The sequence below is a fragment of the Giraffa tippelskirchi genome, chromosome 7, assembly GCF_054371585.1.
Source record: "Giraffa tippelskirchi isolate mGirTip1 chromosome 7, T2T-mGirTip1v1.2.pri, whole genome shotgun sequence".
NCBI classification, from domain to species: domain Eukaryota; kingdom Metazoa; phylum Chordata; class Mammalia; order Artiodactyla; family Giraffidae; genus Giraffa; species Giraffa tippelskirchi.
Genome location: NC_137281.1, coordinates 156,415,587 through 156,559,765, shown reverse-complemented (window position 1 = coordinate 156,559,765; position 144,179 = coordinate 156,415,587). Strand labels below are relative to the sequence as shown.

The window sequence follows — 144,179 nt, the reverse complement described above, 5'->3', positions numbered from 1 at the left end:
TAATTTCCTAATAAAAAATAAAATAAAGAAATAATAAAATAAAGCAACGATTTTATGATCAGCTAGTACAGAACTATTATATTCTCAGATTCTGAGAAAATATTCTATGTGTATAAGGTATGCATTTTAAAATAAACACATTATTGCCTCTGTCCAAAGCATAATTGAAATTATTGACACAGTTTAAAGATAAGTGAAGAATTCAAAGTTGACACACAAAAATAATGATATCTTTTATTAAATTTTATAATGAGGTAAAGTGTAGACAATGTGAGAAATTTCACTGTGAGGTAATTCATCTTCAAATCTGTCTAAAACTAGTCTGATAGAAACAATGTCCTGTTCTTGAGGCTGAGCTTTTCATTTGTGAAGATCAATCTGACACCCTTCTTGCACATTATTCAAACACTTAATCCAATATATTCTGTGCCACTGATAACAAATGTGGTTAAGAAGTCCATCTGACAAAACATTTTGTACAAGTTTGAATTAAGCTCTGCCTCAAGACACACATATCTGTCTTGCTTCCTGATTATCTTCTTGTTTTTCAAATTATTAAAGCACATAAACCAAAAGACCAATGGTTGCAAATAGGAGTTATGGCATCTGTGACAGATTTTCGTCATCTGCTTCAGGCTAGTTCTTCTGATGAGCTATTAAATCATCAAAATTTGGGTCAAGTGATTTCTGCTCAAGTAAATTGTTAGCCCAAATAAGTATGTTGGGGCTTTCTGAAGGAAACTGTAGATTAATTATTAGAGCACTTCTAGATTTTTGCATGATGTCTAAAATGTACACTTTTGCATTTATTATTCTTCAGCCAAACTTCAGGGCTATCTTAAGTCACATTGAAGTAATGGATATGTTGACAAGGACAGTAACAACTTTCCCCTAGAAATACAGTATTTCTGTCCGCCTCAGTTATGGAGCAACGTCTGTGGGCAACATATACTACACGGATGCTATGAGATCAAAGGAACTAGTTAGCTATAAACAGAAATACAAACTCTGTGCCTGCTTACACATGGCTTAAAATCTACTGATTCAAAAATTTTTAATCAATTTTTTAAAAAATATAGACCTTATTTGCATATTAAACATCGGTAAAGCAAGTACGTTTTCTGTGAACTGAACATAGACATAGAGGGATGGGAAGACCAAGAGTCATTTAAAATCCATAATATATAAATATACAAGAGTTGCCTGAGGTACCACGTATTGTTGACACAGTAAATGTACGTAGGCATATGAGATATTCAAAATGTAAGAGGTTGTGATCAATCAAGGGCTTCCCTGGTGGCTCAGTGTTAAAGAATCTGCCTGTCAATGTAGAAAATGTGGGTTTGGTTCCTGGATCAGGAAGATCCTCTGGAAGAGGAAATGGCAACGCACTCTAGTATTTTTGCCTGGGAAAACCCACGGACAGAGGAGCTGGGTGGGCTATAGTCCATGGGGTCACAAAGAGTCGGACACAACTTAGTGACTGAACAACAAACAACAGATCAATTAAACATTAGTGACACTCATCCCAAATCCATATAAATGCAAATAACATCCATAGCTGTTCATCCAGAAACTCGAATCTACAGCTGTGTGCACATGCCCCTAGGCATCCTAGATAGACTATATTGCCTTGGACAACTTCAGTATCTTAGGGACCCTCCCTTAAACCTCAGCTCTGATCCTCATAACCATGCCATTGGAGGGGAAGGCTGAAGGCTAATCTATTCAAGAGGGAGAAACTATAGATATGTTCAACTGAAGATTAAATACTAGGGTCCACCCAGCCCACTTGCCCTTTATGCTAAGAAGAACATTAACTGAACTCAGTCCTTTCCTTTACGTTTCATCATTTGTTTCCAATTGAATATGCCAGCTGATTTGAGCATCTGAATTTTGTCTGTATGTCTCTTTGTTTAATGACCTCTGGGAAGCTAAAGACAACTCCCCACATGATGTTTAACTATAGAAAAAAAGTATCATCTATTGGTCACTAATTTAGATCATATATCTTATTATGAAGCATCTTCAACCTCTAAATGAATCTTCTCTCAAGTGGTGCTGCAACTGAGTCTTCATTGGTTCATTCAGCTCAGTTCCGTTCAGTCGCTCAGTCATGTCTGACTCTTTGTGACCTCGTGGACTGCAGCACGCCAGGCTTCCCTGTCCATCACCAACTCCCAGAGTCTACTCAAACTCATGTCCATCGAGTTGGTGATGCCATCCAACCATCTCATCCTCTGTCATCCCCTTTTCCTCCCTCCTTCACTCTTTCCTAGCATCAAGGTCTTTTCAAATGAGTCAGTTCTTTGCATGAGGTGGCCAAAGTATTGGAGTTTCAGCTTCAGTATCAGTCCTTCCAATGAATATTCAGGACTGATCTCCTTTAGGATGGACTGGTTGAATCTCCTTGCAGTCCAAGGGACTCTCAAGAGTCTTCTCCAACACCACAGTTCATTGGTTCATTACACTATCTTCAAAGGCGGGTTGCTTTAGGCAGCTAGTTGCACATGATACACAAGTGAATTCTATTGACCTGAGTCCACTTTTAAAACTTCTTCGTGTCTTACAATTGGATCCACTGTTCAGAAAAAATGTTGCATGAATCACCATGATGGGGTACTGTTAAGTAAATCAGAGGCATGGTAACAAGAAAGACAAATCCACAGGCAGAATAATTGTCTATCCCACAATGAATAGTTGTAGCTCCCATAACGGAAAGAATCCCATGTCTTTATCTGTCATCAGATAAATTACTGCCCCCTCCTTCCCCAGGGCATGGTTCAATGTATTAGCATTTATCACTGGGATTGGCAGCTTGGGTACTCAGTACTGGCCATATCAAATTAGTCATGTTATTTAGTCTGTGCTTAAGTTACATTCTTGCTGTTGTGAACTCTTCATTCATGACACCATTGAGCAAGCAAGGGATGGTGCCTAGTTAAAAAAAAAAAAATTACTTAACATTCATACAATGGACAATTGTATTCATGCAATCATTCAGCGATTCCTCATCTAGGAATGTCCTCTAAGGAGAAATCACCTGGGACAGGAATATTCCATGTAGACTCTGCCAGGTCTGAAAGCTCCTCTCACATATCTCTTCCCTATGCATGCTAAGTCACTTCAGTCATGTCCAACTCTCCATAAACCCATGGACTGTAGTCCACCAGACTCCTCTGTCCATGGGATTCTCCAGGCAAGAATACTGGAGTGGGTTTTATGCCCCCCTCAAGGGGATCTTCCCACCCAGGGATTGAACCCACATTTCTTATGGTCCCTTGCATTGGCAGGTGGGTTCGTTACCACTAGTGCCACCTGGGAAGCTCTAAACCTCTTGTCCCTCTACCTCCTTATTATCGTTTCTCCAAATTGCACCCATACTCTGGCAACCTTTGTTTCTAAGCAGAGTAAGCAAACAGATGTGCCCCTTAAATTTCTGTTCACTTGAAAGATCTCTCTTCTCTATAGCTATTCTGGGAAACAGGTATGACTGAAGTGGCAATGCAGCAAAATAAAGTCCATCGAGAGGGTAAAAAATTGCTCAAGTGACAAATTTGAGCATTCAGCCAATCTTATACATTCCATTTCCAGTTGCTGTAGGTGGTTTGTCGCCCGAGGTCAAATTTATTGAGTTGATAGAAAAACATGATCATCATGATTTCATGATCACGTGGGAGTTCAAAGGTCAAGTGTTTGGGCTTTTTCAGCATCTTTTAGCAAGGAAGGATCTTTTCTTCAAAAGAAGATTAATAATTTCAGGAAGAAGACATGGCTTTTCCTTAAAACCCCAAAGATCTACATTATTAATCTCCTCTCAGATTTTCAAGATTTTTCCAAAATGCATGACCATCTGCACTTTAGGCTCTACTGAGTTTGCTGAATCGCTATGTTGAGTGGCAGAGAGAACAGCTTGTACCACAGCCTGGATGAGCTGGAGAGTCTCCTCTTGTTCTGGAGCAAACCGAAAACCCACCGCCATAGTGATTACTCCGTAAACGTTTTGATGAAGTGCCTTCAAAAATGGCGCATGCTGCTTTCAGGCATCCAAGATGGCGGCCACCCAAACGAGGCCTATTTGTTTCAAAGGGACATCAAGACATGCCTAACCGAACCCTCAGAATTTTGAAAAAGATGGCAAGTCCTGAATTTTCATGGGGAGGGGGGATTTATCCTACTTTCTGTTGTCGTTGTTGTTGTTTAATTGCTCAGTTATTTCCCACGCAGTGTGACCCCATGGACTGTAGCCCGCCAGGCTCCTCTGTCCACGGGATTTTCCAGGTAAGAATACTGGCGTGGGTTGCTATTTCCTTTTACAAAATCTCACATGCTGTGGAGCAGCAAAGCCCTTGCACCACAACCATTCAGCTTGTGCTGTGGAGCCGGGGAACCGCAACTACTGAAGACCGTGCACTGTAGAGCCTGTGCCCCACAACCAGAGAAGTCAGGGCAGTGAGAAGCCCACGCTTAACTGGAGATTACTCCCTGTTCCTCACAGGCAGAGAAAAGTCCACGCAGCAGAAAAGACCCAGCACAGCCAAAATAAATACATAAAATTAAGGGGGAGGAAAAAAAAGAAGAAGCTAAAATGAGTCACATGATAAGCCACTCCGAAGTTCTTATTCCCCCAAATCTCTGATTCTATAGATAGGCTGAGGAATATCTTGCATCTTGACTTCATTTGGTGTGAACCATCGCTGAGTCCATGTTTCAGTCAACCAATCCACCACTTATATAAGTCCTCTTGACTTCTTGAGCCAGCATACTGGATGCAGATTCTGGTATGTGCAGCCATATTGGTTAATTTGGCCCGATATGTTTATACTTTTTCCTCTCTGGTGCATCTCCTTTCAAATCTATTTGCCACACACATTCCTCAGGTTTCTAATGATAATAAAAAATGACCAACTATTTCCATTTTTTAATGTTTTCCGATTTTCCTCCTGGCTCACACTTTGTATTTGACCTCTACTCACACACTGAGAACCAATTCCAACCATAAGTCTGGAGGCAGTGAGGTGGTAATGACAAGCTATGAGGAGAAATGACATTCCTTACACATTAGGTACTTCAGATGAGTTAGCTCTCCAATAAAAGAAAAATCAATCTAATAGAATAGGGATGAGGAGGCCTCTACTGGCAAAGATGTTTCAGTGGATTTAGACATTCAGTGTGGTTATGAGAATCCAAATCTGTCTAATATCCCCATTCAAATTCTCTGAGTTCTCAACCTTTCTCATCCAATGCTATAACTTTCCCAGAGAAAGCCTGGTAAGGCTGTGATTCAGCACTCATTACAATTTAGCAATAAACAAGGTCAGACACTGTGTGTGCATGTTTTTGCCAACCGCAGCCCTTCAGCTACGAGATATAAAAATTATAGGAAGTAGTCATGGACACTTCCTGGGTTCCTGACTTGCCTTGAGCAAAGTATTTAAAACTCTGAGTTTGTTGTTTTCTTTCTTTACAATCTTCAGGCCAGTCAGAGAAAGCCAGCCTGCCTTACAATTATTATATTTATATTCCCATCATAAAATTCTATTGAAGAAATCACAAAACTTTCATAGGCTTTCATAAGTACTTCATTCCAGGTGACCTCGGGTAATAATTACAAGCCAAGAATCAGCAATGTTTTATGATGCGCTGACAAGATTGTCTCCTTTCATATTTAACCATTTTTTGTTTGTTTGCTTTTTGTTTTTTTGCATACACATGTGTTCAGTGGTGTCCTACTCTTTGCGACCCTATGGACTATAGCCTACCATGCTCCTCTGTCCATGGGATTCTCCAGGCAAGAATACTGGAGTGGGTTGACATTTCCTCCTCCAGGGGATCTTCTTGATCCAGGAATTGAATCCACATCTCTTGCACCTCCTTCATTGGCAAGCAAGGTCTCTACCCCTGCACCACCAGGGAAGCCCTACTCAGCCAGGTTAAGTGTTAGTCGCTCAGTTGTGCCCGACTCTTTGTGACCCCATGGACTGCAGCCACCAGGCTCCTCTGTCCATGAGATTTTCTAGGCAAGGATACTGGAGTGGGTTGCCATTTCCTTCTCCAGGGGATCTTCCCAACCCAGGGATCGAACCCGGGTCTCCTGCACTGCAGGCAGATTCTTTACTGACTGAGCTACAAGGGAAGCCCTGCTCAGCTCTTACCTGGAAAATCTCATGGACGGAGGAGCCTGGGTAGGCTACAGTCCATGGGGTAGCAAAGAGTCAGACATGACTGAGAGACCTCACTTTCACTTTCATTTTCAACGATTGAAAGATCTTACCAGACCCACTCCCATAATACACATTTTAAGATGACAGGATTAGTCAGAAGGTTCTCAAAGAGAAACATGTCCTCCAGCAGGATACTTTGTTGTCATTGGTACAAAGTTTAAGGGAAAACAAATCCTTGAGTAAGATTAGTTGTTTTGTTGTGCAATTGTTAGCTCTGGGCTTAAAGGGAAAAAAAGTTTGTCCTTTTCTCTTCCGTGAGAATTCTAGACTCCTATCTCCTCTTTATTTTTTTTTTTTTGTATTTTATTGACTTTATTTTTCTGGGCTCCAAAATCACTGCAGATGGTGATTGCAGCCAAGAAATTAAAAGATGCTTACTCCTTGGAAGGAAAGTTATGACCAAACTAGATAGCATATTAAAAAGCAGAGACATTACTTTGCCAACAAAAGTCCGTCTAGTCAAGGCTATGGTTTTTTCAGTAGTCATGTATGGATGTGAGAGTTGGACGGTGAAGAAAGCTGAGTGCCGAAGAATTGATGCTTTTGAACTGTGGTGTTGGAGAAGACTCTTGAGAGTCCCTTGGACTGTAAGGAGATCCAACTAGTCCATCCTAAAGGAGATCAGTCCTGGGTGTTCATTGGAAGGACTGATGTTGAAGCTGAAACTCCAATACTCTGGCCACCTCATGAGAAGAGTTGACTCATTGGAAAAGACTTTGATGCTGGGAAAGATTGAGGGCAGGAGGAGAAGGGAACGATAGGATGAGATGGTTAGATGGTATCACCGACTCAATGGACATGGGTTTGTGTGGACTCCGGGAGTTGGTGATGGACAGGGAGGCCTGGCGTGCTGCAATTCATGGGGTCGAAAAGAGTCAGACACGACTGAGTGACTGAACTGAACTGAATTTCCTCTTTAAGAGCCCCAGATCCCTTTCTCTTCTTTGGGGACCCTGGACTTCTTATCAACCTGCCTAGGAATTGACTCTCTCAAAATGAAAATGATTCCAGGTATTTTAAGCAAGAGACGAGCTAATATAAATATGAGGTATGTATAAAATCAGTGAAAGAGCTGAGGTCAGGGCCGGGGGGGGTGGCGGAGAGTGGGCGGTGAGGAAAGAAATCTACGGCCATTTCTTACACTATTATTTACATTGGTGCAAAAGTAATTACGATTTTGAACCCTGAATTTTAAATCATTATAACTAGACTCAAATATATCTTTAGTAACAAAATAGGAACCATTACAATCAACATTTTTTTGCCAATGAGAAATAAGTTTGTTTATTCCTACAGCATAAAAATCCATCCCTTGGGATTTGATGGACTCTAGGAAAGCATTTTCTGCATCAGGCTGGTTGTGTGAAAATGTTTTCCCTGCAAAAATTTGTTGAGATACTTGAAGAAGTGGTAGATGATTGGCAAGAGATCTGGTGAACATGGTGGATGAGGCAAAAGTTTGCAGCTCAATTTGTTCAACTTTCGAAGCAATGGTTGTGCAACCTAAGGTTGGCATTGTATCAGAGAAGAGTTGGGCCCTTTCTGTTGACCCATGGTGGCTGCAGGATTGCAGTTTTCACTGCAGCTCATCAATTTGCTGAGCACACTTCTCAGATGTAATGGTTTCACCAGGATTGAGAAAGCTGTAGTGGATCAGATGGGCAGCAGACCACCAACCGGTGATCATGACCTTCTTTTGGTACAAGTTGACTGAGGAAGTGCTTTGGAGCTTCTTCTTGGTCCAACCACTGAGCCAATCATCACTAGTTTTCATATAGTGATGTGAACACTCATATTGTGAGTGTTCTTGCCTGGAGAATCCGAGGGACGGGGGAGCCTGATGGGTTGCCGTCAATGGGGTCGCACAGAGTTGGACATGACTGAAGTGACTTAGCTGCAGCAGCATTGTGACTTTTCATCACATGTCACAATCTGGTAGAGAAACGGTTTGTGTTGTTGCGTAGAATAAAAGAAGAAGACACTGTAAAATGATGAATTTTTTTGATTTGCAGTCAACTCATGAGACCCTCACTTACCAAGCTTTTTCACCTTTCTAGTTGCTTCAAATGTCTAGTGACCATAGAATGGTTGATGCTGAGTTCTCGAGCAACTTCTCATGTAGTTGTAAGAGTATCAGCTTCTATCACTGCTTTCAATTGGCCATTGTCAGGGGCTTCCCTGGTGGCTCAGATGGTAAAGAATCTGCCTGCAATACAGGAGACCTGAGTTAGATTCCTGGGTCAGAAAGATCCCCTGGAGAAGGGAATGGTACCCCACCCCAGTATTCTTGCCTGAAGAATCCCATGGCCAGAGGAGCCTGGCTGGCTGCATTCCATGGGGTTGCAAGTGTCAGCTTTCAATGGACGGCCACTATGCTCCTCACCTTCAAGGCTCTTGTCTCCTTTGCACAACTTCTTGAACCACCAATGCACTGTATATCTGTTATCAGTTCCTGGGTCAAATGCATTGTTGATGTTGTGAGTTGTCTCCACTGCTTTACTACCCGTTTTGAACTCAAATAAGAAAATTGCTCGAATTTGCTTTTTGTCTAACATTACCATAGTCTAAAATACATATATAAACTAAACAGCATGTAGTAAGTCATTGGGCTTCCCTGGTAGCTCAGCTGGTAAAGAATCCACCTGCAATTCAGGAGACCCTGGTTTGATTCCTGGGTTGGGAAGACACCCTGGAAAAGGAATAGGCTACCCACTCCAGGGGCTTTCCTGGTGTCTCAGACAGTAAAAAATCTGCCTGCAATGTGTGAGATCTGGGTTTGATACCTGGGTTGGGAAGTTCCCCTGGAGGAGGGCATGCAACCCACTCCAGTATTCTTGCCTGGAGAATCCCCATTGGACAGAGAGGCCCAGTAGGCTATGGTCCATGGGGTCACAAAGAGTCAGACACGACTGATTGACTAAGCACACACACACATGGTAAGTCATTAGCAAAAAGCATAAAGCAAAAAATGCACATTAAAATGGTATATAACACAGCCACATTTATTTAAGAATGTATTCCAAAATCAAATGGCAAATTTCAATAACGCAAAACCGCAATTACTTTTGCACCAACCTAATAGATCCAAGAACGCTCTGCTGTAGCCTTTGTCTCGAGAGCAGACCCTCCTGCAACTGCTTCTTGACCTCAGTGAAGTTTGTGACCAGACACTGGAACACTTAGTATGGCAATCATGCCTGACCTCTACCTAAGCCCAAACATCCAAAGGCAGACTTCACTTCAACTTCACTTCAGGCTTGAAAGGTACTTGATAAATTGAGAATGATGAATACCACACCAACTGACTGAATTTAGGACTTGTCTAAAAGAGTTGACTCTCAGAACTTACCACGCCAACAGTAATCACTGTATTCCCTTCTTTTATCCTTTGAGGCTCTTATGTATTTTAAAAGCCTTCTCTATTTCTAGTTTTTTTTACTTTAGTGGGTTTTAGCAGAAATAAATCATAGACTAAATACATTGTGGGAAGGAATTAGAATATTGCCACCCACATAATAGAGAATTGCACTAAATATCGAATGAGCTTTACGTGTATTTAAACTCATTTTGCCCTTGCACCAAATCTACTAGGAATGTTAGCTACAGTTTAAACAACTTGCCCGAAGTCACATGATTAGTAAGAAGCCAGGTCAGGATTTCCACACCTCAGCTGTGTTGCAGAAAAGCCTAAGGTGATCTCTACACTTTAGAAATATTTACACTAATTATCTCATGCTATTTGTGAGAGAGACGAGGAGGCAGCTTCTCATGAAGTATTTGCCAGGTCATTTTGGTTGTTTGCTATGTTCTGATAAAGAGGCTTCAATTTCTTTGCAAAGAAGCTAGACTCTAATAGAAAAGACTGCGCCTGATCAGTGAGAATCCAGAACATGTATAAAGATGTAGTAATATTCACAAGACACATTATTTAAAAGAAGGAAATTTATGGCAGCCAGTGGTTCTGGGCTTCCCAGGTGGCACTAGTGATAAAGAACTCGCCTGCCAAAGCAGGAGTCCTAAGGTGGCAGAATCAATCCTTGAGTTGGGACGATCCCCTGGAGGAGGGCATGGCAACCCACTCCAGTATCCTTGCCTGGAGAAATCCCATGGACAGAGGACCCTGGCGGCCTATGGTCCATAGTGTTGCAAAGAGTCAGACACGACTGAAGCGACTTAGCACAATACAGCACAATGATTCTGTAATGGCAAAGACCTTAATGAGACAACTTAGGCTTTATTATCATTATATTAATGAATTCTGCCTCTTCTAATTTGCTTCTGGAGAGAAATCTGTTGGTGGCTTTCCCAAGGATTAAATAAAACAAAATCTCAAGGTATCTAATACTTGCTACACATACACTTTGGTGACTAAATTTTACTTCTCAGGGCAATCTGGGTCACGATCTTCATTAAAAGCTGGTAATTACATGATGGCATGTTGTCAGCAGGATGGTTGGGTCATTAATCCTTAGAGTGCCTTGATATCCTGATAAAATATATAGTTTTGGAAATAAGGAGCTCAGGGTGGTCATTTTTAGATTTCCTTGGTTTTATCTGCAAAATGGTCCACCACCAGCCGTTTACAGTGGGCTTCAGTTATCTCATCTTTAAAATGGGTGATGCCCTTGATGATAGCAACAGTCTATAAATACGGATTCTCAATATCCACTCTAATTCTAGCAATAATCATGAGAAAACTCAAAAGCTCTCCAACGGGGGGGGAGGCAAACCATTCACTGCTACCATTCTTTGGGCACCTTATAAAGTAAGTAGCCAGAAATAAATCACAAGTTTCAGAATTATTGGTGGGGCCTGTCTTCTGTTTGTGTAATAGAAAGTAAATGTGGTACCTTGAATACCTGATGGCCTTTAATATTCATCTTTCTGCCCATGTAGGTAAACTGCTATCAAGAGTAGCTGCTTATTTTAAAAGTATAAACCACTTGAGATAGAAAATTCAATTCACTTTCACTGCTGTCAAGATTTTGTCGACCTAATGAGAAGGTATGCTCATAAACAACTTGCCATCTGGTGAACTGAATTTGTCAAGGAGTATTGAGACTGGAAGAAGCAAACAGGACAATGGTGAATGAAAGGGGCCATTTTCCCAGTTTCCAGACGTTGATTGAGAAAATCAGGGGATCCTGCAGGGATAGTTAGAATAATTGCAACATAAGAGAAAATTGTTACAGAGTAGCAGCTGCCTACTTCCGGAATTCTTTTGATTTCATTTGAGTTTTCATCTCTTCACGGGAGACACTTCTCTTAACACAACAATCATTTTGATTATCTTTTTTCATAGATATTCTTATTTTCATATAGAATTGATAAGCTTGGTTTCACTTAGCTTCAAAGAATTCAGTGCTGACTATTTTTGTTTCTTATACTTTGTGTTTTTAAATTTTCACTCAGGGTACATTAGGGTGAGTTTCTTAGAAATTTGACAGTCATCAGAGAAGGGGAAACGCCAAATACTGATTAATCAAAATAGAGTTTCTGTAAAAATGAAGCAAAATTTGGGCCATGCATAGGTTCGTGGATATCATTTAAATACACAGAATTAAGCAGTCAGAAGTTATAACATGAAGTTAGTTATACTTTACATTTTTCAACAAGTAAGGGGCACCTTTAAGTTCAGCCTCACACTTTCGTAAAATGATAGTCCAATCTGCAGTGAAATTTAAACCTTGAGCAGGAGGCTCAAGAAAGAGGCTTCCAGGGAAGCATGCAAGATTAGCAGGCAAAAGGCTTATTTGCAAGGACTCGCGCAATTCACAGCTGTGAAAGGGATGAATAAGAAGGAAGGTCAGGGTAGAAGGAGAAGTGAAGCTGCGATGAAATCTTAAATGAAGCCGAAACTGAACCTGCAGCCCATTTATAAGAAGACTTGGTCCCTCTGCGCTGACCCAAGTGGCAGTAAAATGCCCAGACCAAGACAACAGCCACCAGGCAATGGTGATGGTGACCGGGAGAAGCGGACAGAGGTGAATATTCTTTCTTTGCTGTTGTTTAGTCACTCAGTCAGTCGTGTCCAACTCTTTTGCAACCCCATGTACTATAGCCCACCAGGCTCCTCTGTCCATGGGATTTCCCAGCCAAGAATACTTGAATGGGTTGCCATTTCCTTCTCCAGGGATCTTTCCAACTCAGGGATCAAACCCACAATTCCTGCATTGGCAGGCAGATTCTTTACCACTGAGCCACCAAGGAAGCCCCACTCTCTCTTTAGACTCAAGCTTTCCACCAATAGCACTGGAGCTCTTTCTGGACTGCCAGCCACACAGGCATATCTTGCTCTCCTTAATGTTGCTCCCAAATTTGGCATCCCTTCTGGTGGCTATTCATCTGAGTGGCCTCTGCTCCAAACTTCTCCATCTCTCCTCTCTCCATCTATATACTCAGTTGTCTTGTTCCATCCTCTACTGCTAATTGTTATGTTGGGATAAGACACATATCCCCAACTTCCATCATAATAGCTGGTAAATGCTTCACTTCTTGAAAATTTTGGTAACATGGACTCCTTTTGGTAATGATGCCTGGTATCAAGGGAATGAAGACACTGGTGGCAACTCCAAGCAGAGTGGAGGATGATGGAACAAATAGGAAAAACAACAGGGAACTTAAACTCCTTTTAAATGACAACTATGGGCTGCATACGGCTTCCCTGGTGGCTCAGATAGTAAAGCATCTGCCTGCAATGCGGGAGAGCTGGGTTCGATCCCTGGGTTGAGACTATCCCCCGGAGAAGGAAATGGCAACCCACTCCAGTACCCTTGCCTGGAAAATCCCATGGATGGAGGAGCCTGGCAGGCTACAGTCCATGGAATTGCAAACAGTTGGACACGACTGCGCGACTTCACTTTCTTTCTTGTATGGGTTGCATAGAGTTAACCTTACTGATACATTGTTGAGAGATTACATGTAAACTTTGCAAACATGCCTCACCACCTCTCCCAGAGACATCCACAGAAATGCCAAAGGAAATGACTATGTTTTAACTATTAAAGTAATAATTCAAGCAATAGATGAGCAGACCCAAAGTATGGCAGCATTGATGGGTCCCTGCTCAGAGCTACATCACTCCTGGGCTCATGAGACAGCATCTCTCTCTAGCTGAGGATCTCATGGAAGGGCATACTGTGACACCCGCAACAGGAGTACAGGAAGGCTGTACTACCAGAAGGGATAGCAAAGGAAAGGAAAGAGACCAGAAATTACAGGAAGAGGTTGGATGCGGTTAATATAGCTAGGCGACTGCTCTGAACTAGGCACCCTTCTAGTAACTTTCAATGAATTCTCACAGCAACACTATGGTAGATGTTTTTATTATATCTTTAAATAAAAAAAAAAAGTATTAAAGACGTTAGTTATTGGCTAGGGAAAACAGCTGGTAAGTAAATGAACCAAGCCAAGTTCAAAGCATTTGAACTCCAAACCCAAGGCTTTTACCATCAACTCATACTCCCATATATCTTATGCCTGGGGATTCTTAACCAACCTTTTTTATTTTTTAATTTTGGCAACACTGGGTCTTCATTGTGATGCACAGTTTCTCTAGTTCTGGCAAGTGGGCTTAGTGGCAGGTGGGATCTTATTCCCAGAGCAGGGATGGAACTCGTGTTCCCTTCACTGGAAAGGGGACTCTTAACCAGCGGACCACCAGGGAAGTCTCTTAAACAAGTTTGAATAACAGCAGTTCAATTTTCTAATACTTAGAGGATTAATATTTTAAACTACTTGTTAATATTTTTAATAACTTCCTGGCTGAGATGTAAATATTCTCATATTTTCTAAATGAACCCTGATTATTTTAACTTGTACCATGCCATAAATGATTTATATATTTAAATATGTTTACTCTTATGTCCATAATACACATTGTCTCTTTTTCTGTAAAAGAAATAAATGTACTCAAAGCCATTATTTCCTGATCTGCACTTTGATCACTCCACTGTAAAATATATATGTTTATGTTTTTTATTTGTGTGTGTGTGTGTTTGCCTATTAAAATACTAGTGATGTGCTATAATCATTTTGCTTTTCTTTCTTTCTTCCTTATGCTGTTTTTGTTGGTTTGTTTTGGTTTACTTTTCAGATCACCTTAGCTTTTTAAAATAGACTCCCTATAGTAATTCTTTCATTAATAAATTCTATCTTTATTAAAATAAATGATTTCCAAAACATGTCTCTGAAGTTTTGAATTTCCCTCACTATGGAAAATTAGTTAAGATTAATAAGAATGTGTTTTTCCTTGAGGTGACTCCATCTTTGATTTATATACATATTTAAGTAGCATTAGAGATGTTTCTAAACTGCTAGGTAGAATTTTAATGTTTGAAAAAAATACTATTAAGTAATTGCATAATGTTTACTTTGATAAATCATTTTTAAATGCTATTTTGGCCTTTTATAAAGATAGAACAATATTTACTTAACTAACATTAAAAATAATTACTTTATTAATTTGGCTTCATTTGATTAAATTCCCTTTCTAGAATTAATGGACTTTAAAAATTTAATAACAAAGAGCTAATGAACAAGAATCATAAATAACAGCTTATAAAAAGCTAAACAGATAGAGATGCCGCAACCTGAGCTCCAAGGATGACTTTTCCAAACATACAATTAAAAGTCATTCATTTAAATTTCACTTATAACTGATAACATGTGATACCTCTTTATGGGAAAATAATGTAAAGAAAGAGTGGACATTTGCGTATGTATAACTGATTCACTCTGCTGTGCAGCTTAAACTGTGGTCACACAGCGCTGAGGATCAGCTGCGCATGTGTGCCCGTCTCTGTGCTGTTATGTTCGACTCTTTGCAACCCTATGGGCTGTACTCGCCAAGCTCCTACGTTCATGGAATTGTCCAGGAAAGAAAACTGGAGTGGGCTGCTATTTCCCACCCCAGGAGAAATCACCTAAATGCTCCAATAAAAATTAAAAAGTCATTCATTTAAAATATCAATCAGTCTGTTATACGCTATTAAAAAGTCTGCATTAGGGAACATCTTTAATAAGACAATATATCATTATTAAATTCAGATGTATGACCTAATCAAATGAAGGTATCGTTTACTGGCAGGGATTCTTAGGTAACCATATTGAGGCTAAACATTTTGAAATTAATATCCCACTGTTATTTGTTAAGCAGTGGTTTTAGAAATGTATCGAAGGTCTTGTAAAGAAGCAATTTTTAATTGTTTGAATTGCTTGTCCTTTAATTTTTTTAGACCACAACTGTATACTTTTTGAAGGTTTAAAGGAAAGAAATGGCAGAGTCGGTGATAGAACCTGTTTCATCTCATCTAAAACAAGCATTTATCAATCATCATTTTCCTGGATATTCTTCTCATAATTTTCTGTTGGATATTTAAAGTTTAATAGCTACTGTATAAAAGGCCGGCAAAGATACAGATGAATTTAATATTTTAGGAAACAATTTTGCCTTATACAATTGTAGGGAAATCTACCTTTGATACTTTTCATTGAGATAAGGTATTTTATAAATGTGTCTACTTAGTAATATTGCTTGAATTTTCCTGTTTTGAAGGGAAGGTAATTGCATTAATCAGAAAGAGTGTTGTTCCACTTTCTTCTCTTTCTATTTGTTTGTAATTTTTCAGTGGTAGTGGTTACGAATGAATCGCTGTCACTGCACTGAGCTCTTGAAACAAATTATCTCACTGAGCCCTCACACGTTTTAGTACCCCATTTCACATATGAGGAAACTGAGGCTCAGGGACTGTAAATAAGGTCACACAGGTACAAAGTGGGAGCTGTGATCCCACAACTTGTTCTTTTAATGACTGTGCCTATTGCTTCCCAGACATACTGAGTCCACTCTTGTTATAGCCAATGGCAGACATGCCAGTTTTTATGATAAAATTGATGAAACTGAGGGAATGCTCCCTGATTTCCACTCCATCCACATTTTGTAAAATTGATAAGAACACAGGACATAAAGCAGTCCAGTTAAATAAAGCTAAACTTCAAAGAAAAATTAATAAGGATGAAACAGAATTTAAAGAACTTTAAAAAATCAACCAAACTCTGATGCTTTCAAATGTAAAAGAGAAGCCTGAGAAGTGAATGGTCTCACCCAAAATGCAAGAGAGACTTGAGCTATGTAGCTCAAAGTTTGGACATTAATTCCGTGTATTTCCAGAAAGTCAGTGACGTTTATTGAGCACTTGGTATGTGTCAAGCATGGTGCTGTATTGTTGCTGAGGTAAATTTTGCAGTTACCCTTTGTACATATGAGAGAATTGAAGCATAAATGCGTCCAAGGTCCAAGCATTAGTATGGGTTGCAGTAAGGATGAATCGGGCTCAGAATGAAAGCAATTCACCATCTTTCAATAATTTAGCTTCCCACCCAACCGGCTGTATAGAAGCTGCTGGTCTTTATCAGGTGTAATTGGCCTCCATTACAAAGCAATTGTTTTTCCCTTACTTCAGATACACTTCAGGAGCATTCTATATTCCAACTAACCAGGGCCGCCACTATGTGAAATGTTTAACAATAGAAAGAGCTGTGGGCCAATCTATCAAAACAGACACTGGCCCAAACAGAAGAGAAATTGGCTCTAGACCATGGGATTGGTAGTATCGTCTTACAACTACCAAAGAATTGGCCTGAAACCAATTACACTCTGTAGTCCAGGACTAGAATAGAAAGTTGTTGTGTGTTTTTTTTCCCCTTAGCATCAGAATATTTGATCTTCTGCATTTATTGATCAAGGAAAGATGGGATTAAAAAGAAAATAAAGCTAATATAAACCTCGGTGAGAGAGCTGCTTTGAGACTATTTTAACGACCGTGAGCTGAAAGTATACAGAAGGAAGGAAAAAAAAAAAAAAAACCCAGCTGAGGAGGATGCATGTTTCTTAATTACAACTAGATTACAAAACCAAGAATGGTATTGATTGCAGAAAGGAGCTGTGTGACAGCTGGTAGGCTATCGCATCTGCACTGCAGGGCCATTAAAACCCTCTTCCGTTTGGCCGTCACCAGCCCACCCTCAATCAGATGGGGATGTACAATTCCACAGTCTGTGGTGTAGCAGAATGAAATACATCTGTCATTTACCATTATAGATTTCTGAAACATAAAGTTTTTAACCTTGATTTTTTGTTAAGTGTTTCAATTTCTTGATGTCTTTGTTTTTTTTTTTTTTTCTTGATGTCTTTGGAACACTCGTTCTGATACTCACCCATGAAAAACAGTTCCTGAATTAATTTCAGCGATAACCATGCCTCCCTGTCCTCTGTGGATCTGAGAGGGAATAGCTACACTATAAAGAAGTCAATCCTCTTTGTAGGACAGTGTTCTATCCTGTTCAATGGATCCCACTCACCAATGAGACAGAAGACTCGGTATTGCTTTGTGTTACGCTAGCGAATCTCCTTTTTCCCAACTGTTCAAGAAAAAAGAATGTGTGTGTGTGTGTGTGTGTGTGTGTGTGTGTGCTCAGTCACATCTGACTCTTTGAGACCCCATGGACTGTAGCCCACCAGGCTCCCCTGTCCATGGAATTTCCCAGACAACAATATTGGAGTGGGTTGCCAGTTCCTACTCCAGGGCATTTTCCTGACCCAGGGATCGAAGCCAAGTCTCTTGCGTCTCCTGAACTGCCAGGTAGATTCTTTACCACTGTACCACCTGGAAAGCCCGGCACAAGAAAAAAGAATAAGGAAAATTAAAAAAAACTGCCTGTCAAACTTATATTGAGAGCGGTTATACACAGTGATGTGGGATTTTGAATGCTAACTACCTCTAAATAGATGATTCCTAACAATCTGATTTTAGTAATTCTAACAATTATTCTGATTTTAATCCTCAAGAAGCTTTGTTTCACCATGTAAAGTTGGCAGCATGTCACCCTGTGCTTGTGAATTGGGTTTGTCTGGAAAATACAGACGCTGAATGTCATTTATTCAATCCCCAATGACGCATTAATTACTATGCTTGTGTGCTAAGTCGCTTCAGTCGTGTCTGACTCTTCATGATCCCGTGGACTGTAGCCCACCAGGCTCCTCTGTCCATGGCGATTCTCCAGGCAAGAATACTGCAGTGGGTTGCCATGCCCTCCTCCAGGGGATCCTCCCAATCCAGGGATTGAACCTGAGTCTCTTACATCTCCTGCATTGGCAGGCGGGTTCTTGACCATCAGCACCCCCTGGGAAGCCCATTAACTGCTATGTATGTGTTAGTCGCCCGGTCGTGTCCGACTCTTGCAACCACATGGATTATAGCTCGCTAGGCTCCTGTGTCCATGAGATTCTCCAGCCAAGAATACTGGAGTGAATTGCCATTCCCCTCTCCAGGGGATCTTCCCGAGCCAGGGATCGAACCCAGGTCTCCTGCATTGCAGGCAGATTCTTTACCAGCTGAGCCACTAGGGAAGACCACTAACTGCTATACATGCCTTCAGTTCTGTCAGCCACCACATAGTTAGTCTTCACTATCTCCATCTAAAGTAAAAGAAACTGATAACCCTAAAGCGTAAGTTATTAGCAAGGCCAATTGGCAGGTCAGTGACAGAGGCAGGTTTCAAAAAAAAAAACCCATCAGCCTGATACAAATTTGAATAACTATCACTCTCCACTGCTTCCTTCTTTGTGGGAATATCATTTCTAGGAGACTATTTATTCTCACGGTAATAGCCAAGATAATACAGTGTGAACCTTTAAATGATATATGCTATATTTTTGGTATAGGATGTGACACAGTGAATAATGACTGTCCCTTTTGATATTGCTGATGGAAACAAAAAAAAAATCTAATTCTGTTTTTTATATGTGAAAAATTCATTCTGACTAGCAAACTGTCAAAATATTTTTCTTTGACTCTGTGTCACCTGATACTTTGCATAGTTTTCGTGATGGTGACATTTTGTTGCAAGAAGATTCTTTAAGATAGTTCTTTATATGCCTTTTGCAAGTTGGCTCAGTTTTGAGGTTTTGTGTAAAATATTCTTCGAATCATTTTAATAGTTCTCTTAAACATGTCTTGAGTCCATTTCAAGCTTTCACATCATTTAACGTGTGACTATTGCATAAGTCACAAAAAACAAAATTCTGCAAAAATAGTAATGGGTTACCAAAAAATATTAAAGAAAATATATGTTTTGCTTTTGAGCAAAACTTATTCTACATAATTCAAAATTCTACAGCTCTTTCTGAGGCTTAAAAAAAAGAAACCCAGCCATAGCAGATTGACTGGGTATTCTGAGATGCTGCTGTGTGTGAAGAGCCGATTCCATGGAGAGCCTGACGTCACCACAGGGGCCCCATCCTCTGATCACATTTCCTCCAGAAGCACAAATGAGGCACATGCCAAGGGCTGGACTCCACGCTCAGCACTGGAAGAGACACAACTGTTGATAGAATATGTACTCCGTCTCCCAGAACCCAGAGTATAGGCATGAAACAGACCCATGAAAAGTTCCAAACTATCAGTGGCACAAATAAAAGGGTATTAAAGCTAGAGTAACTGCACAGAGAGGTCACATCTTGGAGAGGTGTGACCCAAGAAACTTTCCAAGTCAACACTTGTTGGGGGTGGTGGTGCATTTGAATTGTATCTAGAGGGAGAAAAATGTCATCAGACAAGGTGAGATTGAGATCTTTGGAGTTACACTTAAAGATTTTAATTCATTTTCTTATTTAAAATATATATCTGATCCACAGTCCATAACGCATGAGGAGGAAATACCTGTAAGGAGTACCAGGCAGAAATGTGTGGCAGGACATGTATGTTACACAAGCAGTTTGATTTCTCTCTTAAGATCATATTAATGAAACATTTTGAAATTCAGACAGTGTCACACCAGGTATTCTTTACAGATTACCCTTTGTCCCTCTGGCAAGGCTGAAGTGGGAATAGATGGGAGGAAGGGTCTTAACCGTGTCACACATTTGAGAGATTAAGTACTGGAATTGGATTGTTAATTTATTGTTTTATAGGTGTCTGAACTCTCCAAGGTCTTCCCTGGTAGCTCAGAAGGTAAATAATCTGCCTGCAATGCAGGAGATCCAGCTCTGATCCCTGGGTTGAGAGAAGATCCCCTGGAGAAGGGAAGGTCTACCCACTCCAGTATTCTTGCCTGGAGAATTCCATGCACAGAGGAGGCGAGCTCTCCAAGAAGGCAAAGAGGGGGAAATAGCCTAGGCTGTGAGTTGAACACTAGCAGCTTCCAGGAAAGATTTTTGATGATGCAAAGTTCAGTCTCCTAGAAAACTGTCTTACTCAGCACCAAAACTTACCTGGTCTCAGCGAATATTTGCTGAATGAAAAACAAAACTAACGAAGACCTATACTAACCCAAAGCGGGGAGTTTAATAGACTCTCTGATCCAGCACAGTTTTATATTTGATTGGGAAAAGATGGACCCATGATGGAGGCTTATTATGTCAAAGGATAATAATTCCCCTAAAGGGTACATTGAAATGTTCATCTAGTTTAGACCTCATACCAAGAATATGGACAAATGAGATCATCAGTTGGTGTGTATGTTCCAGTGACACCTGGTTTGGAGTTAAACATTAAAAATTCTTTACCCTTGACTTTCTGTAAAACTAATGAAATAAAGCTTGTATAATAGCCTCTAAAGCAAACATTCTGTATTTGTGCTATGAAAAAAGGTCTAACTCCAGAAGCCAGTTTGCTAACACCCTAATAGATTCTGACATATGAGCATCTTCAGCAGGATTTACAAAATATTAAAAGCAACCTCTCAAGTATGAAACAAATTCATTACCCAAAATAACCTGACTCAAGTCCTTTTAATACTTCTCTCAGCTCACCCTGTGGATATACACAGAGCTTGATTCCATCTGAAGCTTTCAAGTCAAATCAGTGCGCAGACATCAAATAATCACAAAAACAGAACTACTGTTAAAATCTAGGAGTGGATGACCAAGGAAATTGAAAGATATTTGGAGGTTTGTAAAAATATTCCTTTGATTTGTCATAAAAAATAATTAGTGAACGTGTCCACTGGGTGAAGTTGTGATATCTCCATCATTAAAAATCTTAAACACTAAGAATTTGTCCTGAAGACTAGTCAGTCTTAAGGCTAGTCAAACAATTAAGAAGCAAGAAAACAGTTAAGAAGTGTCCATGGAGTCAGGCGCCATTATTATTATTATTATTTTGGATTGATTGCCATTCTGGTGGTCAACGGGAATTTACGAGGTTGCTGTGTGTAATCACGAAAGACAATTCTGAAATTTTCAATGATTTCGTGTAAACTTGAAAAGTTAACTCAATTGAAGTCTGATTTTATTAAGGCACTGTCACTTTGTTTCATCTGCTAAACACCAAGATCATCTGTCATTTTTCTACCTAACATATAAATTTGATGCATTATCACATTTGTCAACAGGTATGTACACCTCTTTTCTTATCTTAGATATTCCATTGAGTTTTTAATGAGAGAATGTCAAGTTATTACATGAGCTCCGAGACACTGGGATGTGTTAAAAAAACAAGTTTATCACACAGTCTGTGGGCTTCTTAGCAGCAGAGTCATGTTTTTCTCTGAATCCCCAGTAGAACCTAACGAAGTGCTCTGTAAAAAGTAGATGAGAAGTAAACGTATGGGATGAAGAAATGGAGTCCTTTAGAAGCATGGTAGAGTGGAAGATATTCTTGGCGTGGCCATGCCTGTATTTCATTCTTCTATCAAACCTCTGAACTCAGACCAGTGCCTAGGACAAGGTCGATGTCTCATAAACCTTTTTGAATGAACAGTATTCCTTGACTAAGGACCTAGTCTCCATAGAGTAAAGCCTGTACCTCTTGGCAAAAGTAACCAAGAATACGTAGACGTTATATGTAAGATCTCCCAGATGTAATATGGCTCACCAGCTTCCACTTTCATAGTTAATTCCCCAACAGAGATTCTGCAAATCATTAATACTAGTAACTGGAGTGTCATCCTGGTTCCGTCTCTGTCAATACATTATTAGTAAAATGGCCAAGAGGGATCAGAGAAAGGGGGTTCGGGAAAATCAGGAGATTAATCCCGAGTTGAACTTAAGCATAGGAACAAACACGTTTTCGTGAGTGCTCAGTGAACGTATAGGTAGATGAGCCATAAACAATTCTGAAGCAGAAAGTACCATGAGGATTCTTAAGGGAAATGACATTTTAAATTGATATATTATGAAATAGGGAAAATGACTAGTCTGATGAAGTGACTACATTGGTATTTATCTATATTCTAAACACAGATTTCACAAACATAATATGCTCAGGTAGGTGTGTATATTCAAAAGATACTCATAGGAACATAACAATTTAGTCAGGAAATAGAAAAGAACATGACGGTTTCATATAAACCCCTCACACACAAGAGGAGTCAAATGGCCTTAAAACACAGAAGCTGTGCTCAAGGAAAGAGAAAGTGAAAAACCCTGTTACCTCCTCCACCCCCGTCAACCTCCAGCATCAGGAAGTGGCTCTCATTTCTCTTTGACATGAACCCAGAAATGATGGGCAGGAACCCAATGAACTTACTCAGATAAACACAGTGAGGTTTCTTTTTAAAATAAGCCTTTACTGAATATATCAACAAGGTACTGTATAGTGTAGAGTGAAGCAGCTAGTTAACAAAGTGTGCGACGCGGTAGGTCTCAGAGGATGTGTGATGCACTCTCCCAGCCCCCTTGCAGTCCCTTGTCGGCGAGAATGCACTACACAGAAACCAGGAGCAAATCAGCGTGTGGCTCAAACGAAAACAAATTGTCAGGATTAACTGTCAGTGGCTACATACTGGTCCTAGGAGGGACATGCAGCGGCGCCGCCTTCACCTTGCCTCAGGGAGGTTATAAATCTTCCACCCCATGGATGTAACTATGAACAGCCCAGGGTGTGGTGTGTGTGTGCACGGATGCAAGTGAGTGTGCTATTCTAGCTTAGAAATGCCTGTTGTGATGCCTTGCTTTGTGCTCTTCTGGTGAGTGTGCTGCTAGAAAAACTAAAACTATAGCAAGAGAAGGTGATTTTTTGTTACAACAACAGGATCCCATGTGTACAAAACTTTCTCCCATAATCAGGGACAAGCGCCCCCCTTTCTCAGCCTGCTTTTCACCCCGCCCCCCAGAAGAAATTAGAGAAAGGGGGGTAAACTACTGCTCCCTACATGACTTAAAGAAAATGCATCAGGCAAGGCTGGACAAGACTAACAACCACGAGGTTTGGGGTTTGCTGTGTGTTATCTCTTCCTCTTTGGAAAGCTCTTCTGTTCTGCTTTCCCATGAAGTTGGAAAGGTAAATCATGAGCAAAACCATTATTCTCATGTTCTAAAGTGAAACGCTGTCTCCTTTTCATAGGGTAGTGAGAAAAATGTTACAAGCAAAGAAGTAATGGAAATTGATGACTTCTAGGTCTAAGGTTGCAATGGATGTTGCAAGTGAGGTTAGCTGACCAAGCCATCTGCTTCCTGTGGACAGCAAATGTATCACCTTGCGTCTGGAATGGATACTTTGCTCACAACACCCAGAGTTTGTCCTCCTCAGTGGGGAAGAAGTTCTGATTCCTGTGGAATGACTAGGACCGTTATGATCCAGTAGGAAATGGAGCCATAATATTAGCTATTTTATTCATCCTTTTTACCAGACTGGTCACATTATACCTTTTTTTTTTTTTTTTAAATCTCAGGAAAAACATCCAATAAATATTCAACAAACATCCAGATAACTAGAATTGCATGATTTCTCACGATAGACTTTTTTCCACTTTTCACACAAGAAAAATAGGCAGGGGAACACCCTTTTTCTCTCTGCTTTTGCTTGTCCCATGTGATGAGCTGCTAATGCATTTGACAGTTTGAAGGAAGCTATGGGCCTCTCCATGTTCAAACACGTCTCCCTAAATAAGTAGGTATCCGTGACAACCCTGGGTATGAATAATGGTCAGCAATATCTGTGTGCTCCCAGTTATGCCTTTTCATTTTGGAGTTTCTTCTGCACAGTAACAGTTACTAGCTCTAAAAGTAGACACATGGTATCTGACATCACCCTCATTGGGTCAGACAAGCATCAAGGTCTTGATCAATTGGAAAGTATGGCTTTGTTCATCGTCTTATCCTGCACCTTCAATTTTGACTCTTGGTAAACTCAAAATGCATAATAATGATGAGCGCAAGAGAGGTCCAACATAGAGATATGTATCATCAAAACATTCCCATGACAAAAGTGCCAATCAAAGCATAATCTGCCACTGACGGTCCTTCAGCAGTTTTCCTAAAACGCGTAAAGCATTGCAAATTCTGTGATGTGCTTTCTATCCTGGTGTAGGTGAGAGTCCCAGGTATGCTATTACAAACCGGAGACCAATCTTGATTTGAGCAGTCTCTGTCATGTTGTACACAAGCTTAGAATTAAGCCTCTAACTAGATTCTATCTCTTCAGGAATGCTGTCTAGCAAAAGAACCATTTCAGATCATCCTAATCTTTTCACATGACCAGGTCTCCATCATAGGACTTAAGACCCAGATAATTCTATGAATCTCATAAGACATTATAGAAACCTCTCTAACCTTGGTCTTCTTGGCTCAAAGCAAAGACATTTGTTTCAGCAGCCACATATCCCACTGGAGGTTATACACACAATACGAATAAATGAGAATGATTATTTTGTAGATAAAAGGAAAAAAAAAAACTTCAAAAATCAAAGTACCATCATTTGAACACATAGTTTTATCTACACAGCCAAGGAGAAAAGGACAGTGGAAGGGAATTATCCAGTTAAACACACAAAGCCCCGTGTCATGGTCCTGCATTTGGGATGGCTTACTGCTACACTAATCGTTTTCACAGATTGTCTTTTCCCTTCACTGCATGGACCTAGCTTTAAAAAGGCAACAGTCAAAATGAGCTAGCTAATAGACTAAAATGAAAACCAAAGTCACTTTAGAATTAATTCAAATTAATCCATAGTTAATTTCAGCTTGACTGCACAGTTTCGATTCTTGTGTCTGCAACATTATAATTTCAGTTATATTTTCGGCTTATTCTGAGGGACAAGGGAGATTAAAACATACTACTTGGGGATATATTATTAAAGAAAATAAAGCTCTTACTATAAAGAAAAACTTGCATAGCATTTTATACCTAAACTTTTACAAAGAAGACACATCACAGTTCTATTTTGTTAAAAGTAAGAGGGACAGAGAAAGCCAAAGCAACATGATTGTGACATTAACGTCATAGGTTCCTAAAATAATGACCAGTGATCAAGAAAATATGCAACACAGAGTGAAATGCCTAAATTTGATTTTCAAAAGAATTTTCCAAGGGTGTACTTTTTAGATAAGATGTGTATGTGATCGATAGCCCTTCTACAGCTAAGGGATGGAAAGGAGGACATTGTACATGCTTTCTGAAGATGGGACGTTGCTTCAAAAAATATCTAGAATTAAGCCTGGACATCTTTCTCTTCTCCATGCCCTCTGCTCAACGCCCTGCACTGCCAAGATTAGGGGAACAAGCCTTCCCTCCCAGACTTGTTCATTTTTCATCTGTTATCCTGTTAATATAAGATTGATTATCCCTCACAATTCCCAAAGAAGAGGAACATCCACAATTTAAAAGGAATAAATGAAATGTAAAAAAAATGGAAGCGGATCAAAGTCAGTTCAAGGTGGAAACACAGTATTGCTTTTTTAAAAAAATACGGTGTTTTGCCAGCTTTGATGCATCCTTACAGAATTATTAGCAGGGAAAATTAGTATACATTTTAAAGTGAGTATGAATATTTTGTGCAACCAAGACTGGCATCCATAGTTTTCTTTCGATTTTTTAGCAGAGGGGTGACCAACAAATGTATCATCAACAGCTAATTATGAAAATATACGTGAGGTGATTGGAAGACAAGAATTTCCGAGGGGATAAAGGTATTAATTCAAGCTATTTCAACATGATACTAACAAAGTTAGTTGATATAGTATAATGGGACCACTGATTACGTGCTTTTGTCTAAAGGGTATCAATGGTTTTTAAATAACCAGTTTAGTATATTCCAAACATTGATGCCTTGTTGGTCTAAATATCATGTTGACATAGCTGCAGTGAATCTACTCAAATAATTCTCATTATCAAAAATAATTCCATTCAATATAATTTTTCCCATTATTTTATTAGCCTCTTCTAAAAAAGTATTCTAGAATATATCTCTGTTGAATGTGATTCAACCTGATGTATAATTTGAACAGTAACACTTTTAAAGGGAGTTTTCTTGCTGGGATATCCTACCTGCCCCGAAGATGACTGATATCAGACTCAGCTTTCTGTTTCACACAGGGCCAGGGGAGCCTGAAGGGTGATTTGTCAAGTTCCCAGTCAGAAAGCCAACCCCTGGATTCAAAGGTCTTTTCAAATCTTGTCTCATTTTTTTGATTCTGCCAATGGATGGGTTAACTTATCTCATAGGAACTGACTTCCTCCAGAGATGCCTTCTGCATTTCCTCCTTTGGGTCACAACAGGGTGACTACCTCCTTTCTCAGATTCTACAAGTTTTCACTTTTCTTCCAGACCCGGAAGTATAGAAATTATATGAAGATATCTGGGGTGCATTTCTTGTTTTATGACTATTATCTGCCTCACTCTGATGAGTCCACTTTAACCTGCCCTTTCACCTGACCACCAACTCTAGGAAACGAATTTGTTCTGAAGCTTCAACAGTGAAGTGGTAAATTGCATCAGGAGGAAGAATCACTCATTCTTTCACCCTGGCACTGGGTCCTCATTGTACAACCCTGTACAGTACTTCAGCAACTATTTTTTTTTTTAAGATTTAAAAAGCAAAGAGTTACAAAACTGTTTGTAATTAACTTGGAATAGAAAAGATAGCACTTTTTTTTTAAATCCCATTATATAGTACACCGTATAAATTACAGAGTATTCAAATGCACAAATGCATCTGTGTAACATTTATCAAATGTAATTCGCGTGTCTTTATGTGCACACGTGTGTATGTTCTCGAGCGTCTCCGTGTCTGTCCACTTCTGTAAGCGCTGGGCCTCTGTCTGTCACGTATGGCAGTGCTCCAGGTCTGGCACACTGCTGTTGCAGTATCGCATGTTGTTGGGGATATGGCAGTCTGTGTAATTAATGCCCCCATTTGGGGTGTAAATGGGCTGCAGTCTGAAATCTCCTTTAAGGAGCTGATCGTTATTTAAGGAGACGATCTGGAAACTGGTCTCTGTCATCTCCAGGATGGAGTTGTCCTTCTTCGTGCCCGCCTCGCAGTAGTCGTCTTTCCGACGGCCCCGGTTGTATTTCCACTTCTGGGAGGTGTAGCGCCCCTTTCTGTGCATATGCCAGCAAAAGACACCGAGCAGAACCACCAGCACAAATATAACAGCGCCCCCGATCAGGCCCGCCAGCAGAAAAGGGGAGCCCATGCTGTGGGAAGTCGTCTGCTCATGGCTGGAAGCCGTGTTGCTGCCATTGTTCACATAGGAGTCATGGGTGGTGGCCTCCGAACAAATGGTGTCTTCTACAGCTCGGTAGTTAAACGCATCCAGGGGCACTAAACAAATCCGATACGTGGATCTGGGCTCCAAATTAACCAGGCTCAGATGCTGCTTCTCGCCGCTAACGATGCGTTCCTGAACGATGCCCCCCACCAAACTGTGGCCCATTTTCACCCACGTGAGCTTGTAAGCCATCACAGTGAAGAGAGAGAGCCAGCTGACTTGGATGGAGGTGTCATTCACGAAATGGATGGAGAGTTGGATCCGTTCAGAAAGCGGCGGGGTCACTCTTTCTCTGCCGTCCCAGTCCGGAATCGTGGGGAGCTTGGAGGCTGTGGGACTCAGGGACGTGTAGCTTCTGCTGGGGATCGGGGCGGAGAACGTGGGGGGCTGAGTCACGGGAGAAGCTGAACTCGGGGCTGGGGTGAGGGGTGGCAGGCCGGGGGTCGTGGTGGGGCAGGACAACAGATTCATATTCAGCTCCCGCACGGCCATGCCCCTGACTTGCTCGGGACCTTGGCACATGAAACCCCGCACGTTGAGCGAGGCGGGGATGTGTCTGAGCCATTCTGTGACCCATTTAATGCTACAGTCACAGAACCATGGGTTGTTCCGAGCGGTGAGCTGCTTCAGGTTGGACAGGTTGTCAAAGACCCCTTGAGTCAACACGCGCAGCTGGTTGTTGGAGATGTCCAGCCGTTCCAGCTTCCGGAGATTGGAGAAGGCTGTCAAAGGGATGTGGCTGATCTGGTTGTCCTGCAGGTAGAGCCTGACCAGGTGCGTACCCGGGAGGTCAGGAGGCGGGCGGGAGAGCGAGTTCCGGACGATGGAGAATTCCTTGAGCTTGGTGAGGTGGCCGAAGGTGCCCTCGGCGATGCCCTTGTTGGTCAGGAGGTTCCCGTCCACGATCAGGCGCTCCAAGCTCGTGAGGTTCTGGAAGGCCATGTCTGAGATGACGGCGATGCGGTTCTCGTCCACGCGCAGCTCCTGCAGGTCCACGGGAAGGCCCACTGGCACGCTGCTCAGGTGATTCTTAGACAGGAACAGCAACTTCAGGCTGAGGGCCTCTCGGAAGGCCCCATCCTCCACGCCCACGGTGGAGATGGAATTGTCATCCAGGTGGAGCTCTTCCAGCTTCAGGAGCTGGGCCAGGGCCGCCCGTGAAATGGTCTGAATGTTGTTTTCCTGCAGGTGGAGAACGCGGACGTTCTTGGGGAGGTTCATGGGGAACTCGTCCAGCTGGTTGCCGTAAAGGTAGACAGTGTGCACGGACTGAACATTGTGCAGTTCTGCAGGAAACCCAGCATTATTAATTTGGTTGTTATGGAGGTAGAGTACAGTGACGCCCTCCGGGATCCCAAGAGGCACTGAGGTCAAGCTTCGCTCGTTACAGTAGACGAAGTTCCTGTCACAGCGACACACACTAGGGCACGCCAGGAATTTTGACACTTGTGAGGAGAGCCCCAGGGAAATGAGAAGCCAAGATTTCAGGAAAAAAGCCCCCTGGCCGGGCCCCTGTGTGGTCTGCAGGCCCATTTCTGAAGTACAGAAATCAAACACGATGCTGTACGGAAAAGAAAAGTAAAAAAATTAAAAAAAAAAATAGAGATAGCCAAACCAAAATAATTGAACAGGGTTCAAGTCCAGAATTCCAACTTGAAGAAATCTCCTGAAGGCCAAGGTCAAAGAATCTTCTTGAGGTCTCTGGTCTTTTCAGCCTGTGTTGGCCTCTTTGCTGCTGTCCTCCATGTGCAAAAATATTTCAATAGGAAGAATTTTCCACCCAGGCAACAAGTGAAGCCAAGTTATCCACAGCCAAGAGGGGCCCAACCAGGCCGGCAGGACCTCTTCCGTGGTCAGGCAGGTCAGTGTGGATCAGCCCCCGAGCTTCTTGGTTAAGCTCAATCTGCAATCTGTTGTAGGAAAGAAAAGAGAAAAGAGTCAGTGAAGGGTAGACAATGGATTAAGTGCTGATCTGACTGTAGGCTTTTCAAAAATGCTGTGATTGGGACTAAACACCTAGAGGCAAGGAGTTCGCATTAAGTGATGTGTTAAGTAATAATAATTCACTTGAAAAGGTATTCAAGAAATGAAAATGATTTGTCTTCGTCAAAAAAATATCATATTGTTACCTCATTATCAACAATCATACAGTGAATTTTACATCACAGTCAGCATCTTCTCTCAGAGATCTATTTGCATAAGAGGCCTGGGGCTGAATCTAGTGAATCAAGGATGACTATTTATAAATGCAACTGGTCACAGTCATATTTCACAATGAAACGACTGACTGAGCAAAAAATACAATTTAAGGGGAAAAATGTGAAACCCTTTCCAGTTATAAACAAAGGCAAAATGGAAACTGATAAAGTTATTTGGAAAGATGCATCTTTTATATTTGTCATTTTTTAATATATAAAAAATGAATTGGTACACCTGAAACTAAAACAACATTGTAAATCACTTATGTTTCAATAAAAAATTATCACGTAAAAAAGTGACAAATGAAAAAGATGCATCTTTCTAGATAATTTTATCTGTCCCCATTTTGCATTTGGCTTCCCTGGTGGCTCTTACGGTAAAGGATCCATTTGCAATTCAGGAGACCCGAGTTCTATCCCTTGGTCAGGGAAGATCTCCTGGAGAAGGGAATGGCTACCCACTCCAGTGTTCTTGCCTGGAGAATCCCATGGACAAAGGAGCATGGTGGGCTACAGTCCATGGAGTCGCAGAGAGTTGGACACAACTGAGCGACTAAGCACATGAATATATATCAACTATATAAAACAGAAAGATGCATCCTTTTGATCTGACACTATGATGAGGCGGTTTAAAGGTGACTCACAGATGCATGTGTGACGGCAGAGAGAGGATTTCTCTTTCCCTCCCCACTCCCTGCCTCCTCTCATCTCTGTCTGCCTCCCAAATAGCTCACACTTGAGTTACCACCTAGAATGACCAAACTCCAGTCCATGACACATTTCCACTTATCCCCTCTTCTGAGACCTCTAGGTACAGATGAGACACACCACTGTGATTCCTTTGAGAGGTGACAAGCTCATGACTAGGAATAAATTATTTTTCAACAACGCAACCTTCCTCCCATCTGTGAGTGTTTTCCTGCTTCTAGAAAAGGACTTTCAACAAACTTTGAAATGACAGGAGACACAGTTGGGGAAGTAAAGGCAATCTGCAGATACTAATCAAACCTTTCTGCTCCAGAACTCTTCCATCTATTTTTATATTAGAGAGGTAAAGATGTTAATTGAAAGGTGTCAGCTTTGATTTCCCTATAAAATAAGCTAACATGACAGGACACGGCAAGCTAGAAGTCGCTTAATTCTCACCAATACACAGTAATTGAAACAACTTGTATCTAATGCACAGAGGAACTATTTGAAATTGTTTCCTTGGCTATCTTTATGTGCATGAGAACTAAGTCACTTAAGTTGTGTTCGACTCTTCGAGAGTCCATAGACGGTAGCCCGCCAGGCTCCTCTGTCCAAGGGATTCTCCAGGCAAGAATACTGGAGTGGGTTGCCATGCCCTCCTCCTGGGGATTGTCCTGACTCAGGGATCAAACTCTAGTGTCTTACATCTGCTGCATTGTAGGCAGGTTCTTTACTACTAGCACCACTTGGGAAGTCCGCTGTTTGTGTTTTTAAACATAGTTAAAAAAGAAAAAAAAAAAAATGTAACCTCTATTCAAGTGTCCAGAATGTTAAATTTGTTCTACTATTAAAAATATTGTAAGCCATCTAAAAAATGCCTTTGCTGACCTGAAATGGCAATATACATTTTCAGTTGTTCAGAAAGCTTAAAAAAAAAGGAGGTGGTCGAGGGAGTTTCTTTCCAGGCAAAATGGATTTAAAATCAAAACTAATAAAACTTTATTAAAAATCAAGAATTATTTACTTTGTTACAAATTACAAATATATGTTTTGTCACAAGAAACAGGAGCAATCCCCTCTAGCAAAAATCTCCCTATAAGCTTATGAAATAATTTAGGAAAAAAAAAAAAAAACTAAGGGTAGTGCTGGAAAAGTGAATTCAATGCCATCAGCTTGATGCTATCCCTAGCTTAGGTTTCAAATTATCAAACCTTCCCAGCATTCCCTAATAGCTGCTGCTGAGTGTGGTTTTTGGTCCAACCACATGAACCTGACCTGGGAAGTTGCTGGAAACACAGAATGTGGGCGTTACATACATGCATGCACAATAAAACGTGAGCAACACTGCCCTAAACACAGTGCCATCTTACTTAAACATCCACATGCTTTAATTTATTAAAGGTAAAATAATTGCAAGAGTATGTCAAGCGACTGATTTAAGAAGAGTAAAAGCGTAAAGCATACTAATCCCTTTGGTCCCGGGGAGATGGTCTCAAATTATGTCTTGTATGTAAATGACATCTTATAGGTAGAGTAGCACAGTGACCAAATATATCACTTGGCTTCAGCAGATCCTTGGAAATGTATGTCTGAATGACAGATGCTAATATCCAGCAGGAGCTGAAAGAGTTATCTGTAATCAGAGGCACACACTCTCATAAAGCATCATTTATTTAAGAACAAAAATCTGTTTGGTGCCATTAGCATTTCCTCTTCAAAAGAGGTAGGAAAGTGAGGCTAAAAGAATAGAATCTAACACATTTTTGAGGATTTCACAGGAATCTTCCAAGTGTGAAAGTAGTGCACAAGCAACAGAATTTTCCAAGCGAGAAAAAACAACTTCCCCAGGGTCTTTAAATTCTTATGTAAAAATAATAGATGTTTCTTAACTGCATTTGCAAGCCCAGTTTTAAGGTCCTAGAAACAACAAACCAATGTCTGAAGACGGTAGGATCTGTTTAGAAACTTTATCCGTGAATAGCCGCAAGGCACTAATGATTGAAGCATCAACTCACTGGAAAAGACCCTGATACTGGGAAAGATTGAAGGCAAAAGGAGAAGGGGACCACAGAAGATGAGATGGCTAGAGAGCATCACTGACTCCATGGATGTGAATTTGAGCAAGCTCTGGGAGATAGTACAGGACAGAGGAGCCTGGCGTGCTGCAGTCCATGGGGTCGCAAAGAGTGGGACATGACTTAGTGACTGAAAAACAACCATGATAATGATTGGGTGCTAACAAAGTATTCAGGAATGGAACTGGGGGCCATCCCTGTGCATCCAAATGGTAAATATTCCGCTTGCTTCAATCGTGTTCCCTGAAAAAAGCCTAAGAGCCAACCCTTTGCCCCAGGTCTTGCTCTCTGGCAGGTGGGCTTTACTTATAGGCGGTTCTTGTATAATTACATAGGAAGAGGATGTGGTCCTGAAGAAAGCTCCTAATGGGATTACATGGGGCAAACTGTCCCTGTTCATCCCCCTCCACAGGAGGAAATCTCATCTGGATCACGCTGTGTTGATTAGCTGTGACAAGTTCAACGCTGAATGAAAACAAACTCTCAGGGTGTCCCCTGTCCTTCCTGGGAATCCCACGGAATAACCGTGCGTGGCAGACTTGTGCTAATTCTTGCACCGACAGCAGCCTATACATTATGTCAGCCCACAGACTGTATCTTTGTTCAAATCAGGGCAAGTGTAAAATCGCAGCCACCTAGGCAATGATGATTTTTAAGTCAAGCAGGCTGAAATCTCCATATTTTCAGCTGTAACTCCTACTAAATACGAAGGGGCGAAATCCTTCTTTGGAGAAGTCTATTTTGGAAATTTCTTAAGAGAAATCTTAAGATAGAGACTGAATTTATAGAGAAAGTAGCATAGTATAATGGTCAAAAGCATAGTCTCTGAGTCTTCACTACACCTCTGGCTCTGAGAAGCTGGACAAATTACTTAAATCTTTTAAATTTTAGTTTCCTTACCTGAAAAATGAGGATAAAATAGTTCCTAGCTCAACAGCCCTGTTGAGAGGATTAAACAGGATAATATTTGTGAAGCGCTGTATGGTGCCGACACAAGACAAGGACATACTACCTAAAACTGTTATTCTCAGTGTACTCGTTACGATTCATGATATCCAAAGAGGTGAACTCCAAAATGTAGAGTAAAATAAAAATCACCTTTGACCATCCAGGTTCTCCATACGGACACCTACTCCATGATTTCTCAACATCAGTACTATTCAAATTTTGAGCCAGATAATTCTTCTGTTGTGGAGCTGCTGTGAATATACAGAGATGTCTCCAGATATATGTATGTCCCCTGGGGAGGCAAAATGCCTCCAGTTAACAACCACTGACCTACCTCATCTTACAAGTACCTTAAAAGTTTAGTATTTTTATTCTGATTTTATAGAGGAAATTAAAGATAAATTTCTAATAAACAGAGCCTAAACGTGCTTCATGCCATGGATACCAAAAAAGCATGGAAACACAATATATTTTCATTTATTTATTTACCCAGTATTTTTTTGGGGGAGGAGCACTGGAATGAGTATACCATCTCGCAGAGCTGATACGGTTTTTGACTTTGTGAGTCTTAAAAATATAATGAGGGGAGAGAAATGAATAAGCAAGGAATTATGGTGCTGTGTAAAGATCTCCAACCTCGGGGCATTAGGGAACTATAGTACCTTGTAAAAAGTTCTAATCTAGTCCACGGGGTAACAGGAAAAAGACAGCTGCAAGAAGACTGTCTTTGTGAGGATCTGAAGGATAGGAAGGTACAAGCCAGGGAAGAGATTTCAGAAGTTCTGTCCAGGGATGGCCATAATGTGGATCCAGAGGTGAAACCCAGGCCCGCTCAGAGAAGGAACAGAACTTGAACCACATAGCACTTTCCTCCAGCTCTGTCTGCTTCCCACTGAGATCGTGCTATTTCTAGAAGCTAAGAAACAAACCTATGTTTCAAAATCATTAGCCACTTCATAATGGTTGGATATGAAAAGATTCTGCTTTACAAGATGAATTTAAAATACTGAGAGCAAAAAGTTGTGTTTTGTTTCGGGTTTTTTTTTTCTTTTTCTTCTTTCCTTTTTCCTGTTTGTTTGAATATTGCACTGACTGTGTCTCCTCTCCAGGAAAGGAGAGATTATGAAGAAAGGCTTAATGGAAGGTGCTAGGTAAAAACAGAGATTTTCATTTAAAGCAGAAAACACAGTTTCGAAAGCCTAAGTATAAATCAACATGCAACCAGTTCTCTTTGGAGATAGCAAGAACCTGGCCCTGCCTGTCTGTTAAAGATGACAATAACAGCAGCAGTTATGCCAGGCTCCCTTAATTTAACGCTTTCCATAGAAATGAGACTTAAAAGACATAAATCAGGTAAAAGCTTTCTGTAAAGTGTTTCTCTCTTAGTGCTACCTACAAAGTTCTTTTTTAATTAATTCCAGGAGCTTGTATTCCAGGAGCCCTTAATAAACTCAGACTATAAAAATCATAGTACAGAAAATAGGGATTGTCAATAAGCAGCACCGATTGCGTAGTATAATGACATCAGGACAAACCCAATAAAATCTTAAATGGTTCGGCATTGAGCGGTTGTGCCAAGAGACAACACGGTGCCTGAAGTGATGCTACAGGTGAGAAGGCTAACCAGACAAGGAATCCTCCTAGAAAAGTGTCCCTGGGCACATCAGATTTAGAGCTTCTGGAGTTAAGTTTGTGCTTAAAAATCAGACAGACACAGGTGCAGACTCCATAGGCCCAACTACACTGCAAATGTCTTTGTTACAATCTGGAAACACTAGAGCAATTTATAGATCTTGTGCACATTTCCACATTCCTCTAGATAGGTTATAAATATTGTCCCTACAATAATCAGGAGAGTTCTATAGTTAGCTGGCCAAGATATGGGGATTAGCAGAGGAATTCGGAAAAAAAAAATATAACAATAGCTACCCCCTAACTTGAAACCATTTTTCCATCTCACTGAAGCTTAATCAAGCCCCTTGAAGTTTTTCTCATTAGACAAATATTTTTCTTTGCTAAAACAAAGAGAGAGAAAGAAGGGAAAATGGGGAAAGGAGGGGAGGAAAGAAAGGAAGCACTTTATTCAAACAGTTGACAATTTTCTGGCTCCAGTCAGTCTAGAATTGAAAACATTAAAACTGGACCAAAAAAAAAAAGAAGAAGAAAAACTATTCTCCTGACAAGCATAAAATTCTCTAACACATTTGAAGAGTTGTTCTCACATGGATTTCAATGCAGTTGGTTTAAATAATAGGGGTAAGTTTAGAACTAGTTACAACATTGCAAACTCAAATGCATAAACTTTGAGGACAAATTTATTATTGTCATACGGTTGCTCTCAATCCACTGGGGAGCTCCCACTGACCATCCTCTGGGTTCATATAAATCTGCATAACCGAGGGCTGCAAGACTCAGTCTTTAGGATATTTAATAAGCCTAGTGGTGAACAGACACTAATAGAGAAGAATTTCATTGAGGCATCACCAATGGGGTAAAAAAAAAAAAGAAAACAAAGGAGAATGGCATGGAAGCATGTCAATTATCATATGTGAAGTGAATCGCCAGTCCAGGTTCAATGCATGATACAGGGTGCTCGGGGCTGGTGCACCGGGATGACCCGGAGGGATGGGATGGGAAGGGAGGTGGGAGGCGGGTTCTGGAAGGGGAAAACATGTACACCCATAGTGGATTCATGTCAATGTATGGCAAAACAAAACAAACAAAAAAGAGATTAAAAAAAAAAAAAAAAAGCATATGGTCCATAAAGGATGGAACTTGCCATAGCTCATGTCTATACACTTTGAAACCCATTTTAAAGGGAGGTAGTTCAGTCATTCATTCATTTGCTCAGATACTAAGCATCTCATGGTTCAGGCAGAAAAAAAAAAAAATGCTGGTATTTTTTAGACTCATCTTTTGGAGAGATTTTCCCATCATCTGATCCAGTGATTTCCCATCCCCAGGGGTCATCAAAAACACTTGGGGAAGGTGGTGAACCATTAAGGTTTCTGCGTCCTATCCCTGTAGATTCGGGTTTGACTGGTCTTCAATGAAGTCTGGGCAGGGACAATTTGTCAACTTTCCCCAGATGGGTCCGATGATCAATCACTTCACGGTCCTACCACTCAGACACGTGTTGATCAGAAACTGCTTTCAAGACATTGAGACAACTGGTCCTTCTATGTCTAGACCAAACCAACAAGTGAGAGGCAGAAGTGTTGTGGGGGCGTGGAAAGACCAAAGGATGTCAGGATTTAGTGGAGCCGGAATTTAATCTGACCTCAGCTCAGAGTTCCAGAGAATAGCAAGTAGAGATAAGAAGGTCTTCTTAAATGAACAATGCAAAGAAATAGAGGAAAATTACCATTCTAGAATGGGAAAGACTAGAAATTTCCAGAAAGTTGGAGATATCAAGGGAACATTTTGTGGAAGGATGGGTACAATAAAGAAAAGATAAGGACCTAACAGAAGCAGAAGAGATTAAGAAGAGGTGGAAAGAATACACAGAAGAACCATATAAAAAGCGTCTTCATGACCCAGATAACCACAATGGTGTGGTCGCTCACCTAGAGCCAGACAACCTGGAGTGTGGAGTCAAGTGGGCTTTACGAAGCATTTCCATGAACAAACTTAGAGGACAGAATTCCAGCAGAGCTATTTATAATCCTGAAAGATGATTCTGTGAAAGTGTTGCCTCAATATGTCAGGAAATTTGGAAAACAGCAGTGGCCACAGAACTGGAAAAGGTCAGTTTTTCATTCCAACCCCAAAGAAGGGCAATGTCAAAGAATATTCAGACTACAGTACAATTGTGCTCATTTCACATGCTGGTAATTTTATATTAAAAATCCTTCAAGGCAGGCTTCAACAGTACATGAACTGAGAACTTCCATATGTACAAGCTGGATTTAGAAAAGGCAGAGGAACCAGAGATCAAATTGCCAACATCCGTTGGATCATAGACAAAGCAACAGAATTCCAGAAAAAAACATCTACTTCTGTTTCATTGACTACCCTAAAGCCTTTGATCGTGTGGATCACAACAAATTGTGGAAAATTCTTAAAGAGATGGGAATACCAGACCACCTTACCCGCCCCCTGTGAAACCTATATGCAGGTCAAGAAGCAACTAATAAGCAGGTTACAACCGGACATGGAACAACTGTCCGGTTCCAAACTGGGAAATGTGTATGACAAGGCTGTATACGGGCACCCTGCTTACTTAACTTCTATGCAAAGTATATCATGCGAAATGCCAGGTTGGATGAATCTCAAGCTGGAATCAAAATAGCCAGGAGAAATATCAATAACCTCAGAGATGCAGATGATACCACTCTAATGGCAGAAAGTGAAGAGGAACTAAAGAGCCTCTAGATGAGGGTGAAACAGAAGAGTGAAAAAGCTGGCTTGAAACTCAGCATTCAAAAAACAAAGATCATGGCATCTGGTTCCATCACTTCATAGCAAATAGATGGGGAAAAAACGGAAGCAGTGACAGATTTTATTTTCTTGGGTTCCAAGATCACTGTGGCTGGTGACTGCAGCCATGAAATTAAAAGACGCTTGTTCCATGGAAGGAAAGCTAAGACAAACCTAGATGGCATATTAAAAAACAGAGACATCACTTTGCTGACGATGGTCCATGTAGTCAAAGCTATGGTTTTTCCAGTAGTCACGTATCGATGTGAGACTTGGACTTCAAAGAAAGCTGAATGCTGAAAAATTGATGCTTTTGAACTGTGGTGCTGGAAAAGACTCTTGAGAGTCCCTTGGTCTGCAAGGAGATCCAACCAGTCCATCCTAAAGGAAATCATCCCTGAATATTCATTGGAAGGACGGATGCTGAAGCTGAAGCTCCAATACTCTGGCCACCTGATGCAAAGAGCAGACCCATTGGAAAAGACCCTGATGCTGGGAAAGATAGAGGGCAGGGGGAGAAGCAAGCAGCAGAGGATGAGATGGTTGGATGGCATCACCGATGCAATGGACACGAATTGGAGCAGACTCCAGGGACAGTGGAGGACAGAGGAGCCTGGTGAGGTTCATTCCATCAGGTCAAGAAGAGTCAGACAGAGTTTAGTGACTGGACAGCAAGAAACAACAGCTCAGCCACTTCCATTAATGGAAGGACAGTGGACACTTAACCTCTTTCAACATGGCTTTTTTTTATGTCATAAGGAGATAATAAGCCATGGGAATTGCTGAGAACACTAAATACAATGCATGTGAAGTAAACCAAAAACACTAAGTAGGTATTCAATAAACTGTGATTTAGAAAGGTAGAGATTGCATCGGGTTGACCAAAAAGTTTGCTACATCTTATGGAAGAACTTGAACAAACTTTTTGGCCAACCCAATACGAGGGAGAGAGCCTGGCTCTGGGGGCAGCTGACTTGGACAGCTTTTACACAGACTAGCTGTGCTAACTTGGGCACATTACTTCATTTCCCTATGCCCTAGTTCACTTATATGCAAGATGGGGAAAACGATGATACTAATCTTATGGTTGCTGTAGGACTATAAATCGCTGAGAATTTTATCTAACATATGGAAAACATGCATTCAGTGCGCCATTTCTATTATAAGCATTTTGAAAACTAACAAAAAGCCCTTGTTTCAGGGAGCTTTTTCCCCTAATTTAGTAGAAAGGAGGTTCTTTTGAATTCAAGTTTTATCTTCCTCTAGTTTTCATTCCTTATTTTTACCATAGTTCTTTCCTATTTAGACACATACACCTCTCCATACATTAATGTTACAAATATGTGAAGACATTCATTGGGTCTCTGAGCTCTTCTCCTTTCCTGTGTAAATGTCTCTTCTATTTCAAGTGTTCCAGGATCTCAGCAATGCTGATGCCTTCATTGGTAATGCCTTTCTTGATATGCATTGCTCAGAATGGAAGATAAGACTCATAATGGTCTGACCAGCAGCAAGTACACCTTAGCAAATACTCAGGGAACATCCATTCCCTGCCAGGCACAGAGTTGGTTACCAGATAGATAACTATGACATGCCCCTTGGTACTGAGTGAGTAAAGGTTCATGTCAGATCAAATGACTCTTTGCATAGGCTCTTTAAGGGGCTTCCCAGGTAGCTCAGTGATAAGGAATCTGCCTACCAAGGCAGGAGACACAGGTTCCATCTCTGGGTCAGGAAGATCCCCTGGAGGAGGGCATGGCACCCCATTCCAGTGTTCTTGCCTGGAGAATCCCATGGACAGAGGAGCCTGACAGGCTACAGTCCATGGGGTTGAAAGGAGTCAGATGCTACTTAGCGACTAAAAACAAAACATAGACTCTTTAATATCCAGTGCATTTTAATATGTTTCATTTTATCTAATCCCACAACAACCCATCGGAGATATTTTTATCAACCTCACATGAAGTCCACGGAGATGACATAATTTGCCGGAAGCCACATAGACAGCACAGAAAATCGGTATGATCAATTTTCTACATGAAAATGCAAGCTTCAGGTACACTTTTATGAATGGTGTTACAATGGTATTGAAACCAGTACCTACCTTCCTGTAAATCTAAAGCCACTCTTCAGTGCTGAAATTTACAAAGCTAGCAGCAGCCTGGCATTTAAGTGGGTACCATTGGCAAGCAGCACTGTACATAAGTAAAGGATAATTACACCAGGGGGCCCATTACCGCTCTCCCTAAGTGACTTCAGTGCTCGGCAGGAACGGGAAATCAAGGGCTGCCCAGCTGATGAGCAGCAGCAAGGTGCCAAGGATTGGAGGCACTGAAGGACAAGTGGCTACTGATAAGCTGGTAGCAAGATGGACAGCAAAGGCCCCTTGCGTGTTAGTCGCTCAGTTGTGTCCGACTCTTTGTGACCCCATGGACTGTAGCCCACCAGGCTCCTCTGTCCATGGAATTCTCCAGGCAAGAATACTGGAGTGGCTTGCCATTTCCTCCTCCAGGGGACCTTCTCCACACAGGGATCAAACCCCGGTCTCCTGCATTGCAGATTCTTTACTGTTTGAGCCACCAGGGAAGCCCCTAGCCCCCTTCATATCCAAGAGTCCCAAATTTGTCACCATTACATTGTACAGTTTGGGAAAATCTTTATGTGGGGTCACTGTAGGAAACGTAAGAGATGTGGGTTTGATCCCTGGGTCAGGAACATCCCCTGGAGGAGGGCATGGAAACTGACCCCAGTATCCTTGCCTGGAGAATCCCATGGACAAAGGAGCCTGGTAGACTACAGTCCGCGGGGTCGCAAAGAGTCAGACTCGACTGAAATGACTTAGCACACATGCACGCATGTGCTGCAGGAAAAGCCATTGAAACGATAACGTAATTGACAACTATCTGTCATACGGCCACCTTATGTACACTCATTAAATGAAATGTTGTAGGTGTCCTGAGTTCCTTGAATTCCAAGTGAAAACATCTGTAGAAAGTGGGAAATATAAGCTACCAAACAGTACTTTCAGGGGAAATCTTGCTCTGTCTTCTATTACTCTACAAGAGGCTGTGTTCAGACAATCCCATAAAAGCACCTGACACCTGGGAGTCTAAAAGGTTTCCTCCCCCTCCTTCCACCAGAGAACTCAGCATGCAGTGCTCATTCTGAATACATGTGCCCCTTCCCATGCTGTTCCCCAAGTGCAATCTGCCAGCATTGACCTGGAGGAGTGGATGAGAACGAGAATTCACCCTCTTTTCCTCATTCCTGCCTCTCCTTTTTTCCATAGGCAAGCTGTGCAGTGCTAGAACAAAAGATTTGAGCTTAAATTTTAAACAGTTCTTGATAGTTTAAAAGAAGGAATAAGCAAATAACTCTACCCACACTATTCACCACAAGGTTCCTGTATATAGCCAACTTGAGTTCAGATTCAGCTAAATATTCTAATACCTACTGACGGCTAGCCACTGCTAGTCTCGTGAAATACCTTACAGAGGCCTGAGAAATAAGTCATCACTAATTTACAAATAAGGAAACAAGCTTGGACAAATTGTTGACTTCTACCCATTCAAATACGAGCATATCTCAGAAATAGAACTGGGATATGCAACTCAGTTTACCTGGCTAAAAAGCATCAGTGCTCTACCCACAACATCACATTTCCTCCCTTACCAGTTCAGGATATACGATCTCTCATTTAAAAAATTCCTCTGGAAGAGGAAAACATGTACACCCATGGTGGATTCATGTCAATGTATGGCAAAACAAATACAATATTGTAAAGTTAAAAAGTAGAAAATAAACTAATTTAAAAAATAAATAAATAAATAAAAAATTCCTCTGCCAACACCCCAGGTTCTCTTGTCCTCAATTCTTTCAAGACACCAATCAAGCAAACACTTGACTCCCATGCCCACCTGAGTTTCAGATTCCCACCCGAGAAAGTCACTTAACACGACAGGCTAGGTCTATCTTAAAGAAGAAATCCCTGGGACTTTCCTGGTCATCCAGTGGTTAAGAATCCGCCTTCCAATGCAGGAGAGTCAGGTTCGATTCCTGGAAGAAGAACTAAGATCCCATATGCCGTGGGGCAACTAAGCCCGCATGCCACAGCTAGAAAACCCCATGTGCTGCAACTCGAGGGAAGCCTATGGCCCCACCTAGCAATTTTACTGTATTCATACTTCTCTGGAAGGCATCCTCTCCCGTTCTCCTCAAAGATGGCATTAACCTTCAGTCTCTTTACACCTCCACTCACAATAAAACAATGCATTTTCTACTGCTATGATTCCCATAGAGGGAATGGCTCCAAGTTATTAATAAGTAGCTTCTCCAAAGCAGATCAGCAGAGAAGAGACACGGATGGACTTGAACTCAGGCACGCTCTGCAGGGCCTTGCTCCTAACCTGTGTTCTGTCTCCCTGTAAACTCCACACCGTCACAGAATGGTCTGCTTGTGCTCACTATTGCCTCCCCAGAGTCTAGAGCAGCACGTGGCAGGCATTCAAGCAGTGTCTGCAGAATAAATGGACATATCAAAGGGCGACCTTCAGATGATTACTTTGTTTGAAGAGGCAGTCTGTAAAAACTCTTCCACATCTTCAATCGGAGGTCCCATAAGGAATCATGGAGATAATATTTCAGAACTGGCTTCAAGTGTTTTAGGCTACACTAACCTAGCTGGAGAGATTGATGGATAAATAGTCCCCAAACACAAAGGAACTAAATGACCTTAGGAAAAGACACAGACCACACAAGTGGAAAATAATTGTAATTACTGCAGCACTGTACTTGTTTTACAAAATGACATCAAATTCTCTGCTCTTCTTCAGCACGAGTACCGCTCACATAAGATCAGTGTGATCTATAACCACAAACTCTGTTTGATGAAAGGCACGCTTGATCACGCTAGCTACTTAACACCTCAGTTCTAAAATGGTGATGATCTGAATGCAGGTAAGTCTTTACAATCTATAGCAAATATGTGTTTGTGCTCATATATACCAACAGCTTATAAATATTTACAGACATTAGGTATGACAGTTCAACTGTGTTTTAATTGTACATCACTTTACCACTCCACATAGTTAGCATCAACACGAAATAGGCCAGTCTGAGAGCTATAAAAACACTTATGAAAAAAATAAAATGAATGCAAAAATATAAACATGGCCTATTTTCCCACCAAAATACTGCACCCCATATGTGATAGATATAATAAGACAAAATCTCGTGTCTCCTTCACAAGGAGAATGCAGATTTCAGGCATGATATTGATTAGGCACATGAAATGAAATTACATAGTGTGTATTTCCAGGTAAGTTATCTGGTTTTTGAGTCTAAAAAAATAAAACATTCATTGCTTAAGCCTATTTCGGTATGATAGGAATGGCTCTGAATGTAAATGGTGTAAAATTTCCTCACTGAATAAATAGGCTTTACAATGCACTTTCTCATCTTCAGAATACCTGTCATGCACAAGTGTCAGGCTATGTTCAGGGGACTATTTCTGGATTTGGGAGATGAGAAGGGACAAGAAACAGAAAAAAGACGATTATTCCTTATCCTTGACCCTCTCCTTCTCTCAAGGACATTCTCTCTTGCCCTGACTCTGGATCACATTCAGATGGGGGCTAAGATTAAATCCAGGGATTTCTAAGACAAAATAAAACCTCATATGAGAGGCATCAATACCATGGTCATTATGGCTACAGAATTCAGATAAGAAACAGTTCATGAGAAAATAACAATAATAAAAAACAACAGATTTAGAAAGCTACCTTTAAAAAAATCTGTACTGGTGGCCTTTCTCATCTGGATGAATTTTGAAATATGCTCCCCCCACCCCATTCTTAGGATTGAAACATACAAGCAGATCCTTTTATAGGTTTATACACAGTCAGAGTCCTGCTTTCATTTATAAACTCTGCAGGTTTCCAACTTTACCCCACATGCAAAAATCTTGTATTCTCTAAAGTATATGCTGCCAATCAATTTCAAACACTTTAGTCTTTGTTTAAATAAATAAATAAATAAATAAAAGAGCTTCCACCAAAAGAAGAAGAAAAAAAAAATTAGGAAAACCTGGTAACATTTCTTTTCTTTTTTAAGGAAAGCAAGCCACGTCTGACTTAGTCCATGTCACCTAGGCCCATGTGCACAGAGCTGGCACCAGAGAGAGGCAACGGAGCTGTAAGATGATCCCAGTAAAACACACACGTGTGCACACACACACACACGCACACACACGTGCGTGCGTGCGCACACACACACATGAATCACATGGAAAGAAAGTTTTGACTGACTTTTCACCTTTGTCTCAGCTACTTTATAGTTGTTCAGAAAAGAGTTCATATCTTCCCTTGTAAATAAAACTAAAATCCCATATCCTAGAGAGTAATGTGAAGTTTGGGATGATAAAGCAGATTTTAAAGATCACGAATGGGAAGCAGAGCATCATGTGTTTAAAGTCAGATCGTATTACTCATTCCTTCCTTAGTTACACTTTCACACTTGACTGAAATGCAGGGGCCCCTGGTCCTTGGGAGTATTGTGGTGGGTCTAACAAGTTTTAACTTCTAAAGTATTACATCTAAATAGCAGGTCTGCTCTCTTAGACAAAACACTCAAGAAACAGATCAAGGAAAGACTCGTGGGTGGCCAGCCACTTAATGTGACGTGGTTTCCCAGTGGACCTCTGCTTCCTCAAAAACCTTTTTACACTAGCTCCCTGACACAATTTCACAATTATAAACCAATTTCTTTGGACTAGAATGTTACCCTCTCTAGAAATCCAAATATCCTTGGCAGACATTCTAAATCAAGTGAAGTGTACAGACTTTCTCATAAAGCTAGTATTTCTCATTCATTCATTCATCAAACAAGTGTTGAGTGGCTATTCTGTACCAGACACAGCTCAAGGCCCTTGGGATACAAAGATGAACAAGACAGATGAAGTCCCTACAGTAAGAAAGGTGATATATCTCAAAAGCAAGACAGAAAGGAAATATCAAATAACAACTACAAACCTGAGACTGGAAATGATAAAATTACGAGCGATGTCATGAGGGACATAAAGAAGAATGATAAAGAACGCTGGGTGGCTGTGAGTGTGCACTTAAATATGGCACACGTGGATGGCATCTTGGAGAAGGGGATTTCCAAAAATGAGCAGTTGATACCCAAGGGGGAACTGGGACCAGGGCGAGCAGAGGCTAAGCCAGCAGTCCAGGTCTCAGTGTGAGCGGGTGCAAAGTCAGAAGGGAAGGACAGTGCTCTTTCCCAGGAAGTCAAAGACCAGTGTGGCTGGGGATGTTTTGGGGAAGAATGGGGCACGTAGGGGGGCCAAGGGTTCTGACGGGCCTGGACACACAAGGCCTTGGGGCTTCAGTAAACTACTTGGATTTTTATTCTAAAGGCAATGGAAAGACTGCAATTAAATGGACTAGAGCAGCCACGGTGAAGGAAGGTAAAGATGAAAACGGATGACCTGACGCAGGCTGTACAGCCTGGAGTGGAACGAAGTCTAGGGGGAGGGGAAGTAAGGATGAAGCAAAAGAGGCAGTTTTATCAACAGGAGGAGCCGGGGGAAGAAAAGCACCTCCAAACTGCTACTGTCTGAATTGTGGCCGCAAACGTCCTGTTTCAGAGAACCCCCCAAGACTGCCCCGCCCGCATTTCATCATGTCTCCAGTTCTCTTTGCAAATAGATGCTGCATACATAACGAATAAATAAAAGAAACACAGCTCTGCCTGAAGAATCCGGAAGACAAAGCGAGCTACCCATGCGGTGTAAAGATACCACGCCATTCATTAGAAATCTCCCCCCACTTTTATCGCGAGCCCTGAACCTGCCACCCTGCTTGGCAGACCGTTCCTTCCACCGGGAAAGGTGCAGACCACCCACCGTTCCCTAGCAAGTCAACTGGTCCCTCACTATAAATTATTCTATGTGGTGAAGAAAAGCATTGGCTTTGTTTCTTTTTTTTCCTGATGCTATGAACATAGCCCGGCAAGTCACCATAGGTAATTCTGAACACGTGGCTTTCCACGACCCCGGTGACACAGAGTGGCCCCTGCGGTCGGGTTTGGCATCCCTGAGTGGTCAGGCCATTCACGGGCGTGCAGGTGTGGCCACCGCCCGGCTCCCTGCAGGCGAGGTGGGCATGCCGCTTCCTGCCTTTACCCGAAATCTGTTCACACGTTTCCAGACCTGAATCTCCCCACAAGGAGCGAGCCAGTCTTCGGGGGAGACTGCACAGGTGCAGAAACGGTGGGTGTTCAGCGTCAGGACATAATGAAACGAATTCCCACGTGAAACAAGCGCCTCTGTTTGCTTCCTTCGAACGTGGCTAAGCCCTGACCTTGGGCTTCCTTGGTGGCTCAGAGGGTAAAGAATCCACCTGCCATGCAGAAAAACTGGGTTCGATCCCTGGGTCGAGAAGATCCCCTGGAGAAGAAAACGGCTACCTACTCCAGTATCCTTGGGCTTCCCTTGTGGCTCAGCTGGTAAAGTGTCTGCCCGCAATGCAGGAGACCTGGGTTCAATCCCTGGGTTGGGAAGATCCTCTGCAGAAGGGAAAGGCTACCCACTCCAGTATTCTTGCCTGGGGAATTCCATGGACAGAGGAGCCTGGTGGGCCACAGCCCATGGGGATGCAAAGAGTTGGAAATGACTGAGCTACTAACACACAAGCCCTGACCCTGGTGTTTTCTCAGAAAGTTCTGATTGCCTGACTCTCCTGCTCACGCTTCAAGGAAGCCAGAGTATAAGGATAATCTCAGAGCTAGTGTGAGGTCCTGAAGGAGCTGAAGCTGATCACAGAACCACCCTCAGACCACGACCTGGCCCCTCCCATCAGGGCAAGGAGTGCACAGGGGCCAAACACCGTGCCTGCCGAAGGCTGGGCAGCACCTTCTAAGCTACGGTCTTTGTAGCTGAGATCCAGAATTCCCTGCCGCAAACGTTCTCCCAGGGCTGGGTGGGCTCTCTCATGGGTCTGTCCTCTCGATGTTCTGACACCTCTAGGTGCCCCTTGTTTCCCTGAGGGAGGAGAATGCAGAGCTGGCCCGCGTGGGCCAAGCCCCTTGTGGTTCAGGGTGGAACCCCTGTGAGGAGAGAAGAGGCCTGGGACCAACTCTGTCTTTTGCTACTTTCCACGCAGCACTGGTGGAGTCAGACTTCTAAAGTCAAACCCGCCTGGCCTTCCAGGACATTCTGAAAGACAGATCAACCACAGGGTGGAGGTAGGAGGACTGTACACACTTTATGAACAATCTGTTAATAAGAGATAACTTTTCAAAGATTAGATCTGTGGCTGGCTTCTCTCTAACCCTTGCTCAGGGGACTGTGAATGTTTGGGGCACACCTGCTGACGGCAGGGGCTCTTCACAGGATGAGAGAAACTTCCTCCGTGAAGAGTGGTGCATGGTTATGGAATAAATATGAACGTCACCTTGGGACTTTACTTCCTAAGCATATCTTCAAGGTAACAAAAATATAACACATTTAAGAAACTTATCAATAACTCATATGCATTGCTAGAATTGCTAATTCTTCAAGTAGCAGGAATATGAATAAATAATTCATTTGTAGGACCCTCTGGCAGTCCAGTGCTTAAGACTCTGTGCTTCCATTGCAGGGGGAATGGTTTCTATCCCTAGTCAGGGAACTAAGATCCCTCATGCTGCATGTGACAGACCAAACCAAAACACAAATTAAAACACAGTGAGTTCCCTGTGTTATACAGTAGGTCCTTGTTACTTATCTATTTTAAATATAGTAGTGTGTATATGCTAATCCCATCCTCCTAATTTATACTCCCACTTCCCCTTTGGCAACCATAAATTTGTTTTTTAAGTCTCTGAGTCTATTTCTGTTTTGTAAATAAGTTTGTTTGTATCTATTCTTTTCAGATTCCACATATAAGCAATATATATGATATCTGTCCTTCTCTATTTGACTTACTTTACTTATCATACTTTAGTATGATAATCTCTAGGTCCATCCATGTTGCTACAAATGCCATTATTTCATTCTTTATACGGCTGAGTAATATTCTATTGTATGTTTATAGCACAACTTCTTTATCCATCCATCCGTTTATTAATATTTAAGTTGCTTCCATTATAAACAGTGTTGCTATAAACACTGAGGTGCGTGCATCTTTTTGAATTACAGTTTTCATCTTTTCTGGACATACGTCCAGGAATGGGATTGCTGGATCATATAGTAGGTTTGTTTTCAGATTTTTAAGGAATTGCCATAGTGTTCTTCACAGTGGCTACACCAATTTACATTCTCACCAACAGTGCAGGATGGTTCCCTTCTCTCTATACCTTCTTCAGCGTTTATTTATAAGCTTTTTGATGATGACCATTCTGACTGGAATGAGTTTTAATTTGCATTTCTCTAATAATTAGGGATTATGCAAACTCTGTATTATAATTAACAAGAAAAAAATTTATAATGCAATAAAATAGGGAAACAAAGAGGAGCTATTCATTGTATGGAAAACTACTTGAAAGGCTTAGAAACATTCACGAAAGACAAGTTAGTCAAAGTTTCTAGCAAATTAGGGGACATGTAAGTAAGGAGAGGGCAGAATCTTAAAAATCTGGAATGATTCTGCACTCAGATTGCTCTCCATGTGCCTAGATGCTTTTATTTCTATATAAGAAAGGAAATGGGAAATCAGAGTTGATGCATTAGGGGAAGGAAAACAATATTATTTCAATCAGTGGGTCCACAAGCAGGCAATAACTTGGACCCTACATCAAAAGATTGGCAAGGTAGTGTCCATGCAGATAGTTTTGTGTTTCACTGATCAAATATTTTTATGACTTCTTAAGTTAACTGAAATTGTTATCAAAACTGTGTCTGATATTAAATTACTTGTACACTACATACGTTTTCAAGTGTATAACATGGTTCTATTAGCCCTAAAATCTGGGGGGGGGTAATAAAAAGACGTGTGACTTATTATTGAGGCAAAAACTTAAGCAGAGGTGCTGAGCACCATGCAATGGAGAGAGTTACCGAAATAAAGGATGCTCCCTGCTTCCAGTTACATTTGTAAGTTATTGAAAGAGTAATGTGGCCAAGAGAGATAAAACAAGGGACTTTCCTGACAAAAGAGAGCTAGAGACAGAGGCAGCGAAATAGAGCCGGAGACAGAGAAGTGACAGAGAGAAGCAGAGAAGGAACCAGGTGAGGAGGGAAGATTTTAATCAGATGGAAAGGAGGCCAGGGATAATATTAAAGGAAAAGATGAAAACGCACAAAGTCTCCCATACCCAGGCACTTCTAACTACATGAATTATTTATCAGGTTCACTGCAGTTAGGCCCCCAAAGGGCTGTGAATTCCTAGTGGTGTCTTCTTTGTAACCTGTGATGATTCTGAAACTTTGCTAAGAGTCACGCCTTTGCTAACTAGCAGTGACAGGGGACAAGGCTGAGAGTGCCACTGTGGTCTTCCCAGTTTCTTTCCTAATCCCCCCATCCCACCCCTCTGGGCAGCAGCAGCAGGAAAGACTAATTTCTTCCCATTTTCTTTCCTAATCCCCCCATCCCACCCCTCTGGGCAGAAGCAGCAGGAAAGACTAATTTCTTCCCATTTTCTAAGCACTCTTTGAAGGCATTTCCCTAGGACTGCTCTGAACTGCAGCTATTTAGAGCAATTTAGTTTATCTGCATCCTTTTATTCCTGCTACCATTAGTCCAATTTCAAAAAACAGAAGAACAAAAAAAAAAATCTTCTCAGTTTTAAAAACAATCTTTAGGCTTATTTGTCATGCTTCTGATTTTTCTTCTTTTTCATTTTGGTGGAACTTTCCACCTCTCACTCAATTTCTTCATCCACAGTAATTTGTGCAAACAAATGCTGCCCACAGCAATCAGAAAGGATGACCTACTGTGAATAATAATGTTCAAAGACTTGGGCTTGGTTGCAAGAGGTCAAAAGAAGTCAAAGATACGATCTGAGTCCCTGAACCATGTACATTATAGTTCCATAAACAAAATATACCATTAGAGGACATTACCAAGCAGCAGATAAACATGTGAAATATAAATGAAATAAGGTATAAGTGAAGGAGGATCCGGATAAGTGTTAGGAAATAAATCAGGCCTTTACTCCTAAACATTCCACTGATAAAGGCAAGTCACTTAATTTCCCTGGGGATCCTATCAGGCATCTTTATGGAAAAGGATGGACTCCTCATTATATCTAAGCTCCTTTCTTTCTGTCCATCCCGCACCCCAAAAAAAATCAACACAAAACTTCACAAAAATGTTTTCAAAAACTCATAAAATGAGGTGGGGTTAATTTAGGTGGGACCGGCTTTGACATTCTTGAGTTCATAGAAATACATTATAGAAAGCAACAGATGGGGGTTTTAACCAAAGCAGCACATTTTAACGCTGTTAAAATGGTCCCATTAAGACACAATGAAAAGTCACCTTTTGCTACCCAGAAACCTGTACAATTTTAATCTCTGATCCTTTCTCCCTTCTTCATTCAGGTCTCAAATACCTGCCAAGATTTGACAAAAAAGAAAAAGAAGGAAAAATAAAGAGGGAATCCCTTCATCTATCAGAAGTTATCTGTCCTTATCTTGTCGTCAGCAGAAAGCATCACTCAGCAACGAACAATAAGAAAGACAGGGGCATTTTTTAATATGCCGGTTCTAAGCTTATCAGTTACTCGGTCAATGCCGTTTTTTTCTAGAAAGAATTATGACACGTCTTTTTTTTTTTCCTTCCTTGATAGTCAAGCCCCAGAGCCTCAGCTCTCCTCTCCTCTGTGGATACAAGCAGAGGGGTCTCCATCGACTCTTGCCTGGAGTTCACCTCACTGGAGCAACAGCAGTTACCAAGTGAGCGTGTATGAAGCACAGGGCTCGAGACTAACAGCCTTCAGGGAATTCGGAAATGAATTAGTCCAAGTCCTTGCCTGCATGTTACTTAGGAGACCGGAAGACAAGGAAGATGGATAAATGAATAATTGAAGGCAGAAGGTCATAAATGCCATAACTGGAGGTATCAACACAATTATACACAGGCAGAAAAGAAAGGGAATATTTGATTGGGAATATCTGAAAGACTTGGAAAGTAAGTGGCATTTGAGATTAGCTCTAGTTCTAACTCCTTACTGAGCTGTAAAGAAGAAAACCACTTCACAACCCCCAAACTCCCTAAATAAACCTGAGCACAGAGATAATCATTAATATGGGATTAAACAGATTTTTCTCTGCAGTGTATCTTAAAAAGTTATTAATTTGTTTTAAACAGGAATGAAGAGTCCCCACACAGAATCTGCATGCATCAAAGGACATGCTATAAACTTAGACTATTCAAGTAATTTGTTTCCTAATAAATAATTTGCCAGATATATTCAGCTAAAGGGCAAATAATGTGATGTGAAGGTAAAGTTCCTAAAGCAAAATTATGCCCACTCTTTCTATTTGACTCTCCATAATAATCAGAAGTTTTGTGCAATCACAGTTTTCTGTACTGAATGTAGAACTCCATCCATTAAGCTACTCTGGCTTTGAGAACTTTAACGTGGCTTTGAACAAACACTGACAAAGACAAAGAGAGCACCGAAAATAATCAATCCTGATTTCTCCCATTTGTTCCCTGAGCTACAGGGTGCTGTGATGAGAGCGGAATGCCAACTCCCTGCAGTGAAGAAGGTAGACAGAAAGAAGAACCAAGAGTGGACCAGGGATGACTCTTGAATGATACCAACAAATCTGAGCCCAGAGACTATTTCAAGGTTGTTTTAGCAAGATGGTTAACTTTGAGAAACTGGAATAAACGTATCATTATTTGAAAAGACAACTTTGTAGGAGAGAGCAAAGAAAATAAGGTAGTTATGTATGTATGTTCATGCAACAGACTTATAAATTTTTATATGCATTTTGTAAGATGAAATCAAACTGTCAACATTTGTTGGATCATAGAGAAAGCAAGGGAATTCCAGAAAAAAAATCTGCTTCTGCTTTCTGGACTACATTAAAGCCTTTGAGCGTGTGATCACAACACACTGTGGAGAATTCTTAAAGACATGGGAGTCCCAAACCACCCGACCTGCCTCCTGAGAAACCCGTATGCAGGTCAGGAAGCAACAGTTAGAACTGGACATGGACCAACGGACAGGTTCAAAATTGGGAAAGGAGTACACCAAGGCTGTATATTGTCACAATGCTTATTTAACTTATATGCACAGTATAATATGAAATGCTGGGCCAGAACCAAGATTGCTGGGAGAAATATCAATAACCTCAGATATGCAGATGACACTACTCTAAATGCAGAAAGTGAAGAGGAATTAAGGAGCCTCTTGATGAGGGTGAAACAAGAGAGTGAAAAAGCTGGCTTAAAATTTAACATTCAAAAAAAGAAGATCATGGCATCAGGTCCCATCACTTCATGGCTAACAGACAGAAGAAAAAGTGGAAGCAGTGAGAGATTTTATGTTTTTGGGCTCCAAAATTACTGTGGATGGTGACTGCAGCCATGAATTTAAAAGACACTTGCTCCTTGGAAGGAAAGCTATGACAAACCTAGACAGCATATTAAAAAGCAGAGACATCACTTTGCTGACAAAGGTCCATATAGTCAAAGCTATGGTTTTTCCAGTAGCCATGTACAGATGTGAGAGTTGGACCATAAAGAAGGTGGAACACTGAAGAATTGATGCTTTCAAATTGTGGCATTGGAAAAGGCTCTTGAGAGTCCCTTGGACTGCAAGGAGATCAAACCAGTGAATCCTAAAGGAAATGAATCCTGAATATTCATTGGAAGGACTGATGCTGAAGCTGAAGCTCCAATACTTTGGCCACATGATGGGAAGAGCCAACTCATTGGGAAAAACAAAACAAAACAAAACACAACTTCATGCTGGGAAATACTGTAGGTAAAAGGAGAAGGGGGTGGTGGAGGAAGAGATGATTAGATAGCATTACCAACTCAGTAGACATCAATTTGAGCATACTCCAGGAGATAGCGAAGGACATGGAAGCCTGGCACACTGCAGTCCATGGAGTCACAAGAGTTGAAGACGATTTAGTCACTGAACAAAAACAAGATGAGTGTGTATATGTATTTCTACACAAAACACATTTATACCCTCAAAATCAACTTCCCTACCCTTTCCTATAAATATTTCATGATAAATTTCAGATATGGCTTTTAAAAAAGTGTTTACTGCAGAAAGGGCCTTCCTCTATACAAAGAGATCCTCTTTTTCATGGACAAAGAGATCCTCTACCTGAAATTCCAGAGTAACCACCTGTATAGCCTGGTATTCAGAACACTCCACAGTAGACTCAAGGATATCACTCCCATATGTGAGTACTGTATGTCAGATATGGGGCAAGACTTTTGCTAGCAATATTTCTTAGCCAATCACATCTCTGTGGCTTTTCCAACAATAATGATGGTTGTTTAAGAAAATTAACATTTGGATATAATTTAAAATTTACAAGAGACCCTCCCATATATCTCATTTGATCTTCACAGCATCTCTATAAGGCAAGTCTGTCATTGGTCCCATTTTGTAAATGCAGAAGGGAGGCTCAGGCAGTTTCAGAGATTTGCTCAAACTTATCTAGGTAGTAGGGCTTCCCTGGTGGGCTCAGATGGTAAAGAATCCACTTGCAAGGCAGGAGACCTGGGTTCAATCCCTGGGTTGGGAAGATCCCCTGAAGGAGAGCATGGCAACTCTCCAGTATTCTTGCCTGGAGAATCCCCATGGACAGAGGAGCCTGGCGGGCTACAGTCCACGGGGTTGCAAAGAGTTGGACATGACTGAGTGACTAAGCACATCTAGGTAGTGGGTAGCAAGGCTGGGGTTTAAGTCCAAGTGTTCTACTTCCAGAGTTGTGCTCTTTGCTTTGGGGTGGGAAGAGCTTTAGAGCTTTTCTCCCCAGGCCATTAATCCACTGCAGCCTGCTAGAGCAGCCTGCTGCCTTCTATTATCCGGAGACCTGCAGTCTCCCTGGGAAGTTGGTGATGTGGGGCATGATTTTAGTCCTGGATGCCTGGCTGTGCTCCAGGATCTCTTTATTAGGATCACGCTGTGTCCTTCAAAGTTCAATAGGGCTTGTGAGCAACGCCGACAAAATGGCTCACCAATGGTCTCTGAGTCCACGCAAGTTCAACCCAGTCCTGATGTATCTGGGCTGCCAGTTCCCTGTCCACCCTGGGCCAGTCAGTGATTCTCTTCCACATTTTTCTTCCCTCCAGGCTTATCGTATCCTCTTTCCAGTACTTCTGTTCTGTCCTTGCAACCTCACTGCCTTTCTGAGCCTCAGCCCCACCTGGCCATTGGCTGAACCTGCTCCTTTCTGATTGATGTTAACCTGTGTCCTTCATCCCACGTCCTCCCCATAATCCTGCCTACCACACAACACGGTTTCCAGTTGCTTCTGTGAAATCATGGTTTTTTAAATGTATAAAATAAGGGCAATGTCTATCTTTATGGTTGGATAAAAGGTCAAATTAGTCATTCAACAAACATCTCCTAAGCACCTGGAGTGGATGAGGCCATGGACAGCATCTCTGACTAGGTCTTCTGTGATGACAAAGATGATCAGGTCTCCACGATTCCAAAAACTCGTTCCCAGCACCGGGAGTCCGTCAAACTTCCAGTCCATCTTTCTCCTTGCCTTCTTGTACGTTACATTATCTCTATTTCTTACCATCTGGATCTTTATAACTCGGTTCACACTATCCTTAAATACTTTTGAAACTTCTTTCTCAGAAGTCCACATCATGATTTCATAATATAGAGCCTAAAAGTCTTCAATCTTCCTTCACCCTGACTTTTCTGCAAGGGGCAACCCTCCTGACCACCTTTTCTTTCCCTAAACTCTCCCCTTCATCAGTTTTTCTGATATCCCATCAGTTTCCCTCTTACTTTTCTGAACCCATTTATTTTTGTCCCAGTCTCTAAATGTGGACAGTCCTTACAATCTGTCCTTATTCACCTTCTATTTGGTGCATGATAAAAAAATAAAAAATTAATAAAATGTTACTGCTTTAATCGTATGAGTCTGGATCCCCAATCTCCAAAACACTTCCAACACCCCATCAGAAATCCAGCCCCTACATTTCCATGCCCATAGACATCAACAGCCATACATCAAATCAGGATGTTCCTCTGACTTCTTCATTTTGACCAGTGGCATCAGCATCCTCTTAGCTACCCACAGTGAAGAGGTCACCACTACCTCCTACTTCCTCCTAACTTACCAGGCAAATGAGTCACTGGTGAGGTCAAGCCTAACTTTAAACCCCCCTCTTCTGATACTTGCTGCTAACCCCACAAATAAGCTAAACTGAACTCGCTTCACATCTTCTTGTCACCAGTTTCTCTTTTCTATTCACCCTCAACTAATTACAGATGAATATCCTGAAAGTATCATTGTATTGCTCTACCCAAAACTTTATTTCTACTGCCTGTGCAGATACTATAATTTAAACTTTTCTGTAGCTGGATGCAGTCTTTGTATTTGGGTCTTGGCTTTGAATCCCAGATGTATCACTTCCTGGCTGTATGGCCTTAGGGAAGTTACTTAAGCTTCCTGCAGTTGCCTCATCTGTAAAATGCTCATGCGTTTGTTAACTCACTGATAAAAGAAAGCAAGGATGAAGGATCAAACTGAATGTCTAAAGTGCAACTTAAGAAGGAGAAATTCATTTTGCTGTGCATGGCATCATTAGACTTACTTGATAATTTTTTTTTATTTTAATTAATACTTTTGTTTTGTTGGTCCATTGTGGTGCAGAGGGAAACATATAAACTTTACAGTGAGAGAAACCAGTGTTCAATTACTAAATATTCTACTGAGTATCTGTATGACATTACGCAAGTCATGAGTCATGGTTTTTCCTAGTAAATGGGAATAACAATACTGACTCTACAGAATTATTTCCAGAATTAGCAATAGCATCACATTATATCTATGGTAGCCATCAATTCGATGGTAGCTACTAAGGCTAGTTCAAGAATGATATAAGGAGGAATGTTTAGAACATGGCCATCTATAACACTGGGAAGTATTTTTCATCCATAGATTCAAGACTCTTTCATGAAGTCAAAAGCTACTTGCATTTGTCATTTGAATTTAAAGCAAACAAACAAACCCATGTCTGCATTTTATCCTAATGCATAGCTGCATAAAATTGTATGAATGTGACTAAATTTATTACTCAACACTACTTTTTAACAAGAGGTTGTCTAAATAGTCAAAAGAGGTAAAGTCATGGGTTCCAGAAACCTGGCTCTTAGTCATAGTTTTGTCACTAACTAGATGTGTGGCCTTGGGGAAAGTCGTTTCATTTTCTAGGCTTGAGCATTAAAACCGGAATGGGAAGGGGGTTTTTATATTGCCTACTCTTTCAGGTTGAAAACGGCACAAGTCTCTAGGATGGAGTGCCACCCATTGGCAACTGGGATTCGGTTTTAAGATTTGAAGGACTTCTCTGAGCACCTGAATATCCCCAGAAGAAATCAAGGCTTAGGATGAATAGAGGGGACATAAAGCATTGCAGAGGATGACAAAGAAGACTTGATTTCTTAATTCTGTTTCTAGTATTTGGTTTCTAGTAAGCATCATCTGTGTACTACAATCAAAAATCATGTGAAAAATCTAAGGAGGTTTAGAATTCCAATGAAATATCTTTACTCAGTCAAGAAACCAGCTTAGTTCCAGGATGAATATATACAGTCAGAGAGACTTGCGTGTCCGAACACTTTCCCTGTCATTAATGAGCTGGAGGCAAATATTCAGCAAATCATTTAGCTCCTCTAATCCAAAATTTCCTTACAACACGGTTGTAAAGATTAAATGAGGGCATTTATGCAAAGCTTTTACTTAGTAAATGGCCTGAATGGAATAAGTGCTCAATAAATGGCATTCATGATTTTCACCATTTGACTTAGACTGTGTCTATATGAAGGAACCAAATGCACAGTTTTGAATGAAACAATTACACTGAAATGGTGGCAAGTGTAGAGAAGCCATTAAAGAGAGTCTAAAACTCAGGAGATCAAAGGTTTATTTTTCAACCATAGACAATTATGTTTATGACTGTAAATAAGTCTGTTTTGCTGGTGTAAAAACAAAATATGCCACCAGAGCATATTATCTCTGGAGTCCCACTCAGCGGTCACATTCTATCAGTGTGTAATTTTAAGTCACACACTTTACCGTGTAATTCAACAGGGACTAAAGCATAGAGACACACAGTATCTCTGTGAACAGACTAGACTTCTCACAGATTGTTTAAACCCGTAAGTATCCTTAAGTTGACTGCATCTTAGCATCTCCAGCATTCCATTTTAACAATGAAAATAGTGCAAGTTAAGAAAATTATCACCCCATAGGCTTTTAAAAAGTAAGTTGGAGGATAACTGCTATACGTGTTGTATTCATTTCTGCTGTAGTACAACCGTATGAATCAGCCATAAGTGCACCTATATCCCCTCCCTCGTGAGCCTCCCTCCCGCCCCCTCATGGCCACCCCCCCCAAGGTCATCACAGAGCACCTTGAGAAACAGTAATTCAAAAAGGTACGCACATCGAAGCACAGTTTACCATAATCAGGACATAGGAGCAGCCGAGACGGCCACTGACAGAGGGATGGATAGAAATCGGGGCACGTGTGCACAACGGAATACCGTCCAACATGCTTTCGTCATTCACCTGGAATGACAGTCGACAAAATCTAACAGAACAGATTAAGAAAACAAACCTACAATGGTGCCTCCAAGTCTTTTCTCATAAAGAGATCAAATGCCTCCAAATGACTCACCTCATTTACCCACATATCTCTCTCACTTAATAGGAGACTGTGTAGTGAGTACTACATACACACATGTAGTTCATGCCTAAACGCCTAATATTTCTCCTCATTTTTCTTTCACACCCTGCCACATTTTCTCTCATTTTCCAACTCCTTAAATTACATTGTTCCTTATTATATTTTAAGCGACTTTTCATATTATATTTTGCTGGAAAGGATGATTCGAGTTCAAAAGCACCAAGTGCTGTATCTTTGGAGCAGAGCCTTATGTCATATTTAATTTGATCCAAACTTTGATAACATTCTGGTTTTCCTCTTTCTATGTTTTTATTCTCCACACAATACAATATGATAAAGGTAGGCCTAATAATCATAAAGATGGAAGAAGTAGTTTCTGTCATTCAAACCCTCCGATTTCACCTTGAGTTTCACACTAGTGAAACTCTATCATTTTAGAATGTTTGCCTGCTTTCTGAGAATCAAATCGTTAAAACCATATGCTATCTCCCAGCCTGGCATCTTCATTACCATTTAAAGTGTGCTTAAAATCAATTGAAAGTCAACACATCACATAACAAGGCCCAGCTAACATGTTCTGATCTGTGCAGCTGCACGGTAACTGCCTGCCTATGAAACATCTGAATTCTCTCAGGTATCGTGGTGAGAGGCAGAAAGCGCTTAAACAGTGAAAATGTTTAAAAGAGAAGCAAAAAGAAAAAAGAAAATCTCCCGAAAGATGACGGACTCAGTTACTTTAGAAATTCTAAATCTGAAGTTCTTTTATCTTCTTGCGCCTTGGACAAATCCAGAAAATAAATTCTCACATGAAAGTCCTTTTCCCCTTAAGAAAAGAAAAAGTTACTTCAAAAAAAGCCCGCCTTGTGTTCCTATATAATCTCTAGTTTAGTCCATGGCTCGACAAGGCATAAACATGACAAACAGCAAACAAATGTGAGGGAGCTTCTCAAAAAAGGGAAAACAAAAACAAAAAATACATGAAAAGTGAGTGTCGGACTGCTTTAACATTTGCAGTAACGTCTGACTCATGCGAGGATTCTTGTGAAGATGAGGGCTGGTGGTTATTGAACTGACCCCACCCAAATCTGAGAGGATAGATTCTGTGTCAGTCTCCAGATCTGGAAGAGAAGATAACCCGTGAACACAAACCGAGGTGCAAGTTCAGAGGAGTGTGTTTCCTGGCCTCTGGGTGACATGTGGCCTCCCTGCCTCGTACAGGGAGAGGCTGTTTGTTTGTTGGACGTCAGTATTTTCAAAGGCCCTTCCTGAACAGTCAAAAATGAACTACAATTTCCTGAGAAAGGCAGCCACAGCTTGTCCACAGATGAATGAAAAAAAACCCCAGTCCCGACAGCAGAAATCTCAAAACCCTCCACATCCTTCCCAGGAGACTCTCAGAAGTTGACTCCAAGCGACAGACCAAGCAAGGAAACTGCTTGCCTCTTGCCAGTCAACTGAACCATTCCAAGGCACCAGGAGAATCTGTACATGAAGACAGGAAAATACAGCAAGACAGACATGACCGAGTTGTCCCACGGGGCCTGTTACTTGATATTGAGAACGTATCCCCCTTAGAAATAGCTACGGGTTTCACTTCCAGGCCTTTCTGCATTAAGACTTCAAAGAAAATTCAGAATATTAATCCTCTTGGTGCTATTTGAACATGGTAGGCACTTATACCTTGGATAGCAGCAGGACATTAATTCCTAAGCTCTTTTCATACAGACTTCAAAAGGTTCTTTCTTCCCTATCTTTGAAAGAAATCCATGAGTTCTCCTAGCTCTGTGCGTATCCACATACAGAAATAAATAAGCATGAATATACATTCAAAATGTGTCTAGGAACTACAGACACTGTCTCCAGGCCAAGCACCTTGTTGGGCATTTCTTTACGTCTTATTGCTAATCCTCAGAAAACCCGTGCAGGTACTTCATTACTGAGATTTTTTTTAAATCTAAACTTAATTAAAGTGAAATAATTTGATCAAATTCACGCAGATTATACACATCAGTTTTGAACCTAGGATGATGTGAATACCAAATCCCAGGGTCATTCAGACATATCACAGGTTTCCCGTTAGGTAATGACCAGGGCTGTGTATGAAGCTATGGAGAAAATGGTTGAGTTCTTAGCAAGATTATAAGAAAATGGAATGGGAGGACTTCGAATCCAATGTGCCAGAAGATAAAAGCCTCTTGTAAGTTTACAGACTGAAAATGACTGAGATGAGGACAACTTTTTTTGGGTACAAATTCAGTGTAATATCTCTACCAGAAGCAAGTTAGTTTTAATTAATTAACTTTTTTGGCCACACCTCACAGCATGTTGGATCTTAGTTCCCTGACCAGGGGTCAAACCCATGATCCCCTGCAGTGGAAGCAGAGTCTGAACCACGGGACGGCCAGCGAAGGGCCAGGGACAACTTTTAGGGCCCAAGACCTTTCAGAGCTCAGAAGAACATTTCTAACTGCTTATCAAGCACCTGCTAAGGTGAGAGGGACTTGGGTGTGTGGTGAAGGGCTGAGTGGGTACAATTTCAAATAAGGCATTTGAGCTGAGACTTGTAGGAGGTAAGGACCTGGGCCCACAGCCAACTGGGGGAGGCGATTCAAGGAAGCTCTGCTCTCTCTCACACACACACACACACACACACACACACACAAAGCCACACTCTGAAATCACACATTCACACACACTCCATACCAGAGGCAACCAATTCTCAGTCCTCCTCAGAGTAGTGATTACGCCCCCATTCTCCGTCTCTCCCTCTACTGAGGACAAGCGAGAAACACAGATAGAACCTGAGCAAGACTCTTGCACCCATTTAAAAAGTCACTCCACCACAAACCACATTTCCAGTCCCCAGCCAAATGTGTGACTTTGCAACTAGCCTTAGGGTTAAGCCCCTGCTTCTTGACCTACATAGGGCGTGTTTGTGGAATTTTTTTCTCCTTTTATACCTTTGCTGTTTCCTTCAATCAGATGGTTTGTTGCCTCTGTCTTTTCCTTTCTAAAATCACCTCCATGAGCTTATTCTTATTCTAAGTTAGAAATCAACCTCATCCCATTTTAAGGGTTTATTCGTATTAGGAGACCCCCCTCCAACCAAGATAAACTTTTATTGCAAAATGCATTCTTATCTGAAGAAAAACCCTGGAAGGGTTCACTGGAAGGAAGTTATGCTGATGGGCAACAGACACAGGGCATCTAGCCTGCTGTGCCTCCTGCCTCCAGTCCACGCTTCATGTTCTCAGCCACAGGAAGACGCTCATCTCAGTCACATCTAGGCAAAGCCTAGTTCACTTTTCATGTGGCTTTGGAATTACCTAGGCCTATCAAGTGTAATTTGAATTTTCTAGAGACACTGTCCTGAGGAGCTTAAACCTAGTACTGGTTCAATAAAATATTCAGAAGGCCACAACTGGAGCAGACTGGAAATCTCATTTCTGTTGAAAATCTGAATTTTAGCTTAGGCAAATCATTTTGGTTTAAAGAACATTATGGTCATTCATCTACTGATAAAAGTTTCATTATCAGTTCGTTTAATATTATTTAAATAGTCATATTTAGGTAGTATATTGTTGTTGTTCAATTTCTCAGTCATGTCCGACTCTTTGTGACCCCATGGACTGCAACGAGCCAGGTTTCCCTGTCTTTCACATTCTCCCGGAGTTTGCTCAAACTCATGTCCATCGAATCGGTGATGCCATCCAACCATCTCATCCTCTGCCATCCCCTTCTCCTCCTGCCTTCAATTTTTCCCAGAATCAGGGTAAATAGTATACACTTAATATTAAATACTGTTTTTAGATGAACTCGAAAACAAATTAGTAGCAAATACTTGTGACTGGCATGTTCTAAATAAGGAGACGGATGTTAGGATCTACAGTATATAAGATGGATAGAAACTTTTAAAATACTGGTTATAGAAATTGGATATTGAGATGTTTTAAGTTCAGAACCAGGTATAAAATAATTTCAAATCAAAAAGCAAACAAACAAACAAAAAAACACAGGTAACTAACAGCCCTGTAAACAATGCTAAACAACCAAAAGACACAGTTAAGGGTTGGCAGTGCTGTAAAGAGTTCACAATCTATAAAACATTATTAATTGGTTTTCAGATAGACTATAAAGATCCAACAATATCCCTCAGTTCCAATCCCCAGAAAATACACGACATATTTAAAATCCTACTGGCACCTACTGATTTTGTCTAAATACGTTTAACCTTATCAAATCAACAGGGTTTCAACTGTAGTTAAAAAGACATTATGTGAAAGGCATGACAAGCCTTAAATTAACCTACTGGCCATGCAGTCAGGAGATGAGCTACAGAAAAAAAGAGCTTCAACATCATAGGAGGATCAGCTTTGAGTTTCATGGAATGCACAGCACAGAATGGGGCCACGCAGACATCACAGAAAAATTTAGAAATTTTTTAAATAATTAGCTACTGGGAGCCTGTTATATAGCAGAGGGAGCCCAGCTCTGTGCTCTGTGATGACCTAGATGGATAGGAAGCAGGTGGGGGTGGGAGGGAGACTTAAGAGGGAGGGGATATATATACACATACAGCTGATTCACTTCGTGGTGCAGCAGAACACTGAAAAGCAATTATATGCCAATAAAAAAAGGAAAAGTCTAATAACTCATTAATTAAGCATTAATCTAGAGTTAGTATACATACATCGAGTCAAGTACCCCTTTTCTCCTTTCTTCTGAAGAAGCATTACTTCTAAAGTTCTTAAACGTAAGAGGAAAAGAGCAAGTTGCCCTTATCCAGATGTGTACTGGGATTTAGTGTAGGGTAGATGAAGATGAATTTTGTGTATTTTCCACCCACTGATTTGAAAATATTATGCGAAGTATTTATGTAATTTGCAAACAGTATGGAATGACTACAAAGAGAGCCCTGTGCTTGTAGACAGCCAATGGAGCATGTTCTGCGCGTCTGGAGCCCCCATGGCACTCTGCAGGGGCAACCTGCAGAACAGGTGCAGAATTAATGTGGTTACAGTTTCTGATTGAGCAAGTGATACCAGTCCTTCGTTGTACACACCAGATTCCACTTACTTTCAGAGCTGATGCACTTTTACCCCCAAAGGTAAAAGGATGCACCAGTTCTTCTTATCTGATAAAGAAGCAAGGGAAGCAGGAGGTCTCCATCTACTGCGTGTCCCACAGTCGGCAGCCCAACGTCCTACACAGCTGGGTGGGAAACCAGCGATGCAGCTACTAGGATGATAAGTGCAGAAGAAAGGAGCCACCTCTGTCTTTCTCTAGAGTTTCCTCCTTCCTTTTCTATCTTGTCCTCCATCATCACAGAATATATTGATTAACACTAAGAAATCAGGAAGTCATCTTTATCCTATCACTTTGTTGTGCTGCTAGAAAGAGTCTTATAAAATATTTTTGCTTTCTTTGCATCACATCTGTTTTTAATGACCCATCTCAAACAGAGTTCAGCGGTGAAGAATCTACCTGCCAAGCAGGAGACCCAGCCATGATCCCTGGGTCGGGAAGATGCCCTGGAGAAGGGAATGGCAACCCACTACAGTATTCTTTCCTGGAGAATCCCATGGACAGAGGAGCCTGGCAGGGTACAGTCCATGGGGTCGCAAAAGACTGGGACACGACTTAGCAACTAAACATCTCAGACAAGGTGAAATCAACTACTATGCAGAGGTAGAGAAATATTTAATCTGACACTTAAAAGTCAATTTGCAATTTACTTTGCTGTTTCAGTTTGCTGGAGTGACTCATTCATTTCTTGACTGTTACAGGTGTTTAAAAAGCTAAGATAAATGCATATTAAGTTTATATAGCATTCTATGTAAGTGTAATGCCCCTTTACTTTCCACATCCATAAGAGTCAGGGTTTAGCTCATGAAATATTTATTAAGCAATAAAAATGCTATATATTCAGCAAACAAAACTCCACCTCATTTATAAATTAGATACCCATGTATACTTGTCACACAATAAATCAAAAGCAATTAAAAAGAATTACACTGAGTTGCTTGCTAATCTATATTTATAAAGATTTACTTGACTCTCACCTAACTCTTTTATGTGCTCACTGGCAAAAACAATTCGATGGCTATTTTGGAAGCCCGAGGTGATAGGATTTCTCATCACCTAAGCGTTCACCTAGGTTACCTTTTAGGAGCTGTTGGAACCTGCCCCATACATTCCACGAGCAAGAGGCAGGGCTCTGGTCTGTCTTCTGCATGTGTATCTTCATGCCCTCAGGGTGCAAGCATTTTTCTTTGTATAATTTTATTGATTGACTTATTTTCGTCCGCGCTGGGTCCTCCTTGCTGCTCGTGCTTTTCTTGGGTTGTGGAGAGCGGGGGCTGCTCTCCAGCTGCGGGGTGGGGGCTTCTCCTTGCGGAGGCTCCTGTTGCTGCAGAGCTGGGGCTCCAGGGCGCTCGGGCTTCAGCAGTCGCGGGACGTGGGCTTAGCTGCTCTGCAGGACGTAGGATCTTCCTGGATCAGGCATCGAACCCGCGTCTTCTGCATTGGCAGGAGGATTCTTGACCACTGAGCCACCAGGGACGCCCCCAAGCACTTTCTCACCGCAGACTTTCTAACCTCGAGAATAAATTCCCACAGGAGGATCCACTTCAAAAGCACAGACACGGAAAAAGGGCAAGACGCTCCCTCAGCTGCTGTGAAATGAACCGATGACACCAACATCAAGACACCACCGATGTGTGCTTTTATTACCTTTTTCCAAAATGGTTTTGTATTTATACCCGAATCCTCAGCTACGAGAAAGCCTGAGAAAGTGTCTACCCCTGAGAAAACCGAAACCAACGATGACTTGGGAAAGGGGTATGTGGCTACCTCTTGGCTTTCTTCTTAGAGTGTTTTATGTACTGATGGCTGACCAATGGAGTATTTCATCTTGAAAGTCAGTTATCTCAGTGAATGAATATACTTTTCCCTTTCAAAAATTGTATTTACTTTTCAATGAACCGGATGTCTTAGAGTTCCTTTCAAAATGTTTAGGAGTTAACACACCACTCTCCAAAGTGAAAGGTAAAAGGCATTGTGATGGAAGGATAGCTCTCATTTTCTCAAAAAGAAAAAAAGAGGAAGCACAAATGATTCAGGGACTTGCTGAAGGCCACTTAGTGATTCAGGGGAAACAGTGATAGAGGTCTGACTCAGCAAACACACATTCAGCAAGCAAGAGAGATGAACACTCAAAAATTTATTGTATGGCGTTTCATGCACGCTGCTATGCGTATGATATTGCCTGCACAAGGCAAAGACCCGCTACCATTTTACACTGACCACACCAACAATGAGAACAGAAAGGTGTTTGTCAATGCTCTCAGTCCATCCTCAAGATGAACAAGCAGACGCTAACCATCACTTGCTAAGGGCTAAATCTCTATGTTCAGAAGAAAGAGAGGAGAGAGAAGAGAGAAGAGAAGCCAGTCACTGTAGCTGTGTCCTACATGAACAAGAAGTGGCAACACAGTAAGAAGAGGTGAGGTGAAAGTGAAAGGCACTCAGTCGTGCCCGGCTCTCTGTGACCCTATGGACTATACAGTCCATGGAATTCTCCAGAATGCTGGAGTGGGGAGCCTTTCCCTTCTCCAGGGGATCTTCCCAGCCCAGGGATCGAACCCAGTTCTCCTGCATTGCAGGCGGATTCTTTATCAACTGAGCTATGAGGGAGGCCCAAGAAGAGTTAAGAGGAAGGGAATCCATCTAAGACATCCCCAAGCTCTGCCACGTAACTAGTGCAGTGATTCTCAGTGTGCAATTCTGCCCTCCTCCCCAGGGGATGTTGGCAACACTGGAGCCTTTTTACTAGTCATGGCTGGGGCTGCAACTGGCATTTAGTGGGAAGAGACGGTGGATGAGGCCATGAATGTTGCTCAGTCTCCAAGAAGGCAGAGTGCAGCTTCCGACAACAAAGAGCTAATTTCAGTTCAAACTGTGGATAGTGCTGCAGTGGAGAAACCTTGAACTAGTGATATGACATTGAATAAGTTATTGAACTTTGGGAAATGCAAGTCTCTTTATCTGTATAATACTATTAATAATACAGCAGTCCCTACCTTGATGGATGAGTGAGCTACTGCAAGAGATAATCCAAGTGAAGTCCTTCATTCTGTTATTGGAATGCTTAGAGAACTGGAAGTATTTTTAAATTATTTTTACTAACAATAAAGCCCATGCCATTTCACATAACAGCACGTGAAGAAAGGAAAATATGTAAGAGGGCACCAGAATAATGTAGCAGTTTAAGCTTATGATAGTATTAAAAAATAAAATTCAAAATCAAACAGTCACATTCGGTCCAATAGAGAATATTTTAATTTAATCCCATTCCCACCAATAAGAAAGAAACTATAATGGAATCAATCCCCCGGAACATTCCTCATCATTTACCCTGTGAGAGTTCTAGAGATTTCCCTAAAAGGATGATTCAGACAATACAGCCTTACAGTTTTGTGGGGACTGTTTCATCAGGAGAAATTTATGCTAAAAGGGGATGTTTAAAATTATTATCATCTTAATATCATCTTTGAAATCCGAGCTTTTATTCCAAGAATGATTTTTTATTTCAAGTCTTCAGGGTTTTGATTTCATTCTTTTGAACTGTCAACTGTGACCACATCTGAAGAGACAGTTTGCTTTTGTCTGCTGAACCCATGGTAGGGTTTGAGTAACAGCAAAGTGTTCACTTAAAAAAAAAAACATTTCCACAGTCAAGTCCTTTAATTTGTGGAAACAGTTAGAAGCTGAGCGAGTTCTAGTTAAAGTGACCTAAGAATTGAATATGTTTTTCTGCTTTAGGTGGTGAAAGGGGCCAGAAACCACAGGATTATATATCAAATGAGCAAGCAAAACAAATCTGGAAAATCTCGGACAGCAGAAGAAACTCTTCCTGGGTAAGTCTTTGGAGCCATGGGCACACTGGTGTCTGCTGTCAGTGACAATTAGAAGGACCAAGATAAGCTCTGTTACTTTTCATTCCTTAGCCAGCTACAAACTAGATGACAAAGCAGTGTCAAGGCTGAAATCTACTTGCGCCCACGTCCTGAAATGCTGAACGAATGTAAACGTGTTTTTTCTTAATCTCATTTTGAAAACAAAGTGAAAGTGAGCTTCCTCATTTGATGGTTACAGCTGGGAACTGCGTCACCTTTTTGAACACATAACCAAGGGTCAAATATCAAATAAGCTATTGCTTATACAACATAGTGCAGATTTGCCTATAGCCAAACTGGAGAATACTGATCTATAAAGGAAAGTCGACTCAAAAATAAAAACCTGTACTATCTTTAACATTCATATGCTTCCTGGGAATGTCTTTGACTCATCTAAATTCCATGAGACCCAGCTTACCTTTCTGTGTTGATGTCTTGGATTTGAACATTTTTCTTCTGCTTTTGAGAAATATCATGGCCCCATTATAGAAATGTTGGGATCATTACTAAACTGATGCCATGTCTACCATGCCCATGAGAATTTGCCTGACTGGTGTTCTAGCTTCAAATGCTTTTTTTTAATTAAACAAAGACCTCCTTTTACTTTGATACACACACATATAGATAGATATAGATATAAAGATAAATATAAATATATATATATAAATATATAAATATAAATATATATATAAATATATAAATATAAATATATATATGTATGTATGTATGTATGTATGTAATGAACATCATATTTCCAATTCCTAAACTGGGGAAAGATTGACACATAAAGATGAGTTTTACCAAGACTGTAAAATGCTGCTTTGGGGCGTTATTTCACTTATTTTATTTTATTGTGGTAAGAGCACTTAGCAAGATGACCCTCAACAAATAAAGTGCAAAATGCAGCAATTGTTAATATAGACACAACGCTGTAGAACAGATCACTAAAACTTGCTCATCTTGCACAACTGAAACTTCATGCTCCTTGGTCACTATTTCTTACACCAGTACGATCAGTGCAGAGAGCAGAACAGATAAAAAGCTCACGCCCCACAGCACCTGGGGCTGAAGCTGGGCTCTGTTGTTAGAAGCTGTGTGATCTGTGGGCAAGTTACTAACCTCGCTGCGCCTCATTATCCTCCTCTGTAAAAAGAATTAAATAAATCATATATGTGTATATGCTATATATATATATATATATATAACATATAACACGTATGTGCGGGATAGAACTAATACCAAGAAGATAAATAACATAAAAATATTTGCAATCATTATCACTGCCAGCAAGTTGAAGCACTGGTACACCTAAAGAACATCAAGAAAGGAAAATGTATATGCCTGTGTATTCTCATTCTAAAATGAATAAAATCTACCTCTCCTTGATCTCAACAAACTTTACATTGCAGAATCAGAACACTGGATAAAATACCCACCACATATACACTCTCATACCTATAACACACACACACACACGTGCAACGATTCTGTGCACTGAGATTATAATTGCTGGTGATTTCAGTCTTTTAACTTGGGATTTTCCAAATTACTTACAAATAAGCTCACCTCACCTCTGCAATTAGAAGTAAAGAGGTTCACATTTTTCAAAGGAGGGTGGTTGTGGAATTCTCATTACGACTGAACAAGACCGAGCCCCATCTGAGTAAGGGAGGCAGGGCTAGCAGACTAATACAAAGACTGCCCTGAAAACATAATCATCTGGCACGAACCAGGTGGGGAAAAGAACAGTAAGAGAAATAAAACATTTGAGCGATGTCTTGCTCTTTGAATGCAGAGGAGACAGATCCCTTAATCAAACCTGAGGAGGAGTGGCTTGGAAACGCTTGGGCGCTGGAGACCTTATTGAATGCTGATGACAGATAACTTGACAAGCATTATCTCCCTCAATCTCACCTCCACCTCTAGGTCCCTATTTGGACCACCATTTTACAAATATGGAAACCAGAGGTCAAGGTCACATCGAGCATCAGTGGCCGTGACAAAAGGCCAGTCACATTCCCCAGCTCTGTTACTTACCCTTTCAGGATACCCCAGAGGCCCCCGTCTGCCTCGTGCCTTTCCTCAGCCCTGACACCTTTCTTCACCGCCCCTACCACACTCCCCCTTCAAGCCCACCCTGTTCCTGGCTTTTGGGATGTGGCTGCATTTGCAGTGAAGAGTCCGCAGGAGGAAAAAGCCTCATGTTGCTCCCACGAGGAAGGCCTGGCTAAGGTAGGGCCAGCGGTGTCTGCACCCACCAGCATCCTTGCAGACAAGTAGCTGCAGACATGCACACTGACTCCGTGAAGCTTCAGAAAGCATCTTTCAGCGCCATCTAGAACCCTCTGTCAGCGGGCATCCGAGGAGGAGGCTAGTTCCCGCCCAGGAAGTGGGTCTCTGCTGAACTCGGGCAGGCCTGCACGGACCCCGGAGAAGGACGTCCGTCCTCTGTGGCTCTGGAGGGCACACTGTCCTGACCCGAAAGCCCCGAAGGGGAGAGAAGGCTGCAGAGATGTCTTAGCATGAGACGCTGAGCCCCCCTGCACCTGGTCACCCGATCTAGGCACGGAAAGTCTCCTGCTCGACAGAAACGCAGAATCAAGACCTCATGAAAAAATACCTTTTATGATTTTAATTGACAGCCACAATTTTTTTTTCATGTATATCTTTCAGCTCCCCCCACCCCCCCACCCCCACACTCGTGTAATTTCTCCTGCTCATTATTAAAGAAGAAAGGACTGCAATGCCCAAGTCAATGCCATAAGGCCTGGTACGTGCTCATGCCATTCCTAAAAGGCATTTCCCAGTCCTGTACAAATATCAATCAACTCTTGCATTTTGTGAGGCAAGTAGAGAAGGAGCCCCAGTTCCTCAGGACTTAAACAGGTGTTAGGACAATAGAGCAATGCAATTGCAGAGGCTTCCTCCAACTCAAAGCTTACAGGTAAGAGACTTGGAAGCCCATATACCCCAAGGGATAAGTAAATAAATCCTATTACAGGGAAAAAGACGGCCCAGGGTACCACAGGAGTCCATCAATAACAAAAACCTAGTGCCAATCTCTTCCCATTCTTAAAACCTCCATATACCCATTGTCGGAGAAGGCAATGGCACCCCACTCCAGTACTCTTGCCTGGAAAACCCCATGGACAGAGGAGCCTGGTAGGCTACAGTCCATGGGGTCGCTAAGAGTCGGACACGACTGAGCGACTTCACTTTCACTTTTCCCTTTCACGCACTGGAGAAGGAAATGGCAATCCACTCCAGTATTCTTGCCTGGAGAATCCCAGGGACGGCGGAGCCGGATGGGCTGCCGTCTATGGGGTTGCACAGAGTCCGACACGACTGAAGCGACTTAGCATACCCATTGTCAGATTCTGAATAGCTTAAGAAAGGCCCATTTCTCTCTTCCTTTTCACTGATTTTCAGGACTCCAAGCACAGTACAATCAACAGGCAGCGCCTCTGTTATATAAAGTAAGTTATATTTTGTCCCTTGTACAAGGCCTTGAGGAAATATTCTTTAAGCCAGGAGAGCTAATCTAGACTGTATCCTGTAGGAGCCCTGGGATGTTCTGGGAGGCTCTCCTCATGGCGTACACTGCCTGATTCTGGGGGTACCCAGGCTTCAAGCCAAAATAGGAGTGTTCTGCTCCCAGAATTCACTGCTTTAACCCATATCTGAATCCTGTTCATGGAACACAATGCCCTTCAGTTGCTCCCTGGATTAGCTCCTTGACTGTTACCACTGGGGAGCTTTGTCCACTCCAGTTTACCTGCAGCAAGGATTTCAGGCTTCACATGCACGAGGCCCCGGGTTCAATCCTCAGCACCTCCAACTGGAACTCAGCTGCTTGTGTGGCATTACTTTGGTGCTAACCAAAAATGGTCCTTGGTTTTGAGGCCTTCCCTGGTGGCTCAGTGGTAAAGAATCCACCTGCCAGTGCAGGAGACACAGGAGACTTGGGTTTGATCCTGGGTCGGGAAGATCTCCTGAAGATCCTGGAGAATCCCATGGACAGAGAAGCCTGGCAGGCTACAGTCCATGGGGTCACAAAGACTCAAACACTACTGAGCAACTAACACTTTCAGTCTCTTTCTACTTCTTTCAGTAGTATGACTTAGCAAAAAAAAATAAATGAATCAAAATTAAAAACAAATAAATGCCCCCAAAGTATTTGCTAACAGAAGGACTGGGACATTCCAACATTCAGAGTTGATCTCTCTCAATAATTTTCAGAATCTTATAGACATTATCTTTCAATGATTTTCTGTACAGTTTCTAGAGCCCTAACTTACCTTCACAAGGACAATTTCATTCCTCACATGGGAATTTTCTCTAGGTCTATTTTTTTTGATCAGATGATTTTCTATTTTAGATAAAGGCTAGGAGAGGAATATGGAGGAAGCTTAGCTTAACCTCCAAAGATGTGCAGTGAAACAATGTGCAGCTCTTATTCTGAAAAATTGTACAGAATATAATGGAAATATAGAATAAGACAATAAAATTGATCTAAGAGACAGAATCTTATGGAAGGATGCCCTTTTTTCATAGTTACTACTTACCATCTCTCAAAATTAGGTGCTTTCATTCTAAGTTAATAATAAAAACAGCTAGACTTTACTGAGCACTTTCTTTGCAAGACAAATTAATGCATAACTATGTTTGTAATCCCTACAATGAGTGCATAAGATAGGACTAACTCTTATCCCCATTACATATATCATAATAATGATTGTAACAGCAACAATAGCTAGGATTTATCTACTTAGTGCTTAACTATGCGCTAGATACCTTCTGGGTAGCTCAGTTGGTAAGGAATCCACCTGCAATGTAGGAGACCCCAGTTCGATTCCTGGCTCAGGAAGTTCCCCTGGGGAAAGGATAGGCTACCCACTCCAGTATTTTGGGGCTTCCCTGATGGCTCAGATGGTAAAGAAATCCACCTGTAATGTAGGAGACCTGAGCTTGATTCCTGGGTTGGGAAGATCCCCTGAAGGAGGGCATGTCAACCCACTCCATGTCCTGGAGAATCCCCTTGGACAGAGGAACTTGGCAGGCTATAGTCCATGGGGTCGCAAAGAGTCAGACACAACTGAGTGACACCTTACTTAATCATCTTCATTTAATAGCATTATGTACCTAATTAGTAGCATTTAGTAGCATTATGAACCTAATTCTCTAGTCGCTTCCATTGTACAAATGAAAAAATTGAACCTACAGAGGTTAAGGAACTAACCAAGATCATTACCAACGAATGCCAGCATTTCAACCTAGATTGAAATCACTCCAGACTTCTTAATCACTTTGATCTATTGCCTCAAACAAACATAAAGTATAATGAAAATCAATGAGTGGGATTGAGGAACATCTCTATGAGTTGTTTGAGGCAGTAGGTCAAAGCAGTTAAGAAGTCTAAAGTGATTTCAGATTCAGGGTCTTTGTCACTTTCACAGAGGTTCCCAAATCAAAAGAAACTGTGATTACCCATTACACACACACACATACATCATATAGTCATAAGGCAAATGTATCAAAATAATCTTGCTGTTGATAAGAATATAAAAACTTTATTTTGCCTTACCACCAGCCTGTAGATCTAAGGGTAGGACCTAAGTCACCTTAAACAGGCAGATCCCACACAAAATGGGATGGTAGGTGATTAAGTAAATATCTTCCGCTGTTAGAGTCACTGGTTCCTATAAATAGCTTCTTCTTTAAGCTTCATAAGAACATGGCAGAAAGATTTCTTTTGTACAATTTAGAGACATGAAAATTTAGACACAGAAAAATAATGAATCACACAAATATTTAAGATTAGTTCTTCCTCCAAAGCTGGCAATCTTTCCACGAACAGACGGTGTCAGCTCCCCACTCGTCACCCCCTCCAAGAAAAAGCAGCCAGTGTAAATGATAATCTCTGTGAGCAGAAAAGTCCACTATAGTAAGTACCTAAGTTGAAACCAACTGCCTCTGTGTTCACAGGTACAGCTGTCATCTATAACCAAGTCTTCATCCCTTCAAAGACTATGGCCTGAGTTGAAACAAAGTAGCAGAATCATATTTATCACACATCCTAATTGTGGACAAGACAATATGAACAAATAACACTGCAGAAAGACCACAAATATCAGACCTTTTTTCACTCAAATGAAATGTGGCAAAGATATTTTTGGACCCTATCCTCTCATCTCGAGCCCACTCTCCCAACAAAAAACCTCATTTTTTCTGAATAAATATAAATAATTTTATTATTTAAAATCTATTTTTACAAATTAAAAACAATAGATACTGTAAAACAAACGTTATAAAATATGTATAATGTCACCATTGCAGAGGGAGAATTGTTAGCCTTTCGCTCCACTGGACAATGGAAGTCTTCACCCTCGGGTTAATCTTCAGTGCTAACATGACTGGATTTGTGACTTCAGTGAAAGCCCATGAGGACTGACTGGACCTTTGAACCAAAGGAAGGGAACAGCCACCATTTTGTCCCAGGAAGAGGAGAAGTAGTAGAATTTCCTAAACCGTTTGAACCAGGACTGAATGGTCCTGTCAAACCATTGTTTTCCTTTCTTTGACCACCAACTATAGAGGCGGTCTTCTCTGGGGGTAAGTGGCACCCTGTAATGAGCCAAGCGAACCCACCAGCTTGTCATTCAGGGCACTGCCCGCTCTGTTCTAGAATCCTGGAACAGCCCCGCCTGCTGCTGCCTCCTGACCATCCCCAAACAAATGGGCAGCTGATTTGCATAAACCTCATTTCCATTTTATTCATCCCCTGCCCAAATCTAGATCAGAATGTTTAATATCATCCCCACGGTGGGAGGTCTCATGAATTCAAAGGCCATTCGTGGTCAACGATGAGAAGGCCTGGATTCCAAGATGTGGGTTTACATTCGAAATTAAAAGCAGAAACAAGAGAAAGTGTGTTGCCAGATACAGAGTATGAAAAACAAACGGACCAGCTAAAGGATAAACGTGGCAGAAACCAGAAACCGCTGCTAAGGTCACCCATTTCTACTGCTGAGTTAGCAAGTTACCATTCAGGGGTGCCTGAGATGACACCCGGATCTTTACTAGCATTTCCACATTTAATCATGTTTTAACTCCAAATATACAAGGAAAGATCCAGAGGAAAATGACAACCAAAAGGCAGGAGGTTTTCTTAATGTTCAACACCCTCTAAACAGAAGAAGCAACATTCAAACTAGTGTCTGGCTGTAACCTCATTCCTTCACACACCACCCCAACTCGCCGCTCTTCCACTGACCCTTGGTTTTCTACCATTAGCCCAAAATACAACAGCAAAGGGTCCTAATAAGTGTAAACAAAAACTTCAGTGATTCATTCAGTATTTGAATGTTTTCTTCTCCTTGAACATTAAAAGGACAAACTGTTAAACTAAACTCCAGGTTTATGAGTCAGATTTTGAGAGTGTGTGTGATTACTGGTTTCCAAGAATAAATCAGCTTAATGTTGTAGTAAACACATACACACATACATATATGAACACATAATTTCTTGAGCAAACACAATCCCATTAGAAAGAGAAAACAAAACTACTTGTGAAAACTCTGCAAAAATTCTGCAGCACAAACAGCATCTTCGCTGGCTCATTAATTCTGGCCTAAATTTGCTACTGTCAGGCAAATAAGGCACACTGTCCGGCAGACACCCACCTGCTATTAGGCTGAATGTGCCTGGCGTCTTGACATTCTATTGATTTCAATCCAAAGCTTATGTAAAAAAGGCAGCTCAGAGTCCAAAAGGAATTTTAGCCGCAAATACTTTGGGAGAAATCCAAACAACTAAAAACAGAAAGAAAGACAAGATGCAAATCTGAGTGACAAAATCGAGACAACCCAAACCAGCCTGGTAGAAGCTCAAGGACAAATCAACAAAGGACCCAGCTTTCCTTTGACAACTATGGATTTTAGGACATTCCAATGGCCAACGCATTGAATGGGACTTCCCAGGTGGCTCTGGTAAAGAATTCAACTGAGAATGCAGGAGACCCAAGAGACTTGGGTTTGGTCCCTGGGTGGGGAAGATCCCCCTGGAGTAAGAAATGGCAGCCCGTTTCAGTATTCTTGCTGTTCCATGGGAGAGTTCCATGGACAGAGGAGCCTGGAGGGCTACAGTCCATAGGTTTGCAAACAGTCAGACATGACTAAGCAACCGAACACCCACCTTCGACAAATCTGCACTATCACTACCAACAAAGCATTTCGTTATTACTCCTCAGGTGTTGTTTTCAAAGAGGACTGCCACTTTCTGCCCGCTAGAGCCCTGTGAGTATTCACTAGAAACTTGCTGTACCATCCATAGGATCCTGATCATGACAGAGGTTCTGAAGCAGTTCAGAAGAACCAGAAAGCACTTACAGTGTTTAAGAATACTGCATACTTTAATCTTCAGAACACCCCCATGAGCTAAGAGTTTTATTTCCATTTTACAGATAAGGGAAGTTGAGGTTCTGAGAGGTAATTTTCTCCAAGTGACTGAAAAAATGAGAGACTAAAGGAGAGAGGGCATCAGGATTCATTTAGAAAGTTTCTGGCACCTTCCTAGCCTCCCTCCACTCCTGAAATAACCTAAGCCTAAATGGAATGGGTGTATGTCCAATTTCCAAGTCCTGGCACTCATGGCTTCGGAGGCAGCTGCTTGTTACAGTCAACTTTGCATAAACAGGCTGGCTCTGGTGGTGTTCTTTAAAACCAGAATAATTCTGTCTTTACTTTAGCCAAGGGAAGACATGCATTTCAAAATAAAAGTGAGTATCTATCTTGAAAAAGAGGCAAAGGAGAAACCTGCAATCCCATGGAGCAACACGGATCTCAGCTGGCCCTGCGTCCTCCCTTCCACCCACCTCCCGGCTGCCATCAGCTTCTGCACGGCGCCCTCTGGCTTCAAAGGCAGCTCCAGGGGGAACAGAAGCCCCAGGTTCAGAGGGCCACTGGCAGGGGGCCACACCCCTTGGGAAGGGTGGAAGAGGAGTGGAGATTCACTGCAGAGGTCAGTCAGCTCAAAGACAAGAATTCAAAGGGTTTCCAAAAGCTGATTTCTATCAGGACTGCCAGGGCAGATCAGAAGGTATGAGGTTCCAACTGGGAGGGATGTGTTTCTGCTGCTCAGATGCCAGGTTTGCAAGGGGATTCCGGGTTTCTGAGCGCCGGGCTGGATTTCAGGAGCAGGGGTGGCCATCCAGGCGTCCATCACACTCATTTCATCCCCACCACGACAAGGCAGCAGAATAAAGCTGTCTGTGACTCTGAGCATTTCTGTGAGTTAAAGCAATATGCTTTTTTACAAGAATGCTCCTGAACTGAGCTAGATAAACTAAACACGTGAAATTAAAAAGTTCCTTAGGATAGTCTGTAACATGCCTCGACCCCACCTCCCCTGGCTTTGCTGTGGTGTCATTTTCTTTGTCCTGTGATCGGGGTTGGAGGCCCCGCCTGCAGGTCCGGCCAACACATCCTCCTCTTCCCTTGGTCTCTGATTTACAAGGTGACTTCTCAGAGACAGCCGCTTACCCGTCTATTCTTGGTTTATCATCCATCGGTTATCATTGTTACTGCTGCCATTTATTCAAAATGATTATGGACTTATAAAGATGTTCTTCTCTGATAATAATGTTTGCAATATGCTTTCACACTGCCTAGTTAACACGGCGTGCCTGTGATTTTTTGTTCTGGCACAAGTCGCAAAAGCTGCTGCAGTGGAATGTTTCGTAGCTTTCAGAATGGTTACCTGTAAAACTGGTGGGGGAAAAAAAAAACGGTGCCTATGCACCTATCTATCCATCTATAGATATCTGTATATCTATGTAGATATCTGTATACATACACATATATATTTTAAACAATGAATTGTGTAACAACGAGAAAGGCAGCATCACATGCAACGTTAAAAATATTGGCCCTTTCCTCGTCAACTTAGTGCGACAGACTCTCAAGGGAGTGACTGCCACTTGCTGAATCAAGGCCCAAGTCTGCCCTTGACCCTCTCCCCCAAGTCCTACTGACAGTCGGGGACATAGAACAGGCAAGTTAAAGGCAGAGCATGGTCCTCCGAGGCTAATAAACTGAAAAATGGTATGCTGGCCAGAAAGCAGAGTCTCAAAAGGGAGTGCGGCTGCAGGAAATTAATAAAACTCCGTGCATATCTTTTTAAAGTCAGCAGCAGTGGGCTGTGACTGGAATTCACCTCTTCAGGCATGCACTCGCCTCCCCTCGGTGTGGACAGGAGTTCTCTAACAGCACTGCAGGAGAAAATGGATTCATACGTCATTTAAAATGAATCATTTCACTTCCTCTCCTCCATTTTTATACATATTGACAAAATATAAAAATACATTTCAAAAAATCGATTCTGCTTTGTCGTTTTCTACACCAACAGCAAAAGGAGACATCAGAATTATAACACTCAATGGTCTCTGAATAATTATTTAAATGGAGTCACCCACAACGAAGACATTCCGAGGGCCTCAGATGGGCCAACCCCAAATGAAAAACAGTCAATGCATTACAAATCGCGTCTTATTTATTTTGAAATTTGAATTTTCATTTTATTTTTAACAAGAGCTTCACAGTCCTCTGACAAATGTCCTGAGCTATATTTAGAGGAAAAACAGTATTTAAGATCAGGAGCTCACATGGACAGATTCAGCTTTTCACTTTTCTGAACAGAAATACACAATATGTGGGCATTGTGTGAATTTCATGTCAAGGATTCGGATTAGTTATCAGAGCTTCTGCTCTCCTCTGAACGTAGTGTGTCAGTGCTCTTGGGGGTATATCTGAAGGGCTTTCTAGGAGTGTCTGTCATGTCTTTTCTCTGATGCAACAGAATATTTCCACTACCAAGAAGGCAGTCGTTTTAATATGGCAAACTGCAAGTTTGAAATGCGTTTGAAAACGAAATCGACAAATGACCTGTTAGGCTACTCATAAAAGGTACAAACCATTTGCACTGCTGTTGCTTTAGGAATTAGATTTTCAGAAGCTGGAAAGCATAGTGACTTTCCTTGAAAGAATGCTAGAGGCAATATGCTGATTATTTTTCAAAGAAGGAAAAGGAAGTGTTGAAAGCTTTTAATAACATGTACAATTCTGAATTTGTAAGCACCAAACACAAAACAATGATAATGTTTTAGCACTTTATAAGTGTAAGGAACTCTTTCTACTATTTGGAGACAGCAGATACTTTTAGACAAATTATAACATCCCCGCTTCTATGCCCAAATAGAGGAAAACAACCAAATACTTTGAGGCATCAGAAGATAACCATGGGGATGGAAATACGTAGCTGTTGTTCCAAAAGGAAAATACAAAAACACCAAGCATAATAAAAATAATAGCAAACCTGAAAGAAATCCGAATAACTGAGGGTTTGCTCATACGTTTCTGAGACTGTCTCTGACAGCCAGTTTCAATTACAGCATAGACTGCAAGGAAAGAAAGATTGTTTTACCTCTAGATTGGTCACTGGTGAGCTCGATGGCAGATTATTAATCAGAGGAAGTACTGAGTATGAACATACAAGGTTATGAATAATCTCTTAAAGCCTTAGTGCAATAAGCCTCCTTCCCAATTCTAGAAAGTGCCCTCCCAAATAGAGTTTTACAGGCAAGAGAGAATGAAGGTTTACTGAACTCCTTAAAAGCCATGTCCCTCCCAGACACTGTGCTAAGCACTTAACATATATTCCTCGCTTTAATCTTCCAGATAGCCCAGCCAAGGAGGCAGTATTATCCCTTCTTTACAGATGAACAATTTGACACTCAAAAGGGAAGGCGCTTAGCAGCGGAACTATGGCTGGAAGGTGGTTCCCCTGGAACAAAGGGGCCCCATCTGTCTTCCCTTCTGCACACTCTTGCTCTCTGCAGCCTTTAGAGAGGCTTGAAATTGCTGCTGCAGGTTGTTCATTAGCCCTTCCGCCCCGTGGGAAGAAGCCCGGTATAGGGCAGGGTTTTCAATACAAGCTCTAAACAGCTTTGATTCGGAGCCTCAGGCATTCATACTGTTCATCGCTCCTTACTCCATTTAGCTGCCCAGGTGGCTCAATGGTAAAGAATCCACCTGTCAATGCAGGAGACACAAGAGATGTGGGTTCGATCCCTGAGTCGGAAAGATCCCCTCAAGGATAAAACGGCAACCCACTCCAGTATTCTTTCTTGGGGAATCCCACGGGCAGAGGAGCCTGGTGGGCTACAGTTCAGGGGGTCGCAAAAGACTCAGACACGGCTGAGCACAGCACAACAGCAGGAGATCACCCTTGTGGGGCCCGCTTAGCCCATTCAAGGAGAGGAGTTCCATTTCCCCACTTCCAACCTAACTTACATATACTTACATACAAGGAGGGTCAATGTGAGGGCATCTTTCTTTCTTGGGCTGCAGAGCACCTTGTTGCCGTTGCTGTTTACTCGCTCAGTCGTGTCTGACTCCTGTGGACTGCAGCCCTCTTGTCCATGGGATTTCCCAGGCAAGAAGACCGGAGTGGGTTGCCCTTACCTTCTCCGGTGGATCTCCCCAACCCAGGGATTGAACCTGCATCTCTTGTGTCTCCTGCATTGGCAGGCGGGTTCTTTACCGCTGAGCCACCGAGAAAGCCCACAGAGCCCCTTAATCAATTCTAAATCTTTCTTTTTGAGGAGGAAATAGAGGTATTGGTGGATATTTACTGAGTATCAAGAAATATTTCAATAAGAACAAATTGTCCTCGGCTCCAGAAAGCGGGAAACGGTGTTCTAAGTCACAGAGTCTCTTGTTTCACCCCCATTCACTCCACTCAAAGTTACCCAGAAGTAGCTGATATACACATTCAATATTTACCTTGAGCCTCTTTTAGACTAAGGAATGTGCAGGATGATCTGGGTCCAGGTTTCAAAATCTCAGTGAGATGATATAAGTCCAGGAGCAAAGGCTGAAGGCTGCGTCCACAGAGCTGAACTACTGCCTCGGCAATCACAACAGTTAAAGGGTCTGTGCTAGTACTGCCATACTCATAAGACAGGTACGCCCATTAACTGTACCTGAAACCTTATTAAATAAAAGCCAAACTGAAAACATCTGCTCACCTAATGACTAAGGGTTGTTGCTTGTTTGTTGTTTGTTTGTTTGCTGAGTCAGTCTATACTAAGCATGGATGGTACCCAGAGATCAATTTCAGTGAAAATGAATCCTGGTGGTGGTGGCCATGACCTGGTCTGCTCTTAAACAATGGCCAAGGCCTTTGTGTCCGACCTTACCCAGGATGTCTTGGGTAACTTTTTTTTTTTTCCAAAGGAGACTAAAGAGATGCAATTTGCAAACAGTGGGAAAATATTCCACTTGGAAGAATAACTATTTGGATAGACAACAAATTGGTCAATGGGGAGGTCTCCGATTCCTCACAAGTCTCATCAAAATAAAGTTCTGAAATTTAGGAGATGGTAGCTGTATCCACATGAGAAACATTGGAACAGATTTCCACATGAAGTGATGGCTTAATAGGAGCTGCGTGGCTAGATTCCTTTGCACTCAAAAAGAAATTCTTCGGTTTATTTCAAGAGTAAAAGTGAATGCAGCATTGGCAAAATGCAGCATAAAGGGAAGGAAACAAATGCAAGATTTTAAAAAGTCACCTTCAAATTTCTTTCTAATACAATCATCCTCCAAAGGTTTAAGACGCAAGTTTTCAGGCTGTACCAAAACCTCCACAAACCTATTTTTGTATAGGAGTCCTTTTTGACCCCTTGGTATTAACACCTGTGAAAGAGTTAAGACTCTCCTGGCTTTCTATGGCATAAAAAGTTGCCAGGTAAAACAAAATAAGATGCGAATACAGCATGGGACTTAGACAGGCAAACAAATATTCACTGCTTATCAGAAACTCAAATTTAACTGGGCATCCTGTATTTTTATTTATTATATCTATTAACCTTGTAATAAGGAAATGGCAACCCACTGCAGCATTCTTTCCTGGAGAATTCCAGGGACAGAGGAGCCTGGTGGGCTACATTCCATGGAGTCGCAAAGAATCGGACACAACTGAGCAACTGACACACACAAGGCTTCCCAGATGGCTCAGTGGTAAAGAATCCACCTGCAATGGAACAGATGCAGGTTCGATCCCTGGGTCAGAAAGATGCCCTGGAGGAGGAAACCTCAACCTGCTCTGGTACTCTGGCCTGGAGAATCCTTTGGACAGAGGAGCCTGAAGGGGTTGCAAAGAGTCTGACACGAATGAGTGACTGAGCACACAGCCCTATAACAGAAAAATCAAGAAGTCATGAGCAAACTGTGAATGAACTATTTTCGAGCTGGTTAAAGGCGCAGCCAGAAGTCCTTAATCAGTGGCATGCTTCATGCTTTCCTGGGAAGCTCTTTGAAAATGCAGACTCCTGGGACCTTGCCCTAGAGATGAGTTCTCTTATTGGTTGAGAATGACTGTTTTAACCCAGACTAGTAAAAATAAGTGAGGAAGACACAATAAGCCAGATTTCTTTCATGGCTCAAATCACTCCATTAGGGCTTTAGAGGTGGCTCAGACGTCCTAAATCTTAAGATGGTATGAACTTGAGAATAGCAAAAGGATACAATGTAAAACCAAATAGTGGTTAAGAAACTACTGTCACAAATCACGTCTTCCATAGCCACATGAGGACACTGAGGGGAAATCACTCACTAAATTAGCAACCCAGACGCGCAACCCAAAATAGCATCTTTGACACCCGATGCCAGAATTCACCCCATGCTGTCATTTCTAAACAGTTCCTCCTTACATCGTCTTTCTCAGACAGCTGAAAGAGCTGGCACACCCAACAGAAGGAGCTGAGACATTCTTCTCCCTTGAGCTAATGTGTGAATTCCTTCGCCCCCGTGTAATATGTCCAATCACAGTATAACAGAATGATATCCACATACGAATCAGGAACTAGTTCAATAGATGTGAGCTGCGTTTTCATTCTATCAGTAAATGCTAACACAACACTAACAGCGAGAAAAGAAAAATCAAATCGTTCTTTGCTGAAAACGAAGTTCCATTACTTACTTTTTGTTTCCAAAGATATGCCATTTGTGTGTATGTGTATGTGTTGCCTACGAATGGACAGAAGTGATGGAGGAGGGAGTGTTTTCTTCTCTTACCATCAGAATTTTTTCCTCTGAGATATGTGTGTATGCGTGCGTTAGTCTCTCAGTTGTGTCTGACTCTTTGTGATCCCGTGGAGTGTAGCCCACCAGGCTTCTCTGTCCATGGAATTCTCCAGGCAAGTATACGAGAGTGGGTAACCATTCCTTTCTCCAAGGGATCTTCCTGACCCTGGGATTGAACTTGGGTCTCCCGCATTGCAGGCAGATCCTTTACCATCTGAGATAGCAGGGAAACCTTCTCTGGGGATATGCTGGGGCATTTACATTAGCTCTCTACCTGTCCTTCTACTTACAATACACAAAAACTTCCCTTCCAGGAAGCTATGTTTGACAGTCCTGGGTTGCTAACTGTGAGGTCCAAATGACCAAAAGTACAACTCAGCTAAAGAAAGATGTTAACACAGAAACTCCGGGGCATCAGTGATTAGGATGGTCAAGAGCTGGAAAGCTAGAACTGAAGCGTGGGTCTGTATGCAGAAGAAATTCAGTGGACTGAAATGTAGGGATTAAAACTCTGTCTTGAGAGCTTTTCAGATTTGCATTTAAGTCTGAGTTCCATCCTGACTGGCCCTGAGACCTTGGGCAGGTCACTCAAACTCTCTGTGCCCTTAGGCATCTGGAAAATGTAAGCAGCAGCTAATTCAATGAGCTCCTATGAGGATTAAATACAGGACTGTTTGTGAAGCACCTACCGCAGGGCAGGGCACGTTCTCATTAAATGGGAAGAATGAGAAGCAAGAGTATATGTCTCTGTGGGCCACAGGGGTTGGCCCATAACCATGTATTCGCCAGAATTTAGGCACAGACTCAACCTAGCTACATACAGGACAAATGAGCAACAGAAGAATATCAAAACCTACTTACTGTCTGCACATACTTACATTCAACCTACTTACATGTCTGCATTGTCTTATAATCACTGAACCAACGTATGCTTAATAACAACACCTGGCATGAACTTGGAATCCGCGCAACTGATGCAGATAATACAAAACATCCTAAGACACGTTGCCCTGCCGCCCATGTCTTGGTTGAGGAGATAACATACATCTCCTGAAGAAGTTAGTAAAAATGATGGTCAGATAATAACAACAAAAGGACAACATAAAAGTACAGAAGGCAGTAGCTGAATCTCTGATGAGCAGTCAGACAAGTGGTGTGACTGATGACGCCCCTGATGACCTCAGAGAAAAAGAAAGCTGCTATGAGTTAAAACAGTCTGGGAATTCTTCATGGAAGATAAGCCACTTGAGACTGGCCTTGAAAGAAGAGTAGGATTTAGATAAGCAGAGAAGAGGAAATCCTAGGTTTATGACACAGGAAGAGGAGGGCATGGCAACCCACTCCAGCAGTCTTGCCTTGAGAAGCCCATGGGCATAAGAGCCTGGGGGGCTACAGTCCATGGGGTTGCACAGGGTCAGATATGACTGAAGTGACTGAGCACACACACATGCATGACACAGAGAAAGTCACAGAAATGAGAAAACACAGGGCTAAGTGACAGGAGATCCAGCCAGTCCATCCTAAAGGAAATCAGTCCTGAATATTCATTGGAAGGACTGATGCTGAAGCTGAAGCTCCAATACTTAGCCACCTGATATGAAGAACTGACTCATTTGAAAAGACCGTGATGCTGGGAAAGATAGAAGGCGGGAGGAGAAGGGGACGACAGAGGATGCGATGGTTGGATGGCATCACCGACTCAGTAGACATGGGTTTGAGCAAGCTTCAGTAGTTTTGGTGATGGACAGGGAAGGCTGGCGTGCTGCACTCCATGGGGTCACAAAAAGTCAGACACAACTGAGCGACTGAACTGACCTGAAAGTGATGACTTACTGATATTCTGTCCATTATCCATGCTGTTTGCAGCACTGAATGCAGGACACAAAAGCTGGACCATTGCTATGTAGGCCTGTGGCTTTCAACATTTTATTGTTTGTCTTACCACTCTACATTCTCGGGGCTCCATCCAAACATATTTTGGTGGCATAGATAAGACTGATTACAAATTAAATAAAGTCTTAGCAAATTGGCACTAGTATCCTCCCCATTCCAAACACACACACACACAATTTCCATTTCACTGGGAGCAAAACAACACATAGTTTACTGGCTGCCTTAGTACAGGAGCCTCTAAGAGCTTTGCTAAGCCAGATCAAGAGACACTTGATATGGAAAGAAGGTGCTCGGGACTGCTATGTACACACTGCTATGTTGAAAATGGGTAACCAACAAGGACGTACTGCATAGCACAGGGAACTCTGCTCAATATTATGTAACAGCCTACACGGGAAAAGAATCTAAAAGAATAGAGAATCACTCCGCTGAACACCTGAGCTACCAACTACCACAATATTATTAATCAGCTATACTCCAGTATTAAATAAAAAGCTTTTCTAAAAAATTAAAAAAGGGAAGATCTGTATCCTTAACAATGTACCTATCACATCTTAATAATAAAACAATGACCCAGAAGCCTGAAAAGAGTAATGGAAATTTTTGTTTTAAAGTTATTAACAAAAATGTCTAATGAAACTGAAAAAAAAAATAGAGATGCTATGTTCTTCAAACATCAAGTGCTCTGAGTCAGAAGAGTGTCCTTCTATGGCTCTGCTTCTGTGGCTTCACCCCAGTACCCTGTTACAATTCCTTTCACTCCACAATGGTAAGAAAGCTTCAGAAATACGCAATACCAGATGAATGATGAGTGGGCTTCCCAGGTGGCGCTAGTCATGAGGAATCTGCCTGCCAATGCAGGAGACACAGGAGACGGAGTCAGGGTCCATCTATTCTGGGTCAGGAAGATCCCCTGGAGGAGGAAATGGCCACCCCCTCCAGTATTCTTGCCTGGGAAATCCTGTGGACAGAGGAGCCTGGCGGGCTACAGTCTATGGGGTCACAAGGAGTCAGACACCACTGAGAACACTTGATTCTCTTTTTTGGAATTAAACTTTGATGGAAGTTTTACAAATTTCAGTGAAAGAGAAGAGCCCAGAGATTAGATAAGTCATTTCTCCCTTCTTAGGCCCAGATCAATCACCCCAGCCACTGGGTTATATACTTTTTAAATTGTGAACTGTGGATCCTTGAATTAAAATGTCATAATAGGCACTATTTGGTGATCATATTTCAATATCCTCTTTGCCCTATCGGGTTCTTTATAGTTTGTTAAAGTTTCTGACACCAATATTTAGGAGGGTGTTAATTTCCATTTTAAAAGAAATTCTAGAATATAAAAATGTTATAGCAGATCCAAATATAAACACATTATACGTTTGTGCATGCTAAGTTGCTTCAGTTGTGTCAACTCTTTGCAACACTATGAAGTGTAGCCCATAAGGTTCCTCTGTCCATGGGATTCTCTAGGCAAGAATACTGGAGTGGTCTGTCATGCCCTCCTCCAGGGGATCTTCCAGACCGAGGGATCAAACCCATGTCTCCTACATTGACAGGCGAGTTATTTACCACTAGCACCACCTAGGAAGCCCAAACACATTATAGCCAACCCTAAAACTAGCATCATTGGCTCTTAAAATTGTGCACTCTTCTAGAGAATAAAACCTTAGCAGAGAGTATCCTGCAATGAAATAACAGTATATCCATTTTAAGTTTCAGCCTTGAAATCAGATGAAGAAAAGCCCTGAGATCCAAAGCCTTAGGATGTCAGCAGGGCCAAAAGATACACTGTAATCACCTTCTACCACCCAAACCCAGTACCACTGAGAACCATAAACAGGTATTTTCTTAAGAGATAGGTCTTACAAACATTTAAAGCCACAAACACTTTAAAATCTAAACTCTTGATTCATTGCAGACTGCAATAAGTATAATGGTGTATATTAAGATACTGGGACTGTTTTCAAGGAAATGATAAAAAATTAAAGGAAAACACAAGCATAAAGAATTCCTTTAAACCATGCACTTCACTCTTAGCTCTTTCATTAAGTGGATAAATTAAAGCACATCTACGCAATGTTAAAAAGAAAAAAAAACCCTCTAAATGCAAATTCATTTAGCTGCTTCCAATACTGTGGTCAGGCTGAGGTAAGAAAGTACATCTATGAATTCTAATGCCTAAAATGAAAAGAGTTCAGTTATTACACGTTCAATTTTTGTATCTATCCACTTAGCTATTCACAATATCCTCACATAGATTACAACCTGGAGTTGGAATTTGAAACCTACAAAACAAAGGGCTTTCACCTTCAATATTCAACACAAACTTGCCTTCAGAATGAGGGAAAATCTTTGAAGGAGCCAAGGTATAATCTGGGACAAAAACGGTAACTTGACTCTCCTGGGTGATGGCTGGTAATACTGGAAACTAGAGAATGAGGAAGGAGGTGATACACAGTCTTATATAGTGTGAAAGCTTGTCACTTTCTCTTCTTGATTTTTTCCTAAGGTTGAAAGATGATATGCCAATTTGGAGAAAGCCTGTTTGAAAAGTATAGATGAAATGGACATACCAACATCCCATCAATGCCACTAAGACTCTCGGTCATTTCATAGCATGATCCCCAAACTGAACTGGCCAAAACTTTTCAAAGAAAACATCTTGGTAATGGCAGCATTTGTGATGATTTTTATCGCTAATGCAAAGTCCTTCCAATGAGACAGGAAAAAAAAAAAAGATGCTTTAAATAACCTTATTTCAGGATTGGTATCCTGCCATTGTCTCATTGGTGTTCAGCAAGATAAATGTATTTTTTAGTAGCTCTGATAAGACCAAAATAAACTGCTATAACCAAAGGGCTCAGAGACAAAGCAAACCTCATCGGAAATTCTCAAAACACACTCCTGATTGTGACTATCCGCAGAATTTTATGAGAACTCTAAAGCACACTCACTATTGTCCTGGTTCCTACTGGTTCCTGGTCTGCAGCATTTATCTCTAAGGGCTGAGCTAAGTGCATCCAGGGTGGCACTTGCCGCAGGAAATGATCCCTTCTTCCTGCTAACCTTGCCCTGCTCCAGTCCACAGTCCCAGCACAGAGGTCTGGGGTCCACACTTCCTGTCCCCCGATGCCATTTCTTGGTCAGTTCAAGAAAGAGAGGATCCCTGCTGTGCCCTTCTCTCCTCCCCAGGCTTGCCAAAGGAAACCTGCGCTAACAAGGGTCACCTTAACAATAGATGCTCAGCTGCCAACGAAGTGGGATAACGACAGAGCTGCTTTGGGTAGACACAGCTCCTCTTTCCTTTCTAGAGGAAATTCAAGAACCGTGCCCAGAGGCAACACGATAACCTCTTCTAGTGGCTGAAGCGCCTTCCTTCTCCCCTTGCAGAGCCCTCAGTAGTTTGTCACAATGTCCAAAAGGTGCCTCATGAACACAGCCCTTCTTTTCAGTGAAGGGTTGTGGTTGCTAGGAAATTCATGTCACAATGTTACGACTTATCATGATAGGCTTTGCTCATCAGTTGGTGTCATGGCTGGACTTTCTAAGGTGAAAGATCGACCTGCAAACCCATGAGACCGTAGGATAAGAGGAGACGGGAAGGGATGGAAAGAAGGGGAAGCAGAGAGAAGTGGTTAACATACAGCAGGCACCGTGCTAGACACACAGACCATGTCCATTAACCTCAGAAGCGACTCGAGGCGCCTCCATGCTATAGACAAAGAAAATGGGTTTCAAAGGTCAAGTAACTAAGAGGTGAGAGGTAAAGAGAAGAGGAGGAAGTAGCCAAGTAGCCGAGGTGGAGCCCGCAATGGGGCATCTTCAGTAATTGGTGGGGAGTGGGTGCTGGATGGCAGGATCAGGACCCTGGATCCCTGAGGAAGTTCGTGGAAACAAAGACAAAAAAAATGACAGGTAAACCATGTGTGAAGCTCAATGATCATGTTTGTGCCATTTGATCCAGAGTTGCTCCAAGCTTCCTGAACATGAGGACATTTTTTCGTTTTTCTTGTTCTTTTTTTATTTTTAATTGGGGGATAGTTGCTTTACAGTGTTTGGCTGGTTTCTGCTGTACAACAATGAGAATCAGCTATATGTGTATATATATGTATACTTCCTTGCCTTCCCTCTCTCTTGAGCCTCCCAACTCCCCCAACCCACCAGTTTAGGTCGTCACCAGAGTACCAAGTTGAGCTCCCAGTGTTACACAGCCACTTACCACTAGCTACCTTTTTACAGATGGCCAATTAACACATGAAAAGATGCTCAACATCACTCATTATTAGAAAAAGGCAAATCAAAACTACAGGGAGGTATCACCTCACACCAGTCAGAATGGTCATCATCAAAAAAAATCTACAATAAATGCTGGAGAAAATGTGGAGAAGGAAACCCTCTTGCATTGCCGCTAGGAATGTAAATTGATACTTGAGAATGTTTTTAAGAAAAAGTCCCATCTATATAATAAGAAGGATAATTAAATTCAGTTGGAAATAATACTTAGCAGTGACCACTACTCAGCACTAAGGTCTCCCTCACACGTAGTTGTTAAAGTTTTCCAATCTTCTGTTTTTTTTTTTTTAATTTTATTAGAATGTAGTTGATTTTTTAGAGCCGGTATGACTCAGATGGTAAAGAATCTGCCTGCAGTGCAGGAGACCTAGGTTTGATCTCTGGATCCAGAAGATCCCCTGGAGAGGGGTTGGCAACCCACTCCAGTATTCTTGCCTGGAGAATCCCACGGAGAGAGGAGCCTGGAGGGCTACGGTACACGGGGTTGTGAAGAGTCAGACATGATTGAATGATTAACATGCTCCCTTTCACACAGTTGATTTCCAATGCTGTGTTAGTTTAGGGTGTACGGTAACGTGATTTAGTTACACGTATATACAAATTCACTCTTTTTCAGAGTCTTTTCTCAAATAGGATACCACAGAATATTGAGCAGCATTTCCTGTTCGAGACAGTAGGTCCCGGTTAGTTATCTGGGTCACATACAGTAGTGTATGTTAGTCCCGAGCTTCAGACATCTGAATTTCAGAGCCCACCCTCTTTATGATAACCCTTTCCATTGCCCAAGCAATTCATTCCATTCAACAAGAAAGTGAGTGATCAGCTTAGGGACAACCTGAAACGAAAACTGTGTGCTCTGCCTCAAAGACTCACTTTCCTTCCCCAGCACCGTCTTTCCCCAAGTCAGCAAGATTCTATGAATAGAGACAGTGTTTGCTGCCCTCTCACTTCTTTGTCTTTATCTTTCCCCTGTTGAAACAGGAAAAGGGGCAAATTCTCAAAGGATCCACCGTGAGGAGAGCAGAGCTGATGACTCTCCAAATAAGTAGGGAGACCCCTTGCTCTGCAGAGGAGCTGTGCAAGCCTCTTGCAGCCCAATCGCCAGAAGGAGGGCAGGTCATGCTGCTCATAGAACTTAACTGGTCGCTTGATCAGTTCCCTTGATCACATTCCCTTGATCGCTCTAGGAAAACAAAATTTACTTAAAAGTCCTCTGCCAGGTGTAGAGCTCATCCTCAGCACTTTACAGATAGTATGTCCTTCAATTCTCACAACAACCGTGCGAGCAGGTGCTGTTACTGTCTGTAGGATACAGAGAAAGGTGCTGAGGCAGAGAGATAAAGGACTATGCCCAGCTCCTAGGTTAATTAGTGACAGAGCCAAGGTATAAGCCAAGATGGTGGGTCTGGTTCTGGAATCCATGCTCTCAATCCATATAATATGGCATCAAGGCAAATATACATAGGACATAGACACAGTGTATGTCTTCCTAGAAAGTTCCATTCTGGTCTAAGATGAAGTGTATGGAAAGAAGCGCCAGATACCTTTGGCGTTTCTACTATGTGCAGGCACCATGCCAGTGACGGGAATACCAGGATGTTTAAGACATTGCCCAGATGCCCGAGTGGTTCTGAGGGGACGTTATCAAACACGGCAGTTGAGCCGGGCTGGTAGCAGCCACTTCTGCAAAGCTCAGATCTACTATCCTGCTCCCGACTGATCCATGTGTGAGCATACACCTTCCTCCGCTCCTCTGAGAAAGATCACCCCGAGCAGGCCATCAGCACATTGTCCATTTCAATAGACTCCAAGGGATGTGTCCTTCCAACTTTCAACAACACTGGTTGAATCATGAGAAATTTTGGTGACCTGTGGATACTATTTTCATTACTTTTTAGACCAACACAAATACGAATACTGTTGAAAGTTCTGTACTGTATTACCCTTCATCTGGCGGAAACAGACTGTTTTTTCATCCTGACTAATTCACAAACGACCAAACTGAAACATATTTACGCTTGCTTCATTCTTGGGAAGCTGATACACTGAAGGGGTCTGTTCCTTTTCAGTCATGCCAAAGATTTGATAGGATGCCATGCTGAAACTAGTTTTCAGCCACCGGATGACATTTTCTCCCTGCAACGAAGCCAGGAATATAAACCTTGAAGACTCTATCATACATATCTGAATCAGCTACTGAACAATTCTAAATATTGCATTTTCCCAAATGCTTTCACCAAAATAGCAGCAGAAATCTCCATCTTACACACACACACACACACACTCATGGTAGTAGTAAGGATGGTTTCTTTAGGATTAGACTTGAGAATGTACCAGGTGCTATCTTATGTGCCAAAAAATCAAAACGATCCTCTAGATACCTCTACAAAGCAATTGCATTCTTGGAGAATTGCGCCAACTTCAATCTTGAATGTAGTAACGATGTGTGGTATTCATTCAATGAATATCATCCTCCCCGACCCAGGAGTGAGTGGCTCATCAGGGTACTTCAGGCCACAATCTTTTGATTTTTTTTTTCCCTCTAATACATCTAGAGACTATTGTTTGTTGACTCGTGTGCTCTCTCTAGGGCCCTCAACCAGAGTGACCTGGGCAACTGCCAATAGGAAAGTGGATCTCTGTCTGGGTACATTCTACTTTGTCTTCCAATCTGCACTGTAAGAATCATTAGGACAATTCACGAGAAGACTGCTGCTGGCACAGCAGCAAATTTCCCTAAACTGGTTGTTTTCCTCTACTTGTTCATCTGTCAGCACGGCCTAGATCCAGCAGAAAGCAGAGGCCCATCTTTCTCCTTCTAATGATTGGAGGTATGGGAGAATCTTACAAGAACTGATGAATTTTGCTTACTCATTCTCTACTGAAAGCATTGAAGTTTCTGTCTGGAGGACTAACAAAGCAATGGCTTTTCTCCCTTAAGATATGGCCTGTCGCTAGGCATATTGTAATAAATTCCATTACAGGCTCTAAACCTTCCCAAGGCCCCATGGATTCAATTGGTAGGAATACATCAGTGTCACACGTCAAGTACATTTTCCCTCATGATTTGCAACAGCTCTTTCAATCTAGGATCTTTTTATGCTATTTCTGGCTGTCTTTTAAGCATGACAACCCAAAATAGCGATCTTTTCTTTTTAAAAAAGCTAACAACATGTATTTTAAAACCCAGAACCTGAGCACAAGGACCCTCAAGCATATACATCTTAATATAACTCTTGTGAGTTTGGTTCCTGAAATCATTTGAAAATTTAAAAACTAAATTTGGTCACTAACTGCACATGTAATGGAGAAGTGCTGACATTCCTATTAATCAGATTAAGAAACTATCGGGGTTCCAGATGTTACATAACACTGCAAACAGCTCCATCAAGGTCATTATTTTTACACCCAGCCCATTAAAACAATTGCAGATTCCCTTGTCTCATATCCACATTTTAACTGAAAATGGATTTGACAGATTTCTTATGAGAAAAGTAACAGCACACAAGTGACATTATGACAAAGCTATTTTCATGACTCCATCCAACCTGGGAATATTATTATCACTGCTCGTTTGCAAAAACAACTATCTGACACTGTGGACTGCACGCCATTTGGGTCTGGAAGAATTTTTTTATCTTCATCTAAACAAAAATAAAAACAAAAGTTTTTAAAGTAGGGCATTTCATTTCATTTTTCCTAAGATTCCTGAAAGAAATAGAAATGACAGAAATGGAAATCTAGTATAAAACAAGCCTTCAGGATTTCTGTGGCATTGTACCTTGAATGGTCTATATAATAGCTTATAAATTCTGCTCCTAAGACTGGTATAGTTCATAACTCCACAACTCTTTTCCTGCTGTCATAGAAATGGTGAGACAGAAACAAGATAAAACCAGTGATCATATGATAAATATCTTATCTCCTTCATACTATGAAACAATCAGAGAAACTTCAACAATTTCCTTTTCAATATCATATAAATTGGTTGGAACCTAACAATTCAGGAGTTTGTATTCTCTTTCATATAGAGGAAGTAATATTTTAAATTCCCAAAGACTTGATTGAATCATAAAATTAAATTGTTTGCTTTCTGGTAAGACCAGGAATGCAATCGAGAACTAATTCATGACTATACAGGAAATATGAGGAGAACAATTTCATGAAACAAAAGGAAATAAATGTAAATGGGTACTATTATGCAATTACAAGACAGGACACAATAAGCCACATGAAATATGTCTTAATGTACAAACTATCCCATAGAATCATAATAATAAACACCACTAGGACTTACGCATGAATAATACTCGTCAACTTGCAAATCATTTTTCTGATAGAATCTCATACCTGACCACTATAAAAACCTTTGAGATCAACACTATTATAATGCTCATCATATAGATGAAGTTGATTTGCAGACCTACACAGTTTAAGAACTATTACAGTAAATTACATATCATCTGTTTCAATCACAATAGGTTCAGTAATATTTTTCTGTAATAGTGTTAACCATGCCTACAAAAGACTCAGAAAATGGTTCATATTGCAGAATCTTACTCACAAATACTTACTTTTTGTGTTATCTGTGAGTCTAACAGGACACTCAGAAAACTAGCCCTTTTTTCCAAAGTCAAAATGTCTTCACATAGGTCTTCTATAAGTGCATTTCAAACTGTCATGGTTGGCTCAATGGACATGTAATGATTTAGGCTCTTAATTACCTAAGGATGTTTCTAACCAAGGTCATTAGTGATGGTTTTCGTTGTTGAATTTCTGATTATCCTGCATCTCTATAAGATAATCATTTTGTATGAAAACGAGGGAAACCAGTGCTCTCTCTAATACTCCCAAATTGGTACTCACCAAAGGTTAAAAAAAAAAAAAATCACTAAAGCTTCTAAACCTATCCATCCAACTCAAGCAATGTATAGTCATCAGTCAAATCAATTCATGAGACATGAAAAGAAAGTCATTTGGTTATAATATTCTCTATATACAGGCAGAGAAGCACAGATTGCCAAGTACCACCTTGGTTTTCAACCATGTATGCGCTGAAAACAGAGTACTGAAGACAGAACCCCTGCCTACCTGATACTGCCCTTGATAATATCATCTTACCGATCAGTTGAAGGAAAGAAATCAATGGCCTGACTTCCAGCTGTCTATTCAAGTGTCAAACGTAGAAATACTTTTTTTAAGGACCTTATCATGCTCAGCCTTTTATCTGCATCAACACTGTCTTCCTTTTAACTCTAGTTTCTTCACTGAGATCTGGAGTCAACTATCATCTATGAAGTTATATACAAATATCAAACACATCCTCCACCTAGGAAGAAATGTATATAACAGTTCATATTTTTTAGAGAGAAGTCCAAATTGCTCTGTTGTTTTCCTTTCTTACGATCATATAGAATACTGGGGTTTGGAGGTAACAGAAAATTTGAACCTTGTCAGTCACAAAAGAATTGCCCCTGGCAGGAAGAGGGGTGGCATTTAATTCATCTGGCATTTGTTAAACAGTATAGCCTGCAGTCACACAGAGCTGGTCCCATTCTAACTTCATGACTTCCTGATTGTGTAGCCCTGTTGACAGAGGTAACTGTTGTGATATTACTTGGGTGTAACTATGATAATTCATATTTCATGAAGCTTCTGTGGTAGATACATTGAGTAAGGCAACAGTGACCAGAAAACCATTATTTTCAAACACAATGGCATGTATTTCCCTTAAGGACTAGTTGTCCTATAGATGCTTCAAGCTATCAAAACTCACTTAAGAAAAAGAAAACAAATTAAAAAATACACGTCTTTATTATTTATCTTTATACTTAACACAGTGGAAACAGCCTTCAAAAAGCAAAACAAGAAGTGGGGGTTCTAGTCCACACAGCTTCTCAATCACCTCTGGGTCTCTGGGACTCAACAGCTTTGTCTCTTCTTGCCGGGTTCTATTACAATCCATTGATTTTTCCTCATAGGATAAAATTTCCTTTGTTTAATTTCATTGGGCCATTTCCCCTGGGTCACTCTGACTGCTTATGTTCCTTGTTGTTTATACTCTTCAACCTTCAATAGATTTCATTTTGGAGAACATGACGCAATCATGTGATGGCATTCTTTCCTGTTATTGACCTGTTGTTGCCCAAAGAATATCCTAAAGAACAGGAAAATAATTGATGCCCATAAGTATCACAATCATTAAGATAATTGTGAAATAAATTAGAGAGCCTGCATCTTGATTTAGAAAAAAAGATGAAGGATGGGAGTTGGGAACTAGCCTCCAGTAGCTGACATTATATACCCATTTACTCTCTCTAAGGTCCTTGTATCATCTCATCTGACTCTCAAAACAAGGCGTGACTTGGTATTATTGTCAGTTTACAGAGGAGGAGACTGTATTTCCAGAAAGTCAATAACCTGCCTCCCAGCCAAAAAACGGTAGAGACTGCACTCAAACTTGGTCCTCTTGATGCCAACTGCCACACATCCTCCTTGGCAAGTCCAGGAATCATATAAAATATTTACCTTGTTTACATTACATTCCAATTTCTTTTGGCTTGCATTTCAGAAATACCCCTGTGTATGCAAAACGAAATATCCCTTTGGAGACCTGAGTTAGTTGGACTCTACAAGCTGGCCAGGTGTGCGGAACTGTCAGAAGGAGACGATACCTTTCTTCCCAGGAACACTCTTCCTAGTTGTTCAGTAGATGCTCCAACCCTTCCATTTCAGAAACAACCTGCATTTAGTCCAAGGCTTTACTTACAGTCTGAAAATGCAAATCCTTTCAGGAAATGAACGCTGAGCATTGGTGTCTGTCGTGTTCACTGTAGTGGGAGTGAGTTCCAGCTTTTCTTGAGACAGGTTTTATTGGTAAGACAGCTTGAGAACGGAAATGAAATATGGTGACAGGAGTGTCCCACAGAGGTGAGGCTCGGCTCTGGAATCACGGGGGCACGAAAGCCAAACAAGCAACTGCTAATCCAGAGAAAACAAGAACCACGATGGAAACAACTTGGTACTTTTACTCAAGTCTGGGGCTGTCATAAAGAACTAATGATTCTCAGGGCTGCATTACTATTCATTTTACAACAGGGGACATTTCCCATTCTGTTTGGAAAGGTTCTGGTGGGATCCTACATGATTGCATTTCTACTTTATCACTGAGTACTAGGTAGCCTTTCTGCAACTTTACTCGCTGTCAACAATGTCATCCACTGTAATAATGGAAGGAGAATTTCCACGAAGGCAAGGGCCATGTATCAGGATGCCTTGTCTTCCACCTGCCGGGGTTCTGGGAGTGTTCTAGTCTATTTCCAGCACCCATTCTGCACAATTCATAATCTAACAGATGACACCATTAAGCAAGCATCCCTTGCAGTCAGTCTCTTCGAAAATGAGGGCAAAGAAATGCAGAATAAAAATTCCATCGACTAGCAGAAACCGCATCCTTACTCCTTACAGTATGTTGACAATGGCTGACAAATTCCTAGTGGATATAATCTTGCAGAACATGCATGGTAACGTTTTACAACAACATAAACTGAGATTGTAAGATACCTTGATAAATAGCTACTTTCTCACCCCGGGCTGTGCGCTCCCCTCTCCAGACACATGCAGCTCCTATTACCATCCAACGGCCAGGGGAGAATTACATACTGCTCGGGAGACGGCTTCTGATACGATGAGGAGATGTTAAAAAGCTGCACTGCAATCACAGAGTGGTGGAGCAGAAGGATGCTAGACAGAATGTAATAGCAGCTTTGGAGGCAAAGACATATCCGCTGTGCAACCGCAAGGTATCAAGAAAAAAAATTTAGTGCTCCACTCATTGACACTGAGCCGTTAGCAAGGTAAAATTACCAAATATTGGTGCAATTTGGAGCTGGCATTCTCTGTTTGGGGAACTGTGATAATGTGACAAGGTTATCATGATAATTAGGTGAGTAATTAAAGTAGAGGAGTAATTGTTCTGCATTTTTTTCACAGTCAGAAAGATCACACTGTGAAATATAAAGGAGAGAAAAGAACATTCTTCATTCATTTTTTAAAATTTCTCACGAGCATCTCAGAACCCAAGAGCAGGTAGTCTAGAAACACTGAACCTAGCACCTTTCAACCTTTCAATTTTCTTCTCTTGAACCACTTCTTTTTTTTTTTTTCCTAGCCTTTACAAATTACTTGTCACATAGCATGGATTCTATGTGTGAAGATTGTCTTTATTGGGAGTCGGGTTTTGGACTGTGTGAGATCATTTCTAAATCTGATGGGTTAGGATGTCTTTCTCCTTCGTGCTTCCTGATTCTGGACTTAATTTCAGGCAATCGTATGTTTACCCTGTCTCACCTATAAAAATGAGGAGAAACACAATTGTTTCACCCAGACGGGTACAGGTCCACATCCGAAGAGAGACAAGTCAAACTTTAGAAAGAAGGAAACCTACCCATCCCTGCAGAGTCAGAAACGGGACGGACAAGATCTGCTGTCTGTCTGGCAGAAACACTTTCAAGTACGGAAATGAAGGAGCGGCATGCAGAGATTTGGTGAAATTCCTGGGGGGGAGATGGGAGCTGCTTTGGCAGAGCTACAAGGAAGCCAACATTTCTGCTCAAATCCTGTGGGCTTGTTGAGACAGATAAACAGTCCTGTCGATCCAGCATGAAGCGAGAGCAGTGGAGCCGCGAAAACCACTGAACGGTGCTGATGTCGGGGGAAGCCTGGGATCCGAGAGGGAACCTGGAACCTGCCATCCCGCCTCGGGGTGGCAGCAGGCAGCACGCGCCTGGGGAAGGGTGGCGAGGCCCAAGAACGTCCTGGGAGGGAAACTGGGCCACGTGGTCCTGTGCAAGCCTCAGAACTTCTATGAGCCTCCCTTCCCACATCTGGAAAATAATGACCCTATCCCTCTAACTCGTTGGGCTGCTAGGAGGTAAAAGGGGTGGGGGGGGGCAGTGTAAAAAGACTTTATAAACATCCGTATTACATGCACTCAAATGTATCTACATGACACATATATGTACATATACGCATAAGACACAGCACATATAATCTTTACTGTGTGCAACTATGGTTTAGATCCCTGACTCCCTTTCTTCAGGGCAGCACATTCATAGGACAGCTGAACTATGTAGAAACGAAAGAACTCATACTCATTCTGGTGTAAATTTAGCCCCAAAGTGCTCACTTACTTTGCCTGGTAGACCTCAAACCTGCTTATCTGCTTGGCTAAATTCCTGTTTGCTCATCAAAGATCAGCTCAAAGGTTATTCCTTGTGGAGCCTTCCCAGACTGCCAGAGGGGAGATGAATTCCACTTCTACTGTGCCCCCAGGCCTCTGTGTACCTTCCCCACCATCCCAGCCTGCCCTCCTGACCATCCACCACCAGACTACGAACAGCGTGAGACAGGGGTTGCGTCCCCGGCACATCTGTATCATTAGGCTGAGCACGTGTTCAGAAAGCATGTGGTGGCTGGGCTGAATAACAAATTCTTCAGCAAGAGTAACTACAAGAGTTATGTATGTGCATGTGTGTATATATACGTGTATATACGTGTGAGTCTGTGTATTTGTATGCATAAGCATGTGTACACATCTACGTGTGTACCTGTGTTTAGATGTGTATTTATCTGGCCATATTACTATGTCTTAAATACAGGTTTCTTTGATGAGGACACGAACCCCTTAGGAAGCTGCTAGTCACCCAAAATTGTCAGATCGAGAGAAAGCGATGGGAATGACCAGTTCCTTTATTTCAGATCACCTTATTTCCTAAAGGTCTTAGACTACTCTGGCAATTGCAGCATCATAGCGATCATTCTATAAGAAGACGGTGTCCGAAACCAGGAGGCAAATGCATTCAAAAAACAAAATGTTGATCTAGAAGAGAATCGTGCAGCGGGAACTCCCCGCTGAATAAACACCTCGACACCAATGCTCCGGCTGCTGTTCTTCTGAGCAGCTGCATCTCCCCCTGTCCTTTGTGATGTGATTCTAAACTGAAAGCATTAGGTAGCAGCAGCACTGTAATTAAAGCTTCAAACAGAAAATGATTGAAGAAACACTAAAAAAGACTTCTCCTTTGAAAATGCATTTCAATTCTCCCCGTGTCTCTGGAAGAAAAACGCTTCTGACAGTCTATATTTTACCACTGTTTCATTTAATAATGTATATCGACATTTATCCAAGAGCATCGGCCGTGGCTTTACTTTTCATTTTAATCAGCTAAGAACCTGTCCATTCCCATCTCCCCCCCACCCCACCCCCCCGCCACCTCCACCCACCCAGTTTGTTTTTCTCTGATTGTTCTCATTTACTTACTTTTTAAATTAATTTCTGAAGCAAGGATATATGTTTCAGGCTGAAAACACTAATTCCCTGAAAGATCTGAGTATAACTCTCAAGGCAAAGGAGAGCCTCTTGCCTCCTGTTCTGCTTACAGAATGACAAAGCCATAACCTAGTTCAACACACACACAGAGGACATACATATTCCAAGAAAGAGCCAAAGAGGCTACACAGAGGCTTCGTTATTCTTCTGATCTGTGCTTATAACACAGTACGATATTTTTCCCCCACAAAATTCCATTGTGTGTTTTGTTTCCTAAAATGGATTCCAAGTTTACTATTTCTATAATCACCATTTTCCTTCTAATATGAGCTTCTGTTATATATTAGTTCTGAGAAGCATCTTTCATACTTTGCTTTAATTTTATACTTTCTGGGTCTGTGTAGGGACATTACTTTGCCTATCTCCTTTTTCAAAATTGAGGTACCCTACTAATAATACCTCCTATCCATAAGGCTATAAACTTGAAGAAGAAATCATTTAAGCAAATTTATTCCTCACTTCAACACTCCATAAGGAGATGTGGAGACATTTCAAGATGAATATGATATGAACCTTGCTCTTAGAGAATCAGAAAACTAGTAACAGAGCTTCCTCGTAAAAATGCTTTAAAAAGAACACTCTAAAATAGTTATGGCTTTAAGCTTCCCATTGAGTAAGAGGGTCTGTGTATTTTGAGGGGGTTTATCACTTAGAAGACAGAGTTCACAACGTCATTTACTAGGTCAATTATAAAAGGTAGAGGAATTGAGTTAGTAAAGCATTATTTGTAAGTAATCATCATGGTTCTTACTTTAATGGGTATAAACTACATGCCAGGTACCGTTCCAAGCATACTCTACCAACTCATTTAATCCTCCCAGAAACTTTATGCAGTAAACCTTATTTCCATGCTCAAGTTGAGGAAACTAAGGTCGAGAGAGAGAGAAGCAACTTACCTAAGGCAACCAAGTACAAGGAAGAGAGGGGATCTGAACCCTAAGGAGTTTGCTTCCAGGACTAGCTTAACCATTCCCTGCAACTGCCTCTAAGCCTCAGTGGACCCCTGCACTGTAGAGCACATGCAACATATTGGGTTGAAAAGGGATTTTCTCCAAGAAACATGTGTGGTCCCCAGACCAAGCTCAAGCTCTGATTCCATTTTTAAAGCTACAATACTTTTAGCAATAGAATTTTATCGCTAACTTTTTAAAATTAATCGAGCACTACTTGCAGGTGAATTTAGGGAAAGATAGCAGCGTATCTGGGGTATTAGACCAGAATTTGTCAAAAAGTAAGTTAAATATCTAAAATTAGGCTTTACCAATAAAACTACTATGCCATGCACACACTCATGTACACCTAATTTTCAACCAGCCAGTAGGTATTCTCTTTGAATGGTGAATACTGCAGATGAAATCCATACAGTTATCTCTAGGATGTGGTGGTTTAGTTGCTAAGTTGTGCCTGATTCTTCCGAGCCCACGGACTGTAGCCCACCAGGCTTATCTGTCCATGGGATTTCCCAGACAAGAATACTGGAGTGGGTTGCCACTTCCTTCTCCACGGGATCTTCCCGACCCAGAGATTGAAACTGCATCTCCTGCACTGCAGTCAGATTCTTTACTTCTGAGACACCAGGGAAGCCTGTTAGGATACTAAACTTTTAAAAAATTATAAACATCCAGACAGCACTGCTTATGATTGCTTTAATTTAAAAAAAAATCGCCTGTATATTCTAGACAGTTTTATGCAAGTACAAGTCCTCGATGTTCACAACACTATATTTAGCAACTTCGTTTATTTAATTAGATGCTTTCTACCTATACTATAGTAACATCTCACTACTAGAAAACAAAAAACATGCTTGCATCTCTATGCTTATTTCTTCTGCTAATTATTAAAAGTGTTAACGGTCATCAGCTTTCTAATTTTTAATAGCTGGGTTTCTTCCTGTTTGCTTCTCTCCTCACCAGATATATTTTAAGATTTTAGACAGGGAAAAATACTTATGTTGCTGACCTGTAGCATCTCATAGGAGTGTAGGCAGATTCTGACATACTGATTAGTTCATTTCTGAAGGTACAGCAAGATTATTAGGACTGCTAACCTCCTTCGGCCTTAGCTCAAGATCTGAATCTACTGTGAAATCTGACATGAATAGACTTCAATAGTTCACCACTCTTAGACTTTCCCTCCCTCCCTTTCAATAAAGATAGCTTTTACACAAAGAGTAAAATCAAATTTCGAACTAGCATACCACGTCTCTAACGACCAAAATTGCATTACCAGAATGATGCCTATCTCCATTAGAAAGGCATTATTAGATGATGTTATAGGTCTTTAATCCACATCAGTGCATTCCGTGGTGGTGATGTATACCCGATGGGTGAGGGCATGTGAAGCTGATGTGGTACCAACGACCACCTCTGACTGCAGGACAGAAAACCACCTTCAGGGAAAAAAGACCTCAGAATCCGACCTCAGCAGGCATCCAGGAGTGATGAAGAACTGTTCTCTTAACTGGGCTGAGCTGATTGCAATTCATAGCAGCAGCTCTCCGTTTTTGAATTCAGAAAGGAATGGCTAAAGAAACGTAATCATGCCTTGGATTAGTTAAACACCACACTCATATTCACTGTGCTAATTGTTTGGTCAAAGCCAATGAATTAAATTTTACAAATAACAGATCAAGTAGAAATATCACAATCTTGAGAGGGAGAGAGTCTCAGCCCGATTAGGTGAGTGGAATTCACTGTCAACTCTAACTGGAAAGTCAGGATTCAGTTTTAAGAAAAGAGGCGGAGGATTCAACATAGGTATTCAAACCACATAGAAGGGGTCTGATAAAACCTGAGTTATCTGTATGCCACTGGCAAGCTTTGAAAAAAGAAGTGAAAATGTAGTACATCCTGGACTGTATTTCTTAGGTGCATTAATGTATCAGGAAATAAAGCACGTAATACTTCTATTCTGCAGCCAGGGCGTCTTCACCCTGCGATGGGTCACTGATGACTGTTTTATCTTCTACGATGTATTTTTTGCTATATGACAGTTTATTAAATCCCTCCAGAGAGAATACTAAAAACTAATACTTAGAATGTTCCAGTATTTGGGGACTTCAATTAATACTTGTTGATCACTGTCTCCATCATGAATTTTTTTTTTTTTTTTTTACTTAAAAATATGTGGTGTCACGCAGAGCATGATGAAGCCCCCTAATAAGTTCATCTCTTTGAAAAAGAACAAAAATAAAATAAAATGTTTTCCCCTTTCTTCTACAAAAGAAAGTGAAAACAGGAAGGGAGGCTAGGGTTTCTGTTCTTGATGAGATTCTCCTTTCAATGGGAACCCTCACAATGACATTTGAAACTATATGCCCTACTTTATAAGCTGATGAATGGAAAACTGAGTCGATGCTGGTTTTTGGATAACTGTGTCAAGCGCATAGGCAGAGCTGTACTTTAATTCACTCCACAGGTCCTCTATTATGCTGTGCCCTTAAAAGGACAAAACGACTCTATCCGTTTTCCAAAACTACAATGCAGAACCACCACCACCAATAACAAAACTTCTTATCATCACTTATTGGAGGTAAGCTCAAACCATCTTTATTTTTATCATCTCCCTCCTTCCTCCCTCCCTCCTTTCTGCCACAAATCTATGTTGAATCCCTACTGTATCCCTGATCTGTGCTGCAACCAGAGGTTTTGGGTGATTCAGTCTTCATCCCAAAGGATTCAGTAAGGGAGAGGACTCTGAGATGGTCCTGCTGGCAGAACCCACTGAGGGAGAGGAAGAGACAGAATGAGGATCCCTGGGGGCAAGCCACTCTGCCAAACACCCTGCTTGCCTCCTTAACATCGTGTCATCACGTCTCATCCTGATTTCATATTTTGTGGCCATTACTGCAGATGGTGATTGCAGCCATGAAATTAAAAGACACTTGCTCTTTGGAAGGAAAGTTATGACCAACCTAGACAGCATATTAAGAAGCAGAGACATTGCTTTGCCAACAAAGGTCCGTCTAGTCAAGGCTATGGTTTTACCAGTGGTCATGTATGGATGTGAGAGTTGGACGGTGAAGAAAGCTGAGCGCCGAAGAATTCATGCTTTTGAACTGTGGTGTTGGAGAAGACTCTTGAGAGTCCCTTGGACTACAAGGAGATCCAACCAGTCCATCCTAAAGGAAATAAGTCCTGGGTGTTCTTTGGAAGGACTGATGTTGAAGCTGAAGCTCCAATACTTTGGCCACCTGATACGAAGAGATGACTCATTGCAAAAGACCCTGATGCTGGGACAGATTGAAGATGGGAAGAGAAGGGGACGACAGAGGATGAGATGGTTGGATGGCATCACCGACTCAATGGACATGAGTTTGGGTAAATTCCAGGAGTTGGTGATGGACAGGGAGGCCTGGCGTGCTGTGGTTCACAGGGTCGCAAAGAGTCGGACACGACTGAGTGACTGAACTGAACTGAACTGAACCCTTTATCGCTGCAGTACCTACTGCATCTGTGTGCTCTGTCTGAACGCTGCAAGGGATGTGGATGTGCATTTCACAACAATGACCAGTGCAGGTACCTGTCCACTCTTACCCAAATCAAAGGAATGAGCTAACAGGTGGGAGGTGGCTGCCCTCTCAGTATCCCCTGCCTTATTTACCATCTGTGGTGCCTGAAAGTAATTCACCAAAAATTCCATGCTGAAAATTTAATGTGAGAGTCCTAGCCTGAGCACTGCACCCAGAAATGCCATTCTCCTTGCGGTTTTCTAAACTGAGATCCTAGAGGTTATGCTGGTGAAATTGTCAGACATAATGCAGTGGCAGAAGCATCAGATATATGAGTAGCAAGGCTCATTAGTTACAGCCTCTTGGAAGGATTTCTGGAATAGCTCCCTCACATCAAAAGTTTCATGATCAGCACTCCGAGTGTTAGTTGCTCAGTCATGTCTGACTCTTTGCAACTCCATGGACTGTAGCCTGCCAGGCTCCTCTGTCCATGGAATTCTCCAGGCAAGAATACTGCAGTGGGTTACCATTTCCTTCTCCAAATCAATCCATAAACCAAAATGTCTCTGTGTCTTACCTGTGTGCACCAGGAAACACCATGCTGTGGCAGAATCATCAATAGTTATCTCCATGAAACATCGGCTGAGCTCCCAGAGGGAGCGAGAGGGACCACACCTCTTCCTGAAGAGGCTGTGAGAAGTTCCTCTCTGATTACCTGCCCTTGGTAGCTTTGAAGAGGATGGCTTGGACTGGGTCAGCAACACAGAGACACATTAATGTCCACCGTTTTCCCAAAACCTCCAAAGTATCACTTCCAAAGTGATTAAAAAACAAGCCATGTTGGAAGACTTGCTAATATTTACTGAGCACTTAACTCTACCAAACACTATGTTCTATGTGTATTACCTCATTTAAACTTCATGAAAACTTGTTTTTTTTTAAATAGACATAAGTGAAGTCACTCAGTCGTGTCTGACTCTTTGTGACCCCATGGACTGTAGCCCACCAGGATCCTCCATCCATGGGATTCTCCAGGCAAGAATACTGGAGTGGGTTGCCATTCTCTCTCCATAAATAGACATAGTTAAGAGAACTGCAAATTTGAAAAAACACATGCAAATAATATTAGTAATTGTTACCAGGATTTGGGAATATACATGTTATATTTCCCTTTCTATAATTCCTAGTGTTCAATTTGTTTTCTAGATTATAGGATGTTGCAACCGGTATATCAATTTCTTTTTCTTTATTATCCTTCTGTTTTACTGCTGCTGTTGATGGTGAGGTTACTGTTGTTGTTCATTTGCTTTGTTTACTTTCTCTTTGTGTAGCATAATCTCGCGTTCTTTTATTTTAGAACTTCAGGTATAGTTTTTTAATAGGATTGAGATGTCTCTTGTAAATAGCAAAATACTTGCCTTTTTTCTTTTACCAAACCTGGAATCTCTGACTAATGTGTAAATTAAATCTGCTCACGTTTATTTCGACGACTTACATATTTATTTTGTATAATAAAATACATGCTCTTTCTTTGGTTTGTTTTTTATTTGGATTTTTTACACTTTATTTTACTGAATACAGTTGATTTATAAGGTGTTCATTTCTGTGGCGCAGCTACGCAATTTAGCTATACATACATTTTTTTTTTTCATACTCTTTGCCATTGTGGTGTATCACAGAATATTGAATATAGTTCCCTGTCCTAAACAACAGGGCCCTGTTTCTCCTCGTGGCCATTTTTTAAAGGAGGTTTTAGTTTCCCTGCTGCAGAGATGAGAATGGTGCAGCTTACAGAGATGAAGTACTTTTCCAAGGTGCCAGAGGTGTGAAGTAGTGAAGCCAGCTACAAGCCCAAGCAAAGATGCAAAGCCTACCTCCTAACCTCTAATGCTGGCTCCCCAGATCCGAGAATTAGAGATTTATGTAACTACCCGTCTTAATCAAATGAAGAAACTGAGGCTCAAGAGAGTTGAATAATTTGACAGAGATCAAAGGTTTTTTGTTTTTGTTCTTTTTAGGACAACAAAAACTAGAATTCAGAACTTCTGCCCACCAGCCTATTGATCTTATTTTTTTAAAACCGGTGTATAGTCGCTTTACACTGTTGTGTTAGCTTTTGCTGCTAGTTTGTCATGAAGTGAATCAGCTATATGCATGCATCCATCGCCTCTCTCTTGGACCTCCCTCCCACCCCTCAATCCTACCCGTCCAGGTCATCACAGAGCACCAAGCTGAGCTCCCTGGGTTTCATAGCAAGTTCCCACTAGCCAGCAAGTTCCCACTAGCCATCTTTTTCACACAAGGCAGTGAACAAATGTCTATCCCAACCTCCCAATTCACAGAGTCTGTCATACAGAGTGAGGTAAGTTAGAAAGAGAAAACCAAGTATCATATATTAACACACGCATGTGGAATCTAGAAAAGTGGTCCAGATGAACCTACTGATCTTTTGATGATCTCATACTGCTTGTCTAGTCCAATTCATGGCACCAATTGTTGATGACTATTTGGTACACAGCTACAAAAAACAGAAATGGACATGACTTTTCCCATTTCACCTTCCTCTCTAGGAATCTGTGAGATAGCAGTAACTGCACACACCTACTACAGGATATCAGAAAGTAAAATGATAACCAAACTGAAGGCTTTAAGAAATTAAATAAATAAGAATTACAAAAATGGAAAGTATTAAGAAAAACAATTCCCATCTTCAACTTTACATTTCACAGCATGCTTTCTTTCTGGCAATAATTAAATTAAATCTTTAGTTATTCCATTAGGGTCTGCTGCGATTCTAAATGAAATGAATCTTTAGAGATTTCAAGGCAAAGTACAAATGCATCCATCCAGGTATGCACTCAAGTATCCACTCAAGTTCCATTAAAGAACTTAGGATAGAGTGTTGATTAACCAAACACACATAAAACTAACAATAAGATCCTACTATGCATAACATTTTGCATAACTTATTTAACCTTTATAAGAACTCTATAAAATATTAATGTCTCCATTTTATACAAAAGGTTGAGATAAAATTTATCATTTGCCCAAAGTGTCACAGCGAGGTAGTGGTAGAGCTGGGATTCAAATTCAGGGTCACATAATTCCGACACTGAATAATCGTGTCATCCTTGACATTCCCTCTACCTGGAGTCATGGGTGGATGTGTCCATGACCACAAAGAACTAATTTCTCCCACTTCCTTCTGGTTAAACAAGACAAGTGGAGGTGACACAGGAGGTTTATTGCTATCACTTGGGCTCCAGAGTTAAATCACAGAGTGACATGAGAAAAGCAAACATTGCATTTCTTAAAACCAATTCTCAATAACTATCCATTGGAGAAGGCTAAGAGCTACTGCAGGCAGAAAAGGAGATTCTAGAAGATTATCTCTCCCAGTGGCATGCCCATGTTCTTCTAAAGCTTCCAGCCCACCTCCACATCCTAATGCTCCCAAACAATCCCATCCCTTGCATCACTTCCACTGTAACCTGATGGTTCTGTCCACCACACACGCTTCGCAGATGCCAACTGGACTCCACCATCAGCAACATGCTCTAAATCGACGAGAGAAAGAGATATGGGCCTTGAAGATTCAGTCCTTTCATCGTCTTATTAGGAGTTCTGATAAAAAGGTGGAACCACAATCACACCCAAGCTACCATTAAATGAAATTAGAGATTTCCCTCTACATTTCATTATTTACGAGTTTGTCTGTCACTTAAGGATGAATAATCATCTGAATACTCATTTCTTCTGGAATTTATTTGCTATGTGTTTTCGCTGAAAGGTCATTAATGATCTAGAAATAAAGAATTATGAAAATGAGAGGGGGCAGTGACGAGCCAGCTTGTGTGCACACCTGTCAAAGAATATCAAACTTAAGCTATCAAGATAATTATTTGTGCTACCTGAAAAATCGCTAATGAAGGAAACATTAAACCCATAAAACCCCTTCCAAATTTCCAAAGTATTTTATATAAGAAGATCAAGATTTTTCCAAAGAAAAATATAATCAACGGTAAGCTCGGATATTGGTTTATTAAGGGTGAAAAAATATATGTATCTTTTTGTATAGATCCTTCTTTATCTGCTAACATGTGTTTCCAGACTGTGGATAAGCCTTTAAAGTGAAATCTAAGTAAAGCTGAAACAACACTGACTTTTTACCAGATAATAAGTCTACCAATATAATTTCACATGGCTACGGGGTTTTGATATGAAAAGCACCTTTGTAACTCTGGAAAGCACTAACATTATGCAGCGAAAAAAAATGTATTCATTAGCCAATTAGAATTACACAGGTCATTCGTGCTAAATGAAATGCCTTGCATCCCATCATATTTTCCACAAGGTGGACCGGCCACAACAAAATTATTTACTTGATTTGCCTTTGTTGCATCCCTCTTTGTAATAGCTTTCATTTCACTGTTTACCTGTTTCCTAATAGACTGTCCCTGGGGTTCTTGAAGAGTTGATAACATTCATTCTTAGAAGCTTTTACTTGAGATTTTTACATGGTGGCAACACTCACAGCATCATCCCCACAGAATAGACTATGAGCGTTGCTATTTTCGTGTTTATAGTGACAAGATCAAATTTAGTACAAAAATTCTGTTCTTTTTGCCTGTTGATAAGCCAGAGCCCTCTGCGGGCAGTTGTTTTTAAGAGCACTCTCTTTGGGTAATTCTTTTCTAATAATTCATAACCCCTGCTGTTTTTCAGGCGATAAGACTGCTGGAAAGATTTCTTTCTTTCCCAGAAAGCGAAATGATTTTAAGAGTTCTTCGACAGTGAGTGTCCTAACTGAGACCGAATGATAACTATTTCTAAAATATAGTTTCCTTTTCTGGACCCCAGAAATAAATACTGTTAAGGAGAAATTGGGCAAGAAGTACTGTGACTGCACAGAGAGATCCTTTAGGGAAACAATGACACAGGATTACAGAACCGACTTGTCTATGCAGGACAAAAACAGCCATTTATAAACCGCAACACTCATGTTATTCCAGGTTGGAGTGCAAAAAGGAAAGAGCTAATGCTTACTGGTACTTGATGTGTGGCGTTCTCCATCGCCCAGTCGTGTGCGACTCTTTGTGACCCCACGGCCTGAAGCCCACCAGGCTCCTCTGTCCATGGGATTCTCCAGGCAAGAATACTGGAGCAAAAAGCCTTTCCTTTCTCCAGGGAATCTTCCCGACCCAAGGATTGAACCCAGGTCTCCTGCATTGCAGGTGGATGCTTTACCATATGAACCACCTGGGAAGTCCAACTTGATGTGTGTCAAGCATCATTTAATCTATTCATGACAGTGATCTTATGAGCTGTGTATTATTTGTCCTCTATCTAAAAACTGAGGGAAGTAGACACAAAGAGGAAGAAACACACCCAAGCTACCCGAGCAGAACCAGATTCAAATCCATCCATCCGCGCAACATCCCACTGCATGTATGTACCCCCTCTTCTTTATCCATTCTTCTGTCAATGGACGTTTAGGCTGCTTCCATACCCTGGCTATTGGAAACAGTGCTGCCGTGAATGTTGGGGTGCCCGTGTCATTCTGACTTATGGTTTTCTCTGGGTATATGCCCAGGAGTGGAACTGCTGGGTCATATGGCACAGGGAACTCAGCTTCATGCACTGTGGTAACCTGAAAGGGAAAGAAATCCCCAAAGGGAGGGAATACAGGTATATGTATGGCTGATTCATTTTGCTTTACGGTAGACACAACGCTGTAAAGCAACTATACTCCAATAAAAATTAATTTAGATACTAAAAAATAAGAAAAAACAAACAAAAAATCCATCCATCTGAATCCAAACCCCATGGCCTTTATACTACCCGCACTCTCTGTCATTACACTGCTCCCTTTCTAAAAGAATACAATTATGAAGATAATAAAATGCATGTGATTGTTGTCTTTTTTCAGAACATCCAGATGTCTTCAAAGATTCAAGCAAGCTGAAGTCTATGGGTTCACAATGTTGCAAGCATCTCTTTCAGTATAAACCAGCACACCACTCACTTTGGCTATCAAGCCTCAGTTATAAGAACCCAATTCAACATCATCAAGTCTAATGCCTCTGACTATTTCTATTTGCTCTTGCCTAGAGGCCTGGAAAGACTACAGATTTTACAAACATCAACAGAGGGTTTGTGATGCTGGTGGAATGTTCTACCTTCCTGTTTTCAAAGCAAAAGAGCACTGCTTTGAGAGAGTGTTCCGGAGAGGGAACAAAGGAAGTTTCTATTCGACAATTTTACAATTCAAATAAGCAAGAGTTACTTCTGCAAACTTTGCTAATATTAATTTGCCTAATACTGAAAATGATGGAAATCAGTATATGTAGAGGGAGACAGGAGATTTGTCCTATGAGTTCAGGAGGTAAGTTGGAGTCAGATACCTGAGTTCAACTGAGTTCCTCAATCATTTATCGGGGACAGACTTCCCCTAAATGAGTTCATAGACAATGGACACAAAGCATTAGGTAAGATTTCACACCACAATGAGACCATTATAAAGATAAAAGTGAGAGGTCATCCTAAATTTAGTTCAGAAGAGAAGATGAACTTTTCTTTGGGAAAATAAAGGAAAGCCACAGAAAGAATGACCTTGAGTGTCAAGCTTAAAAGTTTAGCCTTGACCTCGTGAGTAATGAAGAGTAGTATCATCTGCAGGAGAACGATCAAGAGTAGCTACGGTGTGCAGGTCAAGGGAGGAAAGACACACGTGGGTTCAACTGCAATGGAGCCAAAGTCAGGGCAAGAAGGACCGCATTTTTAAAAGATGCATAAAACTGGTGATAGAACAGCTGAAAATGAGTGAAAGGGAGTAATCAAAGATGATTCAAACTGCTGGTTCTAGACAGCACATTTTGTTAAATAAAGAAATAGGAATTACCCAGAATGAAATTGTGTTGAAAATGGGTGGCTCCCCTTAAAACATATTGACATTGAAGCTTAACAGAAAATCCAAGCGAATTCAGCACTCGGAGTGGAGAGGGAAAAGGGACCCAGGGTTGCAGGTGGATCCTTTAGAGATGCAGGTGGTCCAGAGGGACCAGGCAGCCGTTTTCAGCAAGACTGACACAGGTATGTTTCAGCTTCTTTCATGCAACCTGATCACTTCTCAGTTGCCGACTGCAGAGAGCAAATGTTTTGCTTACACTGGATTCAGCTAGACCTCCCACTGTCATAGACAGAAATAACACAGAATTCACCAGAGGGCCAAACAGAGCTGGTGTTTTCATGCAGTCCTGGAACTGAGGGACACTCATCAAAGTGGACAGAGCCTGCCTTCATAAACAACCTCATCGACAAACCCATCCAGATTGACCCGACTCAGAAATCATTTTATGGTGCCACAACCACAGTGGCCTCATGACAGACAGATGATGGGCATGAGGTGACAAAAAGGCATAAAAGATTATGGACCTCTTAATTTAGACAAAGTTAAGAATATACAGGGGCTTCCCTGGTGGCTCAGCAATAAAGAATCTGCCTGCAATGCAGGAGACTCAGGTTCGATTCTTGGGTGGGAAGATCCCCTGGAGAAGGAAATGGAAACCTACTCTAGTATTCTTGCCTGGAGAATCCCATGGACAGAGGAGCCTGGCAGATACAGTCCATGGGGTTGCAAAAGAGTAGGACATGACATAGCAACTAACCAACAATATACAGAACTAGGAAGGACAAATAATTGGAAAGTCTTAACTACAGTCACCAAATTCCTAAAACACAATGTGCATGCATGCAGAGATGAGGACTCAGCAGAAAGGGTGAAAAGGGACCAATGGTCAGAAATCAGATTCAGCTGGGTGAAGACTTGTAAGCACTGCGCTTATTTCAAATTATCAATGTGGGACAGCCTTTTCCAGCCCATCTCTGGGTCATTTTTTCACCCAACAGGGTCGACTACCTGAGCAATTACATAGATTTGGAAAAAGAGGGAACCTGACCTATTTATAATACAGTCAATTGCTCATCATTTCCGGGCTCTCTCAGAAGCCTCCGACTCTATACTGTTACCTGCCCTCTGGTCACTCTTTGGTCCATTATCACCTTCCACAGGGAAAAGAGAGGTGCATCTCAAAGCAATCCGTTTAACTAGGTGTTAGTAGTGCTGGTAAAAGGGTAAAGATAAGAAATGGAGACTGTGCTCTCCCATAACTGACTCCTTCATTCCCAGATACTTAACACAGACACTCATTACTACTGAAAACATGCTAGAAGTTGTCACACTATTTTTTTATTAATGATTTTTTTCCCATTTTGTAGACATATACTGACAGGCACTAGAACTGTTTTCATTCAAAAGTGGCAAAGAACGAACAGTGTCTTCTTAGGTAACTACCTGTAGCAAAGTTAACTCTGGAAAGATGGACCACACGCTGGCCAGGGGACAATGAGCAACCAGCCAAGAATTTGATTTTAAGACATGGGAAAGTAAATTTGGAGTGCATTTTGGAAGTCACCCAGTGCTTACCTATTCTACAAACTAACTAACAGCAACTACAAAATAAGATGGGCTTCCCTGGTGGCTCAGATGCTACAGAATCTGCCTGCAATGCAGGAGACCCAGCTTTGATCCCTGGGTCAGGAAGATCCTCTGGAGAAGGGAATGTCTACCCACTCTAGTATTCTAACCTGGAGAACTCCATTCACAGAGGAGCCTGGTGGGCTACAGTCCATGGGTCTGCAGAAGTTGGACACGACTGTGCAACTCTGACACACACACACACACACACACACACACACACACACACACACTAAGATAAGCAATCTGACGCAATTCTCTCTCCTTTAGTTTCCCTGTGTATTGTTATTGTTGTTGTTTAGACTCTAAGCCCTGTCTAACTCTTTGCAACCCCATGGACTGCAGTACACCAGGCCTCCCTGTCTTTCACTATTTTCCGGAATTTGCTCAAACTCATGTCCATTGAGTCAGTGATGCTATCCAACCATCTCATCCTCTGTCATCCCCTTCTGCTCCTGCCTTCAATCTTTCCCAGTCTTTTCTAATGAGTCAGCTCTTTGCATCAGGTGCCCAAAGTATTAGAGTTTGATAAAATGGAATTAGTGGAATTTCTAAAACAGAATTACTTATCCAGGATTTTTGTGAATATTTAAACATGATAATATACATGAACTGCATAAGCAGCACCGTAAATGAACTGTACAATCCATGCAATTACCACTGCTAACTATTACTACTATTACTATTATTATTAATGCCCCTAGATGAAAACGTGGCCTTCCTGACACCCAGCATGATTCAAGAATCAGGAAAGGGTATCTTTTCTAAACAGCCTCATAAATTTACTCTGTAAAATCCTTGGGCAAGGATAGCATTGAAAGTGTTGCCTGTCTAGAGATGCACCAGAGAGGACCAAAGGTTAAAGTGGGGGCATATCAAAATGTGCTCCACCATCTTCTAACCTTGTGAGCCACTGAAAATTTTGCTTAAAAAGAGGGGAAGAGGGGCCAGAATATGTTTCTACATGCATCTACCCCCCTCACCTGCAGGCAAGTCCCCTCAGTCCATCAATCAATGATCCACCATAAAAGCAGCAAGGTGTTAGAGCTGTCTCTTGGCCAACAAGAAGGACCTGAAGTCCGACTTCTGTCACTGCCACGATCACATTAAACCATGCAAGTTTAGAACCTGTCGTACCCTTTGCACGTGCTTTGCTCCAGTGTGCAAATCATGAGGACAAGGGTGGGTCCTATTTTGTGGAAGCAGAGTGACTAAGGTTCTAGCCTTCTCTTCTCCTCTCTGGAGGGCCCTTGCTCCTCAGATATCCAGGCATCACCATCAGGAAATAATGTGCCTAAGATAAAATAAACAAAATAAAAGCAAGGAGCAAGAACCTGAATTAGAGCAAATGCAAAACATGGTCACAAGTTCTTTGCTCTCTTTAATTCTGCCAGGAAGGAGACACAAATTTAACACTGTGAGTTAAATTTCTCGTTTTATGGAAACCAGATCTGCGTGAACATCTACTTAGCTGATGGTTCAACTCGGCGCCAAGAAAGATGTTTCATCAGGCAAAAGTATTCCTTCTTTAAACAGATCTTCCAGTATGGCATTGGAAATTGCCTCAAGTGAGGTTCGGAGAGCTTGAGGCAGATCAAGGTTGGGTTAACCAGAAGGGTTTTGCCTGACAAACCTGCTTAGAGTCAGGCAGAATGGTGGTGGTTGTATTTCTTTTCCCCCATTGAGCAACCACATCTATAGGAATGGAAAAGCACTTCTGAGGAAGAGGGCCCTATCACAAGATGATGAATCTTCTTCTTTTCCAGGAGGGGACAGCATAATTACATACTTATTCATTCAGTTACATTTATGCAGAATCTGGGGCACTAAGCACTATTGTTAGTATTAATACCAGCTAGACAAAGGGAAGAATGAGCCACGGTTTTGGAGTCCAGAAGAGGTGATAGACATGGGAACAGATGCATTACAATACAACCTCAACGGGGAACTCACAAGGGGACAAGCAAAATACTCTAGAAGCACCTAGAAAGGAATGACTAATTTTGACTGGGAGGGAATGTGACATTCTTGTGGGTCTTAAAGGAAAACAGTTGGCCAGATGGAGAATGAGCAGGTAATATGCTATGTGAAAGATAATCAGCACGAGAGAGGCTGTGTATCAGGAGGCCTGGCCTTACCACCTTCGGAGCATCGATGCTGAGGATGTGTGCTGAGGATGAGGCCTCAGTGACGGTCTGCGACCCAGACTGTCATGGACTTCATGTCGTGATAACAAGCTTGGATAAGCCTTATCCAGAGGCATAGGAAATCCAGGCCACAGGTGACTAGTAAGTCTGAGCAAGCTCCGGGAGATAGTGAAGGACTGGTGTGCTGCAGTCCACAGGATCGCAAAGAGTTGGACACGACTGACAACCGCACCGATATGATGTTATTGGCTTTTTTAGGGCACTGACTCTGAGGACACAAGAGTGGTAGATAGATGGTGGAGACACCACACAGGAGACTGAGGCTTCCAAGAATGAAAGCAGCCCTGAGGTCTGCTCACTTCGAAGGTTCCCCTGGAAGAGCTGGGTTAAATGGAGCAACATTTTCTAGGTGGCAAAATATATAGGAAAAAATACTTTCAGAAATTCACAAGTCACTTTAGTCAGACAACTATAAAACCACTGAGCCTCTGGCTCGGGAAAAATTCTAAATATGATCAGTTAGTGATCTCCTGTACCGGGATCATCCACATCCTCAGGCTTCATCACAGACGGAGGACATCAGCACCTCCAGGTCTCAGGTCGAGGACCTGCATTTTTAACCATCTCCTTCAGTTCACTCAGATGGATGAGACAGGTTTGGAAAGGGGGAACTCTAGGTCAGATCCATCAGATTTCCTGGTGAGGAAGGACAAGGTCTTCTGTGAAAGAGTATCCCAAATGCTTGGCACAAAACTTAGCATGGTGCCTGGCATATGGTACAAAAAAAAAAAAAAAATCAACCTTTGTCAAATCCCCAGATACAGGTTTGTGACTTGAATGGATGTCTGCTTTGCATTCCTTCGGGACTCAGAGATTATGAGACCTGAGCTTCAAATTCCATTGCTCTCAGCACTACTGGACTTACCTATTTGGTAAGAAAAAAATATTTTAAACCATTTCCCAAAGAATTTTAATCTCTCTAATATGTTCTAAAGTAGCAAAACAGGGTCTTATTGTTTTATGTTGGGTGGAATGTTGGTTCAGAAGCTACTTACTAAGACGTGAAGAGCTTGCCAAGTACAGTCTAGTGCCTGCTTCTCTCTGCTCCAATATGATTGATTACATGTATACATATTACATATATAGGATATGATTTTAATAGGAAAAGCTTCTGCGTTTCCAAACTTGGAAGTTAGGGATTCCTAACATCTTAAATATAACCTTCCTACATTAATTTACAGATTCAGAGTGTCAAAAAAAAAAAAAACCAACAAAGAACCAAGTCTCCATTGTTCAGTAGAAGGCAGAAACTACACTATACATACATGCAATCATAATGATAAATACAAAATAACCCAGCACTGTGTATTTTGACCAGTACTTCTGAGTGCTGTTAGGAGGGTCTAACACAGGCACAGTGAGAAACTGCTTTACTTAAATTAATTGAAAATGGCTTTCTGGAAGAAATATTTCCATCCGGAAATGCTAACCCAGGAGCATCATTCGGATTTGAACATCCATCATTATACAAGCAAGGCATAATCATTCTATAAGCACAGAATAAGCATGATATAAACAGAGCAATGATTTACATGTTAATATTTTGCAATAAAATATTTTCTTGACTCTGCCAAGAGTCATGTGTGAGATGAGTTGTGGGAAGCCAGTGTTTAAAATGCTTTCTGATAAAAATCTTTGTAGACCGGCAGAGACATCATAGTCATGGTTCTTTGTGTCCAGGGTCACAGTCTAGACGTGGGACTTGTTGCAAGCTGCAGGTATGGTCCCCGTGGAAAGGTACATGGAGGTGAATCAGGGCTGGCATGCCAAAGGTGATGCTTTCAATAACCAAGAAATCTACATTTTAGGCAGGACCCAGCTGATGTCACCTTCTGATTCCCCGAACTGGGACAGGCCTCTCTTTTTTTTGTCTCTGTTCCTTCTCTCTGGGCCTTCTCACACCATCAGCCCACACTGTACCCCACTAGCTATGAGCTCACTTGGCCATTGAGTGGAGGGCCCTTTCCTGTGCCGTCCCTTTCATGCTCTGTCACCTGCATAGATCACGAAATTTTCTTTTGCAGAAGAAGCTGTAACCTGTTAGTGAACAGGTTCAAGGGGTCACAAGGCTTCTTTGGGATTCCAGGGAAATGCAAAGGTATTTGTAGAGGGGGAGAATAACATAATGGAATCATTATCATTTCAGAGAGAAGGATCTGCAGTCAGCATTTATTAAGCCTCTACTGTGTGCCAGACAGGTAGACATTTTACATAATTATCTCAGTCCTCAGAAGAACAGCTCTGGGAATAGAAAGAATTTCCTTCCATTTTTCGACTTGAAGAGGTGAAGACTAAAAGGCATGTCTAAAATGTGCCCCCAAAGAGCACGTGCTAAGTCACTCAGTCCTGTCTGACTCTTTGCGACCCCATGGACTGTAACCCGCCAGGCTCCTCTGTCCATGGGGTTCTCTAGGTAAGAATACTGGGGTGGGTAGCCCTTCCCTTCTCCAGAGTGTCTTCCCAACCCAGGGATCAAACCCCGGTCTCCCCTATTGCAGGCAGACTCTTGACCGTCTGAGTCACCAGAGAAGCCCCAAAATAGGCTTGCAAAGTTCACAAGGGACAGAGGCGTCATTAGAACCCGAGACTCTCTCCAAACGTGCAGCTCTTTTCGTTAATATTCTGGGTTCCTGGCACTGTTTTCGATAATTCAGGAAACTGCCATGCTGTTAGGCTTTATGTCTTCCTCTCTCCTGGCCAGCCTGGGTAGCCTCAGTGGAGGGATCCTGAGTTACCTACATTGACCTCTCCAGTCTTACTCCATGCCTGGTCCATGGTAAGCAGAAAAATCACCTCTGCTGAAACTATGAAAAAGCTTTCTTCATCATCGGATGTAAACCTTCTGCCTCTACAGAAATAATACCTCCTTTATGAGTACTGTGCCATTCACACAAAAGTATAGCCCCTCATTGCAGTGTATGTTTTTATCTATGTAGAGTTTCCCTGGTGGCTCAGTGGTAAGGAACCCGCCTGCAAATGCAGGAGACATGTGTTCAATCCCCAGGTCAGGAAGATCCCCTGGAGGAGGAAATGGCAACCCACTCCAGGATTCTTGCCTGGAGAATCCCATGAACAGGGGAGCCTGGTGGGCTGCAGTCCATGGGGATGCAAAGAGTCGGTCACAAGTTATTGACTGAGAATGCTCTCCACAAGCCTTATTGTGCAAAATCAAAGTCTGAAAAAAGCATCATTTATTCTAGTAATGACTGTGTTTTTGCAAAAGGTTAACTTGGATGGCTAATGTATAAAGCCAGCCAAAAAGAAACCACCTTACTTCAGGGAATGTTTATGTTTTTTTCTTTTCCCCAAAAGATCCCCAGTGGAATCCATTTGTGATAAATTCAGTTTCCAACATCAGGCCAAGCAGTCAAGGAAAGAAAGGTTGGCCCTTGCGCCCAACTCACCCTAATCAGAATACTTGCGTCAAAATAGAGCACACTCAACCAAGGAGATGATGTACCATTAAACAAAAGTATGGAGTGATGGAGAGAACCACAGGCACTTTATTGGTGAGTGGTATCTCAGAGAACTCACAAAAAGCAAAAGCTCCTGGAGGGCAGGGCACTCGGACCTGGCTGTGTGCGTGCCTGCTCAGTCACTAAGTCGTGTCCGACTCCCTTCCATCCCTATGGACTGTAGCCAGTCAGGCTCCTCTGTACTTGGGATTCTCCAGGCCAGAATACTGGAGTGGGTTGCCATTTCCTATTCAAGGGGATCTTCCTGACTCAGGGATCAAACTGGTGCTATCCCTGCATCTGGTCTCCTGCATGAGAACTCCTGCATGATGCAGGAGAACTGGTCACCTGCATCTCCTGCATTGGCAGGCAGATTCTTTACCACTGAGCCACCTAGGAAGCTCTGTATCTTGGTTACCTTTCTATTTACATAAAACCTAGAACTATCCTAGCATCTGACAGTCCTGCAGTGATAAATGTTATCAATTTGACTAATGCCTCTTCATGGGAATATAACACTGAATTATTAGTAAGGTATTTTCACACCCATTAATCTTATTTGACCCCACAACAACCCTGCTGAACTCTGAAGAGAGGAAATTAAGTCTCCAGAAGATGAAGTAATTTGTCCAAGGTCATCAGTGTAGAAAGGAGCGTGCTGACATGAGAACACAGGTTTTCTTTCTATTAATACGTCTTTCCTTTCTTCCAAAACAACCTCCCTATTTCTCATTCCCCATCACAGTACAAGTCCCAAAACACAAAGCTGACATCATAAAATTACCCCTAGCCTTACAGGCAAACATATAGCTAGCATAATGGGGGAGAGACAGTGAAAGGCTGTTTTTGCATCTAAATATTTACACAATTGAAAGATTTTTTTTTTTTTACAGTTTTATTTTTTTTAAAAATCCACCTCTGATCATTTTGGGTGAGTTTGTAGAGAAGGAAGTTTCTGAACTGTATCAGAGAGTTCAACATCTAGGTAATTAAATGTAACGTTCATGATTCTGTACAAAGTCAAATGGTTTAAGGGAGGAGTCTGTGCAACTTTAGGTGGCCTTCAACTCCCTTCTGGCTCCTGTTACCCAATGAGAAGCCAGGTGGGTGGGGCTTTCTGGGACCAACTCACCGAAGAGGAAGTTGTGGAGAAGAAATGAAATCCTCTACAAGAGAACTGGAAAAAGTAACAGAGGAGAGGATAAATGATTGGGAGGGATGTGTTTTAAAATCAGTACCATAAATACTGCTTGACTTCACTTACAAGAGGTACCTAGAATATTCAAATTCATAGTGTCAGAAAGTACATTGGTAAATGACAGGGGCCTGGGGCCCCGGGGGAGTTAGTGTTTAAGGGCCACAGAGATTCAGTTTAGGAAAGTGAAAAATCCCGGAGATGGATGATGGTGAGGGCTGCCCAACAATGGGGCTGCACTCAGCCCCACTGAACTGTCGAGTTAAGTACGGTGACAACAGCATGCTCTGTATTATGTGACGTTCACCACCATAAAAAGCATTTACAAAGAGAAAGAAGAAAATCAACCTCATGCTTCAGGGTCTAAACAGAATTTTCTGGAACTTCTATGGCAAATGCTTACCCATCTACCCCCTGACCTTCACCACCTCTTAATCTAATGCCCGTGAGGAATATTACAAGTACCTGCCTGATTTCCTCCTTCAAAACACGCGACTCCAAGCTCTGGGGCCAAGCGTTAGGGGGAATTCTCACACAGGCTGTGCTGACGCTGGACCTTCATGAAAGTGACGCGCGCGGGCAGCTGGGCTCAGAGTGACAGCAGCGCGTGGGCCTATTTTGGGGCCGGTATGAGCCTAACGTTTTCCGCTCCGCCGTATGACCTCTGTTGACCTCAACGGGCCGTGTATTTGTGAACCAATTTTAGGAGCCGCTGTTCTGTCGCTCCCTGTGGAAGGAGGTGTCAGTGTTCTGAGACCTAAAAGCCTGATGAACTTGGAGACCTGATATTTTTCGGTGGGTTTCAATCGGAAAGCGCTCAGGTCGGAAAGCGCTCAGGTTCAGCTGGAAGATCCTTATAGCTGTGTCTCGAAAGCTCTAATAACGAGAACTGAAATACAGCACGTGACCTGTGAATTGAGCCGAAACACAGGAACTTTTGGCAAGGTTCTCGCTCATTCCCTTAAAAGCAACCTGGGGAGAAAGTGAGAAAAACTGCCCGGTTCTAATGAGCGCTGAACAGACAAGAGCGTCCCAGACTGATTTTGTAAATGCCTCAAAAAAAAAAAAAAAGGCTGAGGTTTTCAACCAGCCACTAAACTGATGGAAAAACGTGTGCCCTTATTGAGTATCAGCAGAATAACTGACAGGTATTTGAGAAACATGATTGTGGCCTTTTGACCTCCCAGATTATACAGGGATGTTTTCTGTGACCTTCCCTTATGACAGGCCCATGAAGATGACACAGCTTTGTTCAGAGGACATATGGTGCTGCGCTCTTCTGCAGAAACACACCCCCCATTAAATTAAGTTAGAGGTGGTGTTTGAAAAATAAATAAATATCGGAGTTCCAACTCACTGCAAATGGTACAGGAGGCCAGTAAGCGGGAAGCCTGCACGAGAAGGACTTCTTTTAGAAAGATGTTTTACAGGACTTTTTCTGCATCATTAACTCCTCTGGAATCCTGAACATAACATGATGAATTTCCCAAAAAAGTAGCTACTGTTTAATTTTGAATCACTTCAAAGAGCCACAGTAGAAAGAATCAAAGTAAACCAAAAAGACTAGTAGATGTGAAATTCGCCAAGGGGAAAGGAAAAAAAAAAAAAAAAACCCAAGAAGGTTCTAACAGATTTGACCATGTACCGAAAATACCACTGATTATTTTACTAATACAGTGCCTTACTGTTCCATGAAACTGAAATAAGTCTCTGTATTCATCAGAACACAGGATATTTTCATTACAATATTTGTGTCAGAGTCTTTTAAAAAGAAACATATTTCAAACCTTGAAAAGAATCTCTGTCTTAAAATGGCCCTTGATGTGTACCTGTGTATGTTTTACTATAAACAGATATTTAAATGGAAGTCACGTTGATGAAAGTTGTAAAAAGATACTGATAATCTTACTCCAATCCCCAACATGTAGTTTTAGGGGAAAAAAAATGTAACTTTAAAAAAAGCAAAGCAATTTGGAGGGTGGGGAAAAGTAATAAAGTTGGGATATTATAATAGCTGTCTAACTTTAAAAATAATAATGATAATAATAATTGGTCTTTAAAAATGTCTTTGGTATAAAAGCTGCCCAGGAGAAAAGAAAGAAAGCCTCCTAAAAATTCTATATTCCCAAATACCAAGAGATCAAAAACCATCTGGAAAATGTCAGATAATGGTATCCACCCACCTAAGAAAGTCAGTAAACTTTGTCTTCAATTACTGTTTAAGATAATCAGCTCAAATGGAAATTTTGATTCGAAAATGCTCAGAAGACAAAGCTGGATTAAGAACCAGATTTTAAAAGTCTCCTTGAAAGACCATCTGTTTACAGACACCCTTCTCACACCCTACCTCGCCCTTGATTTGGACCATAAGTTCACAGCAGAAGCACCGCTGAATTTAAAGGCATACATGCACTGCTACTATGAAGCCTAGTTCCCACATATATGTTCTGAGCTTGTCTCAAGTTTCCCTGTTATGTAAGCACTCTGGGGCAATAAAATTTCACTTACATCCAGCAGTTTGTGAGTCTCAAAACATTAGTCTACCTGACTGTACAATTCTTTTATTGGCAATGGACAGCACTGGTGTTTTATTTACGTTGATCACATTGTCGATGCTACATGGAATAACCATTTAGTAGCAAATTAGCCTGTAACATTTTTATTACTGTTGTTAAATATCATTACCCATACCTAACTGTGCAATAGAAAAATCAAGTTGGAAAATCTAAACACTCAGAAAGAACTACAAATTGTTACTCACCACCCCTCACCCCTGCCCCAACACACACACGTAATTTGTAGATTCTGATGAAAAGAAAGAAAAACAATGAGTTTTCACTTCTCACAGATAGAGGTCACTAATGGCCTGGATTTGAATCGCTGTGGCAGAAACCACAAAGTTATTAAAGTAATCTAGTGAAAAATGAACTTGAATAGAAATTAAAGATACCAAAAGACGGTTATTCAGAAAGGTCTGACCTGAATGGAAATGAAATTACATCACCTTGACCTTTTGTGCATCTTCTAAGCAGAGCAAAACCAACGGAGAGCCGCCAGGTACCCTTGCTATTTTTTAACTTCAGACACTGGGGACCGCGGAAGTGGCAATTCTTCCTTGCAGAGGACAAAGCTGAAGAGTCAGGAAGATGAGATGCTCACACCGGGTCTCTACAGAATAAGTCTTCTGCACTTCTACATGCTTAAGCCTTTCTTAAAACCAAGCTTCAGACTTTGAAGATATAAGGTTGCTTTCGGGAGATGTGTCTAAATCCTAAATCAAACTCTCCAGCAGGCCCGAATATAAATGTAACAGGTATCAGAGGAGGTTCAAATTAGATCCAGGCAGTCAAAGGCAAACCCGGATAAGATCATAGTATCTGAAACCTGGCATACAAGAAAAGCCATGCCTGTTTGGGGGAACCTGAGGCAGCCCAGCATGATATCATTTGGAAATCTACTTTCTTGTGTTAAAAGCTTCCCCTGGAATTTCTAAAACTGCAATGAAGCTACTGAAGTGTTAAGACACAGGCATCTTAAAAACAAAAAACAAAAAAAACACATTTCTTCCATGCTAGGTTTGTAATAGGTCTGCTACAGTGCAGATAGCTCAATTCTTTTTCCAATTTCTTGTACCTACTGCCATGAGACATGGAGTGATGTTTGAAAATGCATTTTCCAACCTCCACCAGTCACAGACACTTGCAATTCAACATGACAGTACGGTGTTGCGGGTCACCCATGTGATTATTAATAATCCATAAATGGTTTAACCCTCTCCTGCCTGTCTGATTCGGGGCTTCTGATGAGGCGAGGAAGAAAAGTTGTACTGGGGGACTAGTGCCATTGTAGGCGAATAAGCAACTTTTCATGGCATGCCTGAAAGACTGTTTCGTTAAAGACTGATTCTCATCTAATATGGTGGCCTGTCAATCTTATGTATCTGGCATGTTGCTCAGTGATTAAAAAAAAAAAAAAAAGTAGTCCAGGGCTAACACCTCAGATACTAACCTAGAGCTGTACATTCATACTGATTCATACTGCAGCAACCAAATACATCCCCAGACATGCCGACCTGCATTCTATCTGCCTCCAAATGTTTGGGGGTGGGGGGTCATCTTTTCGCTGGAGATGTAATAAGGTCATACAGCCCAACTCCATAGACAATATTGGCCCTGAGAAGGAAGGTCGCCATCATATTAGCTTTTGGCTGGGAGAAGTTAGGCATAATAAATTTAGCAAGAAGCCTGTGAGCCAGTGGACATGCCCCAAAGCTCCCTGACCCTGGGTGATTGAAGAGTCTCCCAGCTGAGTGGGGAGCAACAGCTCCCATTTAGAAGAGGCTTTGCATACCAAATGCAGCATGTAAAGAAATCTAATCAGCACCTTGCACTCCTGCGTGAGCATTTACACGGATTTGTGCCTTGCACTTGATTAGCTTACTGGAAGCTTTACAAGAGATTCCCTCCACTAAAATTAATCAAGAGCTCTCGGAGACTGATTTCCATTTACAAGAGAAGGCAGAAGGAGTTTTTCAGGTGAATAAATAAGGATCATAATAAAGATGATGGAGCAGCAAACGCTGAGCTGCTGGGAAACTGGCAACTCGACTAGGGGGAAAGAGACGTCGGGGAGTTGGGGCTGGACCCTTTTTGCTCTCAGGGTGAGACGCAGGAGCTATTTGACGGGCATAAGAGAGGTTGCTGCTCAGGAAATGTGAGTCGGCTGCCCGCGGCTTGGAGCACACCCGCGACCACTCACTACCCACCCACCGCCCCACGCCACTGTGCATCAGGCCACCGAGGAAAACCGGCCTCTCCGCAACGCCAGTCACCCTCCACACACACTCACACACCCGGGCAGACGAGCACTGCACGTTCACACCACCAGCGGTTAACATGGTTCCTCTCAGCCTTCTGCAGTCAAAATGAGACTTCCAAAGTTCCTATTTTATGACGCCAGAAGGTGAATGGAAGCGGGCAGGCAGGGCTCCGGGGATGTGAAAGGGTGAAAAATAAAGGTTCCCTTTACTTGATATTGTCGCACCTCGCCCCCTCCCCACCAAGTAGCTTTCTGGCATCAGCTCAACCGGGCAGGCGAATGACGATGGGCTCGTATCATTTTTAAAAGATACTAAATTGGAGTGAGGGAGTAGGAGGGTGAGGATGGGACTGAGTGAAATCTACGCAGCATTTCCCTGGGCTGGAAAATACTAAAAGCCATTGAAGAGAGATTCTAAATGTCCTCCGGGCTCCAAAAGGAGGCACCAGCTGGGGCCGAGGGCTCCCACCCGTCCTCGGGGGAGGCTGGCCTCCCAACCCAGCTGCCCACCCGGCGCGAAGAAGCGCCGGAGATCTCGCCCACGTTCCAGGAGACCTCCCCGCGCTGGGTCCCCACTCCCGGGGATCTCGAACTTCGCCTGGATCTGACTTTCCGCCAGATCCGGCGAGCGTCTGAAAAGGCGCTAGGGTAGGGAGCGGGAGCCCCGCGGACCCGCCGGGAAGGAGAAGGTCGGGGGTGCGCGTTACCTGCGAAGGTTTTGGAGGTCTCCTGGCGGCCCCGGTAGGAATCCCGCTCGGCGCCGCTTCCTCCCCCAGATCCAAACTTTTGCTCCGTCCTCCGGGTGGCGGCGGCGGCGGCGGCGACGGCGGCGGCTGCCGGAGCCCGGCCCTGTCGCCCGCAGCGTCGGGGCGCGGGGGTGCGGAGGCCGGAGCCTCAGAGCGGCGCGCGCCTCCCCGCAGCCGGCGGGCGCCCGGGCGCCCGGCTCGCCTGGCTCGCTCTCGCCTTCCTCCCCTACGGAGCCGCGGCATCGTCTCCCCGCGGCCGCCTCCGCCACCTCCGCCTCCAGGGCTCAGGCATGCCACTTTCCTTTGGGCTCTGGCCGCCGCGGCCCCCGCCTCCTCTCCCCGCCTGCAGCCTCCCCCTCTCCGCCTCCGCGGAGCCCACGCGCCCCGCAAGCAGGCGGGGGAGCGGGGGACCGCGGCGGAGAGCGGCCCCGCTGCGCCCGGGGCTCCTCGGAGACGGAGGAGCCCGGGGGAGGGCGGCCCGAGAGCCGGGCGGGCGGGCGGGCGCGCCTCCGACGCCGGGGAGCCGATCGCGCCGAGGCGGGCAGCGGGCGCAGCGCGGGGCGCGCAGGGCGCTGAGTCCGGCGGCGGCTCCGACTCGACTGCCGCCTGGGCGCAGCCCGGCCGGGCTAATGTAGGCGCCGCGGCGCCCACCCCCAGCCCTCCGGACACCCCCAGGAGGTGTTTACTGGAAGGAATTCGCGGGGTCGCCTCCGCCGCTGCCGCGCTCCTCCTCCGCCTCGGGCCCCGGCGCTCTGGCGCGCTCCCCTCCTCGAGTCCTCTTTCTCTCCCTCCCTCCCTCCCCTCCGCCTCCCTCTCGGAGTCCCTCCCACATTTCTGGTTTAAAGAATGCTCGGGAGGCGCGGCTGCAACCCCTAGCTTTCCTAGAGGCAAAGTCAGACGCGGCCGTTAACCCTGTCCTCCCTGGAGCGCGTGGCACGGCGAGCGCCGGGGCCAACCCCGCGGGTGCCGTCCGGACGGCGCCCGCCCTCCGGGCTCACTCTCTCCCCTGCACCCTCCCACCCCAGCTCTGAAGGATGTGGCCACTGTCGGAACGGCCGAAAGTTGATTCCCCCCTTGCCCGCCCGGTGTGGTCCTTCTAAACCAGCAGATCTAGGACTTAGACGCTGAGGAATGATCGAAACGGGAGATTAGAGGGTAAAAAAATACAACCTCTTTCAACCAAGATGGCGTAATTTCAAATGCAAGCAACCTTGGTGAGTTGCCCCCTACCCCACCCCTAGTTCCCTGATCTCGGATCTTCTTAAATAATTTAATCGGGAAATAATTCGAAGTTTAATATAATTATTTCAAACACCCCATTTTCTCCTTGCACCCTGGCCGCTGGAAAGAGCTCATTCATTTGCCCCCAGAGATGACAAGGAACGACCACTTTCAGACGCGTCGTTTAGGAAACAGGTTTGACAGCGGGGGGAAAAAAAAGCTTGATTTGCATACAGGCTCTGTTTCCACTTGGCGATTTCTTTGCAAAGGTTAAAGAGGAATGTGAAAAAAACAGGTCCACGTCTCTTTCTTGGAAAAGGGGGGGGGGGTTGGGGGGGGGAAGCTTCTGCTTCTCTCCTCTCACTTCATTTCGGCTCCTCCTGCCTCCAGTAAGTTGCTGTCATGTTTTAACAAGTCTGGAAGGAGTCTCAAGCTGAACAGAAGAGGGAGAACGAGTTCGCGCCAAGCGCCCGGCTGCGCGGAGACGCGCCGTCGGTGGGGCCGGGCGGGAAGCAGCCCTCGAGCTAGAAGGCAGCCTAGGAAGAGCTCCCGAGGGACCCGCCTGGCTATCGCTGCAGAAAAGTTGGGCAGGGGCGGTGACCACCGCCAACCCGGGTTGATTTCCCGGTCCTCGACTCGGAGTCTGAGTCACTTGGCACCACTTTCCTAATTGTTTTTATTTCCTTCGCATCCCTGTTGTGTCTACCGCCTTCACGTTTTGTGAGCGCCTCCATCGAGTTAAACAGACTTGGAGGAAGGCCCAAAGCGCCTCCCAAGCACTAGCCGCGCGAGATCCACCCAGACGCATGCTCGAGACGCACACTGGAACACGCGCTCACACACACACACACATGCACACGCACACACGACCCCGGGTCGTGCCCGCGGGCCGCTGCTCCCACGTTACCTCCTGAGAAGGTGGCCCGGGAAAATGCGTTTGCCTTACAGATGACAAAGCCGCTCTCCTGCCCAAACTCGGTGTGTGATTCATACACATCCCGGGTTGGGGGTTGGTTGGGGAAGTTAATTGGACCAAGGCTGACAATGAGTGCCATCTTGCTGGGAGGTGCCAGCGTCAGAGCCCCAGGGACCACAGCAGCGGTGGCCTCCTCCTCCACCCGCCGCCGCCGCCGGCCGGGGCCCCGAGCGCTCCGGGGGTTTACCTGGCATCAAGTGTGGGTTCACCCGCCCCAGGCGCCCTCTCCGGATACTTCCTTTCCCTGGTTAGTGCCCCGACCTCAACCGGCAACCTTGATCTTGAGCCTGATTACAAACGAGAAGTGAGCGCGCCGGCGCTGAAAGCGCGGGGACAAGCCCGAGACTGGTCAGCGTGGCGGAGGAGGGATCTTTCCGGGCGGCTTTGAACCCTGGCTGGGGCGCGGTGGCAGCTGGCGAGGCTCCACTCGCGAGCTCCTCGCTGTCCGCCTCGCCTCTCCACCCAGTGCTGGGAGGCATTAACCGCCCCGCTCCCCGCGCCCCGCGCACCTGGAGTCGGGAACGCAATCCCAATTCAGCCTGGTGGGCTCCTCCCGCCTTCGCCGTCACCACTGGCGCGCCTAGAAGACGCGCTGGAGGGAACTCAGTGCCAGACCACCGAAGTCCAGCACGGCTGGAGAAAGACTTGGTTTGCGGTGGGGGGAGTAACTTCTGGCCCAACTCTAAGGAAAACGAACCAGCACCCTCCGCATCTTGTTAGCCACTCCTGGATCCCCGATTGCGGGCAGGGGGCAAGCTGGTGGTTTTAGATTCAACCGGTTGATGATAACGCTGGTACCAGTACCAGCAGATGGAGCGTGCGCAGGGGTGGGGGCCTAGGGGAGAGTTGCTCCCTCCGAAGTTAGCATTCATCCTGGGGAAATGAGAGGTTGGATTCAGGCCAGCTTAGTGGGTCTAGAAACCCAAATTTAGGATCGATGCTCCGGGGGAACTAGCTCACTTGCGTCTTGACCCAGAGCTCAGTTACAAAACTCCTTAGAGGAGGGAGGTTCGATCTGCAGTTAGATTTCCCTTCTCTGGCATCGGGGGAGAGTTAAGCAGTCTGTTCTTTCGGTGGATGAAAGATAAAGCCTAAAGCATCCTACCCCCAAAGATCACCCCCAGCGGATTAAATAGTAATAATACTAATAACAATCCCCTTAAGAGACCGCGTGGTGTTCTCAGAGCGGCAGCCAGGTCGGTTCCGGGAAAGTCCACCTGACACCTCAGCCCCTTTACCTGGCGGCCGCGGGTCCTCGCACTGCGCTCATCCGAATCCGACAGGGTCGGGGAGGTGGAAAGGGAAGGAGCTGGCTCCACAGCAGCGGGGCTCCCGGGGCATGGTATTATTTTAGGGGTCGCCGCCAAGGTCCCTCCTGCCCATCGTTGAGAACTGCCAACCCGATCCCCGGGCTGGGAGGACGCGGCTGCGGGCGCAGAGCTGGCGCGTCTCGGCTCCTGGGCGCGCGGGACCGCAGGCCAGAGACCCCCCCGGGGCGGGAACCTCGCGGCCGCTGGGATGCTCTCCGAGCCCCCGGGTTCCTCCGCGGTGAGACTGGAAGATGCCACACTCGCAAGCGACGGCGAAGGGTTTCGAACGTACAACTAACTCGCAGGTACCCAGCCAGAGACTGAGAGCCGCCTTCCCCCTCCGCCGCCTCGCCCTCCTCCCAGGGAGGGAGCTAACTTAACCCTGTGCGCGCCCTGCTCTCCTCCCTGGAGAAGCTGTGATCCACGAGCAAACCGCAGGCGGCGGCTCCCGGGCAGCGAGCTTTGTTCACGTGCGTTTCCAGTGGGTGTGTTCCTGTCTGGGGGCACTCGCGTGGCAGGATGCCAGTGGCAGGCTTCCAGCGCCCGTCTCCGGCATGGGAAGGAGCCCTAGCGTTTCATCCGGACCAGACCCAGCTCTCCCTCGGAATCTATTTTTTTTTTTTTTTTTGCCAACAGTCACTAGATTTATTGGAGTTGCCAGCGAAGTTGGGTTTTATTCCTTTTTTTTTTCTGCCCCCTCCCCCCTCCTTCTCGGGACCCCCGGATTATTTCCTTTCTTAGACGGTGCTTTGAAGTTGTGGAACTCGCTGCTCCTTCTGACTCTGGCTTTTTAACTGTTTGGCGTGTGCGAGACGAATTGTAGAAGGCACCCACCCATTCACGCCAAATTGAAACGAAGCCGCAAGGAAGGGGGTCTCCCAGCCACCCACCAACCAGTGTCTGCAGCAGCCCAGAGACCGCAGCATGTTCAAATAAGATTAAGAGATCGGAAGACGGTGGGGTGGGGGGTGGGGGTGAGGGATTTTTGAGACCTGGATGGGGAAAGAGGTCAGGGGCGGGGGAAACCCAGAGAGAGCCAGCGCCTTAGAATGGAATCAACAGGCAAACACGGAAGAGAATGACGATGCAAAAAATATATGAGTCCTGATGTGGAAAGCAATCAATTTTAAGAACCTGGATTTTAATGCTTATTTCCCCAGTTTCTTTGGAAGCGATAAAATGAGAGAATATGAGCCTCCGCCTTGGCCATCCAGATGCTTCGCATTTTGTAAACATCTTCCAGTAAGTGCTCCGGACTCCCAAGAAGTTAACTGAAGTTGGAGGCGAGTCATCCCGTGGAGGCGGAATGCAAGGTTAGACGAGAGAAAACCGAGAGCGGACCGCCTCGCTGTCCGCGTCGGCCCCCAAAGGACCAGAACCGTGCCCAGAGCGCAAACTCGGAAGTCCCCAACCGACTCCTTCCTTCCCCATCTCCATTTCGAACTAGAGAGAGACCGAGCCTTTAAAAGCCATTCACAGAAGAACACTTGAATCTTGCCGAAACCGAGTTATTTTAAATAGAGGAAATCCACCGGAGGATAGAAGTTCCCAGTTTCTCTCTGCTGCATAAAAGCCGTTTCAACCGCCTCTCTGAGCCAGGCCAACCCGCCTCGTCAATGGGAACGCTGTTTCCAGCCCGCTGGGTACAGAATTCCGTTGTAAATCCTTCTAGTTTGCCAAGGTGGCAGCAAAGCATAGGGATAACTCCTCAGGCTGCAGCAGCAACACGGGAGAACACAGTTTAGGACGAACGTTCATCTACCTGCTTATAAACAGCCATCTGTGTGTGTGTGAGTGTGTGTGTGTGAGTGTACATAAGTATCGGCACGAGGTTCTTCTTTGGAAACCTCAGTGTGATATGACAGTATAAGTATTTCATCTTTAAGGATGCATTTTTGTTTAAAGGCCAAACGGAACGCTGTTCAGGTTTTACTTTCTGATGTATGCTCCTGGAAAATGAATGAGACTCAGAAAGGGAGAGGGGAGGCTTGCAGATGTCCAGAATTTGCATATAGATGATTGCTGTTTCTAAAGTATAAGAAGAGACTGTCCTGTGAACATACTCCCCACTAAAGACTGCTGGTGCTGTTATTTAATCAGAACAAAGAAAATGAAGTATGGAAAATACCACACCAAATGTATGAGCCGAATCACTGTAAGAAATTTCTTAGGCACATGACCCATGAGTCAGCTCTAGAAAAGTATGATGGTGAGGCCAGAGGAAGCAAAAAAAAAAAAAAAAAATCGTTAACGTGGTTCAGGGGCTCCAGAGTATAGTAGTTTTGCAGACTCACAAAACTGTGATAATTAGGTTATTTTTATAGAGAAACTATCACTAATACATAAATACAGAGAAGGAGAGAAGCAAAAAGCAAATTTGTGAGCTTCAAAAACCAGAAAGGCTGTTGATTGTGCTTAGGACTTCAATCTTCAGTAGTTTTCAATTGAAACTTAATAGTTTCAAATCCTTTAGTGCCTCCTCTCCCCCTCTGCACATGTACATTGACTTTTCTTTCTAACGCTTGGTTAAAGTAAAGGTAACATAGAATTTGGATTCGCAAGACCATGGTTTAAGCCCAAAGGCACTAAAAATTTTGATCCTGGGTAAATTCAGCTTCAAGCCACTGTTCACTCATTTATGAAATGGACATCGTAACACTTGTCCTACCAGCCTTATAATACTGGCAAATCAAGAGTCAGTGTTTGTAAAAGTGCTTCAGAAATTTTAGTTCTTGTTGTTGGTAACAGTACTATCATTACATCGTACAGTGTTAGCCTTCAGAACATAGGAATGTTACATCAACCTAAAGGTAGTTTCCTCTGATGTTATCATCTTAGCTCGCCTTGGCATATTTATCAAAAGGAAGAACCAACACAGCTGCATTGCTACTAACTAAACTCAAGACCTCATTCCTATTTCGTCAGTTTTTCCACTAATGCCCTTTGTTTCAGAATCTCGGCTAGGATACCAAGTTGCCCTTAGCAGTCACATCTCCTGTGCTGTGACAGTGTCTCAGCCTTTCATTGTTTTTCATGACCCTAAGAGTTTTGAATAAGTCAGGCATTTTGTCTCCCAGTTTGGGTTTGTTTTATGTTTTCTCATGACCAGACCCCAGATCAGACTCTAATTATGGGTTTGAGGAATGAATACCATGGAGGTGGGATGTCATTCTCATCACATCTTATCAGGTGGGAGAAGATATCAGCATGACATCACTGGTGAAAAAGTCATTACTCCTTAAGATATTGTGTGCAAGATTTCTCCACAATAGGATTATTTGTCCATTTCCATACTCTGTTGTTTGGAAATGAGTTACTAGTTCCTGCCCACTCTCATGAATTTAGAATTTTTTAAAGAGCAAAATAAATATGCAGGGGACTCATCAACACCCGAAATATCAAATTCACCCAGGAATTATTTCCCAGGAAAAATTCCTCCTGTATCTATGTCCTTAGAAAAGTGTTCAACCATCTCCTCTTGGGAACATATTTTTAACCCATCTTTCCAAACTCGGTCATTCTCCAAATCCTGTTCTTTTCTAATGTCCCTTTCCTTTTCAATCCTTGCTACCACATGTGGTTGGTTCAGAATTCCAACTTCCCTATGGAAAGATGACACTCAGGACTTTTTACTTTTATCTTTCTTTCATGGTTTTCTGATAGTATGGTGTTCATTTCATTCTCCCTCAGGGTAACAGTAGCTATCTTCATATTTGTCTCTGGACTAGATCTAGTTGTCTCAAAAAATTGAGATGGTATTAGGTTTCTATTTTCCCGGTAAATACTCAGAACACCTGTGTTGACTTTATGAGTTAGTTCTTCCAGTAGGTAGACAAAAATGCATTCTTTCTCCTACATTGAAAACCACCATAAGGAAATCCATGATTCACGTACTGCAAAAAAATGACTTTCCATTTTTCTCGTGAGTATAAAATACTCCTAACATGTGATGGCTTCCCTGGTAGCTCAGCTGGTAAAGAATCTACCTGCAATGCAGGAGACCCTGGTTCCATTCCTGGGTCAGAAAGTTCCCCCGGAGAAGGGATAGGCTACCCACTCCAGGATTCTTGGGGTTTCCTCGTGACTCAGATGGTAAAAAAGTCTGCCTGCAACGTGGGAGAACTGGGTTTGATCCCTGGGTTAGAAAGATCCCCTGGAGAAGAGAACCGCTACCCACTCCAGTATTCTGGCCTGGGGATTCCATGGACAGAGGAGTCTGGTGGGCTACAGTCCATGGGGTTGCAAAGAGTCATACACGACTGCGCAACTAGGCACAGAACAGCACAGCAATGTGTGACACTTGTTTGATGAGTGTGGCTTGGTTTTTGTGATTCAGTGGAATTAATACAATGAACATCTTTCTGACTTTGGAACACCAGGCTACAGTGTGTGGTTCATCTATTCATCCAACAGACATCTGTAGAAAACACAAAACCGATAGCACGTACATGCGGGGTAGACTCAGTTCCAATCTTGTCAAAACTTTCAGTCTGGTAAAGACATGTTGCCAAATAATTATACACTCATGAAGTAAATATAACAATTGAGGTATATGCAAAGTACTTCAGGGTCCTGAAACAGATTCTCTCTAGAGCGAAGACCTCATGCAAGTGATGAGGCAGATCTTTTGACAAGGTCTTGATTTTAGAGGGGATTCTGTGGCTTTTTTACATCCCGCTGTCTGCATACGGCAGTCCCAGGCACCAACTCGACTCTCGTGTCTCATGGAAAACTCTTTGGGCCAAGAACTGAGAAAGCAGTGTGGGAGTAATTGCTTGAATATCCATTTCTCCAAGCCTTGGTTTCTTTGACTTTCCACGCAGGTTACAAGATGATTATAAGTGAACAAAAACAGAAGGTGCATACTGACAGGAAACAAAAGTACGTTAAACCGTGAAGATTTCCTCTTACATAGACCTGCCATTTGTTAAGGAGTTGCTTTCTGTTCCAAAGGGAAGCTGGCGAAAACCCTGAAGCAAACGCTCACCAACAACACTGGGATAGAGTAAGTGAGGGAGACGCCCTTTTAACAACGCTATAGGAGTGATATAAAGATATAAGCCATTTTAAGAAGAGATGAAAGATCTACTCAGGGATTTATTCAAACCTGGTCACCATTGTTGTGGAAAATGTCCCCCAGCCTTCCATATATGACAGTAGTATTGATGAAGGCAGAGGTGCTATTTTAATCTGAGAAAACAAACTTAATTGAATGAGTATGTAGGATTCTGATTGGAATATATATTTGCATACGTTTATATTTACTTATATATAATTTCCCAGTATACTGTACATATACGTGCATGTACATATACATGCATGCACATATATGTATACTTCCTACAGTCTGTTAACATATTAGAAAAATAAAATTGCATTCTTTAGAAGGTCAGAGACAGTTTTTAAGACTGAGAGTCTTTATGAGAACAAATATCTTATCACTTAAGTTTTTTGTATAGTTGCAACAGCCCTGAACTTGGATTTGTAAGATGGTACTTTAAGCCTCCAGACTTTCCCAGGTGGCTCAGTGGTAAAGAAACCACCTGCCAACACAGCAGATGCAGGAGACAGGAGTTTGATCCCTGGGTCGGGAGGATCCCCTGGAGGAGGAAATGGCAGCCCACTCCAGTATTCTTGCCTGGAAAATCCCATGGAGAGAGGAGCCTGGTGAGCTACAATCCATAGGGTAGCAAAGAGTCTGACAAACTTCATATTTTACTCTGTATAGCCTTAAGCCATGGGTTTTACTTGTGTTGTAATTTTTGCTTTTCCGGTAGCCTTGTCTCAGAGCTTCAACATAGAGAACTGCTAAGTTTTTGTAAAGTTGTTCTAAACAATACTTTCTGGTACCACTGTTTGCTACTGAGTTGAACTACTCAAAAAATAAGCTTTCTCAGCCCAGGACATTCTTAGCTTATCTTCAAATGTATCATTAAAATGTTTCCATAAAATTCTGCTGGCCAATTTTCTTTCAGAGTTTCTCCACTTAACTAATAGAGGTAAACTAAAGCTTTTCAAATGATTCTTTTATTTAGTCAGGTTTTTTCCCCGTTTTATGGTTGGATTATTTCAGTTCTTGGTTTTCTGGGTTTAGTCATCTCATTTGCTTATCCAATTGGAACAACTTGGATTTCATGTTTCCACTTTTCCACTTAAAACATTTTTGAAATATAAAATTAACAATAAAACTAGATCATAAAAAAATTCGAAGAAATACTTTGTCACAGATAAAGCTAAAAATTCGTGTATCATGAATGTAAGTAAGTTTATTAGAATTTGGTTTTTACTATTTGTCAATAGTACAGGACAGAAGATAAACTCTACTTCCTAAAAACTGAAGCACCACCGTGGTTCACCAGTCTGTCCTGTAGGCTGACAAAGGCCATAAACAGACCCCGGCGCTGGGGAAGACAGGAGGTGAGAGGAGAAGGGGGCGACGGAGGAGGAGGAGGCCGGATGGCATCACCGACTCAACGAGGAGCCTCCGGGAGACAGTGACGGAGTGGGAAGCCTGGCCTGCCGCAGACCCACAGGACCTAGCAACTGAACCACACCACAAAGGCCAAGAGGTTCAGTTCTGTTCAGTTCAGACACTCAGTCATGTCTGACTCTCTGCAACCCCATGGACCACAGCACGCCAGGCCTCCCTGTTCATCACCAACTATTGGAGCTTACTCAAACTCATGTCCATCGAGTCGGTGATGCCATCCAACCATCTCATCCTCTGTCGTCCCCTTCTCCTCCTGCCTTCAAAGGCCATGAGGTTAGTTTCTCCAAAGAAGTCATTATGAGCTTGAGTTTGAAAGGTCTTCCCATTCCTTGGCATTTTGATGAGATGTTTAGTAAACCTCAGACATGATGTCAAACCACAGAAAGACCTAAATTCTTCTGTTCTTGGATAATGTATTAATTTTTATTTTTAGGGATTCTGATGTATTTTCACATTTATATAGTGGGATTTCTTTTCCCTTTCACTTCAGTGCTTTATAAATGTTAGAGCATTAGATTATTAAGTGCAACAGATACAAGAATAAGGATTATCAGATCAGACTTGGTGGAAAGTCAAGCAGTCAATATAAAGAATACCTTCAATTCTTGACCCTTTATCCCTCACAGCATTTCTAAATTAATTATTTTTATAAGAGAACGCCCCACCTCCTGCCCACATCCCAGGTCACAGAACCAGAGAAGCACCTAGTACTATTGATGTATTTCAGGTCTTGAGAAGCCTGTTCAGAGTTTAGCCCCTAGCCCAGCCCAGCTGTATGCTATATTCTCTCATAAGCAGGAAACTTTTTTTCTTGTCACTTTGGATAAAATCAAAGATTATTAAAGAATTTCCCTATGATTTAAGAGCCAGATTCCTTTAAAGACACAGTGTATTCCTCACATATCTGTCCTAAGCAGACAGGCTTAAAATTACAGGAGTAAACTTATAAAAGCTAAAGAATGCTCAACATCTTTAAGGAATTTCAAATCATAACCACAGTGAGACAACATTTCACTCCCACTATAACAGCAAAAAAAAAAAAAAAGGAAAGCAACCCACCCCCACTCCAATTCTTCACTGGCGGGCCAGTAGTTAAAACTCCATTCTTCCAATGCAGAGTGTATGGATTTCATCCTTGTTTGGGGAACTAAAATCCCACACACATCAAGGTGCGACCTAAAAAGAAAACCCCAATCCCCACAATAACCAGTTGGTGAAAAAGCAGATAATTTGGAAGTCTCATACATTGCTGATGGGAATGTAAAATACTACAGCCATTTTGGAGAACAGTTTGGTGTGAAGGTTTCTTAAAAAGCTAAACATAAATTTACCATGTGACCCAGAATTTCCACTCTCAGTTATATCCACCCAAGAGAAATGAAAACATAGATTCACACAAATACTTTCACATGACTGTCCTTAGCAGCATTATTTGCAGTAACCCCAAATGGGAAACAGCTAACATGTTCATCAGCTGGTGAAAGGATAGACCAACTGTGACACATCCATGTGATAGAGCACAATTTGGCAATAAAAAGAACCAAGTAGAGATACATGCTAAGGCATGCTAAGTCACTTCAGTCGTGTCCGACTCTGTGCAACCCCATAGACGGCAGTCCACCAGGCTCTGCCGTCCCTGGGATTCTCCAGGCAATAACACTGGAGTGGGTTGACATTTCCTTCTCCAATACTAAGGCATGAGTGAACCTCAAAAATATCTTGCTCAGTAAAACACGCCATACTCAAGAGATCTCCTATTCCATGTTTTAATTTATAGTAAATAGAGAGAAGAGGCAAATTTGATGAATGCAGAGAGCAGATTAGTAGTTTGCAGAATGAAGAGGAACTGGAGGAGGGAGGAAGAAATTGGGGACTTCACTGGTGGTAGTGCTTAAGACTCTGCCCTTCCACTGCAGGGGGCGTGGGTTCAGCCCTGGTCAGGGAACTAAGATCCCACAGGCTGTGCAGTGTGGCCAAGTAAATTAAATTAAATTAAGATTTAAAAAAAGAAGAAGAAATGGAGATTGGCAGTAAATGTACAACTGATTCATGGTTAAGAGATGCATAACTTGGTAAATTTACTGAAAATAATCAATGAATCGTACACTTGAAAAGAGTGAATTATGTGGTATGCAAATATGTCTCAATAAAATTATTTTTAAAAGCTAAGAGGGTTGATGTCAACATCCATGAATATTTAATCTTGTAAATATTCTTGTTAGATCTTCATACATCACCAATAAATAGGACTTGAATTATCTCGAGTGATAAATAAAGAACATGATAGTATTTGAAATAGCAAACTAATATTCAAGCTTCAATAATTCATTCTCCGTCTTTCTTTAAAACAGCAAGTCATTTGCAATCTGAGTAAATCTATGCATGTGGTCCATAAAATTCAGAAGTAGAATAAACAAAATACTGAGTGATATATCCTTTCCACTCCCTTCTCTCAAAAAAAAACACAAAAACTAACATTTGAAAAATGTCTATGAATCACTAAGGAAAAACAAATTTTCTTCTTTGTATTAAGTTCTCTGTTTACCAGACTCCTCTGCCAAAAGATTCTATTTTCACGACCCATAATACATTTGTTTACTATGGTTCAAGGAAACATGATTTTCTATTAATGAAAACCTATCTTTCACAATAGAATTACCAATTATTTTAACATATCTCTTTAGCAGCTAAATTCCTTCAGATATTCATCAATCAGGAATCTTGTTTCTCTCTGTCCGGTTGCAGCAATATAAATATCATTTTGTGGAGATGTCAAATTTTTCTTTTTTCTGGCAAAACAAGAAAGCATAAGACAGATGGGTTAAGAAGAAAGTCAGACACAGTATCGGCTGCCAAAGGGGAAAAAAAATAAAATAAAATAAAGACAACATCTTGTCCATCAAGTAGCTCAGATCAAGAGTCTCTCTTTTCTCAAATGATGACAGCTCCAGACCTGTGTGCAGCCAGAAAATAAATAAGCAAAACCACTGAAAGTGTTTCTCCATGGTTTCCACTGTAATGTCTGGAATAGATATACCTGTCATTTTACTAGGAGGATTACCTGGGGGAAAAAAATATAGCCATAGCACACAAAGGAAAAAAGAAGAAAACTGAACAAGAGCTCGCCACGTGTGTTACACTGGGATAAACTGTCATCGTCCTTTTCTGGGCACTGCTGATGAACATGCTCAAGAAGAATAATCTACCCTGAATGATATAAAAGGATTCAAAGGACAGATTGATAATCTTCACGCAAGGAGCTTCAGGACCGCTGACGTAGCTGTTCTCAGTTGAAAACGGGCCCTGATGGGTATTCTGCCTTCATTTTTCTCAAACAGGAGTTTGCCCACCAGAGCCGATGAAGTCGAGTTTGTGTGCTCCCTAATGGCCTTTTTTACAGCCAGGAAGACCTTGTTTTTCAGGCCTCAGGAAACTGTTGATAGAGTGAAGGAGGTTAGAACTGTGACTAGATCTGCCGGACCTGTGGGCCATCCATCACCCATGCACAATATCCCAACTGGAAGGGAAGTGAGGATGAATGCATTTAATGAGGTCTGAGCTTTGAAGGGAAAGAGAAATACAAGTCTGAGGGTTTTGAGATCGACTTCTTGAATGGATGCAATGAGAAATATTTAAAATATTTTATCATGGCTCTGAATCACATTTTTTTTTTTTTTACATTTTGCACTTTCAGGCTCTAGGAAAAGCCTAGGTTTTGAAGGTATTAAGAATGTTTCTTAATGGGCCACATTCTTTGCCAATGCTTCATAGGAGGTGTTTAAGTCTAAGAGCGGGTTGCAGCATATTTGGATTAGAACCAGGCTGAGTTCTGGTATCAAATATGTTTCCAACTAGCTGAGTATTTAGGAAAACCACTCAATTTTCATAAGGCCCAGATGTCTCATCTCATAGGTGATAATAATTTCTGGCAAACTTGCTTTACATCATTTTACAAGCGTAGAATAAAATGATAAATGTAAGAGTATCTCAGAGAAGAAGCATTTCCCTAAGTAAAGGCGTCATTCTTATGAGAAAATGAGAATGTCTTCTCTTTAACCCCTTGGTTTGCTTGGAGATGAAAGCTAGGGTCACTCCTCTAGGAGACAATCGGTTTCTGGTTGCGTTTCTTAGGTTGTGAGGGGGATAAAGGGCTGATTCTCAGCTGTGACAAGTACAAAGTCCTACGCTTGGCCTGGTGTTTGGAGAGCCTCATTAATCATGCTCCATTGTGCTGTAAGTTCTGTAAACAGTGCAAAAGTATGAAGCACAGCCCTTCGCGAGGGACGTCTTTCCAGCCTAGCTCCAGGAAGCCTTTGAGATTTCCTCAAATGGCTGGGTTCCATTTCAGTCATTAGTTAACCCTGCCTGGCGGGTGACTCTGCACCCCACCAGGCAGCAGTAAGGGGATATGCATTCAAACAGTACAAGCATGGCTTGTGCTGGTCACATCACCATTGGGAACAGTAGGGGCTTTCCTTCCTCGGGATAAGTCAAATCATTTATGCGGATCCCATAATATTCCACATTATCATTGCTTTTGAAAACTCATGTCACAAAGTTACAGTTAGAAAAAGAATGCTGACCATCCTTCTTACGGATACTTTGGGTGAGATTAAAAGGCAAGTGCCATTTCTTACAGATTTATACAGTCTTTTGGGAAAGTCTTTTTTTCAAATGAATGAGTGACTATGAAACAATATAGAAACTCAAGTCACCTTTGGGACTATGAGTCAGAGAACACTGGGGTATGTTCTAGAATCATCCACTCAAAGTTCCTTGTTATATTTTGATTACACTTAGCTTCCAAAGTCTCTAAAATCCTCTTGCTTCTAAAGATTTTACTATTTTTTAATTAATTATTTAATGTTTTAAAGCATATATATCAGTTGGAATGTAGTTCTTTTTAGCTATGAAAGCAAAAACCCAACAGAATTAATGCAAACAAGATCATTTAAATAGTTCTCTGTGTGAAATTGGTACAGAAATGTTGTTGTTGTTTAGATGCTAAGTTGTGTCTGACTTATTTGCAACCCCACAGACTGTAGCCCACCAGGCTCCTCTGTCCATGGGATTTCCCAGGCAAGAATACTGGAGTGGGTTGACAGTTCCTTCTCCAGGGGATCTTCTGTACCCAGGGGTTGAACATGAGTCTCTTGGACTGGCCAGGTGGATTCTTCACCACTGATTCACCAGGGAAACCCATAGATATACATAGTAATGCATATTTTAATACTATTAACTTTACAATTTAGTTGAAGAAGAGTTCATCAAAGTCCCAGTTTCCAACTTGCTTTGGAGATCCAGATACAGTAAACTGAGTAAAAACACTCAGTTCTGGCTCATTTTCTTGTCTTTGATGTCCACTATTCATTCATATCCCAGGAAAAGCCATGACTGTGGTGGTTAGACACTGGTTTAATGAGGCAAATGCTGGAGTCTACATAATAAGCAAGATATTATCCTTCATTATAGGTAACATGGAAAACCTTATGAGACTTACAGTAGGGTGACATTTTGCACAAGAAAAGAGCACTTGGCTGGATCTAAGATAATATACAACCACAGCTCAAGATAGAAGATATTCCAAAAATTAATAAAATGTTTATGAAAAATGAAGCATGTATTTACTTTCCCTATTACAGTGATTTTCTTTAAGGTCATCAGTGCTCCTAATATTTCTCCTTCTCTGACTTCTAAATTTTTTTTTTTTTTCCCTTTCATATTAATACTTTGCATTATTTCAAAATAGTGAGATTCAAACTAAACAATTATTAAGAGTAAGAATAATTTGCAGAGGGTAAGTTAGAATCATTAATAACAAGATAAATGGATGTGATAATGTCAACATGCTTAGAATAATGGACTGAGCATTGTGAATTACAACTATGGAATTTTCTCCTGGTCCTTCTATATTATAATCCAGTAAATATGTCTAGCTATTCCATCATACTTTCTCATAGCATATTACCTGTACAAATGTAGCTAATTTCTCAACAACAAAAAAATCTATATTCTTTCTATCACTCTTGGACTTTTTCTACATCATTCTAAATTTGGTTGTTCTCTTTGACTTTTACAAACTTCCTGTCATACATTTTTTTTTGGTAAGTATCTGTATGGTGTCCTTGTTTTATTGCTTAGGTTATTAAATACTTCTGAAGCCCTACTGTGTGCCAGGCACTTCATTTGACCCTGGCAACAGTGGCAAGAAGTAGATTATTGCAGAGGATTCAGACAAGTAAGTGGAATTATAGTGCAATTGTGTTCATTGCGAGGTAGGGGAAACATGATGTTCTGTGTAACAGCATAGAATAAGTAAGTACCTAACTCAGTCTTTTGGAGTCAAGCATCCTTTCTGATAGGATGAAATGTGATATGATAGAAATGTGAAACTGCTTACTTTGCTTGGGATATCTATTGTCAAGGAGAGGAAAAACAGAAGAGAAAGAATTTAATAACAGGGCTTGCAACTTGTGTTTAAAAGTTGAGTTTTATACCGAAGGAAACAGGAAGTCATTGAAGGTTTTTAAATAAATCATAAGATCTAGTTTGTGCCTTTGCTATTCAATCCTGCCATACACAACATGTCAACAAATGAACATGTGTGCTTCAATAAAGCTTTATTTGCAAAACAAGGAAGCTGGCAGGAATTGACCCACAGGCCACAGTTTGCAGAACTAGAGTGCCCCTGCTGAGGCAAAATTGCAAGAGTTTGGTCACTGGCTAGAAATAAGGGATAGGGGGATGCCAAGTTATTGGCTCAGTCAGTGTATCAGAGAGAACTACCAGTGGCTGACACTAAAGTTGGTTAAAGGCATATGAAACTATATATCACGTAGGATATTGTAGAAGAAGGCAACGACACAGTGGAAGTGATTACAGTTTGGAAGATGTCATTCAATGGCCGTACAAACATGGGTTAAATTAAGCATCAGAGTGTAAGCTAGTAATTCTATCTTTGTAAAAAAAAAATGTGATGCAATTTTATACCTATAAAATGAATAATCATTTTTAAATATAGGAGCTAGGAAGACAGCATTTGAACACCAATGAGTTCTAAGAATAATAGGTGCTAGGTATGGTCAAAGTATTATGACGCAGGAACATGCAATATTTTGAAAAGCTTAACAAAGAGTCATACATAAACTGCAGAGAGTGGAATAAATATGGAAACAGTTAAAGAAAGGATGTGACTCACAGGAAGAGAGCCAATCTGAAAATTCAGAGAAACGTAGGGAGGAGACCAAGGAGAAATCCAGAGTGAGATGAAATAACTGTTCGGGGAGCAGATGGTGCAATATCTCATTCTTAAGAGATAAGACTAGTGAAGAGTCTGCCTTTTCTCCTTAAAAAGTTACATTACTTATATTTTTTATTCCACTTCTTTCCTTTTGGGAGTGATTTCCTCTGTAATTCATCTTTCTTCAAGAATGGAATGTTATCAGTATCCCATCTAATGTCACCGTTGTTACCTTAAAGACTTAAGATTCTCAAGCCATTTTATTTTTCTTACCCTCTCCATCACCATTTTTGCTTCCATCCTATATGTTCTGCAGATGAGCATGAAGTCAGTGAGGTTGCACTGTAATGTGAAGTTAAGATATTTTGGCAACTCCTAATTGCTGGTTCTGCAAGACATTTGGGAGATATTATATATCATGAGTGAAGGAAATCCCCTCACCCCTCCTTTTTGGCATGCTCCTCTCGGGCAGTCACAGTTAGACCATCAGTGCAAGAAGATGTAGCTTTTAAACTCTTGGCAAATATAACTGGGAACATCAACCTTTCATTGGTTTTAGCATCCAAAATCCAGATATTCAGCCTGGACCCCTCCTCCTGGCCACCTCCCCAATCCCCATTCTTTGGAAGCTGGGTGTCAGTGTCTTCAATGTCTGGAGACTTTGGCATGGAAACCACCATGAAGCAATAAAACGTTTCCTTTACATGTACGTTGAGTCAAGTCAGTGTGCTTTAGATCTGGAGAACCCCTCTCAGAACTGTCTAAATGCCACCATTTTAAAGGAAGGCATTGATACAAATGTCAAAAACCAGTGACAGCATGGCTGATGCCATCCCAAGTTCTTAATCCCAGCATGACAAGCCCTGACTATGTCCAGATGTCTGCAGATAAGGTTTCATTTAACTTGTCCAGAAAAAGAACCTGGAGGATTACAATTGAAAGTTGTTTATTCAGGGCCTGTGCACAAGATCTAAGAAGTACATTGACATGGCTCAACATACATGAAAAGGAAATGTTTCATTGGCATCTCCTCCTCCCTAATTTCCAGCCAGTGAACAACTCTTGCAATTTTACTTCAGCAGGGGCTCTCTAGTTCTGCAAACTGTGGCCTGTGGGTCAACTTCTGCCAGCTACCTTGTTTTGTAAATAAAGCTTTATTGAAACATACATGTTCATCTGTTTACATATTTTCTGTGGCTCAGTTGAGTAGCAAAGGCACAAATTGGATCCCATGACTTATTTAAAAACCTTCAGTGTATACGGATATATAGGTATATATGTATGTGTATACATGCATATATATATGTTGCAAAAAGCAAATCTTAAGACTCACCTTTTCAAAAATTTTTATCATCTTCTAAAGATACTTTGGCCACCTGATGCGAAGAACTGACTCATTTGAAAAGACTCTGATGCTGGGAAAGATTGAAGGCGGGAGGAGAAGGGGACGACAGGGGATGAGATGGTTGGATGTCATCACAGACTCAGTGGACATGAGTTTGGGTAAACTCCAGGAGTTGGTGATGGACAGGGAGTCCTGGCGTGCTGCAGTCCATGGGGTCGCAAAGAGTCGGACACAACTGAGCGACTGAACTGAACTGAGCTGAAAGATACTCCTAGTTATATTGTCTGTCATGTGGAAACAAGTACACAGGCCTCATAATGCATTCTTGAGCTTTTCTCTTTAAAGCTGTGGTTCATTTTAATAAAATAAGGTATAGGTTTTTTGTTTTGCTGTTGTTTTGTTTTTTAAAGGAAGAAAAAGTGCTAGCTTTCTACCAAGTACATTGTTAGAATGAGGGAGGATCTATCCTTGATGGTGCTTCATTGTATTCAAAATGTAAAGAATATTTCAACTCTATCACATCTAGAATATAGCTATAAAGATTGTCACATTCATTGAGTTTAAAATTTCTAAAGATTCATCTATAGCATTGTTTTATTGTCTTAAGTTACACTAAAATATCCATTACTCTGACTAAGTAATAAAGGTTAATATGGCTTAATCTTAATTTAATTTTCTCACAACTAAGTGTCTGCAGAGAGCAGGCAAATTACCATATTTCTTTATTAGGTTCATTAAAACCACTGAAAGGTGATATTTACAATTAGTTGTAAAAACTTATTACCTTTGGCTGAAACAAATCCACAGTAGGTGACCAAGATTGTAACTCTTCAAAAGTTCATAGCCACAGTACGTTGAATATATTTTAGAGAATTCAAAATGCAAAAAAAATCAATGGTAAATTTTTTTTAAAAAATCCTATCTCAGGAAGTTATGACCAAAGGCATTGGATAATGTTCAGAGATTCACTACTTAAAATATGCTCATTAACTGATATTACAATAGGTTGGAGTTTTTAATGTAGCAAAAATCACCTCATTCATGTCAGCTTTGCTAATTATACCAATCAATAAATGAAAATGCATAGCTATCGCTAGACCCATTGCTCAGGAGCCATCAGAAAGCATAGTCTGCAGGTTTGCCCCAGAACTTGCACCTTCCTAAAAATAGGGCTTATGGCCTCAGAGATATCTACTAGGTCTCCAAAAACAAGAGTGGAGTTTTTCAGTCTTCTTCCTTTTTGAGTCTCTCAGATGTGGCACACCTATTACTACTGAACATGATAGAGATACTTATAAAACAATTACTTAATCTCAACAAATAATAACTGAGAATTTACTCCACAGGAACCAGACATCTGTGACTGACGTTGGGGATGCAAAGCTGAATAGGAGGCTCTCCTAGCTGTGACCCTTCAGAATTTGAAACTGGAAGAGACAACGTTAAGTTGCTTTAGTTGACAAAAATCCTATGCAAGGATCAGATAAAGCCCATCAATGACATCCAACTTCAAATTATCAGTTTGCTTCTGTTCCAGATCTAATCTTCTCAAAAACGGGTATCTCCTAAATTCATTAGCTGTCTAACACTTGTGAAAATGACACATTATTCTTGTAGAACTTTTCTATTGA

At 42.1% G+C, this 144,179-nt stretch overlaps 1 protein-coding gene across 5 annotated transcripts; it reads right to left on the bottom strand.

Moving 5' to 3' along the window:
• Positions 1–24,916: 24,916 nt before the first annotated feature.
• On the bottom strand, positions 24,917–127,909 carry FLRT2 (fibronectin leucine rich transmembrane protein 2). 5 transcript variants are annotated; one of them, XM_081517300.1, is made up of 5 exons: positions 118,868–118,993; positions 118,340–118,384; positions 78,211–78,292; positions 77,053–77,107; positions 24,917–29,628 (listed from the first exon to the last, which is right to left on the bottom strand). In XM_081517300.1, exon 5 carries the CDS (start codon positions 29,249–29,251, stop codon positions 27,269–27,271), a length of 1,983 nt encoding a protein of 660 aa, XP_081373426.1. In that variant the 5' UTR covers positions 29,252–29,628; positions 77,053–77,107; positions 78,211–78,292; positions 118,340–118,384; positions 118,868–118,993; the 3' UTR covers positions 24,917–27,268. The 5 variants fall into 5 exon arrangements, with proteins under 5 accessions (XP_081373426.1, XP_081373425.1, XP_081373427.1 ...); XM_081517299.1 differs by lacking the exons at positions 77,053–77,107; positions 78,211–78,292; positions 118,340–118,384; positions 118,868–118,993 and adding exons at positions 123,928–124,053; positions 124,264–124,720; XM_081517301.1 differs by lacking the exons at positions 77,053–77,107; positions 78,211–78,292 and having other exon boundaries at positions 118,868–118,970.
• Between the last annotated feature and the right edge of the window lie 16,270 nt (positions 127,910–144,179).

Excerpts from the sequence above, each read along its gene's own strand:
- FLRT2 (XM_081517298.1), bottom strand. The coding sequence starts at position 29,251 with ATGGGCCTGCAGACCACACAGGGGCCCGGCCAGGGGGCTTTTTTCCTG.